The 144,179-nt window shown below is 40.6% G+C and overlaps 1 protein-coding gene and 1 pseudogene across 1 annotated transcript; both read right to left on the minus strand.

Annotated features, from left to right (window-relative positions):
- Window positions 1-2,706: 2,706 nt before the first annotated feature.
- TEC (tec protein tyrosine kinase) lies at window positions 2,707-111,363 on the minus strand. The gene is made up of 18 exons (XM_054582145.1): window positions 111,305-111,363; window positions 77,469-77,654; window positions 38,920-39,024; window positions 32,240-32,321; window positions 31,445-31,573; window positions 29,712-29,752; window positions 28,554-28,729; window positions 24,552-24,617; window positions 19,391-19,445; window positions 16,695-16,774; window positions 15,413-15,546; window positions 12,530-12,604; window positions 11,619-11,790; window positions 11,280-11,496; window positions 6,980-7,044; window positions 4,205-4,323; window positions 3,964-4,121; window positions 2,707-2,790 (listed from the first exon to the last, which is right to left on the minus strand). The coding sequence occupies exons 2-18, from the start codon at window positions 77,604-77,606 to the stop codon at window positions 2,707-2,709; spliced, it is 1,896 nt and encodes a 631-aa protein (XP_054438120.1). The 5' UTR covers window positions 77,607-77,654; window positions 111,305-111,363.
- LOC129077621 (zinc finger CCHC domain-containing protein 17-like) lies at window positions 65,028-65,806 on the minus strand (annotated as a pseudogene).
- Window positions 111,364-144,179: the final 32,816 nt, after the last annotated feature.

Below are 144,179 nucleotides of genomic sequence, written 5' to 3' on the forward strand. Positions count from 1 at the left end.
TGACAAAGCCATCTCACTTACAGGTGGAGAGAATCATGGCTGCACTTCGGCCCGGAGCAGACAGCACAGTCCTCAGTTCTGCAGCGGCGCTCCAGTCACAAAAACACATCTTTCAACTGAAATCATAGCTCACCCAAGATGTTTCTCATGGGCCAAGTTAACCCCACCTATTTTCCTGTTCTAAAACCTCAGAAGTGTGTGAATGACAACCCAATGGCCTATATAAGAAAGCACAACAATCTGCATCCAGATCTCTGAGGGTGGGGCTAGTCGTTTCTCATTCCCAACTGCGTGGGCGACTCCAGCAAACAACATTTTCAAGAAATCACAAAATTTTGGTAAAAGGAACCTGAAAGACCATGAAATCAAACTATCCTCCCTGGACAGAGAAGGAAATAGAAGCAGAGGATAAGAGGCTAACTTAGTGGTAGAAACAGAAGAAGATTCTAGGTTTTGGAATACAAAGTCTAGAATGTTCTGTCCTCCCACTCGGTACAGACACTTCAGGGTCAACATGAGGAGAGTTTTTTTTTTTTTTTTTGGTGGTGGCAGTGGAGGGTGCAACCAATAAAATTATACATGTAAGACGTGACTTGAGCATGGCCAAGAAATATAAAAATGACTTAATAAAAACTGCACCCAGGTGTTTTCCTTCAGCTCACTGGAAAATATAACCAAAAATTTACCAAAACTAAAGGGACCAACTCTAATGAAAACACAGCATATTCACATTGCCCTTCCTATTTCCTGCCTTAGAGATTAAGATCTCTAAGCATTCTGGGTGGATACTTCTATTTTTACTTCACCTTTTGCCTCAGTTGTGCTTCTATGTTAAAACTTTTCTTTTATTAACTTTTAGTGAGACATTTAAAGCTTTTTGAATAAAAACGTTCCCAAATGTTGCCAGGAATTACCTTGTTTCCCACATCCACCGTAAATGGAACAGTGACTGCCAGGACTGCGCTCCTCTTCACTCTCTTCCGTGCCATCGGGCACTTTGAACGCAGCTCCTCGAGGTGAAAAGGGAAGGATGGGACTAGAGGGAGGAGCTAAGATGAGGCAGGAGGAAGGAGAAAAGTGTGACAACCATAGTAGCATATGACTCCAACATGACCAACTCCTTGAGTGAACCACGATTCAGTTAAAAGGTGTGCATGTTTTTGTGACGGGGGTACAGTGAAACAGGAAGATGAGGAGGAAGGTGGCGAACACAGTGTGACAGACTTAGGACAGATATTTTATTTCTTTCCTTTATAAGGGTAGTCGGGAAGGCTAGAAGGCAGCCTTCAGGGATGGACTGAGCAAAAATGAAAGAGATGGGTCCCCTGGGTCATAGTGGAGGTGCTGCTCAGAGAAGCCAGCAACAGCTGTGCGTTCACATGATGCTCCCCAGCACAGGGGACAGCAGGGCAGTCCCCAGAGCAGACAGAACCCTGAAGAAAGGCCCCATGTCTTCCTTGGCTTTCTACCTACCTGGGCTCTGCTATTGATGACGGAGACTGTTTCTTTTCCCTGGGCTCATGAGGAAAAATGAAGGCTCTCACTCAGCAGGTGTCTAAGTCAGAGATTGTTAAGAGTCAGAAACTCAAACAAACTCGATTGCAGGGTCTACTGTGAAGCTAGGATAGACAGTCTCTCAGGTCCAGGAGCCTACGTCCAAAACCCTCCTGAAAACCATTGGAGACAGCTCAATACACCAAGCCCTGCATTTTTCCTGGTCTTGCTTACAGTGGGGCAGCCTCTGTTGTGAAGGTCACCCAATCCTTCTCTTCTAGAGCCCAGCCCCTCACTTACAGCCTCTGTGTAGAAACCCACTGACTGCCATTAGTTCAACTTTCTACCTAACCCCAATCAGCTGCACATACCATGAGTGGGGTCACTTAGTCCAAACGTGGGCCGCACGGGGGTCCGCTGCTGTCCAGGCACCCCCAAACATGTCTACCTGAGTGAGGGGAGGGCATTAACAACAGAAGGGCCCGTACTTTTTTCTCTCCAGCGAGGAGTATTTGATCTCCAGGGGAAAAGGAGTTGACAGATATAAAGCACCACTACAAGTCCTAAGAAGGTTAGGACATATATTACAGAATTCCAAGTTTCAATTAAAGGACAACTCATGTTTCTTATAAATATATAACTTTATATATTAGATATATTTACAATATATACAGCATACAAATATTTTGTAATGTAATACTAATGGCAGTCTTGAAAACAGATGTTTTCAAAACAAAAGATGGGCACTTATCCAGTGTGGTTCCTGGCTCCTACAGAACAACATTCTAGACAGTGCCCCAGGCCCAGATGTCCATAGACGTTAAAGGGAAGAGATGGGTTGCTGGAACATGGTTCTAATGTCCTTGCCCTTCCCAAACACCCTGGTCTTCCACTGGCACCAGCAAACATGGCCCCATGGGCACTGCTCCAAAGGACAAACCCTGGGGCCTGGGCATGGCACCTACAGTGGGCACTCAAGCCCTGTGGAACGGGTGAGAGAGCCTTTAATCAGCATCTTTAAGGCAGCATGTCCATAATCTGGAGGATTCAGTTACGGAGCTAAGGATGGTCTAAAAGCAGATGCTTTAGGTGTTTTTACTCTGTAAGTAAAACAATCTACACATCCAAGTGCTAAATAAATTAAAAGTTAGCCACAAAGTGCCATTTCTTCCTTGTGTTTTGGAATCTGGAAGCCATTGGTCACAATATTCCTTATCTTCCAAAAGTCTCTTCACACTCGACTAGTTCATCTATCGTGCGCAGCAAATCTTCAAAGGAAGGCCTTCCCTCTGGTTTCTACAATTAAAAATCAAAGAGAAGCTGTGGGTTCCAGAATCCATTCCAAAAAAAAAAAAAGATTTCTTTAACTCAGATAACAGCACACTAGAGCAAGGTACGCATTGCTTTGGGGCTGGAACATGCAGGCATCTCCAAATGGGTTTGCTCTATCCTGCATGTACTGCCGCTAGACTAGGCTTTCTACTGTACTGCTTTTGTGTCTCCGTTCAAGAACTGGATAGAACTCCTTGTTGCCTGAAAACTCAAGTGCAGCTAATTTGCCCATCGCCCCCTCCTTGCTACCTAATTTCATTTCCCAGAAGAACGCTCACGTGGGCTCTCTGCCCAATCAAACCAATCTCCACCCTCGTGTACACACACCAAGTTCATTACCGCCTTCTCGCCTTTGGCTCATGCTGTCCTCTCTCCCCTTCGTGCCACGTGCTGGCCAGAAGGCCTCTGCCCATCCAGTCAATGCTCTTAGGAGGCTTAGGGCAAACGGCTGAGAGCATGGACTCTGGAATCAGACAGGAATCTGGCTCTCTGTAGTGAAGTGGCCTTGGGCAAGCATCAGCTTCACGAGTCTTGGTATTCTCACCCAGAGTGGTCACAGTAAGAGTAATTACACTTCAAAGGGTTACTTTGAGAACTAAATCTAAAGCATTAAGTACAGTGTCTAGCACATAATCCATGTGAGCTAATGTTATTATCTTTAATAATAATTATTATTATCTTTCAAAGTCGTTTTGGTGACATTTCAATACAGGGAAAGGGAAATTTTTCAAAGACTGAGTAAAAAGACATGAGAAAGCTGAGGTTTGAAGGAAGAAATCCTGCCTGGTAAAAGAGTAGTATTTCAGCCACACAAGATGCCCACTGAAAGATGGACCACTTTCCCAGGCTTATTTCCTGAGTCTCTAACTCAAGCATCTGTGGCAGGGTTCCCACTTGGTAGTGGGAATTTATCTTAAGATAAATTCATTATCTTAATTATTGGTATTTTCCACTTCTTCACATTCTTCTCCCCAGTATGCATAACTGAGCTGAGAGAGGGGGCTTCCTACAGAGTTCGAAATCATGAAACACATGTACCAACTCACTAGGCTGTAAGGATTACACATTATTAATCTACCAAGCCCAGATCCATAAACGTTTTAGAGATTTTTTTTAAAGCCCCCCAAAATTCTATACCTCCTGCCAACATCTCAGCATCACTTCATATACATATTTGGACGCCAACTTGGGCCGGTGGAGTCGATGGCCATGAGTAACCATGGTTACCACTTCATAGTTGGTGTTCTTCTCAAAGGGCATTCTGCCTTCAGTGAATACTTCCCACATTAAAACACCTGGAAAAGGGTAAGGGTTACCAAATGATGAATCCACTTCCTCTTCAGAGCAGAGCTGAGTAAAAACGGGCCATTAGTCTTACCAAATGACCAGACATCTGATTTGCTGCTAAAGCGGCTGTAGTTAAACACCTCGGGTGGACACCACTTCACAGGAAATTTAGCACCGGAAGAACTCGTGTACTGATCATCCAGAACATATCTAGAGTAAGACACATCATAGGTTTACACCTCTGAGTTATGATCTGCATCTTCATGTTCTTTAATTTTTTTTTCCCCTAAGAATCAAAAACATAGTTGACTGAAGTCCAACAAGCATCCTGTTGAAGCTAAATGTTTGTTGCAGTGGCCACGCCTGGTGATTTCCACTTCAGCTTAATTTAAGTATTTGAAATGGATGCTTGTAATGTTATTATCTGTCCTTTCATTTTTGTTTGTTTTCCTTTCTAAATAGGCAATGGAGGATGAATAAAATAAAATAGTTTGCAAACTTTTTTTGTAAGCTATTTTGTTACAAAGTTTTACCCAAAGGCCCCACGTGTAAAACATCTAAAGCAAAGCTGCACTAAAGGAAGTGGTGAAAAGCGTTTGGAGACACATGTGCTTTTAGCCCCCACAATTCCACAGAGCACAATTTCAAACTACAGCAAATAAAAAAAGCAAACTGTAAAATGACATATGTGAATGGTGGAGTATATATTTATAAACCATGACAATGCTCCTAAACACACACACACGCACATGCATACTCTTGAAACAGCACTAGATAATTTTTCTTGGGAGCATGTTTAGAATATCCCTTCTAGAAGAACACAAACTCATAACACTGGCTGTGCCTTGGGAGAATCCTTGAGTGGAGTGGGACATATGAGAACGGCAGCCCTTTCTCTAATGTGTTCAGCATGTACTTACAAGAGGAATGTGTTTGTGTATGACATGAACACATGAAGTTAACTTCTAAAAGTTCCTTGAGAAAACATTCAAATAATCGCACACACCTCCTCGTCTGCATAGACAAAAACGGTGAGAATGCCACCGCGGGCTGGATAAACTTGTCAATCAGGGGAATCTGAATTTAGTGTACAGTGAGCATTTTAGAGGGGCTGACTGATACAAAAGCACAGATGTCCTGAAAGCCAAGCATATGAAAATTGAGCATGTCACATTGCAGGACTGCTTGTCAGAGATGGAACATCTTTATATGAAGCAAACAGCACTGACTTGTCAGCAGTTCTGATCCCATTTCTGAGAGAAATACAGCTTTCTGACTTCCCTGGTCCTGATTTCCTTAGCAGCTGAACTTGACCTGTGTGACCGGGTCCTTGCCTCCCGTTAGGACCGCTCCTTGGGCTGGCAATGGGCTGGCTGCCCTGGCTCCTTCAACTCCTTGCACACGCCAAGCCTGTCCCTGGTTTCAAACTTTCATATTTGCTGCTTCTTCCACCTGGAATATTTTAGCCTCAGGTTTTCACCAAACAGGCTACTTTCTGCCTTCTGGGTTTCATTCAAATATCCGGGTCTCAAAGAGGCCTTCCAGAGAACCAGAACTAAAGGAACCACCCCCACCCCTCCCCCACAACATCACTCAGCGCCCACCATGGCCCCAACTCCTCTATCTCTACCATCAGGGCCGGCAAACTTTTTCTGCGAAGGGCCAGAGAATGAATATTTTAGATCGTGCAGGCCAGAGAATCTCTCCCAACCCATCGGCTCTGCCTTCGTGGTGGGAAAGCAGCCACGATCAACACACAGGCTCATGAGGGAGACCATGACCCAGGAACACCTTCTTTGTGGACACTGACACCTGGATTTCAGATAACTCTCAAGTGTTATATTCTTTTAGGTTTTTTCCTGACCATTTAAAAACATGAAAACTGTTGTTGGTTCGCAGGCCGTACAAAAAGAGACGGGTCCGATTTGGCCTGGAGGACATAGTTCGCCGCCCCCGGCTCCGTCACGCCACTCTGTGTTTTCCCCTCTTTGCCTGTCTCAAGTCCTAGGTTTCACCCTCCTCTTGGCTGTGAGCTGCACGTGGGCAGGGCCTCTCTGCTATGGTTCAGTCTGACATTATGCCTGGAACATAGGAGGCACCTAATTTCTTATAGATGGATGTATGGATGAATGAATAGACAGAGGGAAAGGAGGACACACTAAAGAAGGACACATTAAAATTATAAAAATTTAAAAAATGAAAACACTACAGATTTGGGTATTCTAAGAACTTTATCCCCAAACAGGTTTCTGGGAAAATAAACGATTCTAGAAATCTAGTTCACCTCAGAGAGAAAAGAAAGTAGTGTGTTTAACAGGCTATACCACCACCTAGTGGAGAGAATTATTAACAACAATTAACACAGTATATACGTGTTTATTTCAATGAATCTGTCTGAAAACAGCTAGCTAACAAGATTGTCTTTCTACTTCATTGGCGCAGATTATTCCCATGCTTATTCAAAATACAAGGTAATGTGACTATCACATAATAAAGCATTAGGCAATCATAACTTCTCAACAACTGGTTTACCTGAGAAAAAGCCAAAGCTAATTAACAGTAATCGATACATTCAGCAAAGAAATCTTCCAAAATATAAATAATTTATTTTATTACCTTATATCAAAAACACTAAGAAGCAGAAAAATCAATTAGTTCCAATAGAAAAAATGATGGGTACTGCTAATTGCTAACATAACAAAACATGTGATTTCAGAATAGCTCTTACATAGGCTTTGAGAGAGAAGCTGACACATCAAAGTGCAAAGAAAATGTCAGGCTCTCTGCACTTCCAACAGAAAGGTCACAGACTCATATTAATTAAATCCAAAGCTGTCAGAAAATGTTCACATATACTCAGACTTACCTGGCCATTCCGAAATCAGATACTTTCACTACTCCAGCCTCATTTACTAGACAATTTCTGGCAGCCTGGGAAACAACATTATAATTGTGTATTAATTACAAAGTTCCATGATAAAAGTAGAAAAATATAAGTTCTGTTTATATTAAATTTAGTATGTCCCAGTCCACATCTGTAGAGGGTGGAAATGTCTCTTCACGAATTATTTGCACACCAATGGAAATGCCTCCAACATACAGCGGGCATGGGTTTGAATTGTACAGGTCCACTTACACATGAAATATAATACATATAATATAAAATATGTGCTAATTTACTGTGTATGCTATTGGTAAGACTGTCAGTCAACAGCAGGAGTAGTTAAGATGTTAGGCAGTCAAAAGTTTTACACAGATTTTTGATTTTTGACTGTGGGGGGCGTGGACCTCTAACCCCCATGTGGTTCAGGGGTCAACTGTATACCCCAGCACAAACCCACACTCTTCTGCCTCACTACAGAATAGGAAAAATATCTGCAAAACAAGTATCTGATAAAGGGTTAATATATAAAATATGTAAGGAACTCATACAACTTCATGGCAAAAAATAGTCCTATTTAAATTTGAAATTTGCTAAGAGAATAAAACTAAGCACCCACCACCACCACAGAAAGAGGTAACTATACAGGAAAGTGAGTAGATCTTTAAATATGTGGATACTGAACGATGCATTTCTCAACAACCAGTGGGTACCAAAAGGAATCAAAAGGGAAATAAATTATCTCAAAACAAATGAAAACACAACATATCAAATTTTGTAGAATAAAAAAAAGCAGTTCTGAGGAAAGCTCCACGTAATAAGCACATATATTAAAAAATTAGAAAGATCTAAAATAACCTAATTTTACATTTCAAGGAATTAGAAAGAGGAACCAATTGAGCCCCAAGTTAACAGAAGGAAGGAAATAATAAAAATCAGAGAGGAAATAGAGACCAGAAAAATTACAGAAAGGACCAATAAAATTAAAAAGCTGGTTCTTTGAAAAGTTAAACAAAATTGATAAACCTTTAGCTAAGAAAAAAGAAGACAAATAAAATTTTTAAAAAAGATAATTTAACTGATTATTACAGAAAAACAAAAATGATAAGAGACTACTCTGAACAATGAAATGCTAACAAATTACATTACCTAGAAAAAATGGATACATTTCTAGAAACACACAACCTGCTAAGAGTGTATCAAGAAATATGAAGGAGCCAATAGTGAGTCAGGAGATAGAGCCAGTAACCCAAAAACTCCAAATGCAGGAAAGTCTAGGGTCAGGTGGCTTCTCTGGTGAATTCTACCAAACATTTAAAGAAGAATTAATACCAATCCTCCTCAAACTCTCCCAAAATATTGAAAAAGATGGAACACTTCCAAATTCATTCTAAAGCCAGCATTACCTTGATACAAAAATCAGAAAGGACATCTTAAGAAAACCATAGACCAATATCCCTGACAAATACAAATGCAGAAGTCCCAACAAAGTATTAGCAAACAAAATTCAAGAACACAGGAAGAGGATTATACACCATGACCAAGTGGGATTTATCACTGGGAGGCAAGGGCAGTTCAACATATGCAAACCAGTAGGTGTAATTCATCACAGCACTAAAGGATAAAGACCACATGATCATCTAAACAGGAACAGAAGAAACATCCAACTAAATACAACATTTTTTTATGATAAAAATCCTTAACAGGTTGACTACAGAAGGAACATACCCCAACACCAAAAAGGCCATAAATGATAAACGCACCACTAACATTATAATTAATGGAGACAAAATTGAAATGGTTTCCTCTGAGATCAGGTACAAGACAAAGCTGCATTCTTACTACTCCTAATCCATGCAGTACTGAAAGTCCTAGCAAAAAGCAATTAAGCAAGACAAAGAAATAAAAGGCATCCAAAACGGGAAGGAAAAAATAAAATGGTCACTATTTGCTGATAATATGGTCTTACATATAGGAAATCCCAGAGTCAATCAAAATAACTGTTGGAGTTAATCAGTAAAGTGGCAGGAATGGCATTCCTTTACAATAATGATGAAGCATCAGAAAAAAAAATAAAGAAAACTATCCCATTCACAATAGCATCAAAACCGATAAAACACTTACAAATAAATTTAACCAAGGAAGTGGAAGATCTGCACAATGAAAACTACAAGACTTCACTGAAAGAAATCAAAGAAGACACAAATAAGTGGAAAGACAATTCCCATCAAAATGCCACAGGCATTCTTCACAGAAATAGAAAAAACAATCCTAAATGTGTGTGGAACCACAAAAGACCCTACATAGCCAAAGCAATTCTAAGGAAAAGAGAACAAAGCTGGAGGAATAACACTTGCTGATTTCAGCCTATACTACAAAGCCATAGTAATAAAAACAGTACAGTACTGGCACAAAAATAGGCCAATGGAACAGATGAAAGAACCCAGAATTAAATCCTGGTATGTACAGTCAACTAATATTCCACAGGCAGCCAAGAACAACTCAATGAAGGAAGAACAGTCTTTTCAACAAATAATATTGGGAAAACTGGAGAAACACATGCAGAACAGTGAAACTGAACCTCTGTCTCACACCACTCACAAATATTAACTTGAAATGGATCAAAGGTGCAAATGTAAGACCTGATACCATTAAACTACTAGAAGAAAATGTAGGGAAGAAACTCATTGATACTGGTCTTGGCAATGATTTTTTGGACATAACACTACAACTGCAAACAACAAAAGCAAAAATCAGAAAATTGGACTACATCAAACTCAAGAGCTTTTGCATGGCAAAAGAAATAATCAACAAAATGGGACAGCAACCCACATAATGAGAAAATAATTTCACAAACCCTATATCAGATAATATAGGGTTAATATCCAAAATATATACAGAATTAACACAACCTAACAAAAAACAGCAAACCAACTTAAAAATGTGCAGAAGACCTAAATAAATATTTTTCTAAAGACATCAAAATGGCCCACAGGAAGATGAAAAGATGCTCATCATCACTAGTCATCAGGGAAATGCAAAACAAACCCACAATGAGCTATCTCCTTCCACCTGTTAGAATGTCTATCATCAGGAAGACAAGAGACAACAGGTGCCGGCAAGGATGTGGTGAAATGGGAATGCTTATGCATGTAAATTAATGGGAATTTAAATTAGTCCAGCCACTATGGAAAACAATATGGAGGTTCCTCAAAAAATTAAAAATAGATCTACCATATGATCTAGCAATTCCATCTCTGGGTATACACCCAAAGGAAATGAAAACAGGATTTTGATGAGACCTATGCACAGCCATGTTTATTGCAGCATTAGTCACAACAGCCAAGTTATGGAAAGAACCCAAATGCTCATCAACGGATGAACAGATTAAAAAGATGTGGTATATATACACAATGAATATTATTCAGCCATGAGAAAGAAAGACACCCTGCTATTGGTGACAATATGAATGAGCCTTTAGCATGTAAGACAGAGAAAGACATGTACCGTGTGGTATCACTTACAAGTGAAATCTAAATAAGAGTCAAAACTGAAAAAACAAACAAAAAGACAGAGAATAAAATAGTGACTACAGGGGGCGGGCAACCGACGGCTCTACGAGCATGCTCAAATTAGACATATTTGGGAAGAGGAAGCAGAGAGGAAAAGGGGAAAGAAAAGAATGGGGAGAGAAGGTGAAAGAGTGAGAGAAGAAGAATTGAGAAATGTCTTCATCACAATAATTTAGAAACATTTATAGAAGATACACTTTTTCTGGTAAATCAGGAATTAACATGGGGTTGCCATCTTTTCCCAGTGATTTGAGAGATAAAGAAAATAAAACAAAGATTTCTGTTACATAGCTTTGGCTGGCAGTGTGTGAGGGGGAAAAGAGTTTAGGATTTAGTTTAAAAATGAGTCAAGCGTAACTTTCTCATTTATTACAATACGCAAGTCATTTCATGTCTGTAAAGCTAATTTTCTTATCTATAAAATAATGCTGGTCAGAAATGCTGTCATGGCTAGCTACTGCATGAGATTCCATGGAGATCAAAGGATCCATGCATGATAACTTGCTGGAACATATTACCTATGTAATTATGTATTAGATTAAAAAAATCTTTCTGTAGAATTATGACACAAGTCAAAATTACCAAGTTAAAAAAAAATAGTGAAATATTGTTCAGAACAGAAATTGTATATTAACACATTATAGCTCATTGGCTGACCAGTGCTACACAGGAATCTGGCCGATGAATGGAAATCCAAGTGGTTTATAACTTACCAGATCTCTGTGGATGAAGCTGTTTCTCTCCAGGTACTCCATCCCTTCACACACATCTTGACACATGCTCAGCAGCACATCTCTGCTAAAATGACCTTGTCTCTGTCGGAGGAAATTCAGCAGGCAGCCCTTTTCCATGAACTCGGTAACGATGTAAATTGGTCTCTGTTGGGTGCACACACCATAAAGCTGCACCAACTTCGGGTGTGTCAGTTTCCTGGGAGAGAAGTCATGCGCACACATGGTTACTACAGGAAAAGAAAACAACAGAGGCTACTGCTGGTGAGGAGGCCACTTTTTAATATAAAAAGGGGAACCAGAAAGAACATAGTAACTTACATCATCACTTTAGCTTCTTCTATAAAATCTTCCTCACACATGGCACCTTCCCGAATAGCTTTGATCGCTACTTTGTACTGGGCTCGCCACTTGCCAAGCCTCACCACTCCAAACAGTCCACTCCCCAATTCCCTCATAAAGGTCAGCTCTGATGGGTTGATCTCCCATTTTTCTGTGAGACAGAGGGGGAAAGTAACATTTAATAAGGAGAACGCAGCACAAATCGGTGGGGAACAAAGAATTATAACCCAATGTTACAGGATAACGCAATGACTGGTGGAACAGAGCAAATTTGCAAGCTGTTTCTAAATTACAAATGGTGGCTTTCAGCCTCTGGGAGGACACACCCCTTTCTAAGCTGTCACAATACAAGCAAAGCAACTGAAGAAGGCAAGACGATGCTGCATAACAGGCTAATAATGACAGAGCTTGCAAGTTAAAGGTACTTTTTCAAAATTCCTCCTTTACCACTTCTCCCTCCTCAATGTTTCTTGTTGTTTTGTGTTGTTTACAATTCCAGCAAGTTGGAAATAATTTAACCTGCTGTTTAAAAGGCCTCTGCCAGAAGCAACAAAGACAATCAGGTTGAATGCCTTCTCTGTTACCACCGCCCTTACTTTCCCATGAGTACCAAGCAAGCCAGCGAGAACCAGAAAAGGCTCTGATTCATTTTACCTCTAACGTGGTAATGCCTGTGTTTTCACTAACAGAGAGTTTTCTGCTGAATTATGAACATGACAGAAACAGAAAGCCTAGGGTTACTACAGCTCTAAGTATAATCACCTAAAAACTCATACTAGAAAACTCATAAAAACAGATACCCTATGTGGAATTCTACACATCTAAACTGGCCTTGTGATAATGGATTCTATCCAAAGGAAATTTGCCAATGCAAACACAGAATGAGTTACCATAGCTGAATCCTGCAGTGGTTGGCGCATTCTTCCCCTTTGTACTAACTGGGTACCGCAGCCTTGTGACAAGTCCTAGGAGTCAAAGAAAGTATTGCAGTCAAGTTCATTCCTAATCATTCTACACAGTGAAGTGCAGAACTAGAAACTCACTTACAATCCACTCATTTATTCACTTAGTGCCCATCCTCTGTGTGAACATACAGCTCTGTGCTGTACGCTTGCAAAAAATAAAAAAAGAAGATGATCCTACAGTTTCATATTTTTATGGAGCATAAAAATTTAAATATATATGTACATACTTTTATTCATTCAATAAATACTTTCTTTAAACACTACAGTGTTTATCAGGCACCATGCTAGAATATTCTCTTCTCAAACATTTTCAAGGATGTTAAAGTTTTCTAACAGTTATTATCAATTATTATTTCATGTTCTTTTCTAATACGCTATCTCAACTATGAGAGGAAACTGCAGTAATCTAATAAATTTTGATTTCCCTGACATAGCAATACTAGGAATCTTAGCATAAAAATCAGGCTCTAGCCCTGGCTGGTGCCACCAGGCACCACTCCGTGGACTGAGTGCCAGTCTGTGAACCAAAGGGTCGCTGGTTCAATTCCCAGTCAGGGCACATGCCTGGGTTGTGGGCCAGGTCCCCAGGAGAGGGAGTGCGAGAGGCAACCACACTTTGATGTTTCTCTCCCTATCCTCCCTCCCTTCACCTCTCTCTAAAAATAAACAAATTTTTAATTTTAAAAAAATCAGGCTCTAAAATATCAACAATTGGGAATACCAACTACTGAAGATCAGTGAGGAACATTAAATCCTTTAAATTACCACAACAGCAAATAAGAAGAAATGGCAGGTATCTTTCCTATAAATACCCACCGCACACTGTACTTCCTCTATTACTGCATATCTCAACCTAACAATATTGTTATATGCTTCTCTGTGTCCCCTGCCAGATGGTAAGACCTGGGAGACAGAATCGATGACTGTCTAGCCCGCCACAGTCTCCAGCGCAGTTCCTGGTATGCACTGGGCACTTCTTACATGTTTGTTAAATGAACGAATTGAGATAATAGTGAAAGAAATAGTGAAATGTAAACACTGAAAAAGAAAATAACAGAATAAGAGCTAAGAAAAAGTCCTTCAGGGGAATAAATTGATAGGAGACTAGATCCTCAAATGTTAAACATAAAGTTATGATATGACCCAGCAAATCCTTTTCTAGGTTATTACCAAAGAGAAATGAAAGATATTTCCATGCCAAAACTTGTACACAATTATGTATGCATGATTAATAGCCAAAATGGGGGAACAACCTAAATCTCCATCAACTAATGAATGAAAACAAAATGGATAAACGAAGTCCACACAATGATTTATTATTCATCAAATTAGGAATGGAGTACTTATCCAGGCTACGACACAGACTAATGTCAAAAACATTGTAGTAGGTCAAAAAAGCCAGTCACAACAAAGCCCTCATTGTATAATCCCATTTATATGAAACGTCTAGAAAGGGCAAATCTGTAGAGACACAAAGGAGATCAGTGGTTGCCTGGGGCTGGACTGTTGAAGGGGTACATGACTTCCTTTGGAGAGGATGAAAGTGTTCTTAGATTATGGTGAGAGTTGGCATAACTCTGTAAATACATTAATGACCACTGAATTGGATGCCTTAAATGGGTAAACTTTGTGCTATATACATTATATCTCAATAACTGTCCCAGACATTATCTGAGAAAAGTGGACAGTCACAAATAGCAACAAACTTTGTAAAAGGTGCCTTCAAAAAAATTTCAAAAGTTAATTTTCCATAAACTGGGTTAGACATTTGGCTACCCCCTGCTCAGTTACATCTCTGAGGTCGAAGACTGGAAATCTTTCCTATCTTGTCCTGCGGAGCCTCAATGGGCACAAATGTGGTTTCTGTTCTGTTGGTGGCATTTGGTTTGTTCCCACTTTGGTGGTGAGTGCAGCAGAGTTTCAGGAAGATGGAAACCTTGTCTGGGACATGATTACTCTCATCTTTGGAAGCCTACAGCCTGAGCCCAGACCCTGGGCTTGTCTGAAAGCTTTGTGACAACTCTGACATGGACATATCTTAGATTTTAGTTTATGACTGTTAAAGGGAAAAAAATTCAATGACACTTTTAAAGATGGTAAGGCAGGCTTCATTCAAGACCACTGCAATAGGTATGAGGACCATCACAGAGGGATTTGAGTGGGGAAGAGAGACAAGACTCAACCCCGAATGCAACGTGGGCAAGTAGGAATTTGTAGCCAAGGAACAGGGTGGAGGTCAGTGGATGGAAAATCACTAAGAGAGAGGTCAGAAATAAGGGAAGTGGGCAGGTTTGGCTAAACCTATCTAACAGGACTCTTGCCAATGACAAGCCACAGTGATCAGATGTCACTTGGGTATTGGTGGACGATGAGGAATATGAACAGATATTGACACGGATCAGGCATCAGATATTGTGTGTAAAGGGGTTCGGGTTAAAATGACTTAGCGGGGCTTCTGCTACCACTGGATTTCACAACAGAGTGCACAGATGGCCTGTGGTTCAGGAGTCTAACTGAAGTCTGGTCAAGAACAGAATCTTTGTCAGTAGCAAGGACAGAAACCCCAGAAATGTGACATTAACCATATACCATAACTCTTGTCCTAAGGTCCAGAGCTTTTCATGAGATTTGATATTATTTCTGATTTTTCATCGTACCTAGCACTTCCTTACTATGCAGTAATTCTAAATCAATCCCACTCTACAACTCACTACAAAATAAAACTGCTCAAGGAAGAATTCATCACAGTGTGTCTGGTCATTTTCATCACTACCTTACATCTGAAATAGGTTTGAGCGGCTCACTTACCTGCCGCATTGTGCTTATGATACTCAACAATCTCCGGAATTGAACCAAATGCGTGTTTTTCTGACAGATAATACTTCTTGGGGGAGGTTGTTGTCTCCTTTATATGATAATGCCTGAAACCTGAGGAGCCTTCTCTGCAACAAAAATCAAAATGTGTCAGAGCCAAATAGCTTCACCTGAAGGTGTTTCCACCAGGCCCCCCGCAGGTCCTTGTGTGTGGCCCCTTCCCTTTGCTGTGCAAGTTTTACTTTTCCCCATGTTCACCATAGCTTTCTTTGCCTTTCACATTGAAAGGTGGACATTTTTAAAGTGGTCACTGAAAACATTCTTGGTCCCTTGCCTGAGACTGTGAAAGAGACCATTGACCAACTCCAGTCGCCAACAGTTGAAAGTATTACAGTAACTCTTAGCTGGCTGCTGCTCTTTGTCCCTGCCGTTGGTGTAAGCTTGCAAATGTTTAGAGGACTTACACCCCTAAAAGTGAATAAACTAGACTTGTCAAAAACATATAAAATCTATTTCAGATATCTTTCTAGAACTCAGATCTTCTGGAGTCATCTTTTGCTAAAAACCTTTTAAAGAGAACTCCTGTGACTAAGAGAAAGCGCGGGCCCCTTGACATTGCCATGGCCTAACCCCTGCGCTGATTCCTCCGGCTTCTCTCTCCTCGCCTCAGCCGGCCCCTCCCCCTGTGAGTTCCTGGAACCCGCCTTATGCCCCCTCGCTTGGCGGCCCAGGCAGTTTCCTGGGTCTGAAACATTCTTTCCGCTCCCTCCAACTTTTGCCTGCCTCACCCGTCATGTCTCAGCTTGAATGTCACCAGGCAGCATCAATGACTAAGTCAGAGGTGCCTGGCCTACGTATCCCAGGGCCCCGTTACCCTCCCCGGCACACACATTGCCCTCCTAGCACAGCACTTACTCGCTGGCTGTCATAACTCACTGTTTGCTTTCCTGAAGCCCCCACCGAGCTACCGGAGGGCGTCTGTCTGCTTTGCTATCAGTAGTGCTTAAGGCAGTGCACGGCAATCATTTGTTCAATGTTGCCTACATTTCTATAGCCACCCTCAACAAATATATAGAGAGAGAAAAATATGAGGAAAATTACTGAAATATGAATATAAAAATTAGTGTACACTTTAAAAACCAAGTTCAGGTTTTCTTTTTTAATGCTGGAATGCAGCATATTTTTTGAAAATTAGGAATCCATACAAACTATATAGGACCTTCATTAAAAAAAAAAAAAGCTATAAATTTAAAAGAGAAAGAGAGAGGTTACTTACCCTCCAAACTTCGTATAAAGGGAGACTGTGTACATGCCTGGTTGACTGGAATCCCTCACCATAAAACCACCTTCTTTATCCTAAAATCCAAGTTAACAAAATTGTTTTAATTCCCTAACGAATATCAATGCCAAGGGGAAGATTCAAGAACCCAATCTTAAGACCTTCTGATAATTATCCTTTCCCTAGAGAACCTGCTTTAGGGAAGCACAGCTTAGCAGCAGGGCTCATCCACATGACTTTGCACTTGACATTACTGGGCCATGGGATTGAAGAAAGCTCACTGACAAGCCCCCAATCATGATCACAGATCTTCACGCCCGTAGGATAAGACCCTTCAACAAGAGAATCTCTCAGGGTCCTTTCAGAACCAGCAGACAAGATTCTGTAACTCCTTTAAGTCCTAGACATGGGGGGAAACAGATACTGAAAATGTACTGCTTAATGATTGGGTTTTGTTTCATACTTTTAAAATATTTGCTATAAGCTTTGATCCTGACACACTATCATCTTCTATCCAAATAACATTTTTCCTATAAATAGTGCAGCACCCTTTGCAAGAATGTTTTCAAAATCCTTAATTCCCCTGGAAATCACTGTTAAATACCACTCTGTACAAAGGGAGAGATGGAGGCCCAAGTGACTTAAGCAGAGAAAACCAAAAGGAAGAACCAACACAAATGACTAAAGGATAAATCCTCATCAGGTTCCAAGCCAAAGATCAAGAAAGAGCAGCTTGGAGCCTCTAACACCTCTCCGCCAAGAGCACCATAGTCCACTGCCAGCGCCGAAGCTGCTTTAAGATGAAAGTGTTCCTCTTAGTCGAAAAATAAAGTAAATTTTATTCTTATTCATAAGAAAGACACTGGGATTAAATAAAACCCCACAAACAAATCTGATAAGAACAAGTAGGGACAATGATATAGTCGTTAATCAACCAGTGAAAAGTATAATAGCTGCCATATATTTATTGAGAAATTACTCTGTTTTAGTATGTTCTAATCTGTGGATTTACTTAATCCTCAAAACGGTCCCAGGAGGCAGGGGCTGCTGTTGCCCCTGCTTTCCTTCACAGGCAAGGAAAAGGGGCACAGAAAGGCTCGATAACTTGTCCCAGGCCACACAGCTGGTAAGTAGCAGAGCCGTGATTTAGCCCCCAGGTCTTCCAGCTGCCTGCTCCCCTAGAGCTGCTGCTAACTGTGGGGTCACCAGGGAGACATGTAAGAATCCTGTGGGGGAGTGACATGGCTTTGCATCACTTGAATCAAGCAACATCACCTGCTTTTGCTCGCTCAACATAAACTACAGAAACAAGTGCCCAACAAAACCTTGACTGGTGGTAATAAGTCCGGTAATAAGCAGGAGACAAAAATGAGAAAGCATGAGTTTAAAAGACTGGGAACCGTTAGTAAATAGAACAGCTCCAGCATAAAAGCAGAGAAGTACAGAGTTCATCTTCTAACCCAGCTCCTCATTTTATAGAGTAGTATGGAAAGAGTAGTAATTTATAGAGTAGTAATGTAGTATGGAAAAAATAGACTAGAGAAGTCACTGCTGCACTTGGGTCGCGGTGGCTCAGCCCACGACAGCTTCCTCCATACTACATTTTATCCTTTGGCGTGCTTTCTTCTTTAAAACTGTAAGACCTTCAGCACATTTATTTTTAAAGGCAACTAGGCACTTTATTAAAACTGTATTCCTCAAAGCTATCAGGTAGTTGTAACAAAGTGGAACGCTTGGTCTCTCTGCGTCTTGTTGAAACCTGCGCTGTTCCCACGGCCTTCAGGCCCACGGCTTCTACTTTGTCTTGCATAGGGACATGCTCAGCATTAGAAGAATTCTGCTAGCATCTGAGTTTTACAAAAACAACCCCTCCCATTTCCCCTTCCCTTGACATAAAAAAGCCTAAACTTTGTACTGTCTTAAAATGGATTTGAGGATTGGTCTCCCGTCTTCTGGGTAGGTGCATTTCAACTGGTAAATCTTTCCTTACTCCAAATTCTGAGGTTTTAAGTTCTGGCCTTTCAAATCATCAGGTACACAGATTTTGAATTGGTAACATACTATTGATGTTAACTATTTTAAAACAAGTAACTTCAAGCAGAAAGGGAAAACACTTGTTAGTACTACAGCAAATGATAAATAAGTAAGAAAGCAAAGAAAATGTTACCCAGGTAGAGTTACTACCTACGGTTATGGGTTTAACCTATTAGTAAAAGTCCATTGGAGTCCTAACCCCTGGAGGTTCAGAATGTGACCTTATTTGGAGACTTAGAGAAGTACTCAAGTTCAAGTGAGTTCAGTAAGGGTGGGCCCTGCTCCAATATGACTGTGGTCCTTATAAAAGGGAAATGTTGACACAGAGGCAGACCTACGCAGGGTGAGAAGGAGGGCGGCCGGAGGCAGATCCTTCCCTCACAGCCCTCAGAAGCCGGCATCTTGATTTCAGACTTCTCACCTCTAGAACTATGAAACAATAAATGTCTATTGCTTAAGTCACTCAGTTTGCGGTACTTAGTCACAGCAGTCCCAGGACACTAATACACCAGTGTTCACTTTTAAATGATTAAGAAAACAAGACCCTGTATTTATATCATAGTACCTTTTTGGACTTTAGGAACAGAGGTTCACGAAATTACTAGACTCATTGCAATTAACTGGTGCTGAAACCAAACCCAAGAAGCAAATATACTTACTTCACTTCTGAGGAGTTGCTCTGCTTTGCTTCTGTTCATATTTCTGCAATACCATCTGAACAGAAAAAGATACATTTAAGACCTCGGGTTTCTTACATTGTATTTTATTCTTTTTAGAATTAACAAGATAACATTTTTCATTAATAACAAATACAGTGAATAAGAACACAGTATCACTCATAATCTCAGGAATACAGACAACCACTAGTAACATTTAATGTATATACTTCCAGATATTTTCTTCCCATATTTTCAGGAAGACACATGTATGCCAACATTCCTACATTTTGTTAAAGTGGGATCAAAATATACTTGCTGTATCATAACCTGAGCTGTTCATACAATTGCATGATTGACATCTTTGCAAAGCAATATAGTTCTATTTATCATGGTATGGATGTGCCATAATTTACTTAAGCTATTCTTCCTTATTTAACAAAAAAAAATCATATTCAATTTTTCACTATTATAAGCAAGAATAAATTTTACTTCACAGACTCAAACATGCAGGAAATGTCACTTTACGTTACTGTCTTTAATCCCATTAAATCTTATCCCAACCCCCCATCTCACCCACAGACAGTAGGTTTTAGGTCAAGTCATTGTGGCGGCTTCCCCACTGAATTTCAGGAACAGTCAAAAGAAACAGAGCAAAACAGAAGCGCAGACCTACTAGGTCTTCCACACTCCCTGGTTCTAGCACAGCCCCAAGCCCTGGAGGTCACCAGGGGCTCTGCTGCAGGAATCCCACCACGGCCAAGCAGCGGAACATGCCCCCTCGCGAGCTCCTGCCACCACTCTGCATCACCACCCCCAAGCACCAGCTGACCTGTGTCCCGTATTAACCTTTGGGGAATCTTCCCTAAGGAAGGATGGAGACTGCCATCACCGCCTCATCCTCAGGGCTGCTCCACTCCCCCTGCCTCCCCAGCCCACAATTACAGTTGCCCTTGAGCAACAGGAGTTAGGAGTGCAGACGCCCACCCTGGAAGTCAAAACTTCAAAACTCCGGGTATAACTTTTGACTGCCCCAAAACTTAACTACCAATAGCCTACTGCTGATCAGAAACCTTACGGATGACATAAAGTCAATTCACACATATTTTGGATGTTAAATACTCTATTCCCACAATAAAGTAAGCTAGAGAAAATAAAACATTATTCAGAAAATCATGAGGAAGAGAAAAATACATTTACAGTATTTCCTGGAGAAAAACATCCATGTATAAGTGGACCTGTCACAGTTCAAGCCCATGTTGTTCAAGGGTCAGCTGGGTGGGCACGTAGGTCAAAGGACATAAACGCAGATTGTTTTCTTTGGCCTTCGGTTGTAAACTTTACTTATTTATTTTTGTCTTGTTCGTTTGTTTCACATGCCCTTTGCTTGGTAGGGGACCCTCTACCAAGGTCATATTTCCAGAGGTTCCCATGTTGTGAAATCAGCATGGCTCCGCTGGACATCTGAATTTTCTACCACTGACTCAGCCTTTTTTAACAGAACCAGTACCTGTTTTGGGCCCAGCAAACACACAGAGCAAGCAGACACAAAGGCCTTCCCTGACAGAGGAAGGGACAGATACAAAGGACAACGTACAAGATCTTTTTTGGTCTGGATTCTTTTATGCAGTTGTAGAAGTCAAACACAAATTACAATCTCAATACAAGCTGGTGACTGTTAATTCATTTGGAGCCTGAGGTTATCAACCAGGCCTCAGAACTGTGGGCATTAAGATCTCACTGCGGTAGACCCCACTTTATGAACTGAGCCCAAGTTCAACAAAACTGTAGTTCTGATCAACCAACTTCTGAATGCAATTTAAGAAATATAATAAATGAGAACAGATTGGATTCTGTCCCTAAAGCTTTTCCATTGGTACAGGAAACATTTGTCAGAATGCCAAAAACAGTCACCAAAATAAACTAAGGAAAGGTAACTGGAGCTCTCACTATGCATTATAAATCAGCAAAAACACTGAGAAAATTCTCTTCATTAATAACAGAAATCCAACCCCACATCTTCACAGCGAGTGTAAGCAAAGGAGGGTCTGTCTCACATTTCAGATGCAAGAAATCAGTGAAGCTGAAGTGCGGTTCTCAAGAGGAAATGAGATATAAGATACTCAGAGACAGAAATAAGTCCTTTCCTCACCTAGCACAGTCAAGCTCCTGGGAAGGGATAAAGGAACTAAGGAAAGAAAAAGAACCCATTGGACAGAGGGCAGGCTCTTTATGGCATTTGCAGAATCCCCAAAAAGGCCATTTTCTCTCCCTAGGATACAAACTCAGGGCTTTAAGGATATGATGAACACGGAAGGGCGGAAGGAGTGATGAACAAATAAACAGATGAATCAACTAGTGATGGGTATTTTCTAACCATTCTTTGTGGCTTCTCTCCCACTTCTAAGAAATGTTATCACCAGGCAAGACTGGCTCTCCTGAATCCCTCCTGTCAGGAAGAGATGTGCGCACGCGCGCACACACTTTCTCTCTCTCTCTCTCTCTCTCTCTCTCTCTCTCTCTCTCTCTCTCTCTCTCTCTTACTCTCTCTCTCTCTCTCTCTCTCTCTCTCTCTCTCTCACACACACACACACACACACACACACACACACACACACACACACACGGGCAAAATGTGCAGAAGCCCATGTGGGGAGCAGAGAGTGCTGCCACACAGACGCCAGCTCGTCTACAGCTCTCACAAGGCAGTCAGAGACATGCGTCTGTTAGAGGGTAGTTCCCTTTGATAACGGAACTACACAGCTAGAAAGAATACCCAGGATTTGCAAGTAACTTGTCATTCCATTATTAGACATCAAAACCCCAATGTGAATGAGGTGTACCGACTGCCTAGTCACTTCAAACCACTCCAGAGGAACGGGACTTGACAGTGATGTCAGATTTGGGGAAGACTCAGTCCCTTCTGTGAAGGAAGGATCTTGGCCAAGTTTCTTGAGCAGAGTGGGTTGGATAAATCATTTAAAAAAATCCCAAAAACCAACAGATATAAATGAAGAAAAAATAGAAACCAACCAACTAACCAACCAACCAGCTATCAATCTTTGCTGGTCCTCTCTCATTTGGCCCTTGCCACCTACGTCACCAACCCAAAGCCCTATCCTAGACTTTTTCCTGTTTAAAGGCCCTTTCATCTCTGTCACCTCCTACCTTTAACATCTTTCCATCAAGAACACCTTATTGACCATCACAACGATCCCCCTTTCTTTCCTACCACAGTTGCTCTGATCATTTCCTTCCCAAAATGTTACCTGGGTGTGGAGGTCAGAACTAAGGTACCAAGAGCCCCGGGCAAGGTGCGGGCAGGCCCAGGAGCCTCAGGTCTGGCAACCCTGAGTCCAGCCCCGCTGATGGGGTGTTACCTGGGCTCCCAGGCCCCAAAAAAGAGCAGGAGAACTTTTGATTCAACAGCTGGCAAAGGCTTTTTAACCTTGGGACATTTAACATGTGCTATAGGATAGATGATAGCACAAAACAGCACAAACCACAGAGTGGGAAGACGGCAGAAGAAGAAGGGGAACTCTGGTTGGCACAGTGAGAACAGGTTTCCCCTTTCCCGTCCAGCTGGCCATGGCCCAGTGCCATGTGGAAGCCCTGACCTCTGAGCAGACAGCTGAGGGGACTCCCACCCCGGAGACCATACACAACGAGTTCACTTAGTCACACACGGGAGGAGGAGAGTCCCTCTGAAGGAAGAAAATTTCCAAACTAAGATAGGTCTAAAAAAACCTCAGGCCAGTGATTCATAAACATCATAAAATCCTTCTTTGTAATGCTGTGAGTCACAAGGGAGTTCTCGCATTTAGATCAAGGATTATCTGGTTTCGAAGCACACCCCTCCCTAAATCATCAGTTAGTTCTCAGATCACTTTGAAGACGGGTCCCAGTTTTTACCTTTCAGCATCTTCCCTAATTCTAAGGACATTTTTGGCTAGATTTTCCAAAAATATCATTTAAAAACAGAAACATTACTTTATTTACATATTTGTATACCTTCACCAACTTATAAACACTCTTGAGTGATCACACCACTAAAGCCTGTGACTTTTGAACCTATTCACCGTTTTCTAGATTTTCAAGGTCTATTCATGTCATAAGAAGTGACATGGACAGAGGAAACAGCTTTTCATTGTTGTCACTGGTGGTGGTAGTCATGTGTTTTTAAAGAAGTAAATGGCAACATCAGTACACCTCCTCAAAATGACCACAGAAGAGTCATACACACGAGCCTCTCACTGGAACCTGGCCACACACAGTTAGTAAGCCCACTGCTTTCCCTGGAAAGCAATTTTACAGCATGGATTCGAAGTCTTAGCAAGTTCATAATTAGCCTTTAGCCCAGTACATATTTTTAGAGATTTAGATTAAGACAATAAGCAGGAAGAGGGTTATCCCAGTTATTCTGACATACAAAGATGTCTACGCAACACAACGCCACACAAATAAGAAAATAATTATATAAATTATTGCACGTCCATGTGCCACATGCCTGGTTGTATCCCTTATGGCACAGTACCTGAAACTTGCTAGGATCTCAGGAAATATTTGATGAGTTTATGACTGAATGAAATGTAACACAGTTATGAAAGTGTTTCTGAAGAATATTTAATGGCATGAGGAAATAGACTCATAATGTTCTATTAAGTGGAATAAACAGAATATAAAACAGTATATACAGCAAGATTGTTTTTTAAAAAATTGAAGGAAGATCTATTAATGTTGACAGACAGCAATTCTATTTTATTTATGAGTAATTTGTCTTATTAACTTTGTAATATTTTCAAACAATTTTAAAATACTAATCACATATTATTGTACTTAGGAAAAAGTCAAACTATATGCTGATTTCTTGAATAAGTGAACAATGATCTGTATTTCAAAGTCAGCTAAGCTATGACTTGTTTAAAATAAATTCAATTGTATCGCTTGTATTGCTCCATTTACACAATAATACCTTCAGGTAAAGCACATTATAGAAACTAGTTCTCTCAACATCTTTTACAGCCTAGACGACTGAGTTAAGGATATGTTAGTACCACCTTCAAAGACAATGAAAAATATCCACTAATCTCCAAAATTCCTTATATGATTAGGAAAATGAAACATTTTTTGGTTTTCCACATTCACAAAATAAGCATTTACTTACTCATATTGATCTAAGTTGTTTGATTTCTTTCCAGTTACATAATTACTTGGGATATATCCTTCACTCCTAGAAATAAGAAAAATAGGTAAACTCAAAGTATCTTACTGAGAGGTTACTAAAAAAAAATTATTGCCTTCTTGAAATAATTAAAGCATGATGTTACCTAAGCTTGTAAGAAGGACTAGCTGACTGCCAGTAATTCAATATATCTACAGCATTTGATGCATTAAAAAGTACTTCCGCATTTGATCCTCACAAAAATTCTAACATAGGCAGGCATTACTGTACACGTTCCCCATGGGGAATCCAAGGCTTAAGAAAGATCAAGAGACTTTCTCAAGGCCCCAAAGCTAGCCAGTCACAGGGCTAGCCTTTGATGTCTTCCCTGAACTTGTGACTAGGTTCAGAGCCCTTCCTAATATTCTATGATACTTCTCTTAAATTCAGAATTTCTTGGGATATTTTAAAGAAACAATTACTTTAGAAAAGTTGAAGTGTCGGATAAAAACACCCATCTCTAACACCTCAGCAGTCCATGCACAGCATTATTTATAGTGGGTAGTTCTTGACTTTTACATCAATATAACCTGGGGCACTTGTTAAAAAGGCAAATTCTTGGATCATACCCCAAGAGATCTGAATTGAGAAGGCTAATGTGAGGCCAAGAAATCTTTGATTTTACCCCGTATGACTCCTATGCACATTACACCTTAAGAAGCAGCCCTGACTGGTATGGCTCAGTGGGTTAAGCGCCAACCTGTGAACCAAAAGGTCACCGGTTCAATTCCCAGTCAGGGTACGTGCTTGGGTTGTGGGCCAAGGCCCCAACTAGGGGTATGTGAGAAGCAGCTGATTGATGCTTTTCTCACACACTGATATCTCTTTTCCTCTCTTTCTCCCTTCCCTTCTCTCTAAAAATAAATACATAAAATCTTTAAGAAAAAAAAGAAGCACTCACAATAGGGGAATCTTGGCAGAAGCTGAGATTTTTCACATAAAAAAGATACATGTATAAAATTTTAAAACTGAGTAAAAACCTTGCAATCTTACATTTGAATTTGAACTATTAGCAAGAACTCCTCCATACCCACACGAAGGGCATACGTAGCTCTGTTACACTGGGAAAGAAGATTTCCAGACCAGTAGAGCAGTGACAAACTAGTAGAAGTTAGAAGCCTAGCACCCCAACTGTTGCTTCCAAATACTATTTCTTACTAAGATGAGCTAGCATTCCTTGGAAAAAACAGCAAAGTGCAAGTTTGGCCAGGAAAATTCTCAGATGAACTTGAGCCATTTTATGTTACCCAGAAAGCAAGGAAGCTAAGAAAGACTAAAGGGCCTCCTTCAACCCAAAACAGCTACCAGTGACCCAAGATAGGGCAAACCAAGCAAAAAATAATAATGACTGCAATGGATTGAAACCAAATACCTAAGCATCCATAATAACACTGAAAAACATATTGGTTACCATTGTTATCACTAGCAGAAGCTCAGTCATTAACTCATTATTTTGAAAACTGGTGAAAGAATCAAAAATTTATCTTGCCATTCTTGCATTACCTAAATGAACTGGCTGATGAGCCAGTTCTTCTTTAAAAAATTAATAAATGCAGATGGAATGACCATTTAAAAATCACCAGTTTGCAATTCCTAATGAAATAATGGATCTAGGTAATAATTATTCATGGAAGCCAAAATCCTTAGGTGAAAGAAACCCTGGTTGCAGAGCTTTATGACGGACGGATAAGGATGGCGCCCGAACCACTGAGGAACCTGCACGTCGTTAGAACTGGGACAAGCAGATACCAACTTCTAATGTGATCAAGCCCCTAAATTCCAGTTTACAGGAAATACAGGACATGAAGACATAATAAATGACACCTCGTGGAAACAATTAGCTTAATCTAGATGGTGGCTCCCTTCATACAGTAAATGACCTGGTTACATCAATAAATCAAAATTGAAAAAAAAGGACAGTGACTGTTGCAGAAGAAAAGAGACATAAAAGACACAGCAACCAAAACACAATGTGTGGGCCTTGTTTTAATCTTCATTAAAGTATTAAAATATACCTTAGAGGTGGTCGGGGGAAACTGAAATCACATCACTGGTACCATCTTTGGACCTGGGCCAGAGGGGCCCTGCTCTGACCACGCACTTTCAAGAGCGCGCCAAACCCCACGTCCTTGCAGGCCCCTGAGCAACTACCCTATCACCTGAGTAACCAGAACCCCCGAGTCCTCTGCCATTGCCAAGGCCACAGAGGTCTTTCCACTGGGCTCCCCCCTCTGATAACAAACTAGGCTGGCCATGTGCACCCCCTTCCAAGCCCAGGCCTTGGGGGGTGGCTTTTGCCAACCATGTGGAGGGACCGTGAATGTAGGGCTGGGAGATCCACAAGGTGCAAGTGAGATGGAGCCTGGGGCAGAAGGAAACAGGAAAAGGAGGCAACCCGGGGAGCCGGCCCTCAGCGCGCTGTCATGCTCCAGCGTGGGGCTCTCTCTCGAATCTTGCCTTCCCTGCCATCTCACAGGTATGTTTGACAAGTTGGAAGAGAAACCGTATTTTATGTATTGGTTTGTGAGCTTGACTTATAACTTCTAAATATTTAGATGCATGATATGTGGGTTTTCACGTGGACTCTTTTTCCAGTCCTGAAAATGTTAGGGAAAGTCTGCAGATGATATTTCTTAAAAATTATTACTAAGGATGATAATGTCATGGTGATTACTATTTTAAAAGCTTTAGCAGTTAGAGTTAGAGGTGAGGTGACTTGATTATACGAATTTCCTTTTAAACACTCTAGAAAAAAAAAACAATGGGGAAGACTGGTAAATGAAAACTGGCAAAATGTTGGTTGTTTTTGAAATCGTGACAAGGGGCTTCATTATATTATTACATATTCTGTGGACTCTTGGAAATTTCTACAATAAAAAATAAAAATCACCCCTGGCTGGTGTGGCTCAGTGGATTGACTGTCGGCCTGCGAACTGAAAGGTTGCCGGTTCCATTCCCAGTCAGGGCACATGCCTGGGTTGCAGGCCAGGTCCCCAGCTGGGGGCACATGAGAGGGAACCGATCAATGTATCTCCCGTACATCGATTTTTCTCCCCCTCTCCTTCTCCCTCCCTTCCTCTCTCTCTAAAAGTAAATAAATACAATCTTAAAAAAAATAAAAATCAATCTCCGACAGTGCTTGACAAAGAAAAGCAGTGACAACCTTCCTGTAAACAGAGAACAACAGGGTAAGGGTTCCCAAGAGAGCACTAACGCGGAGAGAACCAGCCCTCCGGCGAGGCACCGTTGCCGGGCAGGGAGCCGGGGAGAGGCCGCTGCCTGTGTGGGGATGGGGCAGGGGGTGAGAAAGCAGACTGGGAGGGACGGTGTGCTCGGGCAGCATAAAACATCCTCCTCTTCTGATCCATGAGAACACAGAATATAAACAGGATTATAGTTCAGAGGTAAGCACAGCATATAGTTTTCTTCATGAACCTAAAAGATCCTCATCCCTTATGCTTATTCATATTTATCCATTACTACTAACAACACTGAAAGAAATATTTCCTTTACATTCTATGTTATCTTATATAAATATTGCTTGTTTTTTTAACTTCTTGTATGTGTACATGTGCGCATGCATACACATATAGCCTCTCTCTCTGCCTCTCTCTCTCTCTCTCTCTCTCAGAAAAACCTAAAATTATTTACTTATCTTAGGGGGTAAAAACATAAAATGCAATTTTCCTCAAGATCAAAACAACCCAGCTAAACATGCAATGGATAGGAAAAGAGACTAGTGTAATGTGTTCTAATTTCTGAAAAGAAGTGGTTGATCCATTTACATTTATTGCATCACTAATAAGAATACATTGTGTTACTACAAAGTAATAATGTGGCCTTTCCTTTATGGCCAATAGAACCAGCCTCACTTCAGGAGGGGTCCAGATTATCCTCTTCTCCCTCCCGCCCACTGTGCGCCACACACACAAGGGGAACACTCACCCATATTTATCTCTTGCTTTCCACCAATGAGCATCATTCTTTTCTAATATGATATACTCTTGGCCTCTCTCTAATCTGAGATCGTGTGCTTCAGTTGCTTGGAAATCGTACATAGCTACAACGATTTCTTCACTATTATCTTCTTCTTCCAGTGGAATTGGTGGGGGAGGCCTTCGCTAAGAAAAAGAGATAGCATGTGAAAGTTTAGTCTTCTGTTTGTGTAAAGCAAAACACCAAATGATTCACACACCACCACAGACTAAAGCAGAAACCACAAGTCTACCCAAAACAATCTGGTAAAGCCTCCTGTGAGTTTGATGCTACTAGACCTCTCATGGGTTTCAGACTATAGGACATGAGGAAAAACTGTCTTTAAACATCAAGAGGCTTATGCTGAGGGTCAGGGGTAGCTCTTCAGGGAGAGGGAAGGGGAATATGTGAGCAGAAACCAGAAGGACTAAAGAGAGACCCACCACTCAAACAGCCTGCAAAGGGGAAAACACACCTTGGAGTGGAGGCTTTTCTCAGGTCTCCTTCCACTCAAAGGGATTTGCATTTCTTTGTGCTCACTGTGTGCAAGACACACACTTAGTACCTAACATGCTCTTTCTCAGCAACCCTTAATACTGATCCCACGAAGCAGAGCACATAACTCCTCATTCACAACTGAGGAGGTGAGGGTTTAAGTAACCCACTCAAAGTCACTCATATCAGATTCACGTTGGATCAGGTCCTGTCTGGGTCCAAAGTACCCGTGTTTTCCATCAGACCCTACTCTTCAAAGGCACGTCATTAAATCAGTGATGATATGTGTTTTTAAGAATACTGTGCTCTGCCGTAATACTATGTTTTTGTGACTGAAATAATCCTTCTGTCCTAATACTGTGTTTTTAAGACTAAAATATTCCTTTGAAGTCCTGCACCTCTTATATAATTTTTGAAGCCAAAATACAGGCAAAATGCCATATGATAGTAGGGATCCCGATGATAATATTTGATACATTTAATATTACTTGAGACCAAAAAGAAATTGAATAAGCTATAGCATATCTGTTTCTGATATGATGGAGAAGAAGCAAGGAGCAAACAGCATCATGTGAATGAATATAAACATACTCAATAAACTGTAAATGCTTCCAAAAGTTAAAGGCTACCTACCTTCTTTGTTTCTGGTGCTGGAGGTAGTGCTTTTCTTATACCTGAAAATGAAAACAGAAATAGGTCAAAATGCCATCTACCAATGATCAACTGTTTTAAGGAAAAGTGAAAATGAACACATAGGTAAGAAGTCTAGTCTGATTCTCTCACTCTGGTGCATGTTGCTTGCATCACCATTTGAAACAGAATTTTAAAATGCTATTAAAGTTGGTTTGTATTTCTTTCTGAACAGACTGTAAAATCCATAGGGATTGGGGCCATGTCTGATTCTTGGCAAACAAGTGAGACTACATCAAACTAAAAAGCTTCTGCTCAGCAAAGGAAACTGTCAACGAAATGAAAAGGCAGCCTATGGAAGGGGAGAAAATATTTGCAAACCACTTATCTAATAAGCGGTTAATATCCAAAATGTACAAGGAACTCACACAATTCAGTAGCAATAATAAAATAATAATGATAATGATAATTTAAAATGGACAAAGGAGCAGAAGACATTTTTCCAAAGAAAACATACGAACGGCCAATAGGTATATAAAAAGGTACTCAACATCACTAATGATTATGGAAATGCAAATCAAAACTATGATGAGATATCACCTCATATCTATTAGAATGGCTGTTATCAAAATCATAAGCAATAACAAATGCTGGTGAGGATATGGGGAAAAGGAACCCTCGGGCACTGTTGGTGGGAATGGAAACAAGCCACCATGGAAAACAAGACGGAGGTTCCTCAGAAAATAAAAATAGACCTACTCTATGACCCAGCAATCCCACTTCTGGGTATATACACAGAAGAAATGAAATCCGTACCTCAAAAAGATGGCTGCACTCTCATCTTCGATGCAGCATTTTTCACAATAGCCAAGGTACAGAAACAACCTAAGTGTGTTGCAGGTGTGATATAGATAGTCATAGAGATAGAGATAGAGACAGAGATAGAGAATGGAATACTATTCAGCCTTAAAACAAGAAGGAAACCTTGTCATTTGAACAACATGGATGAATCTGGAGGGTACTATGTTAAGTGAAATAAGCCAGACAGAGAAAGACAAAAACCACATGGTATCTCTTATATGTGCAATCTTAAAAAAAAAAAAAAAGTCAAGAAACAAAGAGTAGATAAGTGGTTGCCAGGGACTGCGAGTAGGAAAACAGAGATGTTGATAAGAGGGCACAAACTCAGTTGTAAGGTGATCAAGGCCTGAGGAACTAATGTATACCATGGTGACCATAACTGGCAACTATGCAGTGTTTACATGAAAGTTTTTTATGGAGTAACACTGAAATATTCTCATTGATACACAAAAAAGGGTACACGTGTAAAGTGTTAACTCAGTGGGAGGAATCCTTTTACAATGCACAAGTATACCAAATCATCACATTGTACACTTTGAAGAGCTTACGATTTCATGTCAATTATTCCTCAATAAAGTTGAAAAAAAAAGCTGATGATGGTGCTATATTAGGCCCATATTTTTTAACAGTCATTTTTAGCAGGCTTCTACATTGTGATAAAAGGTTCCCAAAATTTATTAGACTTTTTGATTCCAATGAAATGGTCCACCTGCTAACTAAATATAATTATTCTCACAAAATACACCTGTCGGTATTTACACTGTGCTAGAAAGTGTGAGGGCCATGCTTAACCAACATCAACATCAACATCAAAATCGTGTCGCTTTCTCTATAGCAATAAAACAGTGTAATTGCAGAATAAAATGAATACTCACTACTCTCAAAAAGATTGTATTTTTCACATCCAGGTGCTAGTTTTTCAGTTTGTCTACAACACTGGTAACTTCCCTCTGCCCAAAATTTAGGATGATATTTAATCATTATATTATTATTGTTCTTGATTTCTGGAATCATAAACACATTAAATGATTAGTGAAATAAAGCAGAGATAACATTTCATAAGTAACACTGTCAATCTTCGTTTCTCAGATACCATATTTATGACAAGAACACCCTCCTAACATCATACAACCCAGCATTCAGAAAACCCATGTGGTGCCCTTTGGCCTCCTTTTTTGGCGAAGCACACTTGTTAGCAGAAGTCATCTCTGCTGCGCTGTAATGGATCAGCACAGAAATCAGCCCACCACCATTTTGTTCTGCAGAAGAAGCAATGAGGATTATGCTGGACAAATCACCCCGTTCAACACTTTAAGCACAAGTCAACTCATCTACACCAAATGCTGACTACACAGGCAATTTCTTAGAAAATACCAAATCCTGTTATCATAAAAGCCCAGTGCTTTATCATCTGCAAAGGTATCATGCATTAAATGAAAGCCCGCTTTTCTTAGAAACCATGTAAACATCACTAGAAGGAATCAGATTATAAAAAAAGAAGTTGTCTTCAATATGTACCACTTGGCATAACAGAATGTCTTTGGAGAAACAGTTATTGTATATTAAAAGATTATAAATGCAAGATACATTAGCTGTGTTTCTGTTTAAGTGATAACAATGTTCTATCTTAAAATTATATACAGATTAATATTTCATTAGAGGAGTTTTACCTTCTTTTAACTTCTTCACCCACCGGTCCCTGCTTTGTGCACTAGGTGCAAAAATGTAGAGTGTGTTAGCATCATGAACCACCTAAAATAAAAGATAAGATGGAATCAATGAGAAACACTTAGACACAGCACTTTGTCTAGCACAGAGCTCCCGGTACCACACACACCAATAAATGATTCTGAAACAACTGAATAAAAGTCATTTACTTTGGACCCAAAAAACCTAGATTCCTGCCTTATAAAACACATCTATTTCTTCATGCCTACACTGAGTAGGATACACATTTTGCAGAGGGCTGTGTTTTACAGAAGAAAAAATTATACAGAGGCCAGAACGCTTCACTAATCCATATTCCCTGCGACCAAATGAGCTGAAGCTCCTTAGGTAAACTTGGTGTAGCAGGGGTTATTCTCATCTAGTATTTTCCTGCATAATATTTAGATAAATCAACAACTCATTCAGCAACACTCATATACCTTCCTTTGCTACTATAAATAATTGCAGTAGCTAACTATTAGGCACTGGCTACCCTAACTCTACACTATGTGCTTTATAGACCTTAACTCGAGGATTCCTACCATCAAGGCATCAGTATTCTACAGAGGTGAAGAAGAAGGCCTATCCACGGAGCCTCCGCGCCTGTATAACTCCAGGGGGCACCATTCACAGAGGATGCACCGCAGACAGTGTGCCCTTACGGTGTGCTACTTAACCTGCCTTAATCATCATTTGGCTGGATTTCCAGAAAGCCACGATCCTGATTTCAAAGCCCATGCATTTAACCACAGTGCATCCTGTAGAGGTAACTTCCACCGAGCAACTAAACAGTCTTATTATTCATATTTTCAGTATTAATAATAAAATTAAACCTGGGAAACTAACCCAAGAATTTTATCTTTGGTCTTTCACAACACAGAAACACCTTGACTGTCTGAAAACTGTATATGGCTAGAAACCTCCCTTTGCCAGACCAACAGCCACTGGACTGAATGCAAATAACTCTCATTGATAAATGGCTACTCCTGGCCATCTTCAATAGATAATTCCTCCCCATTCATTTCAATCAAATCAATGCAGTCTAACAGCAACATGGACACTACAGAACAAACAGTGTTATATTTCATTCAGCGATTCATTCATCATACCAGCATTTTGCTCGGACCACATAGATACAAAAATATATCAAACATGAAGCCCATTTTCAAGACATGTATAGAAATACTTTATAAAAAGACAAAGTGAGACATGATAGAGAGGTAAAGACAAAACGCTAAGAGAGTCGTGGGGATGTATATTGTCCCCTTTGCTCCCTGATTTTCACAGCCATGACACTGCGATTAATAACAAGGAAAGAAATACCTGTTTGGTTTTCAACCTGGTTCCTGGTACATAAATCCTAAAGCCCTTGGAATACCCTGTGCTTAGTGATAAAGGTGTCTTTTTTTGTGCTAATGAGGGACTTTGGAAAGCACCTAAGGTTGGGGGCCGGCTGCCAGTGGAGCCAACCTTATGATTAGGGGGTTGAAACTTCCAGTCCCCCCACCCCACCCCACCTCACCCCCTCCAGGGAGGAGACAGGGGTGAGAGACTGAGCTCAATCACCCACGGCCAGTGATGTCATCGATCATGCCTCTGTAATGAAGCCTCCGTCCAAACCCTAAAAGGAGATGGTTCGGAGCGCCCCCGGGTTCCTGAATGTGGAGGTCTGCGGAGAGCAGGGCACCTGGAGAGGGCCCGGAAGCTTCGCACTCTTTCTCCACACCTTGTCCTATGCACCTCTTCACCCTGGCTGTTTCTGAGTTTGTGGTTTTATAAGAAACTGGTGATCTAGGAAGCAGACTATTTCTCTGAGTTCTGTGATCTACTCTAGCTAATCATTCAAACCCAAGGAAGAGACTGGGAAGCTGTGATCTATAGCCAGTAGGTCAGAAGCACAAGTGATATCTTGGAGTTGAGTCTGGCACCTGACATGGGGGCAGTCTTGCGGGGCTGAGCCTTTAACCTATGGAATTGGTGCCATCTTTGGTTAGATGGTCCTAGAACAGAAATGAGTTGTAGAACACCCAGTTGGTGTTGGTATATTGTTTGGTGGTGTGTTCTCTCTCTCTCTCTCTCTCTCTCTCTCGTTTTCCAGATGAGAAAACCAAAGCAGGTGAGATCAATTCATCTGAGTAGGATCTGGTTGACCCCCAAAGGCTCTTCTTATTCATGGTTCCTACAAACACCTTCCTGGTGCCGCTTGGCTGTTTCCACACTAGAAGCTGCCCTTTCAGGCTCCAGGCTAATTCTCAAAATTCACCTCACGTCAGTACTGGGAGCCTGTAACTTTGTTCAAGTTTGTTGAAGACTAGCTAATCATTAGAAAACTAATCCTAACGCAGAGTTCTGAAAACTAAGGCGAGATCTATTACCTAGCTAACTTGGGACATTTGTATCTCTAGAAAAAATTTCTAGAGATAGCATCCTCAACCCAAATAATAAACATGAATTTGGCATCTCAGGCAAGGCAGTGGGTGAGCTCTCTGGGGTTCAGTATCCTTTGCTCAGCAAGCCCCGGAGCACACCTGTGTCATCCATGTGACAGCTGACTGTGACAGAGTACCTGCAGGGAGTTGCTCACGTGCCTGTCTGCTCTTGAGTCATCCTAGTACAGCAGAGCTTGGCAGAGGAAGGAAGAGCTTTGCAGACCTCGAGGCACAGGAGCCATTTCAACAAGGAAGAAACACACTCTCCCTTAGCAACACTCCTAACTTGGTCGTTACCCGCCATCCTATCTATATCTTCATTCATTTATTCGGGAGACTCTTACTGTGTCTAAAAGCTGTTAGACAGATGTGGGTTCAAAACTCAAGGGGAAAAGGCCACCTCCTGGGGAACCCCCAGCTGCATCAGAAGACTCAGCTAAGGAAGCAGCTGGCTCTTCCTTCCATATTCTCTGTTCCTTCCTACGCTAGAATATGCTGAGATGAGAGGCTACCTCCTTTGAAAATGTCAACTTTTCGTTTCTTCCTTTTTTTTTTTTTTTGACTTGCATCTGCACATAATACAAACTCTCACTCTAATCATGTGAAACTAGGACCCAAACTTTGAGTTATACTTAAGTTATAATTAGAGAATGTTTTTCATCTTTCAAATCTTGCTGGTTTAAATTACATAGTTAAAGCCCAAGTTGACCTCTTCTAAATGTTTAAGATGGTTTTTGACCTGTCCTTGTATTTATTCATCTCAACAACTAAAAATGGTTCTGGGACGGAATGCTTTCTGTTCTCCTATTTTCCTCATCATTCTAAAAACCAACCCACAGCTGCTGGATCAGATCTCTTTCTCTTGGACAGCAAAAACTCTAATTCTTGGTCTACACTCATGAGAACCGTAGCTCCCCACAACCACCTGCCACCGCCCAGATGTCTAATAGCCATCAGAAGTGTGGTAGGAATGGTTTTCTGCTAAACTTCCAATAATATCACACACTTACTTAACATACTTAGTCAAGAACGAGATTTAAATCAGGCTTACTTCTAGATCTGAGGTAGGTGTAGTGTTACTAGTAGTGAGAGCAGTAATAATAATAATAGCAACTAATATTCACCTTGCTCTCACTGTGTATCTAAACTATTTATATATCACCTTAGTTATTCCTCCCAACAGCCCTAGGATGTGAGTATTATTATTATTATTATTCCTATTTTTCAGAAGAGGACACAGACACAAAGCAGTTAAGTGTCTTGCACAGGGTCACAGAGCCCATCAGGGATGGATGAGGCAGCGTGGCTCCAGAGTTGCCTCTTTAAGCACCATACTATCCTTGCTCTTTGTGCAAAAATTTAAAAAAATAATAAAAAGTCTAGATAGAAAATGAGGAATTGGGAAAAGGAAAATTAAATGTAGTCTTTCCTCCTATTGTGTTGTTGCCACTACAGTGAAAATAATCCAGATGTGGTTGTAAAACTTGAATATCTTAGTTTATTACTCTCAGGTCATTCACTGGCAAATTTTTATTTCAAATGCAATTGATAAATTTATAGTAGCAATTAAAAACAACCAAGATCTCCACTGTGATATTATGTGGAGAAGATTTTTGCAACCTTTCCCTTACTATACAGCGAGGCCATGGCCATGGGTAAAAGGTGACTTGCACTGGACACGTCCAAGGACAAGATTGTCCCCAACCAGAGAAGGGGTGGGGAGGTGCTGGACAGGGCTCCTGAGCTGTCTTCTGCAAGGCCTGGAACACGAGGTCCAGCTCTGCCCTCCTCCTGCTCAAGGCATGTGCGCACCACGTGCCTGCAGAGAGGGCCACGGACAGCTCAGGAGCCACTCTGATCCCCCTGGGGAGTGGCAAGATGTGAGTGTGTGTTCCACAGAGGTTTTTCATTCACAAAATGGCCTTAGACAAGTCATTGAACATCTGCGAACCTCAGTTTCCTGTCATAAATGAGAACAGTGTATTTACCTCCCTTATATAATAGGATCATTGTGAAGGAAAACATGAAATAACCTTTTTAAAAGGTGCGCCTTAATCTACGTACAATGTTGATATTATATTTTGCTTCACAAGCAGCCTTTTCATCTCATTGCTGTTCAAATGGCTCAATCCTGCCCCTTCTCAGCCTCTCAAATTCAGAGAGAACATCTCACCCCACTTTTTTTCTTTTTCTCTCTTTTTTTAGTAGTTAATTTTATTGGGGTGACATTGGTTCACAAAACCATACAGATTTCACATGTACAATTCAATCTCAAGTCTCCTCTCCTTCTCCTAACTGCTCTGGGATAAATCTGAATAAATAGCAAGTTAGGTCTGGGGCTTAGAAACTCAGCGCATGGGTAGAGCCTAACAGACCAAAAACAAGGATAAGACACTGTTTCAAAGAAGACTTAAACAGTTCATGAAGAAAAGCAATTATTGTTAAGACAAATGAACCTAAATAACAACTACTGTATGATTTGGCAATCCCACTTCTGGGTATTTATCTGAAGGAAATGAAATCTGGCTCTTGAAGATATCTCTGCACTGCTGTGTTCATTGCAGCAGCATTTCCAATAGTCAACATATGAAAACAACCTAAATGCCCACTGACAGATGAATGGATAAAGAAAATGTGTTGTGTCTACATATAATGGAATATTGTTCAGTTTCAAAAGAAAAGAAGGAAATCCTGTTATTCCTAGGACATGGACGAACCTAGGGGACATTATGCTAAGTGAAATAAGCCAGATACAGAAAGATCAATACTGCACAGCCTCACTGATACGCGGAATTTAAAACAGTCAAACTCGTAGTAGCAGAGAACAGAACAATGGTAGTCAGGGGCTGGGAAAACAGGGAAATGTGGGGCAAGGGGTACTGTGACAGGCAGCTAGACAGACATTAACAGAGAAAGGACAATAGGCCAGGAAAGCCCTGGTGCAGGGCTACAGGCAAAACTAGGAAAACAAGGACCTTGCCCCCAGGGTGATTCTCCCTCCCCCATCCTGTCTCCGGGCATGTGAGTTAGTCCACCTGACCTTTCCTAACAGGGGCCATGCAGTTCAGACTCTCCCCTAACCTTGCTCCCCTGGCGTGTTGTTCGTCATGCAGGTTAGACCCCCTAAGGAAGAACAAGGGGACCAGAGAATAGCCCTTAAGCATTAAGCCCTCAAGACAGTGTGGTTCTGACCCACACCAAATCCATCTAGGCCTCAGTTCTATTTTAGCTCCAGGCCCAGAAAAGCAGCAAAACCAGACAAATGACACGATGGCTGACCTCAGGACCTGCTACACTGACAAATGACATTCTGTTCTGATGCCAACCAATCAGAGACCACAGCCCCCAGCAAGGATAGCCTGGTAAGCTGATGAATATTCTATTGGAATCCTCCTGTGACACCTCTGGATAAACACCCTCAAGAGAGAGGACCCAGTGACTCTGGGGAGTGCGCCCTCTCCTTCCCCCCACCTGTCCCCTGCGCCTTCCCCCAACATGCATGGTTTCCTTGCCTGTCTCTTTCTCCTAAGCTCCAAGGGCCCTTCTTTTGCCTCAGTAACTTGTTTCCTGAGCCTGTTTCTCCTGCGGGGCTCACTTCTTCTACCTCTGGGACTTTCTAAATAAACTTTTTCGTATAGTTTCAGTCTTAGCCCTGAATTCTCTCTCAGCCAGAACTCACAGCGCGGCGGGTGCGGAACCGAGGTCTGGCCTGCCTCCACGCCTCCGCCCGTCCAACACCTGGTGCCGTTCTGGTGTCAGTACAAGGGGTGCAGTTACGCAAGATGAGAGTTCTGGAGATCTAATGCGCCGCAGGGAGACTGCAGTTAATGATACTGTGCTATATACTTGAAATTTGCTAGGAAAGTACATAGTAAGTGTTTTCACCACAAAAAAGAAAAAAGAAAAAAAGGAAATGGGGACTTTGTGAAGTGATGGATATGTTAATTGCTTGAGTGTGTCGTGATCGTTTCACAATGTATATGTATATCAAAACATATACATATGTGTATAGGTATATGTGTATACCTATACACATATGTATATCAAAGTTTTACACTTTAAATATATATAATTCCTATGTATCAATTACATACCTCAATAAAGCTGATTTTTTAAAAAATCAGCCACTAAAGCAATGACAGGGAACGGTAATGCCAAAGAGTAAGCGTGACTGAAAGCCAGAATTACACTGCCGGGAGAACACGCCAGCTCACCTGAAATGGGTATTTATTTTGACAGGGAATGACACCGTCATCATTCTTCACTATTTCCACACACTTTATTTTTGAAACATCAATAAATCCCTTTCTGTATTTTTTCTGTTAAAAGAAAAAAAAAAAAAGGAGAACCATTACAATCATAAGATATAAGAAAGTGTTATTAATGGTAACATTTGCTTCCTTAATAATTACTGTAAACCATGTCTCTTCTTTTTGTTAAAATTGTTCAAAATGCCAATACTGTGAGGATTATAATCAAAATAATTAAGCGCTTTAATTTCTAAAGATGAAATTGTTCTCTCCTTGCCCACCCCCCCCACAAAGCTCTGGGACAGAGATATGGACTCGCTTTTATTGTCACGTTAGACACACACCTTAACTTCTTTAACTTCTTGACGACGGCCCCCCAAAAGACAGTATCAAAGCCAAACCAAGCACAACTCCATGTACTCAGCCACCGACGCAAACTCCCCGCAGTCTCCTTTTCCCCTCCAGCACACAGAACCTAAGGGGACACAAGGTGGCCTTGGCACATTCACATAAAGCCTCCACTCAGGCTCTTACGGAATGTTCTGCTTTCTTCCCTCTTGCCTTCCCTCCCTGTGCACCGCAAACCTCCCTACACCGAACAACGGAGGACACATCGAGACATCCCCCGACCCATTCACACCAACTGAGATTACTCCACCGGGAGTGACCTCACAGTTGAAAATTTATCCCAGGAATAGAAATCTAAAAGAATACAAAGGTATAGGCGTAAAGATAACTTGATATATTGCATCCATTAAAAATATTACAAACACAGTGTAGAAGTAAAAAAAAAAAAAATGTTTGCTGAACAATATTAATTGATACATGCCACACAAAAAAAACTATATAAAGACGAAAGCCACTTGGGGGTCGGGGATAGGTATTCAAGATAAAGAAGAGAAGAAAAAGTGTAGTATTTGGGGTTACGTGGCCATTCCCTCACCCCAATCATTTAAAACTGCTTCACCTAATACTATGAAATACCCCTCTGGTCACGATCTTCGGGCCCCTACCCTGCTCCACTGTCACCACAGGACTTTCAGACCTGCCAACTGTCCCAGGCCACCAGCTCCCATCTGACCAGACTACCCTGGAGGCCGTTTCACCAGTGTATCTCCCCTCTTTCCCTCTCCTCTCCTCCTCTTCCTCCCCCTCCACACTAATCCCATATATCCCTTGAGATTTTGTCAGCCCCCAGTTCTGCTACCTTTCCCTGATCCTGCACACCTGGCTGCAGAAGGTCAAAAAACAAGACTGTCTTCTTGCTGCTTAGCCAGACCTTCACTGCTACATCTCAGTCCTTTTGTGTATCTAGTGGAAAGAACCTGGTGGCCTTCCTGGGACTCTAAACCCTTCCCATTCCCCTCACCCCAGGGGGCAAGTGTCCCACTACTTTAGGGAGAGAGGGCCCCCATTCCACAGGCGCACCCCAAAATTCTCCCTTCTGCGGGTCAAAAGCACTCTAAGATTTAGGTACCCTTTTCTCTTCTCTTTCATCCTGTCTCTAAGAGAAGGTTGAAAGGATACAACAGTTCAGATACTATAGTTGACACTTAACAAAAGTCATTTCATTTTATGTTCATGAGATTCCCCTCATTTTACAGATGAGGAAACTGCAGCTCAGACAATTTAAATACATTACCCAAAGACCCCAACTGACCCCAAAGCCAACTGGACTCTAGGATGCCCCCGCTGCGAGCAGGGGACAGACTTAATGGAGCCAAGTTCCCAAAGAGGCAACGAGGATACGGAGAGTGGACTGAGCTTTAGCCAGGAGAGGGAGAGGGACATTCTCCCTAGTCTTGCTCTCCTAAGGCATCCCCGCTCCTGCCCATAGTCCCATTCTCCGCTATCCGCACCAAGAACCATTCTTCTGGCCCTGCTGCTGCCCTGGCTCGACTCTTCCCGTCGAAAGAAAACATGACGGCACCCTCAGCTTTCATTTCCTTCCCACCCACCCTTCCTTAACCACTTGCTATGTACCTCCCACATCACCACAGCCTGCTGAAACAGTTCGCAGAAACATCACCAATGAACAAACCCAACTGTCTTTGCTCAGCTGTCATCTGCTCAAACCTTTATGAGGCATTTGGGAGTGCCGACACTCTCTTCTCTCATAGTGGCCTTGACTTTGGGCCATCCTGGTTTTCCTTCTCTCCCTTCCCCTCAGTTTCCCACCGAACAACAGCTGTCCTGTGTTAGTAACTGTGTCAAGGAATATACAAAGTCCAGCTCGGGGAAGCTCGTGTTCTAAACAGATAGCCCGAATAATGTGTCACTTAATCCTCACAGCCACTCTGCGAGGTAAGCATTACTAGACACATTTTACAGATGGAAGAAACTAAAATTAAGCAACTTTCCTACGTTTACCAGTGGGGGAGACGAACACCATATTTCATATACAGGGTGGGGCAAAAATAGGTTTACAGTTATTAGTGCATGAAACACAGTTTATTCTTGTAGTATTATTTATTAATTATTCTATTATTTTCCATACAAACAACTGAAAACCTACTTTTGGCCCACCCTGAATAATATAGTAAGTATTGTATATTAAAAAGATGCCAAGAGAATACAGAGGAATCGAGGCTTAAATGACCAAGTGGGCAGAGAAATTCTGATGTATGAAATTCTCAATGAACAGCACACATGAAGAAAAGCATATTCCAGAATGACCGCAGTTGCCTCCTCTGTAAAATGGAAATAATAATAGTATCTACTTCATACATATCGTTACAGAGCTATGAGAATTAAATGAGTATTTGCAAAATGCTTAGAAGAGTGTCTGGCCTATAGTATGATATCTGTGTTTGCTACATAAATAAGTAGCCAAAAACAAGTTAGTGTGATTGATGTACAGGGCGCACGAGGCAGGACAGAAAGGGGATCAGAAGTCCACGTGTAAAGAACCTGCAGCACTGTGCTAAGGGGTCTGGCCAGACAGGGCCACCCACCCTGTCCCTGGGGCCTGCACCAGGTCATGGACAGAAGGAAGTGACAGAGCGCCATCCTCCTATTAACAAGTCACACATGTTCACTGTGGAAGCCTTAGAAAATACTAACAGCAAAAGAGATGCAAAAGACCCTTAATCCCCAACCCTGGAGAAAATCACGGCGGACATTATGGAGCTTTTCCAGGCATGGCGCTGGGTCATTTGTCACCTGCCAGCTCTCTTAGCCCTGGGACAGCAGGCTGTGTATGGCCGGCTTCTAAGACGCCCATCCCCACCCACCATCTAACTGACCTGGTAGACGCAGGTCAGTCTATACAGAAAAATTGGGGATGACTTGTATACTGAATTTACTTACACCCCCTAAATTCATGTCCTGTGATATATAATCTATGTGTGTACTGTACTAATATCTGGGCCGACTGATTCGACTATCTTGCTGTAAGGTTTGCAGACAAAAGTTCCAATTTAGGTTGCTCCTTCCTTCCATTATCTATTCCACCAGCAACCATTGGTGAGACACCAACCACAGTCACTTCAAAGTTCAGGAAGGGGGCAGAGGGTCTCCTCAAGAGAGTTTCACTATAACACGGTGGGTGGAAGGGGTTGAGTGGATGAATTGTAATCCAGTAACGATAGTCAGCGGCCCCACAGGGTGCTGCGGAGGCGGCGGTGGTTAGGCCAGGAGCTGGAGACGTTTCGGGGAGAAAGTGGTATTTTTATTTGTTCTTTTAAAAGATAAGTAGGAGAGTTTCCTGTAGATAAAGTAAAGTAGAGTTCCAAGCATAAATTTTTTTTAAAAAGTACTGATTTAGGAAACAGAAAGGAATTCACTGTGGCTGAAGCTCAGAGTGGTTCAGGGGACATGTAGGAAATGACACTAAAAAGGTTCTTAGAGACCAAATTAGAAAAGATGCTTATATGCCAGAGGTAGGAGCTTGGATTTATCCTGAGCAGTTTGAAGTGGGGAGTGAGAAGTGCTGAATTGAGGGTGATTTTCACAAAGACACTAATCGCAGAGTGACAAATGGGTGGAGACAGGGGGCTAGCTGGGCGACGGCCGCAAGGATTCTGACAAGGGGTCATGTGGCTGTGAACCCAGGCAATGGCAGTAAGTAAGGGGAGGAAAGCAGGGACGCCCGGCTACCAGGAGGCAGAGCCCACATAACTCTGTGATGGGTTACAGGCGGGCAGTAACAGGGGCGAAGGAGCTGGGGCGCCTCGGGCAGGGACTCTGAGTTTGAGTGATTCCTGGGCAGAGATCCCATAAGCCACAACAAGGAGCACTGAAGGAGAGTCAGGTTTGCGAGGGCAAGGCTGGGAGCGCTGTTGGAGTTGACTATTGGACAACTAGGTAGAAATGTTTGGAGGGAGTTGCTCAAACTCAGAAATGCTTAGCACTGCCTTTATATAGTTACAGAGGATTCTGCTTTTCACAACACGTATACAGTATATTGAGTGCGTGATTCTAGATACAGCTTGGGGTAACCCTGAGAAGTTAGGCAGGACCGAGGAGGAGGAGGTTGGAAACATTAAGAAGCTCACTACAGGAAACCTGAGAGTTAACAAAAGAGCCATGTACACTCCAAAAACCTGGTTTCTTTAACATCTGGTTTTCACACTCTGATTAACCAGAGTCAACACTGAGAAAGGACAAACAATATACAGTTTTTTCCTCCTCTTAAGACTACTCTGAATTTCTTCAATGAGTCAATAATTTCATGATTACTTAAGTGTGCTATATAGTATTGTTCATATTGTGACCCAAGAAGAAATACCAAGTTTGTTACTTTTTCCTGTGAAGTTTCTCTTCAATTTCTATAATCTTCACCCTGCCCACTAGACTAAAAATCACAATTAAGTTGAGACTTCCTCTTACTCACCTTTGAATCCTCCAAGCTGAGAAGACTGGTTGGCACCTAGCAGGTATTTATTAAACAGTGTGCTTAGCCAGTCTGAAAGCAATATGAGAGAGAGAGAGAGGGAGAGAGAGAGAGAGAGAGCGCGCGCCAGCGCGCGCGCTAGACACATCTTTTGTATACTTCACAAAGCTTGAGATCCTGGCCCCCAGCAAGTCTCACAAGGTACACTTTTTTCCTTTAATTTCCAGAATACTAAGTATTTTTAAAGTATCAATATCAATACTAAATTAACAAAATTAAAAATTTAAATATAGACAAATGTCCAGGGCTTGCCCCAGGTGAATTTTAGAAGTCACTTATTACTTTTCAGGAGACCCTCCTGTCCACTGCCCACACCCTTCTCCCTAGGTGTCCTGCATCCCCATTACGCAGAGTGAAAGATACACCAGTTTTCCCCCACATTGCAAATGATCCCTTCCTGTTCCCCATCACAACTTTTTTCCTAACATGGCAATTCCCAGCTGGCTGCCACAGAAGAAATTTACTGGATGAATCACCTTTGTGTTGCAATAGGACCTTAGGCAGGAAGCATGAGTTTGAACACAGGCAGATCCTGACTCTAGTCTCTTTGCCACTTAGAAGTCCCTAAGACTAATGCCAAGTTCTGTCTCCTCTGAATTCCTTTCCCTGTAGGAACAGGATAATACCACTCAACTTTGCTAAGTTTTTAACAGGAATAAAGATAACTGTACACAGGTGCTCAGTACAGTGTCTGGTATAGGGAAGTCACTCCCTAAATGGCAACATTTACTATTAATTAGTTTTCACAACTCCGGAAAGTTGTTAGGAAACTGAACTTCAGGGCAGTTGAGATTGGCTAAGAGGCTGAGCCAGAAATGAACCCAGATCTCTTAAAAACAAAAGCCTCTCCCTGACTCCAGATGCCTTAAGCTGGAATATTTGTGGATGCTTACTATAAAAAAAGAAGATTATCTTATGTCAAAATCTAACAGTAACAGAGCACTCCCTGCGACCTAGGCACTATTATTTTCCTCCTCACATGGATAACTCAATAATCTTCACTACATTAAAACAGAACTCTTGCCACCCCATTTAACAGAAAAAAATCAGAACTTAGTATAATCAACTTGCCAAAAGTCACAATAAACCAAGATTTGATCTCTAATCCCAACCCAGAATCCTTCAGTGCCACAAGCACTTGATAACATTGGAAATTTCTTATGCTTATAGCTCTTAACAACTATAGGACCAAAGCAAGTTCACAAATACAAACAAAACCTTCCAGTCAATAAAATTTAAATTAACCACCTCACTTGAAAGTGATGGATGGAAGGAGTGGTTGCTGGAATTTAAACTCTCCCCTAAAGCCAGTTCTCTTGGCGTCCACGTGCTCACGTTACTGGGAGCCCCGTGACGCCCTCTCCCGCCCATCCTCTCAATCCCAGCTGCGGAACCTGTCTGCACACACCCTGCCGTCCTCTCACTAGGCCTCCATCTGGCACTACCCACTTGTTTCGTTCGTTCAGCCTCTGTTTTTTCTCAATAGGACACAACAATGAAAACAGACCCTAAGTACAAACCCAAAGATGGCTGCTGACGTGGCACAGAGTAGTGATAAGGGACCCTCCAGAGAATGCAGACCAAACACATATTATAGACAATAATATAGAAAGAAAATTCCTAGGACTTGCACTCCTTGGCAGATGGCACCACCACTAACTGCTAGCATTCACTGCATGCCGTGACCATTCCGTCACGCAGCCTCATTCATCAAGACTGATTCTGGCTTCCTTCTACCATCAGCAAGGCATAAATACCAAAGGATCATGATGGAGAATAACAGGTACAAAATTCCTTGCCCTTAAGAAGTTATAATCAGGCATTTGCTAAGGTTAAGGAGAGGAACAATACTGTGGATAATGAAAGTTCAGGTGGGTCAATACTAAATGGATAAAAGTATTCCAATCAACTCATGAAAAGGAAACAAAGAAAATGGCACATTCTACACTAAAAATCACAAATGAGCCAAAAAGGCTATTCTGTGCACGAGAATAACTCTTCCCTTTCCACTCAGAACAGAGTTAAAAGAATGGACCAGAAATGTGCAGGGCACATTAACCAGGAGAATCAAGGCCTCAGGGAGAATTTCACACCTTTTCCTGTGTATGTTGGGATAATTTTGATGGAGACATTCCTGGTATCGGAAGTTGAATAAATAAAATATGAAGTCATTTCCAACTTGGTGATTCATAATAAAATGCCCCCTCTATGCCAAGGACTAAATTCTAGTGAAAAATGAAAGGAAGCGAAAACGAAAACGGCATTGTTTCCCCTTATTTCCCCCCTTCAATCAGCTCATAGTTGTCATTACTGACACAGGCGCCTTACATGTTGTAAAGTCTTCTAAACTAAAAACAGAAAAGCACATTTACATTAAGAAGCCACAGTTACATATATGAGCATGAAGATTTATGAAGGATTAATTATGAAGGTTATGGCTTTTAATGTGATATCCAAAATAAAAACAGGATGCTGAAAAATCTCTATAAATGATAAGGAATTGAAAGGCAAAAAACTGCATTTCCAAAATCACAGAATACACTTCATATTACATTGTGCTGATGTAGCTTATTATAAGGTTTCTAAAGATTTTTTTGTTACTGTATTTAAGGCTAAAGCTTCTTTGTTTTTTCCTAAGTGGTCATTCCTCTTATGATTTTTCTATACTCTTAGCGACCTCCTTCCAACTCCCCAAGGAAACTTCTAAAAACTACTACCATGTATGTTTTATGGCAGTTGAAAGCAAAACATACTAACCTAAGCGTTTTGAAGTCAGTCTAAACGTGATTTACATAGTTTAATTTTTTTAATTAGTAAAAATTAAAATGAGTTATGTAGAAATAAATGTATACAGATCGTTCATAAATGTCATGTAACTGACTTCCGAATTCAAGGAACTGCAGAATTAATACAGTCAATCCAATGACTACAAGTCCTTTGGAGCAGAGACAATGACAGTGACCTCAGATTGCCACGTTTTCCTCTTCTTCCTAAGTGCCCAGTCGGGCTGCCTTTTCCAGCTCCGTTCATTTAAGTGAGGCCATGAGACTGAGCTCTAGTCAAGGTGGCGTGGATATAAGTGATGTGCCCACTTCCTTCCTCTAAAACCTTTCACACCATATTCTATGTTCCATTGCGTCCCTTGTCTCACAGTTCGATGCAGAAGATGCAGGGGAAGATTCTATAGACAAGATTACAAGATGACGGACTGCTAATGGGTACAAGATTTCCGTTTGGGGTGATGACTATGTTCTAAAATTGATGGTAGTGATAGCTGCACAACTCTGTAAACATCCTAAAAACCAGTAAATTGCACAACTTAAAAGGGTGAACTGTATGGTATGTGAATTATATTACAATAAAGCTGTTTTTTAAAGGCAAAACAAGAACAAAAAACAATGGAGTCACTAGATGGAAAGAGCCTGGATCCCTGAATCACCACGTGGAAGGTAGATACACATGACATAAGCAAGAAATAAACTTTCTATTCTGGTAAGGTATTGGGTTTGAGAGGATGGTATGTTATAGTACTGAGCTACCTTGAATAACACATTCTAGAATATTAAGACCCCACATCTCAGCTACTCAATACTTCAGACTCTCTATCCAGCAAGTGAACATGCTGAACTAAATCAGTGTTTCCCCAAGTGTGCTATATGGTGGTAACTGAGGTGGTTTCAGGTGGAATTTGGAAAAACACTTACTTTTATTGTATTTAGTTTTCTGGTTACCTTTTACTGAATATTAATGGCTTTTCATTTACTAGTGCAGTTTTCTTTTAACAATCAGTATATTTAAGAAATAAATGTGAAATTATTTAAAGGAAAACATTAAGCAAATCACATTACTATACAGATAGAACAAATATATGCCAAAATCATGTAAGTCGTATGTATAATGGCTGAGGTTTGGTCAATACTGGGTTAAATTATATTCTCATATCCAAATCTAATAATCCTTGTTTTTTGTTATTTTTGTGCTAGTCACTGTATTTCTTTACCACCTGGCCTGCTTGGTATAGCTCTTACTACAAGAGTTAAGAATATTACTGATTATGTGGGACAAGATTCAATCCACTGATATATGTTCTCCCATGAATGTTACACATAATGATTCTTTCAATATATTTTATTAATTATGCTATTACAGTTGTCCCAATTTTTCCCCCTTTGCCCTCCTCTATCTGGTACAACCATCCCCTTCAGCAATCCCTGCCCCTTAGTTCATGTCCATGGGTCATGCACATAAGTTCTTTGGCTACTCCATTACTATACTGTTCTTAACATCCCTCTGTCTATTTTCTACCTACCAATTTGTACTTCTTAATCCGTGCACCTTTTCCTCTGTTCTCCCCCTTCCCCAATGCCATCTGATAGCCCTCCAAATGATCTGCATATCTATGATTCTGTCTCTGTTCTGCTTCTTCGCTTAGTTTGTTTTTTTTTAATTTGATTGTTGATAGTTGTGAATTTATGCCATTTTAATGTTCATAGTTTTGATCTTCTTTTTCTTAAATAAGTCCCTTTAAAATTTCATATAATAATGACTTGGTGATGATGATCTCCTTTAGCTTTACCTTGTCTGGGAGGTAATTTATCTGCCCTTCAATTCTAAATGATAGTTGCGCTGGAGAGAGTAATCCAGGATATAGGTCCTTGCTTTTTATCACTTTGAATACTTCTTGCCAGTCCCCTCCTGCCTGCCAAGTTTCTTTTGAGAAATCAGCTGACAGTCTTATTAGAACTCCTTTGTAGGTAACTCTCTGCTTTTCTCTCATTGCTTTTAAGAGTCTTTCTTTATATTTAACCTTTGGAATATTAATTATGATGTGTTACTTTCTCGCTGTAAACCACTGGCGCCCTTCCACCAATTGCCCTGGTGCTGTATCCCAGAGGGAGTGGGTCTGCATAAGTCTCAAGTCCATTGTGGGCCCTTTAAGAGGAGTCTCCTGTGCGTCCCACAGTTTTTTCTGCCATCCCAGTCCCCAGTGGTTTTGACAGCCAGAAGTATGGGGACTTAATTTCCTGGCACGGAATCCTGGGCTGGGTGGTCTGGCCTGAGGCTGGGATCCCTAGCTCCCAAAGTATCTTCCCTGATTTTTATCTACCACATGTAGATGTGAGACTGCTGGTTCCGCTTCTCAGCACCTTTCCACACCTCTCCACCTCTCTCTCCTCATGTTTCTGCCCTTCCTACCCGTCTGGATGAACGTGGCTTCTTTAAATCCTTGGTTGTTGGACTTCCATACAGCTCAATTTTTCTGAAATTTCTGGGTGATATTTGTTTTGTAATCCAGTTGTAATTTTTTCTGCAGTTGTACAGGGAGGGTGAGGCATGTCTACTTATGCCTCCATCTTGACTGGAAGTCACACCTAATGATTCTTAGCGAGCTCTCCACAGTGACAAGCTTTCCAGCCCAAATCGCAAATGACTGCTTGTTCCTACCATCATCAAGTTTCAATATCTCTTCCTGACAGGATTCAGAAAATGCAGAAATAAGAGAATAAATTTTTATAGAAACATTTTGCTTCTGGGGCACACTCCCCACCTGGACATTTCCTGCCTAGTATGGTGCAGAGGGAAATGTTTTACTGTAAGAATTTATATGAAACCCTGTGTTGGGATTTAGGATCTGAATCTGGCAGCCTAAGTAAAAAGGATGAGACTCTCTAGGGTAAATTTAAATATACTAAATCAGAGCATCCGATTTAACCCAGATTCAAATAATAAACAGAGTAATAGGTAACACATACAGCACTGTGTGCCAGGCACTCATGAGTTCACATAAATGTATTCAGTTAAGCCTTCTAATAGCCACTAGACGACTCCACATCTTTAAAAATGTCAAGAGCAGAAATAGCTGTGGGAAATCTGGAACTGGGTCACAGTGGCAGAATGGGCTCCTACATGGCCAATCTGCGAGAAAGAACAGCCCCTGGCCTGTGTTTCATACATGAAATGCCTACCGCATGCTTAGCACACTGAGCTGGACAGCATGGGAAGGCAGGGAGCTTACTATCACTATAGACGTGAACATAAGGTTGGCAAGCACAATACCATAGAAACATTTCATTTCTCTTAAGTTATTCCCTACATTTGAATATGTATGCTGATACCTGGAGCTTTATTTCACAGAGCCTGAAACACCAGATGACTATCAGTTATAACCATGAATTTTTTAAAGAATTTTCCAGTTCTTAAAATATAATTAATTCAACTAATTGCCACCACTAACCTAGACTTGAAAAAGAACAAACAGCCAAAAGAAGAAAAAGAGAACAAAAGTCCTGGCTGGATGGCTCAACTGGTTGGAGCACCGTCCTGTACACTAGAAGGCTGCAGGTTCAATCCCCAGTCAGGGCTCGTACCAAGGTTGGGGTTTGATCTCAGGTTGGGGCATGTACGAGAGGCAACTGATTGATCTTTCTCAAATCAATAAAAATCTATCCTCTGGTAAGGAGTAAAAAAAAAATTAAGAAAGAAATTTAACACCTTCCCCCCTAACTGGTACCTGATCCTATCCTCCCCTTTCTTCCTTCTCATCAGCCACTTCTTTGAGGCAGGCATGATAAAGGCCAATGAAGACATACCCACCTGCCTCCTCAGCACCAGCACTGCCTAGTATGTGATAGCCCGGCACGTGGCAGGTGCCCGATGACTTTGTCATATAAATCAAGGAATGAAAGAGGACATAAGTGAATAGGAGGGGCATCGGTTCAGGGGAGAGGAAGCCTTCCTCAGGTCTAATTTCACAATAGCCAGTCTTGCCACCACTTTTTCTTGACTAAACCATTTCAAAGAAGAGTTCTGGCTACCTTTTATTTTTGCTGCTGCTCTCTCAGGCACACACTACACCAGATGAGCACAGGCACGCCAAGAATCACCAGGACCTGAGAGGCCCTGCTTCCTCTGTCCCCGGTTCCACTGACACGCATGGTGCCATATGTGACTACTCCACTTATGGAGTAACTGTCACGGAACAATCCTTAGAGACAGTCACGACTACTGTCAGGGACCCCCACCAACCACAGAGGTGGTCATCACTGGATGTCACTGCAAATCTCTGCTTTCTTTTTCTCTTTTAAGTAGCAAAGGAGAAGGAAGGCATTCTAACCTACGTTCCAGTTCTTGGGTTTGTATGATTAACACTTACTAGGAAGTCGCACCTTGCTACTGTACTGAAGATTGTGTGTGTAGGTGTGAGTGTGTGTGCATGCGTGTTCTGAGGCTCCCCAGTGGACACTTCATGTGTTCAGGGTTTGTTTGTTTTTAGATGACACTTTAGATCTTTATTCTAGAAATAGCTAGAAGCACACCCACAGAATTTCTGAGCAAGAGGAACTTGAGGGAGATAAGCTTTGAGGGAGTTTCTGGTGTGCGAGTTACAGCCCACCAGAAAAGCAAGATAGAAAATGCAATTTCCGGGATACAGGGTGGGTGGCAGTGACAACTAGTAACGCAAACACACAGGGGCACTCTCTGTGGCTTTTGACTGTGGTGTGAACATGCTGCTGCTGCCCCTTTAGGGGCACAATTCCCACACACGCTCCAATGTGCCCACCATGGCCAAGTGGCTGGATGAAGTGACAACGCAGAGAAAGGCCAGCCCTGGGAGAGGACAGCCCTGTGCCCATGCCCCACGGGTGAGGCTGGCCCATGACTCAGGCAGGACTGGCTTCTGGAGAGTCAAAAATTTGAGAGGCTCAGAGCCTCTATGGAAATTTACCTCCACACTGCCCATACCAGACCAGCTTCTCCTCTAAGAAAAACCCCTATCTTTGCTTCTCTGATGTTAGTGGAAGGCAAAGTATGAACTGGAAATGTGACTGATTTAAAAGGGAACAGGGGGAGCTTTGCTAGGGTACTATAGAAGCAGGGCACTAACCTGGTGTTTAAATAAGTTTCTACTGGGCCACATATAATATTTCTCTAGTTCTCTCCGGCGTTAAAGGGATCACACTACAGTTTGCTTTCTAAAGGCTTTGGAAATATTAAACCGCATATATTGGCAGCTACCCTGCGCTGCTTGCTGCCCCAGAGAGAACAACGTCCCCTCTCATTTTTCTCCTTGTCCCAAAAGATAATTAGCTGTGCTGGAAAAAGTTTCTTTCTTCAGCTTCTAGCGGGGTCGTGGAGGTGGAAGTGGGCATAAGAAGGAGAGTGAGGAGGCAGGGCCTGGGGACAAGGAATCACCATGAGAACACTGGCAAGAAAGAGGAAACATGTACCTTAGGTGGAGATCTCTAGTAAGAGAAGATGAACTGTCCACCAATTCTCTCCTCAGTAAGATCCTCAAAGAGAGAGATACAGAATTGCGTTGTTCATGGGTTTCTGTGGGTCTCATGGGTGCCAGTCACTGCTTTTACTGTGTTTTCTATGGGAATATTCACTTTGTGTTACAATTAATCAATTCATAGAAAACTTTGTAGCACAACCCCTCAAATGGGAACATTCTAGAGATAAATTATTTCTGAAACAATTTCTTCCATTGACCAGGGTATGCTGGATGGCATCGAGGAAGTTCTACTGATAGGTTTTAAGGTGTGTGATAGCGTTAAGGCTCTACTGAAGATGGGGACCACTCGTCCTTCGGAGATGGAGACTGAAGCATCCGGAGACGCAGTGAGGTGACTTGCAGGAGATGACAGGAGTGGGAGAGATCTGCGGCAAGATAATGGAGGTGGGGGACGTGTGGGTCAGGGTTATGGGGTAGGGTGGGTACATGGGGTTCACTGCACTATTCTGTCTACTCTTTAGCATGTTTCAAACTTTCCATAAAAAAGTCAAAAAATACTCCTTCCATCGCATCTTTTAAAATCCCGATCAAAGGTGTAGTTGGAGCTTACAAAAATATTGTATAAGAATACAGAAAGGTATTTGCCATCATAAACCGCTAAAAAGTGGGGATGTGCACATAACTGCGACCAGTAAAGCTTTAGCCATCCTGTGGGGACGTGTACCCTGGATTCAGAAGAAACAACAATCCCCGATGTTTACACAACTGCTCCCAGGGGTCACATTTACACAGCCCCTTGCATCCATCGATCTCCATCTCCAATCTCCGTAATTAATCACAAGACTACTGACCCCGCTTAAGTCCTGAGTTCTTTAGCATCTGCATTTACTACTGCATAAATGGGGCCCTGAGGTTAAACCAATTGACCAAAGACAAATGAAGATACAGAACTCCAGGCTGCAGAGCTCAATTTGTACTGGGTATCCCAGCTGGGGGCTATGATTAAACAATTCATCCCTTTTTTGTTTGCTATTGCTAATGCACTTAACTCTCAAATACTCTAGCAAAAATTAGCCCAAGTTGTGGAATATATGAACATTCCAAGCGATGCCCCTCAATGCCAAATACAAGATCCCCACAGCCCAAGAGCCACGCCACTCACTGTGAGCGGACCAGCACCCGCAGAAGGGGCTCCATCTGTTTAGTTTTCTCTCCTTTACTCCTTCGCCCCGCTTCCGGTGGTGCAGAGGCACCATCACACCACCTTGACAACAACCGGTCTTGGAAGGCTTTCGAGGAACTTGTAGGAGTTACGGGAGTAACTCCACTGAGTGTATCTGAAACCTCCATATTACCATGCACAAGCTTTTAACTGGATTCAGAAAGAGACAAGACTTTTGTCACCTGTTCACTAAGGTAACACCGTAAGAAACTGCCATTTCTGTAAGTCAAAAATGATCATGTTGGTGATTTCAGATGGTTTCCTTTAATACACTATGCACCTTTAGCACACTTTAGTCCTACTCAAATACCTCTCGCAGACTGAAAGAGAAGCTGCCTGCACTTTTTCTAACTTCTACATATCATAAATGCTCTTATTATTAGTGAGAGAGACTCTTTGGGGGTTCCTGACGTCCTCAGCAGACAGACCGCCTCACAGGTACGGCGGGCGCCCGCATGGCACGGCCACCACCCGCCCCCAGCACAGTCAGACCTCAATCGGTATTTGCTCTGCACATTCCAGGAAAGCGTTGGAATTTGAATTAGATTTCACATAGTCAAATTAGACAGTTAACCTGGAATAAGAGCAATTATTTTAAATCGTATACTGTTTTGATGGCCAAACTGATGTTCCACTGTTCCATGTTTCACAGGCGTCGTGATCATGAACTTCCCAATTTGTACACTTTTCATTTGTCATTATGAAAGGAAGCAGGTCATCCTGAATAGTTTATGACACAAAACAAAAAAGCCTTATAATGTACAGACGGGATATTAAAACAAAGTCAGGAATCAACTCAAATACCCTCACACCTCTTTCTTAACTTCCCTGCAGCTCCTCACCCCTTCAGCTCTTTCTGCCCACATTTGTGTAGCATCCGCTCTTGTTCTCAGGAACTTTGAGCTGACTGGGAAGAGCCGATTACTCAATGGGCAGTGTGAACAGTCCATTACTGAACAACAGGCAGTGAGACACAAGGGAAGAAGCAGTTAATTCTTGCAGGAGGAATCAGAGAACGCTGCACCAGGAAGGTACCTCTTTCAGCTGAGCCTGGACTCATGAATAAGGGTTTGCCCAGAAAAGAAAAAGAGAACATCGCAAGTGAAGGCATGCAGTTACAAATGAGTGCAGCAGGCTTGGGGACTGCAGTGTGACAGCGTATTCAGATGCAGTGTGTTCAGGGACACAGGTGGAAGAGGCACGAGAGGAGGCTGGGAGGGCAGGATGGGACCAGCTCATGAAGAGCCCTGTATGTAATGCTAAGGGGTTGCACTTAATCTCAAGGCAAAGAAGAACCTTGGCCTTTAATAATTATATTTTGGCATGCAAGGACCCAGGCTGTTAAAATAGAAAGCTGAACCTGGCTCTGTTACTTGGTATGTATTATTTTTCAGAGGAAGAAAAACGGAGTAGCTTTTTAAAAATAAAAATAAAAGGACCGACCTCTTTACTTTGTTTTACATATCTCATATCTCATTAGACTAAGAACTAGCAGGACTCTAAGAAGAGTTTATTGCTTAAGATCAAAGACTCTGGAGCCAGAATGCCCAAGTGTGAATCCCGGCTCCATCACACACTCACTGAGTCTCCCTGGACAAGTTACTTAGCCTCTCTCTGCTTCAGTTTCTTTAGCTATACAATGGGATAAATGATAGCACCACAACTTCATAACGTTGTTACAGGACTTAAAGAGTCTCTTCATGTTAAACTCTCAGAAAAAGGATGACAAATGGTAAGGGCTTGATAAATTTAACTATTAATATTATTTCTCAAATAGTAGTAGTCCTTAGGGAAAATAAAAGCGAAAGCCACTAGTATTGTTTAAGGAAAGATCCTCACACCTACCTTCTAGATGCTAGGAAAGATCTTATCATTGATGTGAAATTTGACTGGGTCTTATAAAATAAAAAGGCATCAATGAGATTTTTCCTTGGACCTTGACAAATATCAATTCCCTAAAATTACAGGAGACCATTATAGAAATGGCCAGTATCTACCCACATTCACTCTTTTCAGCACCAACAAAACAATGAACCTTTACTCCATGGGTCTTATAATTCTCTTTTGAAAAAGGATGGTTAATGCTTCATGTGACTGTACTATTTTTACCCTTTGAGGCTGTTATTTTAGTTGTAGTACAGTATGAAACCAATACTGAATCAGCAAGTGACTATATTAGCACTTCCTTTTTACGTTAAAAACAGTTGGTCACTGGTAACTCACAGCCTTAACACAAAGAACTGACAGCACCTTTGGTTATAAATTTCTCTTCCTCTGAGGCATAATAATATTAAAAAGACACACTTTTTCCAGTTTGTTAGACTATCTTGAGGCTTCATGTACTGGTGAATATAAATGTTCATGTAAGTCTGGTTCTATGTATATATACAATTTAGCCAGGCAAAAAGTATCACAAAGTTAGCCAGAGGCAGTGCAGTATAATGAATGGTTCCAGGCTCGAGCACCAGAGAGCCTAGGCTGGGTTCCAGGCTCTGCCATGTACTGGCTCCACAGCTTTGAAGGGGGCACTCAGCCTCTCTGTCCTTCAGTTTCCTCATCTGTAAAATGAGAATGCACACTCCATTTACCTTATACAGTTAAGAAGATTAAAGTTAATACTTGCAAAGCACTTAAGACCATGCATGAGAAGTGATAAGCACTACAGGAGTCTTTGGTAAATTTAAAACAAACAAACAAAAAAGCCTACAAAAGGCCCCTAAGCCCTTCTGTTCCCAAACCCAGGAGGCAATCTTGATTTTCACTGTGCCAAAGGGTGTGTGCTCAGGATGACCGGGAAATGATAAAAAGAATATGTTTTCCACTGTCTCTGTTGCTAAAGCACGAGTATCCTCCTTGAAGTGTTTTCTGAACCAAACAAACAAAAGAGTTTGTAATATTCTCTCTGTACACAAACAGCTTAGCAGGATAGGTATTTTCTCCATATGCAACAGATAAAGAAACAGACTCAGAGAGTTTTAGCAACCGCCCAATGTCATAGCCAGTAAATGACAGATCCAGGATTCAGAGCAGTTCCTTCTGCCTTCAAACCCTATTTCCCCCAGGAAACTGTCTCCTTATATAATAAATGGACTAGATCTGATTATTTCAAATTTATTTCTCTAATCCCAACTTCTCACTTATGCCGGATCCTGCATCTCTGACTACCTAGCAAGATATCTCTCCTTATGTCTTTCACTTACATCTCTTTAACATGATTCCAAATAAAGCTACCAAATCTGTCCTTAAACCTGGATCCGGATCAGTCATTCAGCAATCATTATGATTCACCTTAGGCCAACTACTGGGCCAAGTGACGCCTTCACTCGCCTCCTGAAGCTTATAGATGAGAGAGAGAGAGAGAGAGAGAGAGAGAGAGAGAGAGAAGGAGGGAGAGAAAGATTGAAAAAAATTGTTGTACTAATAATATATTAAATAGAGATATGTAGTACAAAGTTAAAGCGTAAGATGATATTATACAGGGAAAACAAATCTCACCTGGAAGATCAGAGGGGTTGTACTGAGGAAGTGATAGTTAAGCTGAAACCTGAAGAAGTTAAGCCAGCTAAGGGAAAAGAACCTGGATCTTAAGAGGACACAGCGAAAGCATAGGCTCTAAGGTGGAAAGGAGCCAGCTGCCTTCAAGGGACAGAAAGACTGGTAAGCAGGAAGGCTGGAAGTGAAGCAGAGAAGGAATTGCAAATTAGCGTAGACAGGTGGGCAGGCTCCTGGATCACAGGCCATGAGGACATTGAAATTTAAATTGGGGATAATGAGAAGCTCCTGAAGGCTTTTCAGCCACGGAGGGACGTGACCATATTTGTGTTTTTAAAAGATCTCTGTTCTCTGTGGCCATTGTGTACAACAGACTGAAGAGGACAAGAAAGGAAAGAGGAGCCTGTTACTACGTGCAGCCATCTCTAGCCGTCTACCCGTATATCAACTTCTCACCAGTAACAGAACCCTGACTTTTAGCTGGTAACATGGATACTCAGAATCAAGGACTATTTCTTAGCACCCTTTGCAGCTAAGCATGGCCATGGTCAATGCGATAGAGGCGGAAGTCTTGTGTAGAACATAAGGGAAGGCTGTTAAAAGGCACTGACTCAGGTGGAGGCAGTCCCTTCTGGCTTTTCCGACTTTCTTCCTTCATCCAGCCTGCAATTCAGACGAGATGACTGGAAATTCAGCAGCCATCTTGGGCCAAAAGAAAAAATATCAGCTAGAATGATGGAAGGGAAAGACAGGCTCCAAGACTCCTAGTGTGGAGCAACCGTACCATTTCAGTACAGTCTGCCTCCAGTATGTATTTTTCCACACTGAAAGAGAAAAAAAAAGACTATTTTGTTTAAGCCACTATTATTTAGTGGTTTCATGTGACAAATAGCCTAATTCAATCCCAGCTGACACAGAGGCTACCTACTCACGTCAGCAGTGGTGGCTTAGGTCGTGATGGTGGCAGAGATGTGGAAGAGTGGCAGCAGTGAGATATATTTAGAGTGTAGAATCAATGAAACCTGTTGAAAGCCCAGACATGAGAGAGAATGAAGGAGAGGGGTAAGTTTAGACTGACTCCCAGGTTTCTGGTACAATCACTGAGCTAGAAATGGTGGGGGACATCTTGAGTCTCTTTCAAAACATTTTGAATTTGAGTTGCTTGTGTCAAGTCTTAGACCTCAGAAGAGGTGTCAGGCTGGGAAATACAGACTGGAGAAGTCATCATCTGTACCTACATGTTAACCCAAAGCCACTGGAATGGGATGGTGTCTCCTAAGGTGAGTACAGAGTGAGAAAACTCAAGGAATACCAACAGAACCTTACGGAATACCAACTTCTGAAGGAGACAGGAGGAGCAACCAGAGAGGAAGCAGGAACGCCATGGAGTTCTCATGAGGAGGTAGGAGACAGTTATTAAGTGCATGAACAAGGCGGGACAGGTGCCATCAAAGAAGCAGGGAGATCACTTCTAGCTGGCCTTGTAAGAACAAGGAAGAGGGATCTAAGAGACACAGGGAAAGGAGAAAGGAACAGGGGAAGCAGAATGTACTGAGAGGGTGGCGTGGGGGGAGGAGGCTCTGAGACTAGAGAGAGACTGTGGATGGGCCTACACTCCAGGGGGGAGGGAGGAGAAATCACCCCTTCCTGCTGCCCGCCCCCGGCTCCCCAAGTCAGAGGCAGCTACAGATGGAGGGCCAAGCGGCCCCCGTCCTGGCTTGTTTTAAGGTGGACAGGCTTTCATTCACCCCACTGAACCTTCTCTCAAACGATTTTTAAATTTCCCATTCTTACTTAAATAAAGCGTTAAAGGGGCGTGGAGTGGAGGGTAAGGAGTTTTATTTACTCAAACCAGGATGAGCAGTCAAAAAGAAAGAATGGATCTTTAGATACTGAGGGTTAACAATAACAGCCATATTACTTTTCTTCAAGGCTTACTATACGGCAGATTTTGCTTTACATTTATTTGGCTCATGTTTTAGGTGCCTTATCTCAACTGATCACAACAACCCTATGAGGTAGAGACTATCATTATCCCATTTCACAGATGAAGAAACTGAGGCACAAAGCGGTCAAGTTCACTTGTCAGGTGTCATGTAAGCTAGTGAGCGACAGAGCCCAGGATTTGAACACTGGCCATCTGACATCAGAACCAATGCTGCTTGTTTTGGTAAGAAAATCTGCTTTTTTCTAACTCTAAAAATGAACATTTCTAGCCATTACATTCATGAGCGGGAAAATATTATAACTAAGCAAAGACATAGGCAGAGAAATAATTTCTACTTCACTTGAGAGCTTGGTAAGTTTTTTTCTTTTCTTTAACTGGTCGGTCTGGTAACAGAATAAAAGGAAGCCAGGTTTTAGTCAGCTCCTGGTTGCCTGGCCGGCTCTTTCCCGGAACTGTTCCCCTAAGGCAGAGCCCCCTGGCACGTGCCTGCGACAGGGGCAGACAATTCAGTCAGTTCTGCCCAAAGGAAGGCGTGGTCCCAACATGTGACCCAGACCCAGAGGAGGTCAGGTGGGGGAAACTTCCATTTTTAGTCAAAGTTCACTCATGTAAAAGTGAGTCTGAAACAGTGTGTCTGGGGCACTGAAACAAAAGAACCAATATTTCCACTGAAGACACAAATAGACCTCAGTGTTTCAAGTGGAGGCCTTTCAAGAGAGAAAAGTCACTGCGAATTCAGTCAGGGTAATGAAGCTCCACTGAGAGGTCTGACCTAAACAGTCATAATGAATCATGACTTGGAGGTCCCAGGGAGTTTACAAGCACTTTTCAAGCACAGAGGCTACACAGCACAGACACACACAGGCCAAGTGTCAGTGAGGATCCGCACAGCTCAACGAGCCATTATTAGAAACCCACCATGTATCAAGTCCCCCAGCAGGCGCTGGGGGGCAAGGGGGCTAGGATGATAAGCAGACATGGTCTCTGCCCCTTTTCAATTTTCATTCCTATTTTTGCACTTGGTGAGTGTGCAGAAAAGAGTTAAGACGGCAAGCCCGCTACGCTATTCTTAGAAAGGCCTGATTGCCTTTCTACAGTTGGCCCTTGGCTGGCATCTGGGACCCTGGACTTCAGGAAGGTTCCCACTATTCCCAGCACTGATAAGAACAGCTCATTTTGCCTAAACTATCTGTACAAACAATATGGTTTATGCGGAACATCTGCTTTTCCTTCTGGAGTCTGAAATTTGGGAACATGCTAGGCAGAGGGAGGCTATATAACCTACCAGTTTCCAATAAAAAACCTTGGGCAATGAGTCTCTGATGGCTTCCTGGGAGGCAATATTTCTCATGCATCATCACAACTCATTGCTGGAAGTTTTAAGCATGTCCTACGTGGCTCCACTAAAAAAAAGGATTCTTGCAAGCTTGTGCCTGGTTTCCTCCAGACTTTACGCCGCATGCCTTTTCCCGTTGCTGGTTTTGTCTTGTTCTGCTGTAATAAACAAAAGTCCTAAGTATAACAATATGCTAAGTCCTGTGAGTCCCCCTAGCAATTAATCAAACCAGGGTGGGCGGTATCTTGGAGATCCTCCCATCCCTCCAAAAGCTCATTACACTTGGTAAGCTGCAATGAGCTTTGGAATAAGAAAGACCTGATTTAAATCCCAGCTTTGACCCTTAACTAGTTGTGAATCACTGAGTTCATTAAATTCCCTGAGCCTTGGATTTTTCTGAAAATAAGATAGTAAAACTTGCCTCAGAAGATGAGTATGGGGAGGATTAAATATGTGGTAGACACTCGATAAATATATCCTTTCCTCTTTAGACTAACATGCGAACGCTCCCGTAGGGCTGGGTAGTATCCAGCGCGCACAGTACCATGCAGCCCTAAAGACGCTCACTTCACCATTCCTCCCTTCCACTGGGGTCAGCTCGTGCCAGCTCTTGAGAGTATATTGTGTGCACCACTTTCTGGCTCCACTTTCAATGTCCTGGCAGTGGCTGGAAATCAGCCACAGTGGATGTCCTTACATCATGGAAATTGACAAATGCTAAAAATCAGAGCTTTTCCCTCAACTCCCACTTACTAAATATTTATTACCAAACCACTGTCCCCTTCATTTAAAAAATCAAATAAATATGGCCCTGCCGGTGTGGGTCAGCTGGTTGGAGTGTTGTCCTGTACAGCAAAAGGTTGGAGGTTCGATTCCTAGTCAGGGCACACACAGGAGGCAGCTGATCAATGTTTCTCTCTCACATCGATGTTTCTTTCTTTCCCTCCTCTCTCTCTCTCTCTCTCTCTCTCTCTCTCTATCTCTTTTGCTCACTCTTGCACATGCTCTCCTTCCCACCCCTACCCCATCCCCCCAACCGTCAGCCAAAACAAGTCCTTGGGTAAGGATTAAAAAAAAGAAAATCAAATAAAGATGAAGTTTGTCCCAGACAGGTTTTACCATCCAACCAAAGACAGCAAGCATATGTGCGCTTTTTTAAAAAAAGAAATAAACTACATGAAAAGATCCTCAACGTTATTAGGCATTAAGGAAACTCAAATCAAAAACACAAGGAGATGACACTTCACACAAACGAGGACGGCTAGAATAAACAAGAGATAATAACAAGTGTCTTAAGGAGGATGTGGAGAAATTGGAACTCTCATACGCTCCTGGTGGGAACGTAAAATGTCACAGCCCCTTCGGGAAACAATCTAGCAGTTTCTCAAAACGTTAAACATGAACCAGCAAGAGAAATGAAAATACATGCCCACACAAAAGTTTGTACATGAATATTCATAGCAGTTCTATTCACAATAGCCAAAGGGTGGAAACAACCCAACTATCCATCAACAGATGAATTAAGAAACAAAATGTGGTACATACACATTCTGGAATACTGTTTAGTTATAAAAAGGAATGAGTACTGATAAATGTTATAACATGAATGAACCTTGAAAATATGCTAAGTGAAAGAAGCCTGACACAAAAGGTGACATATTGTAGCTTCCGTCTATGTGAAATATCCGTAATAGGCAAATCCATACAGACAGGAACCGATGAGTGTTGCCAGGGCCTGAGAGGACGGGGAATGAGAATTGACTGCTTAATGAGCGTGAGGTTTCTTTTGTTTGATTTTTTTTTTAATTAATTTATTTACTTTTTAAATACATTTGTCTCTGCCTTCCCCCCATGTTTGATTTTTTTAAAGTACCCATTGCTTTTCTTTCTTGGCCTTCCTTGCACCAGTCTTTAGGACTCTATGTCTATTCCTTAACACTGGCAGCTCAATTTCCTGCTGCTTTTTGTTTGACTTGAGGAATGACCAAAGCTTTATGTAGTTTTTCAGGTGTTAATTACATAATTTGATACCACCTGGATTTATTTGAGCGAGTATATTCTGACTTTTCAGATGATTTATAGATAATGGCAATCAAATCAGCATTAGTGATGACTACTTATTCTAAAGATGCAAAATGTCTTTACCACTATTTTCTAATTAGATTTTTACAACTGTGTGAAATAGATAAGGCATATGCTAGAAGTAGAAGTGCAGGATGTTTTGTGTAGAGTTTAGTAATTTCAAATCATGGAATAGAAACTATTAGCAAAAATAAACCTAATTAAACCTCTTTCTAAATGAAAATGAAACAAAATATTTCTAGTCATGTGCCAGTGTCCCTACTGAGGAAATGAAAGCTACAAGCTAACATGCTAAGGAAGCGTCATTTAAGGTTTTTGTGTATAATCTTTCTGAGTCTTAGTACTGAGAAAATTTTATTGCAATTTAGGAACCAATGGATTATCTCAGAATATATGGAAAATAACTTACTTTTACTTTCAAAAGATGTTTTAATAAATTTATTGTAAAATTTTGGAAACAATGAAGTCTAAGTTAGTGATTTCTTTTTGCCTCCATTACTTTATTTTTAATTTTTTAAAGTTATTTCATTTCTGTTCACCCATTTCTTCTACCCCTAAGCCCCACCTCTGGCAACCAATCTGTTTTCTCTATCTGTAAGCTTGTTTTCGTTTTAAAAATTACACATATAAGAGAGATCATACAATATTTGTCTTTCTCTGACTGATTTATTTCACTTAGCATAATGCCTTCAAGGTCTACCTATGTTGTCACAAATAGCAAGATTTCATTAATTGTTATGGCTGAATAATATCCATTATATATATCACATCTTCATTATCCATTCATCCATTAGTGGATACTTAGGTTGTTTCCATATCTTAGTTATTATAAACAATACTGCAATGAATAGCAGCACAAGGGGGGACCCAAAAGACCAGAATTTATTTATTAAAAAACTGTGTATTTCTTTTTGCATGTTTAAACTTCAATCACCTTGAAAGTACTCTCCATGTGATGCACTACACTTATCACGATGTTTTCTCCACTGCTCAAAACAGTTTTTGAACTGGTTGATTTTGATGCCTTTTAGTGCTTCTGCCGTTTTTTTTTTTTTGTTTCACCTCTTCCACAACAGCAAAATGTTTCCCTTTGAGGACTTTTTTCATCCCAGAAGACAAAGCAAAAAAAAGTCGCTCAGGGTGAGATCAGGTGAGGAGGGAGGGTGGGACACAGGGGCCGTGCCGTTTTTTGGTCAAAACCTGCTGAACACTCAGCGCAGTGTGAGGAGGCGTGCTCATCCATCACCCATCATGAAATGGGCAAATGTGTTGAAACAATCTGCAAAAAAATTTCACTGAAGCTGAATGCAGCCTCTCAATACAATGCCAGGTGATACACCAACACAGATGGGTTCCTAAAACACTCACCTAGCAGGGGAAGCCTGCCTGTACTGAACAAGGAGCCCACCCTCCAAAACACAATTCCAGGTTTTTTGGGGTTGCCTCTTATATATGCAATGGGGTTGCATACATCTTTTCAAGGTAGCAATAGCATTTTCTTTGAATAGATACCAGAAATGGAATTCCTGGATCATATGGTGGTTCTATATTTTTAATGTTTTTAATTGAATTTATTGGGGCGACACTGGTTCACAAAACCATACAGGTTTCGAGCGGACAACTCAATAAAATACCACGTGCACCCTGCACCGTGCACCCACCACCCCTAGCAAAGTCTCTTTTCATCTTCGTTTCCTCCCTTTGCCCACCTCGACCTACCCCCAGCCCCCTTGCCGCTGGCTATCACCACACCACTGTCTGTGTCTATGCCATATACATAGAGCTTCCGGCTAATCCCTTCATCTGTTTTTTCATCCAGTCCCCCAACCCTCCTCCACTCTGACAGCTGACAGTCTGTTCCATGCTTCTGTTTCTATTTTGTTTGTCAGTTTATTTTGTTCATTAGATTCCACAATAAGTGAGATCCTACAGTATTTGTCTTTCTCTGACTGGCTTATTTCACATAGCATAATAATCTTCAGGTCCACCCATGCTGTCGCAAAAGGTAAATTTTCCTTCTTTTTGATGGCTGCATAGTATTTCACTGAGTAAATGTATCACAGCTCTTCTTTGTTTGTTTGTTTAAGCTCAAAACCAAACACACTTCCATTTAGTGCCAGGAATTTAAGCAGAAACCTGAAGTGGAACCAATTGACTCATACACTAAACACATAGTAAAGCAATGGTCTTGGTTGGCTTGAGCCGTCTGGTTTGGTGGTCTGGCAGAAAGTCACGCACAAGCTCGGTCACTGTGAAGAATGGTTTTCTGGCTGCGGCCACTGGTTGTCACTTCTAGCACAGTAAAATCATGTTAGGAGAAATGGAAAAAGTGAGCACCATTTCTCACCATGTTCCCTCTCAGACTGCCGGTCTCCTTGCACCGGCCCCGTGCTGGGTGCGGCAGAGTTCACCCACCAATCAGCCCAGGGCAAACCAGCAAGGAGGGGCCGTTCACTCTGTTCTCCAGCTACAGCCAGACTCCCCTGCACAGCAGTAACTGAGGCTCTAGCCTGGACTCCTGCTCAGGAATCGAGCTCTAGCAGTGGCAGCTGGAGAGGGTAATAGGACCTCCTGCTGAATAAAAGAAGTTGAGTGAATGGGGGGGGGGGGGGCGGGTGAGCTGCAGGGGTCACTTGCAATGGACCAGGAGTGACAAGGAACCAACAACTCATTCAGGCAGATGCTTCTGGCATATAACTCCCAAACCTGCCTGCTGCTTGAGGGGAAGCCATCTCCCATGGGAGCGAAGTCATTGGGCAGGAGGTCCCATTCTCACAATTGGGTCTTTTAGGAGCCAGGGCTGCAAGGCACAAGGCTCCTGGTTCCTTCTTCTCTCAACCACCCCCTCTCCTCTTTGCACTCTCACTCCCTGTGCTGCTTCTTGTGTTTCTTCTTTTTCTTCTTCGTTGCTGCCATGCTGTCTGTTGATGTGTGCCTTGTCCTCTCGCCTGTATCTCTCTCAGAGTCAGAGCTGTCAGACTCAGATGACTTCCTGTCTCTACGTTTCTTTTTCTTCTTTTCTTTCTTTCTTTTTCTAGAATCCTTCATGGGGTCAGGCTTCTCAAACTCTGCTGACTTTGCCTCTTCCTTCTCCTCAGCTTCATCAGGTATCAGAGAGCATTTGGTCCCACCAGCTGCATGAAACAATCCCTTGCAAAATGGCCTTTCCAGCCACACTTCCTGCAGGCAGCTTTCGGGACAGCCTCGAGGGCGATTCTGCCCAGTGTCATACTGGAAGGACTGCCTCCGTCTCTCTTCTTGCTCAATGATAATGTTGCTGGGGTCAAGGTCTTTCCCAATCCTTTGGTTGACAGCTTTCATGGAAAGGGATACTTTTGTCCTATCATTTTTCATCTCTCGGCCAACAAGCTTCACCCACACTTTTCTCCAACATCTACTATCTCAGGGGGCTTATCCACACAACAGGATGACAGGTGAGTTCCAGGGACCAGACCTTGCTCCCAAGAGTCTGGGATTTTGATAAAGGTTCCACAGTCTGGCACCACAGCAACCTCTCCTTGGAAAAGAGTGTAGAGAGCAGGCAAGTTCTCCACGGTCCCAGGTCTTCCTGAATTCATCCTTAATGTTCTATGGCTCCTCCATATCTCTTCTGCTAAAGCTAATTCAAGTGTCTGGGTGTCAGGTCCAGGTCTCCCCACCACAGCACCGTGCGAAACACCAACACCCAGTCAGTGCGCTTCCACCCACGAGACAGCCCCCACAGCGTGTTTTACCCACTCATCTGCTTATGGGTGCTTGGGCTGTTTCCAGATCTTGGCTATTGTAAATAATGCTGCAATGAACATAGGGGTGCCTATATTCTTTCAAATTAGTGTTTCGGGTGTTTTCAGAAATATTCCCAGGAGTGGGATCACTCGGTCAAAAGGTAGTGCCATTTTTTAATTTTTTGAGGAAACTCCATGAGGTGCTTCACAGTGGCTGCACCAGCCTGCTTTCCCACCAACCATCCAGGAGGGTTCCCCTTCCTCCACATCCTCACCGCAGCACTTGTTGTTTGTTGACTTATTCATGAGAGCCATTCTGGCAGGTGTGAGGTGATGCAAATGTTCATACGTCTGAAATTGTCCCAGAAGCTCCTTACACTATCCTAATTTTTTTAATTCTCTTTCCTTTTGCTGTTCTGATTGAGTATTTTCTAAGCAGTCTTTCTTAATTCCAAATCGCTGATTTGATTCTCAGCTTCATCTACTCTACTGATTGCCTATAAATTATTCATTTCAGTTAGTGTTGCCTTCATTTCTGACTGGTCCTTTGTCATGCTGTTGAGGTTCTCACTGAGTTCATTGAGCATCCTTATAACCAGTGTTTTGAACTCTGCATCTAACAGATTACTTGTCTCCATTTTGTTTATTTTTCTGGAGTTTTGTTCTATTCCTTCATTTGGGTCATATTCCTTTGTCTCCTCGTTTTGTCAGCCTCCCTGTGTGTGTTTCTCTGTATTAGGTAGAGCTGCTATCTCTCCCAGGCTTGGTAGAGTGGCCTAATGTAGCAGGTGTTTTATAGGGTCCAGTGGCACAGCCTCCCTGATCACCCAAGCTGGGCACTCAGGGTGTGAAACCACTGTGCAGGCTGTATACACTCTCCTCTTGTAGTTAAGCCTCGATTGCTGTTGGCACATCAACGGGAGGGATTTACCCCCAGGCCAATAAGTTGCAAGGACTGGCTGCAACCACCAAACATCGACCTCCGACCACTGTGGAGAATCAGCTGTGTAAGGGCCCACCCACAGAGCAGGACTTGCTCTGTGGGACTCTGGCGCCCACGGAGTCTGCTGTTTGAGTGTTTTGCTTGTGGAGGTGGTAGGCTGGTGGTGCTTCCATGTGGTCTGAAGCTGTCCAGAAGTTATGGGGACTTCTATTCCTGGCACTGGAACCCTCAGCTGAGGGAGGGCCTAGTGTGGAGTCCCAAGGGGCCTGGTGTGGGGATGGGACCCCTCACTCCTTAGGAGTGACCTCTGCTGCTGAGATATGGCTCCCAATTTTTACCTACCACACATGGGTGTGGGACCAGCCCATTCCTCAGCTCCGCCCCTCTACCAGTTTCAGTGTGACTTCTTTAATTTCCCAATTGCAGGACTTCCATTCAGCTAGATTTTGGGTGGTTCTGAATGACAGTAGTTCTGTAGTTTAGTTGTAATTTTGATGTGGTTGTGGGAGGAGGCAATCGCCATGTTTACCTGCCATCATCTTGACCAGAAATTACCACTGAGCTCTTAGAAGGAAGATTTTTAAGAACATAAGCCAATTATAAATGTGCTTTTTTTTTTTAAACTATTTTACAGTGGAGATACCTGGGGATATTTCACTGGCAAAATCTGTAGATATTGTTACAATTAGAATAAATTAAGTCTTATATGTGCTCTGTAGAGGTAGATCCAGGGTTTGAATGATCTGAAGCTTATGTACTTTGGGAAGAAGGCTCTCTTTTTTTAAGTGCAAAATTATGAAACAAAATTGCTAGGGCCCTTTCAGAGGCCTTAGAAAGGGCTGTGAAATTGAAAAGCTCTCATCCTTAATGTTTCCCTAATGTGATTCAAGGAGATCCACCTTCGATGTTATAAACATGTACAACTGGAGTAACACCACATTTATTAAATCGCCACCCTCTCGTGTACCCCACGGATCCACACCTAGAGGAAAACATCCATATCAGATGGCCCCCAACAAGACTTCCACCGAGACAGGCTCGGTGATGCTAAGAACGCTCAATTGCCCTACCCCAAGATATGCATTTCTGCCAGGTACAAAATACAACATAACAAGCAACAGAGACCACTTTCAAGGGTGAGCCACCTTGGGATTAGTGACTTCCTAGGCGAATGAAACAGTTATGCTTATTGCGATCACTTCTAAATCTGAGAAAAGCCAGCCACGAGAGCAGAAACTCTGAAATGCCTTATACAGAAAAGGTAAAAGTGGGCAACAGTGCAACCTACCTAGAATAACAGCCGCTGATCCTTACAAGGGCACTTACTATATGCCAGCAACTGTCCTGACCACCTCAGGTCCATTTACATCTCACAAAAACCTATGAGGAAAGTAATATTATTTGTCCCAGTTTAAAGATGAGGAAAATGAGGCACAGAGAGATTAAGTAACTTGTCCCAGGTCACAGCTAGTCATGAACAAATTTAGGGTTTAATCCAGAATACAGAGTCTACTCTCTAACTCACAGAAATTCTATTAACTCAGAGGCAGATTTGAGACCACAACTGAAGTTCCCTATGAGGAAGAAGGAACAGAAAGCTGATAAGCTACTTCTAGGACCTCAGGATAGACATTATCTCGGACAGTGGATGTTGGTGGTGTTTCCCACAGGTCTTTTAGTTATAACACCTACCATTAGAAAGTGATGGAGTATGATCTCTGAAAAATAAAGAAATGACCTGGTTTTTTAAAAAAATTCCAAATTACATATTTGATCTTTAGTATCAAACTTGTCTTTCTCCAAGAAAATTCAAATCTCTACCTTTTATTTTGATATTGTACTATATCAATCCTAGCCAGGGCTGAGGTAATCCAAAATCAGCTTAGTTACTATTTTAAAAAGTGTTCAACTAACTTGCTAATATACTGAGGTAGATTTACAGGGGTCTTTTTCAACTGTGACCTTGTTCTCTACTGCTCGGATAGACTATGAATGTAATAAAGTCTTCTTTGAGTTACTTGTGAGTTTTCTCCGTAACAAGTCATTTAAAGTATTTATGAAATGAATTTTTGTTCATATTACTTAACCAAATCCACTTTGAAGTTCTTAAGAATTTCAAACTTAATTATAACCCATTGCAATTTCTTTCAGATAAGCGTTCAGAGAAAAAATTGCCTTCTGTGGGTCTATTTTCTGCACAACTCTCATTTACTGAAATGCACAGGGCTCCCACCCCCTCATGAGGGTCCAGCGAGAAGAAAACAAGCGCAAGTCAAAAACTGTAAAGGGATACTCTTTTAAAGCCAGAGAGGGGGAGGAGGAAGGAAATGTGTATCAAGGTGGTCAGTGAAGGTTACTGTTTAAGGAAGTCCCCTTTGTGGGAAGTAGCACAGTGTGGTTTAACAGCACACTAGCCAGAAAGATAAGAGGTTTAGTTTCACCTACTCAAATGGCATGTATGTCACTTCAGAGAAGAAGCCTCGGTTGTCCCTCAGTTTCTTCGCTTGTAAAATACATGGTGGACAAACTTGTTGGTTGCCTACTTTATAGAGATGCTGAGAACAGAGCATGGCAAGTATGTACGCAAAACCCCTGTACGCAATACTTTTTGTGAAATGTATGCTACGGAAAACTCAAGAAACAAAAAGAAACCTTGAAATCCTGTAGGTGTAACCGCCCTGTTACACCTAGAAACCAAAGGGCTGGTCCAAAGTGACCCAGAAGTGCACATGTGAGTGCACACAGCAGTGGCATGTAAGGACAGGAACTCGAGGCCTCAGGAGGACCCCTCACAATAGAGAAGATGCAGCATAAGAGAGTCTGCAATTATGAACTCATAAAATATTGCTCAGTCAGACTGTACACTTAACAAAGCCAGAATCACCCATCTTTCAATTGTTCCATCCTGCCATATTGTACGTACTCACTAAATCTCTGTGGTACAAATGACGAATAAGCTAAAACATATGAGCCGAATCCTACATTACAAATAAAAGTGTTTAGACTCTCTTCCATCAGGAAATATAAATAGAGATAAGGATACAGATATACATATAGATACAGATACATACATATATAATCTCACTAGCAAGGACTTAACACCTATCCATGTTACTTTTTCAGTGGCAAAAAAAAATTTAAAGAAGAGCTCTCCCTATGTGATAACTTAGAATAAAGATAGAATGGAAAAAAGTTTTCTTATACAACCAGGATGATGGGGAGAGAAATTCCTTTCTCACAATCCACTAAAAAATCACTAGAGATTTTGATTAAGTCTCTTACATAATTTTATTTAACAAATAACTTATATTGCATATATTTTGTGCAATTTCTCATTTCAGGGGTTAACCAATATGGAATCATGTAAATATTACAGACGGTTCTCAAAGATTAAAAATAAAAGAAGGTAAATGAAGAGCCTTCCTAAAAAAAAGAGAAAAAAGAAAGACAACAACCATGTTTTTAATTCTCTGCAATAGTTACCATCAAACTTAAATATTTACCTCAGAGGCACAGTATATTCACAAAGGCTAATAACAACAGGCGTTCTCCTAAAAGTCACAGAATAGGTTGCTGAATAACGCCGGTGCTTCTGAGCTCCCTTCTGCGGATACTTCTCCATATGTACCTCACCAGCCTCAACCAGTGGCTAAGAGAGTGTCTTACACAGTTTTAGAAACAACTCAAAAGGGAGTTTCACTTTCTCAAATTGCAATGTAATTTCTTCTGACAGTTCATACCTTGAATTGTTTATAATAATATCCACATTTTAGTTTGGAAGAGAGATTAATACAATAAATACCAAATAAAAACATAGTTGTATTTCTAAGCTTAAGTAATGCATCTCCTCAAAAAATAAAATAAAATGGAACGAAATTGCATGGAATATCACTAACTATCACAAGGTCTCTTTTTGCTTCCTCAAATACTAACTGATCATCACCAATTAAAACTTTTAGAGAGTTTAATAAGTGCAAGGTCTAATATGATATGTTTAAATTATGAGGCAGCAACCTCGGCCCTTGCAATCATTATGTAGTCTGTGAGGTTAAAAAACAAAAAGGCAGTAATAACAGCACATATAAATTTAATAGTAATTCACAAAGGCCAAGGCATTTACAGCCAGAGAGATAGAAAAGGTCTCCCACTTAAGAAGACTTGAGATGGGACATGGGTAAATAGAGAAGAACTGTTAGTCACAGCAACAGCAAGTTTTCAAAGGCAGGAAAGTGACAAGTACTTTTAAGCAAAGGGATCTGAACAGTCACTAGATGGTGTCCATTCTGTGAACAACCATATTACGTAAGGTGGCTAAGTGCCGGCACCTTCTTGGGCAACCCAAACACATCCTTTCCAGGATGAAGGCAGTGCGATCAGAGGTGGACACAGAAACATTCGGACCTGAGTTTTGGTCCATGCTTAGCAACCAACCAGCTCACTGGGTGCCCTGGAGCAACTAATCTCCTTATGCTCATTTTCCAGGAGGGGAACACTGTTTAAAGTTCCTTCAAGCTTTATAATTATGATTCTTTTTTTATTATTAACAAAATCAATTATCCCTCGTATAGGTAATTATCAGTTACACAAATCTATGTAGGTCCAGAACACGAACAGTTCCACAAACACGCCAAGCTCCCTTTCACCCCAGGCCCTCTGTATGGAAAGGGCTTTTTCTGCCCAACGTTGCTCATACGCCAACCCTTCGCTAAGTGGAGGTCTTCCCCAACCCTTTCCCAACCTCCACCCCCCCCCCAAATCTATAGTCTATATTTTTACTACCAAAGCTTCCTCCACTCATATAATTTGGTCTCTTTTTTAACTGTCCCTCAAGAAAAAACTATCCTACCTATCTTCATCAACAAACACTGAGCAGAAAATAATTACAGAAGTAGCGTCAAAGATTTCTAAGAATCCCCAGGCTAGTAGCTCATGATGCAATAGAGAGAAATAAAACACAGGTTACAAAAATCATTACGTCAAATATAGTTCTATTTAAAAGACTTGCAACAAGTTATAAACACTTCTAATTAAGACAAGTTTGTTTCCAGATAGGCAGGTGGGAAAAGAGAAGTAGGGTGAAACACTATTTTTATTTCAATTATAATGCCATTTCCCAAACATTCTGGAAACGTTCTTTTCATAATTGCCTTGAGTGCCTACAGCAGTGTCTTTTGAATATATTCAGTGGAAAAACTGCTAAATAAAACCGTGATGGAAATTTGACTTTTTGATACACTAAAAATTGCTAAGAGCTAAATCTTATGAATAAAATAAAGAAGGTAATAGCATTTCTGAACAAAAACACTGTTTTTCTTACAGTCTTTCTCTCATCAAAATACAAATAATCAGTGAATAAACCACAACTATCTTGGCCAGATTCCAGATCATTTTTCAAACTATAGACTCTTTTTATGATTTCTACTTTTAAGTAGAGCATGAGGACCAAGCCTTTGATTAAGCTCCTTCTTCATTTACTAGTAATTACTGATACTATACTGTTCTTAAAGTATTTCATGTGCCCAACAACTGCTTTACACAGAAAAATAAAAAGTTAAGACTGAGGCAAGACTAGAGATCAGGCAAGAGGAATAACTGATTTTTACTCATTGCGCTAGACCAGGCCAAAATACTGTCTTTGGTGGGGAATCACGGCCATCCGAATGATGGCCATGAGAACGAGAGGAGGAGAACACACAATAATAATTTTTAAACCTGATTTCATGTTTGTGGACTCTCACAGACAATCACTCAGTATTCCTGACATAGTTGGCATTTTATAGTATGTAACAAAAGACAGCATTTCTTCCTTATATTTCTCTTTCTCTCATCATTGATTAGTAACATCTTTATGACTTGACCAACTAAATGCAATGCATGATCAGGGATGAGATTCTGAATTTGGCAAGAGGAGGAGGCTGAGAAGTAGCTATGAAGATGCCAGCAGAAAGATGAATGGAATTTGAAGACTATAGATTCAATAATAATGATCAGCGTTACAAGTCTTGATTCTGATCATTGTCCTGTGGTTATAAAAGAGAATGATCTTGGTCTTAGACAATACAAAATGATGTATTTAGTGATAAAAGGGGCAATGTCTACAACTTACCCTCAAATTGTTCAGAAAATGACATGCATATAAAGGGAAAGACAGATACAAAGAGAATGATAGAGCAAATGGGACAATACCATAGGCAAATTGCCTCAATTATTGCCTAAATCCAAGTCAAGGTTATTTGAAAGTTCCTTGTACTATTCTTACAACTTTTTGAAGTTCGAAACTACAGCAAAATACAAAGTTATAAAAACATTTTTTTAGGGGTGTGGATAGAATGAATGGTATTTCTGCTTCCCCAGGGTGAGGAGGTGGTGGAAACAGAAAATGCTATTAAATGAAAATGGATAATTTGGCAAATTAAGAGAATAAATCAGACCCTAGGACTTCAGAACTGCATCTTAGCCCTTTTAAATGATTAATAATGAGGAAGTTCATATCCAGGACAGTATATTAAGAAGGCAGATATGAATCAGAACAAGAGACATAAGAAAGGAAATTGAGACACCAGAGAGGAACTCAATACTACCTTATTTCAGAAACCAGAAAACTCAACGGCCTATGGGATAATGTAGTTGAGAATTTTCACAGCCAACATAATTCCCTTGTACAATAACAGCTGTACTGTATCCACTGAGTATTTAGAATGGTCTCACTATTTACAGGACAGTGAACTATCTGGTAATGTATAAGGTCCGATGCAAATGCTTCCAACTGCCCTGGAGCAAATAAAAGAAATTTTTTCCACCCCGCACCCACTCTCCAGAACCATAGGAAGTGCTGAAAGATACCAATCTTCAGGTAGGGATTAGCTGTAAACCTCTGCTTCTCACTGGGAGGTCCCCCTAGTATAAGGATACAACTAAGAGAGAAACATCAGATCGTCTCAGAACCTTGTCAGGCTCTTATCCCTGACACGAAAAGTCTCCAGGCTCCCAGGCCTGATCAAGAAAACAACCTTTTATGACCTGGAAGACTCCACAGAAACATGAGAGTTTGCCCAGGATGTTTAAGAGACTAATACCACATCACACTTGTAACTGTGCCTCAACCATCCTGCCTCAATCACCCAACCAACCAACCATATAACTGGGGTAAAAGGTTAAAATTTTGAGCATCTCATTATCAAGAATGTTCTATTTCAGTACAACTGGAATAAAATTGTAAGGTAGGCACCTGCGGCATTATGGGAAAAACACTGAACTTAAAGAAAGACTAGCAAGGTTTAAATTCTGACTCACACTTATTCACTGTGTGGCACGGTTGTCATGGTTCATGATGTATGTTTAGGATAAACCTGCCCTGCTGGCTTCTAAGGTCATGGTCTCCCCATCTGCCCTTCCTGCCAGCCAGCCAGCCATCCAACTGAGTACCCATTTGGCACTGGGCCCTCAGAAGTGAAAAGATGGATAAGCTATGAACCCTGCCCTCAAAAAACTGAAAGTTCAATGGGGGACACAGGCATGTAAATAAAGTCAGATAACCAACCTGCCACGATAAAAGTATGTACTGGGCACAACATGCTGAAGCGGGCTGGGGTTCTACTTTTGGTGGGGAAGATACAGGAAAGGCTTCAGAGAAGGTAGGGACTGAGCTAAGTCTGAAAAGATGAGTGTTTGCCAGGCACTCAATAAATTTGTGACGGTTGAAAGAGACACTGGATAGAGAGATCGATCCTGGCAGGAAGGCAGAGAAGGATATCACTCCAAGTAGACTGAACAACATTAGTAAAGACACGAGGTAAGGAAATTGCATCACGCATTTTGCATTCCAAGCTAAGGAGTTTTAACTTGATCCTAGGGAAGATACAATGCTACAGGTTTCAACATCTCTCTGAAGACTCTGCAGATGAAAGATAAAGATTCAAGAGCAGAATCAGGTAGAGCGGTACTCCACCTAAAAGAATGCAGCTAGGAGTAGCAATAAAGTTTTAACAAAGAGAAGGAGAATTCATGGAACTTGGTAGTATATCAGGTATGTGCTGGGGTTGAAACAGTGATGACAAAGGAGGAGTTAAGAGTGTAAAGAGATAGAAAATGTATATAAAAGTAATTCTGAAAATATATGTAGAGATTGAAGAACACTGTTCTAGAGTGTCCAAGTAGATAGTAGCAGGAGCCACCACAACAATCCTGTCTAGTGTTAATTTCCTTCTACCATATAAAAAATTCAAAAAATTCATAACTAAAAGTAATTAAAAAATCCTTGTTTTAAAATAAAACTCCATCTGTATTGCGAAAGATTTAATAGATTTTCCCCGCTAATGTCCCCCAGAGAATCAAGGTGGTTTCAAAGCTAGGCTTTGAAGAAACCAGCCTTGTAATTAATTAGATGTATGACCTTGGGCAAGTTTTTGACCTTTCTGTCTCACCCATTTTTGAAATGGAGCTACTAATAAGACAATTTAGTATTGTTTTGAGGGGAAATAATAATGCACGTAAAGTACTTAGCACAGTGCCTGGCATACATTTGGTAGTCAAAAATTTGTATCATTATTACTACTGATTTGCAAAAAAGTGTTAAAATAGCAGGTCTATGAGACTACTATCTTAGGAAAGACATGCTTACAAGGTGGGCCCATGGCTTGAATGTGGACTTTGCTAATACCATTCCTAGCAAATTCCTGCCGTTCCTAGCACCGATAAGAAGAATGCACTGAGGTTAAACTGTACAAACAACATGGTTTAAGCTGAACACTTGCTTGCCTTCTGACCCTGGATTTTGGTGCATTCTAGGCAGAGGGTGTCTATCTGATCAGCCTCCAGTGAAAACCCTGGGCACTGAATCTCTAATGAGCTTTCCTGGTAGACAACACTTCACCATTGTCACAATTCAACGTTAGAGGAATTATGCAGACCCTTTGTGACCCCACTGAGAAAGGACTCTTGCAAGCCTGTGCCTGGTTTCCTCCAGACTTGCCCGTTCACCTTTTTCCTTTTGCTGTTTTCCTTTGTCTCCTTTCACCATAATAAACTGTAGCTGTGAATACAACCATATGCTGAGTCCCATGAGTTCCAGTAAATCACCAAACCTGGAGGTGCTCTGTGGGCTCCCTGACACATCTGGTCTCCCTACTCCTTGACTTAGAAAATACAGGGTCTGGCACAAATAACGCCCCCTTTTTATTACAAACTCTTTTATTACAGGGTCATAAGCATGTAATTCGGTAACAAAACAATATCACATTCAAGGACACTATATGACATTTGAGGTGAAATGTTCAAATTAAAACTGTAAGTTATTATTACCCTACCATATTATTACCCTACCAACCACACTCAAGCAGGCGTTACTTCTGCCAACCTCCGTATTTGCCAGTTTCCATACTGGAGCAGTATTAGAAACAACATGCCAACCAAATTAGAAGCACCGAAGTCCAATTATAAAAAGGGCCTGATTTCTTAGCTAACGCAACTTGCAGATTTACTTACCACTTGCAAATGTTTTATCCAACACCTCAACATAGAGAAATCGCTCTACTCTTTGTGTTCTCACCGTTAACGAATAGGTCTTTTCCCCAATGAATCCCCGCCCTGCTCCTCCCTGGATTCCACCTCAACACCACACAGAGCCTCCACTGGAATGTCAGATGACCTGACCTGCGCGCTATTGAGTTTCCTGACCAGAAGGCAAGGTCACTTGTGAAACCCTCTGGTCGGTGTTATCATGAGTAAGATCAAACAACATAAATTGCCGGGAAGATCAATTACCAGTTTCCTATAATGTGCAGAAACATGAGCTAATTGAGAATAATAAGAACAAGGAGGCCAAACCATAGAATGGCCCAGAGCAGAAACTGAAACACAGGTTTTCCAATATCAGCCAATTGGAACATATGGCTTGATTGAATTTCTCATCATCCAGAACACAATTTCTCAGCATACTTCCAAAAGCACAATAAACTGTACTTCACAGGAACAGCCTCAATAAAAGTTTATTGCCATCACATTGAAGGGGCCTGGGTCCAGGGAACCAGGAGAGCATAGATGTCGGTCTCACTTTATGATTAATGGATATAGACACAGTTTCTATGTCTTAAGGAAGACTTTAACATACAGGGTCTGACAGAAGTAACACATTCTTGAGTGTGGTTGGTAGAGTAATAATATGCGTGTAATAATTTATAGTTTTAATTTGAACATTTCACCTAAAATGCCATATGGTATGCTTCAATGTGATACTGTTATGTTACAGAATTACATGCTTATGATGTTGTAATAAAAGATTTTGTAATAAAAAAGGGGTGTTATTTGTGGCTGACCCTGTATAATACAGTAATTTATGGGAAAGAACCATGTACACAAAGTCTATAAGGATCAAATTTGTGTTCACAGATTAATTTATTAGGCTGATATAAAATGTATACCCATACATACTAAACTCATAATTAATGGACTTGTGAATAATTTCAATCAATATCCTAAACTTTATCTTTCAAATCCAAATGATAACATATTATTACCTTAACTTCATTATTAAATTCCTCAACCTAAAGTTTATTCCATAAAACTGGGGGTAGGGACCAGTGTTAAAAAGTGGCATCAACACAGGAAGCAGCGAAGTAAATATTGATTGTCTCCTACCTCTGCTCGACCCTCATAATAGGTTAACATGGACTTCGTTAGCACAAAAAGTCTCTCTTTGTAGTTTAAGGGCGATGTCTTCTTTTTCTGCTGTGATCTTTTAATAAGAATCTCTTCTAGAATAGTGTTAAAATTCATCTCGGTCTTCTGATCACTCCTTCTCCGGCCATTGAAGGTCCCAGGATTCTAAAGTGAGAAAATACACAGTTGGAATAAAATATGACATTTTAATTTTCCAAAGATGTCATCATTTCAAATTACAACTTTATCCTTACCACAGCTGGAGCCAATCAATGTTACTCCATGCATCTGGATTGAGAATGCCCAAGGCACAAAAGCTTAACCTCCTCTCCGTCCCTAGTCTCATTCTGTTCACCCATACCTTAGCATTTTACAGGAAAATCTAATGAAGGTTTGCCATGATGATGATTCACTCTTTTGTACCTCCCCAACATCCCTTAGCCTCTGGCACACTCTTCTGCTGTCTGATTGCAAGGAAGCAAATATCTCAGATGCAAAAGTACATTTCATCACATGCATGGCTGGTTGAAGCTGGCAATTTAATTGCCTCAGGATCTTAGTACACAAAATGGACAAGCGCACAGACACGGTGAACGTGTGAACAAAATAGGTTACACAGTGCTGGATGTGATCCAATCTCCAGCTCTGACAAGGATACGATCTGGATCAAACATGCTAACCATGAGAGCCACGAGCATGTTCTCTGATGTCCACTCCACATTCAAAGTTCCCTTCTCAACCACGAGAAAAGGAAACCCAGTTATAGCTGATATATTCAGCCCACATTTGAGGCTCCATATCCAGACTATCCACACCTAGAGTAAGCATTCTAACATTCAACAGAATTTAACTATCGGAACACCCAAAGATACTCAGAAAAGGGCTGAAGGTTCTTATTTGAGAAAAGGTGAATGAATGACAGCTATTTCTTCCCTTCCTTCCCCACACCTTTATAAGAAGTCATTGCATAACAAACCATAAAGGCAAGGAAATCATGTGAAGAACATCGGGGTTACCTGAAACCGGAGCCCGAGACTTGACACTGATTTAGCCACTGAGGGATTCCACCACCCTCACACCCAACGCAGTGCCTCGGAAGCACCCCTGCAGCTCCCTGGTACTGAGCTTCATCCAATCAGGCCCTTCCATTTTCCACATGATTACTTTATAGCAGTTTAACCTCTGTATGCCAGTTCCTTCCTTTATAAATACGGAAGTTAATACCACGAAGCTACTGTGAGGTTTAATGAGAGGTGGAAAAGAACGTACTTTGAAAACATTACACAAAGGTTTACCATTATTTTTTTAATAACGCTGCTCTTTTCCTAGCTCAGAGCATTACAATCTGGACCATAAGAGGGACCTTCCAACTAGTCTTCTTTCCCCAGGCCCATGTACTCGAACTCCATACCCTCACTTCCCACTGTATCACTCTTCAAATCGCCACTTTCATCATGTCATTTCACTCCTCAGAAATCCTCAGTCAGTGTCTCCTCAAAGACTCCCTACCTCCTGCAAGATAAAGTCAAAACTCCTTAGGTTGACACTGGAGATTGTCTCGAATCTGGCTGCAACCTAATATCAAATCTTTACTTCCACTATTCCCCAAATATTCCACACCCAGTCAAAATACTTGGCATTCAATCCCTGGCCTAGAAAGTCCCCTCGCTCCTATGAAAGCTCCACTAGCTCAAAATTTACCTCCTTGACGAGGTCTTTCCTGATGACTCCAACTCATTAAAAACCTTCTAATTCATGTACCCATGATCTTTGTATCACTCATCACAGAGCTTGCCATAATCTTCCAATTTTATAGCGATTAATGTACATATTTTAACTTTTGCCTAGATTTTAAGCTCCTAAATAAATAGTTCTCAACCTTAAGTACACATTAGAATCACGTAAGGAGATTTTAGTTGCTCATTCATTCATTTATTTTAGAGAGAGGGAAAGGAAGGGAGAAAGAGGAAGAGAAACATGGATGTGAGAGAGAAATATGGATCAGTTGCCTCTCATATGCACCCTTCCTGGGGACCAAACATACAACCCAGGCATGTGCCCTGACCAAGAATCAAACCAGCGACATGCTGCTTTGTTGGACGGCACTCAACCAACTGAGCCACACTGGTCAGGGCAAGGGTTTTTTTTTTTTTAATGCAGATGTCCAGGATCCACACGCACATATTTTTAGTCAGTTGGCCTGGGGTGAGGCTGAGGGCATCATGATTTAATGTGCAGGTAGATTTGAGGGCCGCTGTCTTAAAGAAAGAGACCAGGCCCTTATACTCTTTATACCATTCATGGTGTTTACAGCAGCTGCTCAGTAAGCACATGGATAATGGACCAATTAAACCACTAAAGATCCTAAGATAAGTCGGAAAAAATGCTCTTGTTCCTTTTGCATCTGAGTTGGTTCTCCTTACTCTAAATTAAAATTTTGGTCTTCTCATTTTTTTTTCTGAGAAACTGCTGACCTGTACATACCACTTCTTTGAAAATTACTGTTTCATCTTTGCAACATATCTTCAATGCAGAGTGAACATGATAACTTACAAATGACTAATACCATCATTACCAAATGGGAGGCAGACTTTTGGAAGACCCACGAAGACAAGAGAGGCGTAGTTTATCTGCAGTTTCAGAGGCAAAAGGCTCTCTCAGTATCAGGGGCAGGGATTCGGCAAACTTAAAAGTAGATTTCATAGAAGGGATCGAAATTCAGAATAGCAATCATCAAAGATAACACTGGAAGCTAGGAAATAATGGAGAAAAATCCCAAAGGAAACTGATTTCTAACCCATTATTACTAAGCCAAAATATCAATGCAGTGACAAGGGAATCAAGACATTTTTCCAAATATGCCAGGCTTTAAAATTTTTATCTCCTATTCACCCTTCTCAAAAAGCCACTTGAGGATATACTCTACCAAAATAAAGAAGCAAGTCACAAAATACAGCGAATCCAGGAAACCAAGATTTTTGGAAAGAATTCTTTCAGGAGATGAACCTGAAGGTACTGAGAGAAGATTTACAATAAATTAATAAAACTTTGCCAACTTTAAAAACTTAAATAACTCAATTAATTCCAGGGAAAACAAAAAACTGTGCCTAAAAGGAAAACTAATCACAGTATTCTACAGAGTTCAACTACATACACTTAGATCATAATAAGGTAAACAAAAAATAATTTACTGCTAATATAAACATATTGGGGGTGAGTGCAGGAAATGTGCTTATGCGTGGGCGGAAGAGCACATTGTGAAAGAGCTGTATCCTCCATGGTACCAGTAGGAAGTCAATAGAGCATACTGAAAATTGAAAAACCAAGAAGTGGCAACATAAGTAAGTTACATAGAGAGAGACATTACTAAATGTTTCTTAAAAAATAAAAATGCCTCTGAGAATCAAAAAAATATTGGAGGATGGCAGTGAAAAGGTATATGTTCCTTACTCTCCTCCCCTAAAAGTCTATTAAAACAATAAAACATAAAAACCAGAGGAAAATAATTGCATCTTCCAATGAACAAAAGATGGCCTTCAATCCCAAACTACAAACTATGAAACACATACCTGCCAAAGACTGTAAAAAGTGGACCAAAGTAGAAGAGGGGCTGAGAGCAGATTTCTCTGTAACTAAGTCTCATTATCCTGAAAAGTCAATTCAATGACCTTTTGGTAAGATCACTGAAAGCCAGAGGAACAACCACTGGAGAATCAGGGAGTATCCCTATAGAATTACTACTTATAGAGAAAAAAATAATAAAAACTATAATTACCATTATTAAGCTTTCACTATTTTGCTTAATGTTGGCACTGCGCTAATAAGCACTAAGCACTTTAGGTTTAGCAATTCATTTAACTCTCAAGAAACCTTCTCACTATTACTACTGCTCCTATTACTATCCATATTTACAAGCCACAGAGTAAGAATAGGAGCCAGGTTTTAATACAGGCAGACTAACCAAAGAGCCTGCACTATTAACCACTACACTTTGTGGTCTCTCTACAAAGAGAGGGGAGAATGGAAGGAAAAAAACATGACAGCTCACTTTCAGAAAACAATTGGATTCAATCTCTGGATTGTAACAGAATGAATGACTTCCACGGCAACATTCAGAGGCAGGCAAACCTCTCAGTACCAAAAACTAAAGGGAGGTGGTTCTTTCTGAATGAAGGAAATAATAGATTTGATGTTCTAAATTAGAAAACAAAACTTCAGAGTACTCCAGCTTAATCTCCCCAGCAATTCTCCACTCCACAAATAGCTGGGCCATCCAGAAATAAGAAAACACAAAGGAACCAGCTCTCAGTTACAAACATCTACTTTAAATAAAATTCAAAACTGCAACTTAAGTGTCTTTCTCTGTATCTCATTGGAGTTAAACACAAGAACACTATTCTCTTTACCTTAGCTGCTAATTGTTAAAAGTTGGGAAACCTTAACAAACAATCCTAAACTTTGTATGAAGCCACAAAACTCCTGAATTGTCAAAGGAAACTTGAGAAAGAACAAAACTGGAGGCATCATGCTCCATAATTTCAAACTATATTACAAGGCAATAGTAACCAAAATAGTACAGTATTGGCAGAAAAAAGCAGATGCATTATGGAACACAATATAAAAACAAATAAACTCATGGATATATGGTCAATTAATTTATGACAAGTGAGCCAAGAATATATGGTGGGGAAAGGATGGTCTCTTCAATAAATGGTGGTGGGAAATCTGGACAACCACATGCAAAAGAAATACAATTGGACCACTATCTTACACCGTTCATAAATACTAACTCAAAAAGGATTAAAGTCTTGAATATCAAACCTGAAATCATAAAACTCCTAAAAAAAAAACATTGGCGGTAATCTCCTTGACAGAAATTTTAGTGATGATTTTTTAGATATGACATCAAAAGCTAACGCAATAAGCAAAAATAAACAAGTGTGGGTATGTCAAACTAACAAGCTTCTGCACAGTGATGGAAACCAGCAACAAAATGAGGCAACCTGCTAAATGTAAGAAAATATTTGTAAATCATATATGTGATATGCAATTTGATTAATTTCAAAAAGATATAAAGAACTCACACAGCTCAGTAGCAAAATAAACTAATTAAAAATGGACAGAAGACCTGCATATTTTTCCAAAGAAGACACACAGATGGCCAATAGGCACATGAAAAGGTGCTCAACATCACTAATCATCAGGAAAATGCAAATCAAAGCCACAAAGAGACATTATCACCTCACACCTGTTACAATGACTGTTATCAAAAAGAAAAGAAATAATAAGTGCTAGGAAGGATAGGGAGAAAAGGAACCCTTGTGCACTGTTGGTGGGAATGTAAATTGGTACGGCCACTGTGGAAAACAGTACAGAGGTTCCTCAAAAAAGTTAAAAATAGAACTACTGCATGATCCAGCAATTCCACTCCTGGGTATCTATCTATCCAAAGAAAACAAAACACTAACTCAAAAAGATATGTGCACCCTGATGTTCATTGCAGCATTATTTATAACAGCCAAGATATGAAAAACACTTAAGTGTCTGCCAATGAATGAATGGATACAGACAATGTAGCATACACACAAAATAGAGTATTTTTCTGCCATAAAAGAGAGCAAAATCTTGCCATTTGCAACACTACTGATAGACCCCAAGGGCCTTATGCTAAATGAAAGAAGTCAGACGAGAAAAACAAATACCATATAATATAACTTTTATATGTGGGTTCTGGGAGGAAGGAAGGGAAGGGAAGGGAGGGGAGGGGAGGGGCCCTGGTCAGTAAGGTTCAGTTGGTTGGAGCATTGTCCTGTAGGCCAAAATTTTTTAAATATTTGGAAAACGTAACACATTAGTCTTTGAACTAATAATGGGAACTGTCACATTTTCCACCCGTAAGAAACCCAAACCACCAAGAAGTCATATTCTCCGTCCCGTGTTGCAAATCAGAGTACCAGACTAATTGTTCTCAGTTTCACAGTCTGGCAATTTTAACCGAAAGATCCTAGTACCTTCTTCATCATGAGAGGACAGCTCCTAGGGCTGTGCATTCTAGTCTTTACAACCTTTCATAATATTTTTAATCAAGGGAACAGAGGTGCTAACCAGGAAAGGTAGTCCGAGGTTAAAAACAGAAGTGATTATGAGTTACCAAATAATGTAGTACAGTCAGGGGTACAGCGAATAAAAAAACAAACAGCCTGGTTATCAGGGTAGGGGAAAGATAAACTCCTTACAGGAAGGAGCAGAGCGACTTAATGTTGAAATTCTCATCGCATTAGGTTCAGCCATATGAAATTGCCAAAACCCAAAATCAGCAATATTACATAATTCAACCTAACACTTGGTAATGCCCTCAGATTAAGAGAGTTTAGTGAAAGCCCTTGGTTTCAGGACTTCTACTGATACATCAAAAGGCACTGCCTATTATACATCTCATCATAGGTTTATGACAAAGTGTGTTTGCAATTTTAAGAAATCTAGCATGAATAAACATCAGGCTGACATTTATGTGAGAAATTAAATTCTGTGCACCTGCCAACAATATCTGTAGATGATATTTTGGTTCAAAAGTACCTAAAATGGATTATATGAGAACAAAGCTAGCCATGCTCTCTACTGCAATGTATATTCTCAGCTTAAGTTCAATTTCCTTTTGTAAAAACAGAATTAAGTAGCAGAAATACAAGCAAAAGAAAAAAAATGCTAGGCTGACTTCTATCAGAATACAAGGTACATTTAGACTGCCCATTTAAGATCATGAGGCGAAGCTATTCCAGAATCAAGTAACATTTTAGCACTCAGAAGGAAGTAACACGGTAGCTTTTCTTACCTTTTAAACAAAGGCACCCAGTGATAATCTGAATGTTCTTAAAAGTGTTAATTAACTTTGCAGTAGCTACAAAGTTTTGAGTGCTCATCTGCTAACCCATTGAAGCTGGACTGGTCAGGAATCCAAGAATCAAGATACCCAGTGTCCATCAATAGACAAATGGATTTAAAAAATGATGTCATACATATATACAAGGGAATATTACATAAAAATGAAATGATTGCATTTGAGACAACAAAGGTGGACCCAAAGGGAATTATGTTAAGTGAAATAAATCAGAGAGTTAAAAACAAATGATTTCACTTATATAGAGAATCTAAAAAATAAAATAAATAGACAAAACAGAAACAAACTCATAGAACATACCGATGGTTGCCAGATGGGAGGGCGGTTGGGGGCATGGGTAAAAAAGGGGAAGGAATTAACATGTGCAAATTGCCAGTTATAAAAAGTCATGAGATGTAAAGTACAGCATAGAGAATATAGTCAATATTACTATAATAACTACGCATGGTGTCAGATGGGTACTAGATTTATTGGCATGACCACTTTGTAAATTACATAAATGTTTAATCATGTTGTACACCTGAAACTAATATAATATTGTATGTCAATGGTAATTGAAAAATAAAAAAAATTATTTTAAAAAAGATACCTAGTAACACTTATCATTCAGTACCAATGATATCCAAAGAGAATATAAGACTTCTTGGAACAAAAAGCCAAAGTTACGGAGGCCAACTGACTTATCTCTCCTGGTAATCATCCCTGGACCCAGCTCGCTACCATATGGTGGATGATGGACCAGCGGGGCGAGTGAACCTGGAAATACCCTGAGCAGGCGCTGCACTGAGAAGAGACGTTTCTCATTGTCCATATAACACAGGTATACACATAGATATAACAGGTACTCTTTACCACAAGTTTGGGTCTCACACCACAGGTGCCCTCTGTGGTCTTTGGCTACGATTTGTGTTGAGGACCTCACCATTTGTAAAAAGGAAGAAATAAGAGTTTAAAAGAGAAGTAAATGGAGGGAAATGTTTTGGGGAAGAAACCATGTGCAACACTTCCAAGAATCAACAGATACACTTACTATACAGGAGACTCACAGTTAAGTGGTTCTAGAGAGAAACAAAAGTTATCAAAACATAAAAATATTGATTAATCAACTGACCACAAAGGCCCCAATCAAACATCCCTTTCATATTGTTAGGTTCTCCTTTGCTGGTCATTCTCTCTCACTGAATGAGAGATGCAACGTTCAACAATGCAAGTGCAAATGAAATATCAAGTATTCAAAAGATGAAGACTTTCAAAATGTAAAAGAGTGATACTGGAGAATTGCTCAATCACACTCAACACCACTGGAAGATGAGAATCTTGCTGTTAATTAGCTAGTAAAAAATAAAATAACATACCACAAGAGAAGGGTCCAAAATGACTTACAATTAAAATACTAAGATAACACTGTGGCAGAGTGCTTTTTGCTCCCTTTCCCTCCCTCGCCCTCCCTCACAGGCCCCACCTGCCTCCCCTTCTTCCTGGACGTATGGGTAAGAGGTGATACTTCCCAGCCTTCTTTGCAGTTAAGTGTGGCTATCTAAGTTAAAGCCTGTTAAAGAATAAAATTCAGTTGAGCATATTTGAAGATTTCATTGGCTTTATTAAGTGGTTCATGAATTGGGCAGCAACCCCTCTAGCAAGCAGAAGGGCACTCCACTGAGTTGTACAAAATAAAAGGTTTTTGAGCTCCGTCCCCCAGCCCTTCCCCCTCAAAATATAGGACTAAGAAATTAAAAGAGTGGATTGTTTCAGGCCAAAACAGTTTTCATAAGGGGAAGGAGGGGTCTTATCAGGTGGATTATCTCACAAGTGTTGATGAGGAGACTCCACTCCTGGGAGAGTCTGAAACTGCAATTAGACTGGTTATTAAGTTTTGGTTTGGTGAGATGACTTAACAAAAGTGGCTCCATTTTGACCTATTGTTTCTTTCCTTAACAAGCCAAAGGGATATGCACAGAAGTGATATTGGGATCATCTTTAACTTAAAGACAACTGACTTTCCCTGGATTTAGAGCATTTTCCACCTTCCCCCAAGCTGGAAAGTACACACTTTCCTTATGCATCCCAGGCATCACCCAATGGAGAGGAGGAACGAAATGGAACGGGACCCTGGGCCCTGGTGGACTTCATGGAGCAGGGCTGCCCTATCAGCCTACATAGCTAACCAACATTGTAAGAAAAGAAGAGGACTTTTATCTTATTTTTGTAATTCCATACAATGGTTCTTTGTTATAGTGGCTGAACCTTTATTCTACCTAATAGACACACCTTTGCAAAAACTGAGAAAGCTTTCTAATGCTTTTGAAAAATGTCACTCTTTAGACTGTGCTGACAAATTTAAATGAAGTAAAATTTTATCATGCACTTCCATGAGAAAAATTATCTCAATAAAACAATTAATACTTGATTCGCTCTTTGTGCTTAAGAGTTAGCAAGTGTAATCTAAATGGTGCCATATATGAGATAAAATAAACAAATTTTCACTTTACTTTTCAGGGTAAAGTCTGAATCATACTGGAATCTTTCTTTTCTTTTACTGTTTACTATGAATTTAAGTGGATTCACTTTAAGCGACAGTATTCTGGCACTAATTCTCCCCAGATGTGAGAATTTCATATATAAAACAAATACTTCTTTTCCTGCTTCATGCAATTTCAAAGGGAAACAATAACCAGTAAAAACAAACATGAATAGCAAGTATCTCAAATGAGTAAAGTAATTTTCAGCACTTTCTACTGGGAGAAAACATGAAAATAAAGAAAAGTAATTTGGAAATTATACATAAAATAACCCAATACCAATATGTGTTCCCTGGCTGCAGTATTCTAAATTGTTTTTAATGAGAAACATTTGTCTATGTCAACATTTTTTTTTGTTATAAGAATAAAAAAATCCATGTCATTACTGTATTCAACTTTTTTACAGAATGAGAAAGCTTTTTAACAAAAAAGTTCAATAAAAACAGAGGTTGAGGAGAATTCAGTACATTTTACAAGTCTTAAGAGACATCTCAACTAGGTGAAATGTATGATTAAGACACTGTGGCAACCTGAATACTAACTGGATATTGATGACATTAAGGTTTTGGGGTAAGATTTGTTTGATTAAATTAAAATTGATGGTATTAAGGTAGTGTTTGGTTGTTTGGGAGTTCTGGGGATGTGATAATAGTATTGTGATGTATTTTTAAGAGCTTTTACCTTTTAGAGCTACATACTGAAAAAATTAGGGATAAAATAATGTCTGTGATTTGCTTCACGATCCGGTAAGGGGCACGTGGGCATATAGAGAAAATAAAATTGTTCTTGAGTTGATAACTATTGAGGCTGAGTGATGGGTACAGGCGTTCATTAAACTATGCTATTTTTCTTTAGGCTTGAAATTTTCCATAACAAAAGTTTTAAAATATGTTTAAGGGTTTTCGCTTAAATGGTTTTCCATATCTCTGTCATCCACCACTTTGGAACTAGTAAGAAAGAGAATAGAAAAAGGTGAATGGAGGAAGACAGGGAGGGAGGGGGGAATAAGAAAACCAAAGCAGACAAGTAAAAGTAAGAGAAAAGGTGGGCAAGCTCTTCTTTATACTAATGTCTTCCTCAAAGTTGTCATTACCACCCTACCTAGCTCATCATGAAAGCTCTTCCAATGATTCCTTGAGTCAACTGAGCCACAAAATAATGTGATGTGATACTATCGCTTGAACAAACAGAAAGATGGGTCTCTAGCAACCAAAAATAAAACCACAGTCTACGGAACACTTGCCCTTTTTGTAACTCCTCCCTTCCTTTTATTTCTTTTCCTCTTCCCTGTTCAAATTTCATGAACATTTGCTTTTCAAGTTTACAGCATGATAAAAGGAAAATTCTGGACAGGTCACCAAAGTAGCAAAGCATAGTGGGCAGTCAGGTAAAGTGCATATATTCAAATTGCAGTCTTCTAATAAAAGAATCATTAAAAAGATGACCGAAGGTAACCATCACAACTGAAATGACAGCGACATTGCAACAGGAAGGCAAATTTGACAAGAGAAATAGCTACCCCTACTTCTAAGCTTGTGGAGCTCAGTTACTGCAGAATTTCCCAAACTGAAATGCCACCTGTTACATACCTGCCCTCGAGAAGGAAAAGCAATTAATAAAAATACTACTTCCATAGGAAACATTCTCACAAGTCACTTTTAACAAATGAAAACTATAAACTACATTCAAAAAGCATCATGGCTATAAGCCATGATCTAACTACTGTTTGGAAAACATTCAGTGACCTTTTCCCTATGTCCCATCTCTAGTGAAGTAAACTGACAATGCACCTTCCTATTCTTTGCTCTACCCGTCATTGTCATTGTCTGGCCCATTTATGATATGCAGTGCTCCTGTCTGTAAAAATACAAGCAAATTCTTTAACACTGCCCCATTAAGAGACAGGGCCTACGTCTCCTCCCCTTGAATGTGAGTGGGCTTTTCACACCTTTGACTAATACAGTATGGCAGAAGGAATATTATGTGACCTCTGAGCCTAGGTCAGAAAAGGTCAGGTAGCTCCTGCCTAGTTCTTTTGGACTCTCGCTCCGTCAACAGTCCCTCTTAGAACCCAGCTATCACAGTGAGAGATGCTCCCACCACATGGAAAAGCCACACACAGGTGTTCTGGCAGAGAATTCCAGCTGAGCCCAGCCTTCAGATAGCTCCAGACTAGGGCCAGACATGTAAGCGAGAAAACTTTCAGACGATTCCAGCCACAAGTTGTCGGAGTCACTCTCAGCTATCAAGACTTTTAAGGGCACAGACATTGTGGAGTAGATACCTTGTGCTGTCTAATTTTTAACTCAAAGATCCCTTGGGCGTGATAAAACAGCGGTTGTTGTTGTGTGCCTTTAAGTTGAGGGTGGCTTGTTACATAGCAACAGATAACTGGAACATATACTATATCATTCTTTTCTATGCTTGTCTTTTTTTATATAAAGACTTCTTCGAATTAAATTGATTAGGGTGACGTGGTTTCATAGGAATATATAGGTTTCTCATGTATATTTCCATGACACATCATCTGTCTGCTGCACTGCGTGCCCACCACCCAAAGTCAGGTCATCTTCTGTCACCTTATATTGGGCCCCCTTTACCCTTTACTACCCTCTGCCCCCTTCCCTCTGGTAACCACCATACTGTTGTCTGTGTCTATGAGTTTCAGTTTCACATCCCACATATGCATGAAATCATATGGTTCTTAGCCTTTTCTAACTGACTTATTTCACTTAGCATGATATCGCCAAGGTCCATCCCTGTTGTCACAAATGGCAATATATCATCTTCCCCTATGCCTGAGTAGCATTCCATTGTATATTTGTACCACATCTTCTTTATCCAATCATTTAACCAAGGACACTTTGGTTCTTTCCATGTTTTCATGAATAATGCTGCAATGAACATAGGAGTGCATTTATCTTTCAGAATAAATGTTTTCAAATTTTGGGGGTACATACCAAGAAGAGGAATTGCTGAGTCATATGGTAACTCTATTCTTAATTTTTTGAGAAACCGCCATACTGTTTTCCATAGTGGCTGTACCAGTTTACATTCCCACCACATCAACAGTGAACAACGGTTCCTTTTTCTCCACAGCCTCTCCAACACTTGGTTCCTTTTTTCTCCACAGCCTCTCCAACACTTGCTCTTACTTGTCTTGTTGATGATAGCCATTCTAACAGGTATGAGGTGGTATCGCATTGTAGTTTTGATTTGCATTTCCCTAATAGCTAATGAAGTGGAGCATCTTTTCATATATTCATTAGCCATCAGTACATCTTAGGAGAAGCGTCTATTCAAGTCCTGTCCATTTTTTAATTTTTAATTGGGTTGTTTGTTTTTATGGTGTTGAGTTATATGAGTTCTTTATGTATTTTGTCTATTAACCCCTTGTTGGAACTACTGTTTGCAAATATCCTCTACCATTCGGTTGGCTGCCTTTTTGATTTGCTGGCAGTTTCTCTAGCCAGAGCAATCAGGCAAGAGAAAGAACTAAAAGGCATTCAAATTGGGAATGAAGAAGTAAAAGTGTCAGTTTTGCAGATGACATGATTCTTTACATAAAAACCCTAAAGACACCACCAAAAAACTATTAGAAACAATAAACAAATACAGTAAAGTTGCAAGATACCAAATCAATGTACAAAAATACACTGTTTTCCTACATACTAACAATGACATTTCAGGGAAAAAATGGAAAAGAAAATTCCTTTTGCAATTACAATAAAAGGAATGAATTTAACGAAGGATGTGAAGGACCTATAAACTGAAAACTACAAAGCATTATTAAAAGAGATTCCAAAAGACACAATGACATGAGAAGAAATTCCATGTTCATGGATTAGAAGAGCCAGCATAGTTAACATGCCCATATTACTCAAAGCAATTTATAGATTTAATGCAATCCCCATCAACTTGCCAATGACATTTTTCAAAGAAATAGAACCAAAAAATCATCAGATTTGTACAGAGCCACAAAAGACCCCAAATAGCCAAAGCAATCCTCAGGAAAAGGAGTGAAGCCAGAGGTATCATACTCCCTGACTTCAAATTATATTCAATACTACAGAGCAACAATAATCAAAACAGAATGGTATTGGCAGGAAAACAGGCACACAAACCAATGGAACAGAACTGAGAACTCAGAAATAAAACCATGTGTATATGGGCAAATAATTTTTGATAAAGGAGCCAAAAACATACAATGGAGAAAAGAAAGCCTTCTGAATAAGTGGTGCTGGGAAAATTGGAAAGTCGCATTCAAAAGAATGAAACTAGACCGCAGTTTGTCCCCATGTATAAAAATTAGTTCAAAATGGATTAAAAACCCAAATATAACACCTGAAACAATAAATTACAAAGAAGAAAACATAGGTACTAAACTTATGGACCTGGGTCGTAGAGAATATTTTATGAATTTGACCCCAAAGGCAAGGGAAGTAAAGGCAAAAATAAATGAATGGGGGCTATATCAAACTAAAAAAGCTTCTATATCATTCTTTTTTTAAAAAATCATTTATTTATTTTTAGAGAGGAGGAAAGAGGGAGGAATACAGGTAGAGGAACATTGATGTGTGACAGACACATCAATCAGTTGCCTCTTGCACGCCCCCAGCTGGGGACCTGGCCCACAACCCAGGCATGTGTTCTGACTGGGAATTGAACCAGCAGCCTTTCGCTTCACAGGCTGGCACTCAATCCAATGAGCCACCCCAGCCATGGCTATACTGTATCATTCTTGACCATCCTGTTCTCATTTCTTTCATCTCTAATCCCTATCAATCTTCTTTTTTCACTTAAATGTCTCCTCTTCTTCACTCACCCATTTTTTCACCATTTTCAGTCCAATGTTTGGACAAAATGAAAAGAGAATTGGGGGTAATGGGGTTACTTTTTTGGAGTGACAGATATCTCCTGGAATTAAATAGTTGTGACGGCTGCGCGAGGCTATAAATAGACTAAAAACTACTTCATTGTACCCTTTAAAATAGTTCAAATGGTGAGTTTTATGTCACCTAAATTTATTTTCAATAAAAGAAATTTAAGAAAAAAAATACATGTACAACACATAAAAAAAATATACGGATGAGAATTAAAAGCAAAAATAGAAACCAGAAAACAAAAGGCAGAAAAAACTGGAACAAAAATGTATGTAAGGATCAGTTCTCACATCAGCCCAAAAGGCAGAAACTAAATCTGGTCAAAAATTCACCTTGATTATTCCACCAGAGACACAGGCCCCACTGGGCACTGACGCTTGCGTCTCTCTCTCTCTCTCTCTCTCCCCCCAACAAATGTGATTCTCACTTCACAATTTGAATTGCACAAATAGACACATATTTAAAAGGAGTAAAAGAGCAAAGCAAATTCAAAGCAATTGACCAAACATCTTCGAAGGCTGTCGAGACCCCCCGAGACAGGGCGCTGCGTTTTTCCCACCATCCTTACCCGCTATACAGAACACGCACCCCAGAGGGCTGACAAATAGAGTTACTCACATACCACCAACTGCACGCCTGGACTTACACAAAAATACCTTTTAAATTACCACGTATTTAATAAGTGTGCTTCATATTACACTTAAAACTGAAGTTACACTGGCTGAAACGGCATAAAAAGCAAAATTTCTATCACTCGTCTGAATGCATGCCTAACGTCCTGAACGACGTCAGCCAATCATCCTAATGTCTGCTAGTCAATGCAGACATGGTTATTACCTGCATCGCTGGGTGCAACTGGTGCTTTATATTGATCACAATGTCGAGTCATACTGGTGTAAGAACCTGGGCGAGGAAGTGGCACATTAATTCATATTTTCTTCTTAGCTCTCTGCTCAGGACCTGCCCAACTTGCTCTCCATATCAAAATCTAAGAAACTGAATTTACCAGTTTCACCATCATAAGAAACACTGAGCACCACCTACAGAGCATAATAATTCCCCAGAGGTATCTCCTCCACAACAGTAGCTGAGTGAGCCGAATGCAGAGGCACTCGACCTGCCCAGTGTGACAACAGAACTCATGTATGTCCCAACCCTGGCTGAGGGCTGAAACTGTTCTAATAGTGGATATACACTTTATTCCAAAATGAGAAATAAAACATAGAATACAACTACCTCTGAAGTAGGTAATATACAGACTACTCTATTTTAAATTCTCAGTCCCCTCCTCTCTTCCCATTTCAAACATTTCTGGTCTGCAGTTTCCCCCTGTCCTCGGTGCACCTGATACCCCTCTACTGGATCATTTCCTTCAGCACCGTAGCATCATTCACATTCCCATCCCCCTGACCTACACTCACTTCCAAATGCCATGTCACTTGTGTTTCCCTTCACAGCACAAGTTCTTGAAAAGTGGAATTAGAGTTGTTGCCTCTACTTCTCATCACATGCTTTCCTCCAACCACACCAGTTGGGCTTCTAGCTCCTGCAATCTACTACGACTGCATTTGTCAAGGTCACCAAGAACCTCCCCATGACCAAACCCAGTGATGACTTCTCAGTTCTTATCCTACTTGACCTCCCGGCAATGTTTAACACAACTGACCATTCCCTCTTTGAAATGCTTAACTTTTCTTGGTTTTCTGTGACACCAAAGTTTCCTGGACTTTTTCTCCCGTCTTAGAGGCTGTATATTATCTTCTCCCTTTGCTGGCTTCTATTTTTCTGCTTTACTCCTAAACACTGCTGTGTACCAAGGCCCATTGTGGGTTTGTTTTGCTTCTTCATTTATACATTCTTCTCAGGGGTGGCCTCTTCCCCTTCCATGGCTTGAAATACCATCCACAGGTTGATAGCTCTGAAATCTACATCTTCAGCCCTGTCTCCAAGAACCTCAGATTTATATATCCAACTGCAAACCTAACATCTCTATTTGAATGTCTAACAGGCTAAAATAGAATTCTAGATACTCTCCTAAAACTTGCCCTTTACCTAGTCTTTGCCATCTGACTAAATGGTCTCACCACCTCTCCACCTGCTCAGCCAAAATTTTAAGTTATCTTTGATTCATTCCTCTCTTTCATACCTCAAATCTAATCCATCAGCACACTCTTTGAAATGCACCTCCAAAATATCCTAAACCTTAATATTCCAGTCTCTACTTCATTCTATTCCCATTAGCACAATAGTTTGAGTGCACTAAGGGCCCTGATTTTTCACACCTCCCTGTATCTTTTCACATCTCTCTTTATTCCTGCCCTTTAGCAATGCCCTCCTACACTAACTGTGGGTGTACAGTGTAAGCTGCTTTGACCAATGGGACACAGCAGTAGCTTGACACAGGATAAGACTTCAAAATCTTTTGCTTGTTCCTACTTCCTCTCTTACTTCTTTGTGATCAGCATGAGAATATGACCAGGCTAGCCTAAAAGGGGGATATAACATAAATACAGAGGAGAGCAGATTTGTCTTAGCCATCTCAGCTGAGGCCATCCTAGACAGTCAACAGCCAGCTGGTCCCCTAAACACATCAGAGAACCTGGACGACATTACAGAGCCCACAGCTGATTACAGATACATGGGCAAGACCAATCACAATCAGCTGAGCCTCACCCAGGTCAGCAGAACTATCCAAATGTCCCTTCAACTCATGAACAAACATAAATCATTATTTCTGTATGCCACTGAGTTTATGGGGATGTTTGTTACTTGGCATTACTGGGGTAATTAACAGATACAGCCACCATCATCCCTTGTCAGGACTATTAAAATATCCTCCTAATAGGTCTCACTATTTCTTTCCTTATCTTCTTTTTTTTAAGGATTTTATTTATTTATTTCTAGAGGGGAAGGGAAGGAGAAAGAGAAGGAGAGAAACATCAATGTGTGGTTGCCTCTCATGTGCCCTCCATGGGGGACCCAGCCCACAATCTAGCTAGGCACATTCCCCAACTAGGAATCAAACCAGCAACCCCTTGCTTCGCAGGCCAGCACTCAATCCACTGAGCCACACCACCCAGAGCTCCTTAACTTCTTATAATCTTTTCCTCATTCATCAGTCAACACAAACTTATAAAAACATAAATCATTTCATGTCCTAAGTCCTGCTTAAACCCTCCAGTGGTTTCCCTGCTCTTAGACAAAAACCAAGTCTTTGTAACGTAGCCTGCCACCTACTTGTCCAAGCACATCTAGTACCACTCTCCCATTGGTCCACTATGACCCAACCACATCAGCTTTCTTCCTGTCCTTCAAACACAGCAAATTCATGGCATGATGTGGTCACTGCACATGATGTTCTCTCTACCTAGAAAATCATTACTTCGCCTGGTCTTTCTAGCTCGCTCTCTAACCACAACTTCTTGTAACTCAAATTTCAGCTTAACTAGCACTTTCACAAAAAGGCCTTCCGTTGATTACCCAATCTAAATAGACCTGTGTAGGGAAAAGGGAACCCTCATTCGCTGCTGGTGGGAATGTAAACGGGTACAGCCACTAAGGAAAACAGCATGGCGATGCCTCAAAAAATTAATAATAGAGTTACCATGTGACCCAGCAATTCTTTTTGGTATCTACCCCAAAAATTTGAAAACATTTATTCACAAATATATATGCACCTAACATGTTTACTGCAGCATTATCTGTGGTGGCCAAGACATGGAAACAACAGAAGTGTCCTCGGCAGATTATTGGATAAGCAAGATGTGATGTGTGTATATATAAACACTCATCAGCCATAAGAAAAGATGAAATACTGCCATTTGCAACAACATGGATGGATCTTAAGAATATCATGCTAAGTGAAATAAGAGAGACAGAAAAAGTTAGGAACTATATGATTTCGCTCACATATAGGATATAAAACTGAAAGCAACAAATGAACAAACAAGAAAAACAACAAACAAAAACTCATAGATGCAGACAATAGTACAGTGGTTACCAGAGGGAAGGGAGCGGGGGTGGGGAGCGGCAAGTAGTAAAAGGTAAAGGGGGCCAAATACAAAGGGACAGAAGATGATCTGACTTCGGGTGCTGGGCACACAGTGCAATGTACAGATCATGTATCATGGAAATGTACACTTGAAACCTATATAATTTTATTAAACAATGTTACCCCAATAAACTGAATCTAAATAGACAGCCAGCCACTCTCAGATTCCTATTTTAATTCTTTGCATGATATTTATTACTACATGACATTTTAATTCTTGATTTTATTCTATTACATGCTCTCTCTATTGACTATAAATTCCACACAAGCAGGAATCTCATCTGTGTATTCACCCCTGGATCCTCAGCTCCTAAAACAATTTCTCCCCATAGCAGGTGTTCATTAAATATTCGATGAATGACGCCTGACTTATAGACTAAATCAACAGTCCCCAACATTTTTGGCACCAAGGACTGGGTTTGTGGGAGACAATTTTTCCATGGATGGGATGGGGGAGACAGTAGGCTGAGCTCAGGCGGTAATGCAGGTAGAGCTTTGTTTGGTTGCCTGCTGCTCACCTCCTGCTGCGCAGCCTGGTTCCTAACTAGCCACAGACACAGACCAGCACTGGTCTGCGGGCAGGGCCGGGGGCGGGGGCGGGGGGCATTGGGGACCCCTGGAATAAATGAATGATCAGATACCTTCTGAGATCAGGTTTTTCCAAAGGAGAAGGAGTTAGGCAAGTTGAAATGGCAAGGGAGAAAAGTCAGACTAATTTGGAGAGGGAAGTCGAGAAGCAGAGTAAATATTTCTGTTATAAAATGAAATTAAAAGCCTGAACTCTGAAAACTGCTGAGCATGGAAGCTCTGCTCAGCCCCTTCCTAGCTGTGTAAGCACAAACATGCCACTCACATCTCCAAGCCTGTCTCCTCATCTTTAAGATGGGGTAATAATTACTTCTTCATAGAGCTGCTGTCAAAATTAAATAAGAAAATATATATAAAATGCTTAGCATGAACTCTAGTACTCACTCAACGTTAATGATGACAAGGATGGTGGTGGAGGTGACACTTAAGTCAATCCTGCTAATATTGATTAAATTGGCATAATCTATAGTATCTTACTCAAGCTGTTTACTGAATTTTTTTTTTTATTATTCAGGCATTTCAAATTGTCCCTTCTCACCAAAGTGGAATGTGCATAGGACCTAGAACCAAATGAGCTGTGGTTCTGGCTCTGATCTGCCCCTAATTAGCTGGGCGACCTTGGGCAAGTCACCAGCTTCCCAGACCGGAAAGTTACTTTGTCATCAGCTCTGTATATGCCAAAGGCAGGAGGTACAAGAAACATTCTTTGAAGAGGTAAAGGTACTAATGTAACACAGAGACACTGAAGGCAGACAGACCCAGAGCCAGGCAGGCAGGCAATCACTCCATTCCATTCCAGAGCAAACACAGGAATATCTAAACACTTTAAATCAAGGTTTCCCAAACTGTTTCTCAGAACCTGCCAAATGATACCAGATTGTAACCTCATAAAGGCAGGGACACTGGCTGATTTTACTCTGCCAGACCCATGGTCATCACAGTGCCCAAAACATACTATCATAAGATGCACTTACCACATGCTTGCTGAATCAATGATCAAATATATTCAGAGAAAGCCGGGTTAAGCAACGTCAAACTGGTTTCTTGTGTGCATTTCTGAGGCTTTAATATATGAATACAGACTCTGTGAATCATAAAGAATGCAGCATTTCCCAAACTTAATTGATCACAGAAATCTTTCTATTTCCCTGGAACCTTATTAACATCTCCTGGAGTTGTCGTATTCTATAAAACAATTTGAGAACTATCTTAAGCTTACATAATTTAAGTCATTTTTACCATGATGAAATTAAGTTATCTTACTCGTTATGCATAAGATAATTAAAAGGCCAACTAATTCGATTCTTATCTAGTAGGCAGCTGTCTTCTCCCAGCACCCTACACTTTCAAATCTCCCATCTCCAGGCACGGCCTCAATCTCTCCTATCTCCTAAGCAGCTGGTGTCTTGCCTGGTTTCTCCACTCTGCTCCCTGCCCCCTCATAACCAGTCTGCTCTTCAAATCCTCACCCTTCTTCCACTTCCCATTCTCCCTACTTCAGTAGTCTTATTATTAACTTTCTTAAACTGCTCTAATTACTACCCTTCTCCCTTTATCATCAACCCAACAAAGTTTCAGTCTTGTCATTTACAATATCACCCCACCTCTGAAAACGTTTCAAAGTACTCCTTCTCCCTTTTATCCTTTTAAAGTCTGTTTCTTCTTTTTGCATTCTCCACACCGAGCCCTCCTTAGGTTCATTCCTTAATTTTAAGTAACTATAATCATGTCATATCCCATCTGGGTTTCCTCTTCCCTTCCTACCACTATTTCCAGATGCTCGAGCAAGTAAACACATGAACATTTTCCTATCTCCGTGCCTTTGCTTGAGTTGTTCTCTCTGCCTGGAAGAGCGCCTGTTGAAATCCTATTCACTTTCTAAGGTGCTGATCACAGGTTATCTCTTTTCAAAGTGCCCCTTATTTTCCATTCCTACCACAATCAACTCGTCCCTTTAACTACCCACCAGGCAACTGCACAACTTACCTCAGACATATAAAGTTAGTCATATGGATGCAGAGATTGTAGAGTTGAGAGAGTAGACTACGAACCAGGTAAGTCTATCAGGGACAATGACCAAGAGGTTGGTGGCAAAAGGTGAAACCAGGAAAGTATTTGCATGAACGGCTTGAACTCTAAAGGGGGAAGGGTTTTGCATTACTTGCAGGCAGAACAGGGAAGCCAGGAGAAGGGCCGAGAGAGCTGCGGAGCAGGGAGTGTTATTCCCTGAGGAGGCTGGGGGGTGTGGCAGAGTTGATCCGCAATGGAACAACGCCCTCAGAGGCCCCCGGAAGGATTTGGAAGGAAGCCAGCAGAAGCATGGAAGTTCAGAATCATAGGAAAGTTGAGAGCACATAAGAAGACAGCTGATCAGAAAGGCCGGGTGCCAAGAAACAGGGGATTAGACGCAAAGCCTTGGCCAAAGCTGGTCGAGATCCCAGATGGTGTCAGAGGCCAGATGAGTTAGGCGTTCAGCAGTTTTTGATCAGCATTCAAAAGTAGGTCGATGCGTAATTTTTCTAATGTCTATGAAGAACAGATTTCTCTAGTGGTCACGGCATAGTCCTGATCCTTGTGTGGGGGCTGTGCCATGATGGTAAGGGTGGGGGGAGTGGTGAGGAGGGGTTGGGTGTGGAATCTCCTTTCACTAGAGCAGGACTCACAGCCCAAAAAGAGAGGAAGCGAGTCAAACACGAACGGTCCACAGGGACCTAAGGCCTTTAGGCACAGTGCAGGCAAAAGCAGGCACCAAGGCCCAAGAAGGAGTAAGGCTCACCCAAAAGTAGATAGAGAAGGGTGATGTACAATCCAACACAGAAATAGTCATCTACTGAAAAGTCTGTGTATTAGGCAAGCTCTTTCCTTGCAAATACTATAACTAGACTGAAGCAGGCAACAACAAAGAGAATGTACAAGCTCACATGACAGAGAAGTCCTGGAATGCTTCGGGCACATCTCAATCCTGGGGTTCAGATGATGCTGTCTGGGCTCTCACTACCACATGCTGGCCTCATTCATTCTCTCCTTCAAACAGCCTCCTGCAAGCAGCAGGGAAATATGGCCACCAGGAGCTCCAGGTTACATCACTCCAGCAGCAAAAAAGATCCCAGTGGAAAAGAATGCCTGGAGCAGAAAAGGAGCCTGACTGAGTGAGCCTGGGTTACGCGCTAACCTCAGAACCAATCACTTGGTCAGGTTGGAAGCACTTCCCAGATCGGCCAAAGCTGAGTCACAAGACACCCCTCAGGTTATCGTATGCCCCACCCAAATCACATGAACTGGGATGGAGAAGTTCCCTAAAGGAAGGAGTCTGAGCAAATAATAACCCCACGGTAGTGTGGTCACTTGTCAGTCAGGTTCCAGATACCAAAAGAGAAGCCTAGTCCTGCTATTTAAAATACAAAAGGACTTTGAAGACTGACAGAACTGGTTTTAAATTTCAACTTTGACACTAGCTGTATGACCTCAGGTGAATTACTTAATTGCTCAGTGCCTCAGTTTCCTCCTTATAAAATGGGGATAATATAGTACCTACCTCCTAGAGACGTCTGGAAAGATTAAATGAAATAATGCACATAAATTGCTAGGCATAATGCTTGACACAAAGTGATCAATAAGTGGTAGCTATTATTAGTATTAATAACAATAATGACAATTATTTTTATTCAGAACAAGGGTACCATGTGAAGGGTGACTCAGTAAAAGAGAGCCATGTCAGCATTTGGATAAATCAGCCCTGGGTGAAGTTTCACTAAGGGCAACTGAGAATATAGTACAAGGGCCTGGGTGAACACCGAGATACAAATCAATAAATGCAGTAAGCACCTATTGTATGGCAGGAAGGAGGGATACAATTATGAATAAGACATATGGCTCCAAGGTAAACTACCATGAAGAGTGACTATAGCTTTATGACATGACTGGCGTGGGGGGTGGGGGACAGGAGGTTGACTAAAGCTGCTTCATTGCTTTCAAGCTCAGGCTGCGGGCCCTGGGAAGGTGCTGAGAGTACAAGAGAACAATGCCTAGGCCCAACTGTCCAACTGCTGGAATGTTAGAAAGAGACGGGCTCCAATCACCCCCCCCCCCCAAAAAATGCCTTTGCATGAATTAGGACAAAGTATCTCTTCCTTTAAAAATGTTACTTCCATCTTCAAAAAAACTGCCACAGTAAATAAACAGAGCTACTAGATGTACAACAAGAATGACATCCCCGAGTTTTGCAGTGCACATGGGTACATGGTAGCTCTGGGCAGAGGCAGGGAAAATGAGATGGAGGTTAAGAGGAGTTAGGAGTGGTGATGGAGTATCTGGGAGTCACTGGGCTTTTGGAAACAGAGAATAACCTTTTTTTTCCAAATTATATGAGAACGTTTACTTAGAAAGCCCGAGAGGTAGAAAGAAGTGAGCAAGCTGGGCTACGTGGGCTCGGGAAACAAATTACAAGAGCCTTGGAGCTTAGGAGAAGGAAAGCAGAAGTACCACGCCTGGCGGAAAGAAGGAGAAAAGGCAAGGACTTGCTTGGGGGCGGGCGGGGGGGGGGGGCACCAAGAGAAAATAACAACTTTTGCTGCAGAGTTGCACTGTTCACTTACAGTGAACATGGTAGCCACTTACCACAAATAGCTACTGGGCTTGAAGTGTGATAAGTGCAATGGAGGAACTAAAGTTTTATTTCATTTTAATTAATTTTAATTTAAAATGTAAAAATGAAATAATACACTTTTCCACTAACCATGAGTTTATTGTTTGGTAGGACTACATTTCATGTTATCCACTGCCCTGCATGTGACATTATACTGCATTGCACTGTATTGTATTGTTCATATCCTGAGTTGCTTCTGATAGCTCATTAGTAATTTGATTATATGAAATTATAATATTTTTATATACTGGATTATAAAAAAAGATTAAAATTAATTTTACCTGCTGCATTTTGCCTTTTTAATGTGGCTACTAGAAATTTATAAATTATATATCTGACACATACAATATTTCTGTTTGATGGTGCTGCTATGAAGACAATTTAGATCAAGACAGTTAAGGGGCTTGGAGTCATACCCAACAGAATAGTTGCTTTTGTTTTCTTTGAAGCAGACCTTCACACTTTCTTCTAAGTGGTCCAACTCTGTTTACCAGGAGGGAACATTAGAGAGGGAAAGGAGTCTAGCTCGGTGCATATAGCTCAGTAGAGCTCGAAGAGTACACTCTGGAGACCAACAGTGTTGTTCTGGACTCTGGCTCCACTACTTAACCAAATCTCCCTAAATCTCCCTGTGCTGCAGGCTCTTCCACAGAGCTCGGCACATCTTCTGTGCTCCGTAAACAGTGACTACTGAGGGGAGGGAAGCATTATTTGGGAATAAGGGTGGTGCAAATAAATGGCCTCCCTGTTGGCCCTGGTATAAGAGGACACACCCTGTCTATATGCCTCTCAGCGTTCATCTTTCTAGACTGAAGAGTTGCATGAGGGTATTTTACTCGACTTTCTGTGCCACTGATAAATATCGTTGCTTTTCACTAAGTATCTTGATGAAGCTATCTTAGACACAGAAATACCAGTGGGCTAAGATGGCATTTCTGAATTATCAGCTTTTTGTTATTCCAAGTCATACACTTAGTGAATATCCTCAGTTAAGAGTTTACAATATCTGAATCTCCTTCTTGAATAAAAAACTGGATGCCCGTCTGAATGTACAAATGGATTCATTTTCTCTAAATGCCTTCTTTACCACTTTCCTGTCATTCTGCAGGGACCTGAGACCAGGAGTTCGACTTTTTAGTGTACCGGGAGGTTCACGTAGACTGGGAGTTTACAATGTGTACTCCCTGTTTTATATTGTTTATTTTTTTTTAAATAATAACTATACTAGTTTACTAACATTTATATCCTGAAAAAGGTCTGTCTATGCCTACCCTCTGTTCTGTCTTTGCTCCTTGCCACGCCTGATTTGTAAAACATTTCTCCCAACCTTCCACGCTTTGTGGACAGTCTTTTCAAAACCACTTTGAAAATCAGTTTATCCCTAGCCTCCATAATTACCTAATACTCTTTTTAAACTTTAGTAAATTTGTCAAACATGATTCCCCTTTACAAAGAAGTAGCAAAATTTAAATTTTTGTGGGAAAAATAAGGATGCGTATTATACATGGGTAGTACTAATTCCTTATCTATAAATGTTTTTAATTCTTTTCCTTATGCTTATGTGTTAAAAGTGTAACTCTAGAAAGCAATAACAATATCAATATGCAAAATAATACCCTGGAATACGATAATCGGTTTTGTTTCTAAATATTAATAAGTCAAAAATTGAATTAAAACAAAAGATTTTTTTTCCTGAAAGATTGGTGCCAAAAATGTGGGTGCACATTATACATGGGAACGTATTATACATGGCAAAATATGGTACGTTTGCTTAAAAACGGTTAAATCCATTTTCCCAATACATACACACTCATGCAGAATTTATTTTTGATCCCGTTTGTTCCACAAAGCCCAGAATGAATTCCATAGATACTACCTTAAGTTTACCTTTTGATTCTTAGCAAGCCATTTTCCTCTATGAAGCTCACTTTTTTCATCTATAAGATGTGCATAATATTTCAGAAGCCCTTTGCCAAACAGAGCAAGCCATCTCATTATTCATGAATGTGTAAAAAACACTCTGAGAAAAGCTCAAAGTCCTTTATAAGCATTAAGCCATGAATCTTTCTGAAGTGAACTCTTAATTATGTGTCATTATTCTGTGTTTAATAGATGCGAAACCTGAGGCATGGGAACACAATACCAGCTCATAGTTGACTTAGAAATCTAACATTAGACAGAAAGATGTCAGGGGGAAAATTTGAATAGGAATTCACTCTGCTCTAGTTCCTTATCAAGAAATTACATTAATGTTGCAGTGGCTGGTGTGGCTCAGTGGACTGAATACCAACCTGCAAACCAAAGGATCGCCAGTTCGCTTCCCAGTCAGGGCACATGCCTGGGTTGCAGGCCAGGTCCCCAGTTGGGGGCAAGCAAAAGGCAACCACACATTGATGTTTCTCTCCCTCTCCTTCCCCCTCTTCCCCCAGCCCCCACTAAAAATAAATAAATAAAACCTTAAAAAAAAAAGAAATTACATTAATGCAAAATTCCCTAACATTGCTGGGATGTCTTGCCCCTTTCACATCCTTATGCAGTGAAGGAATGCGGAAATGGGGGGGAGGGCTGGGGTTCCCTAAGGACCTATAATGCCCTCCTCCCCACTTACAGGAAGGTTCATGAACACCAGACAAGGTACTGAGGTCGAATATAGTTTCACAGATAACATAACAACCTCTTCACCTTTTGTTACTAATCCCTGGACACTTTTCCTACCAAACATCCAACAAAATGAAATAAGGCTCTAGACATTATCAACAAGAATGCAACCTCTGCTAACAGACCTGTCATGTGACCCTGGCTTCATTATCTGACCTATTTGCAACTAGGAAAGTAACATGGCCTCCACAGCTCCAACTAAAAGCTTGTGTCTTCACACAAGAAATACTGTTGACCTAATAGGTAAAAAAAAAAAAAAAAAGAGCATAATAGAAACACACAACTTTACACAGCTAGTGAGCTTTTTCAAATTCTTATTTTGTGACCTTGTGACAAAGATCAACAGAAGCTAGAAATCCTTAATCCTAGCGTGGTACTTTGAAATATACCCCAAGGAAATAATCCCCAAAAAGGAAATAAAGAGTATAGTAACACTACTTACTAAAAACAAAGTTAGGGTGTGGGGAACAACCCTGAATGTCCAACAATTAGTAAGTGGTTCAAAACACTGCTGCCTATTAACATGACAGACTATCGCCTAGCTATTAACAAATGATAACCATTCCTACAAGAAAAAGCCTGTATGAAATAATGTTATCCAAAGAACATTATGCTTGGACTCATTTTAATTCATAAAGTAATGACATATATATATATTTATATATATATATATATTTTTATATATATATATAAAATAGAATTTGGAGTTACATAAACAGTGGCACACAATGCTCCTTATTTAATTATTTTCTAGAAAGTTGCTAAAGATTTTTGAAAAGTCAAACAATGATAGAGATGACTGAGAGGAGGCTCACCAAGATTCTCTCTGCAATGGTTTTGATGTCATTTTAATTTCTTCTATGTAAGCTTCCATGTTGCTTATATTTTTAACAGTAAAGACATAAAACTACAAAACAACATCTTTTTAATGATGGCAGGGAAAGTCCAAAGAGTTCACTGAGAACCAGAGAATCACAGTTGCTTCTAGAGATCTATCCTCGGTTTGGGGAAGACAGGATGATGGGTCACCAGCCTCTGAGCCCCAAAACCTTTTTCAGCTACAACTCCAGAATCTGTGAACTAGGATTCTTTAGTGCAATGCTTCTAGAACTGGTTTAAATATGTGACACTTTAACCAGCTGACAATCCTTTAAAAATTTTAAAAGCATTCATTTCTAACAGCATTCATAACTCAGTTAAATTGTATTTCTGTCTCTCTACATGGTTAAAGGATCAAGCATTTTTATCACTCAAAGCAAGAGAATAAGAAAGCCAACTGTCTTGTATGAAACAAATAATCCCAGTGGTAAAAAATTACCTTTATTGCATGCTTAAGCTATATTTGCAGGAAAATAAACTCTAAAATCACTCCTCTGTAGGAAAAAAAGCCACAGTCTCATTTTTGTGGTGATTATGTGACAATCCCACCAGTGGTGGTCGAAACAAAATATTGGGGAGAATACACGAGGATGTGAGTGTTTCTAAGGAAGTACTAACAGAATGACACTGTTAGACCTCTACTCAAGGTAAAGAGAAGTTAAGTTTTTTCCTGTTAAATCAGGCTAGACCTGCACAGCATTTAAAGATAAAGGGAGTGGGGTGTTTGACAGGGATTCTACATTATAAGTATCTCATAGTATAAGACAATTTAAAGTATGTCACTTTGATACAATGTAGCTAATTACTTCAAAAACTTTTAAACTTAAAAAATAAACGACATATCATTCCAAAAGGAAATATGTATATATTGCTGAAATCCAAAGAGGTCTTCCTCCTTTAAAAACATAAAACTCACCAGAGTATACAAAGCAATCAGCATACCTTCCCTCTGTCCTCCAAAAGCCACTCTCCTTAGCCATAAAAACCAAGACAATCACAACACTATGCTAAGAACTATATGGATGGAAAAATATAGTAATAATAGTATTTGTTGTCTTTTCAAGAATGTTTTCAATGAAGAATATTTCCAAATAATAAGGAACAATATTAAATTGAGTGCTCTATGCTTCAGTCTACACAGTCAAAGTAAAGTGGAAGTCTAATGAAGAATTTAGGCACTTCCGTCCAAGAGGGAGGCATAGGTAGATACGCTTTGCTTCCTTGCATAACCAAAAGAAGGACAATAATAAATTTAAAAACAAAAAACAACCAGAACTGCCAGAAAATCAAACTGTATGGAAGTCTGACAACTGAGGAATTAAAGTAGAAACATGCATCCAGACCAGTAGGAGGGGCAGAAACGGGCAGCCAGGGCAGAGAGGATGCCCAGCAGGGTGGCAGCTGGAGAACCAGGTGGGTGAGGGAGCGGCTAGCAGACAGGGCAGTCTCACATCCACATGTGGATAAGCCACGAGGTACAACTGGGGAGCAAGACAGACAATACAACCCAGGGTTCCAGTGTGGGGAAACTAAAGCTTCAAAACCCCTGGCTGTAAAAGTCTGTGTGGGTTGCAGTGGCAGGAGAAACTCCCAGCCTCACAGGAGTTTGTTGGAGAGACCCACAGGGTCCTAGAACGTACACAAACCCACCCACCCAATAATCAGCACCAGAGGGTCCAATTTGCTTGTGGGTAGAGGGAAAAGTGATTCAAAGTCTGGTGAGAGCCAAGCCAGTGGCACTGTTCCCTGTCTAATCCCTCCCCCAGGTACAGCACCGTAACTGCAGCAAAGTGGGTTGCCCCGCCCTGGCAAATACCTAAGGTTCTGCCTCTTAGAACATAACAGGCGCTGAGACAAAGAAATATGGCCCAAATGAAAGAACAGAATAAAGCTCCAAAAATAGAACTATCGAGGAAGAAATTGCCGACCTATCAGATGCAGAGTTCAAAACACTGGTAAGCAGGATGCTCACAGAAATGATTGAATATGGATGCAAAGTAGAGGAAAAAGTGAAGGCTATGCAAAGTGAAGTAATGAAAAATATACAGGGAACCAACAGTGAAGGAAAGGTAACTGGGACTCAAATCAACGATTTGGAACAAAAGGAAGAAATAAACATTCAACCAGAACAGAATGAAGAAACAAGAATTCAAAAAAACGAGAAGAGGCTTAGGAACCTCTGGGACAACTTTAAACGTTCCAACATCTGAATCATAGGGGTGCCAGAAGGAGAGGAGGAAGAGTAAGAAACTGAAAACTTATTTGAAAAAATAATGAAAGAGAACTTCCCCAATCTGGTGAAGGAAATAGACTTCCAGGAAGTTCAAGAAGCTCAGAGAGTCCCAAAGAGATTGGACTCAAGGAAAAACACCCCAAGACACATCCTAATTAAATTACCCAAGATTAAAGATAAGGAGAGAATCTTAAAAGCAGCAAGAGAAAAGGAGTTCCTGTAAGGAATTCCCATAAGATTATCAGATGATTTCTCAAAAGAAACCTTACAGGCAAGAAGGGGCTGGAAAGAAGTATTCAAAGTCATGAAAAACAAGGACCTACATCCAAGATTACTCTATCCAGCAAAGCTCTTGCTTAGAATAGAAGGGCAGATAAAATGCTTCCCAGATAAGGGCAAATTAAAGGAGTTCATCATCAACAAGCCCTTATTGCATGAAATGTTAAAGGGACTTATATAAGAAGAAGAAGATCAAAAACTACGAAGAGTAAAATGACAACAAACTCACCACTATCAACAACTGAACCTAAAAAACAAAACAAACTAAGCAAATAAGTAGAACAGGAACAGAATCACAAAAATGGAGATTACATAGAGGGTTATCAGCAGTGAGGGGGAGGGGCAGAATGGGGGAAAAGGTTCAGGGAACAGGAAGCATAATTGGTAGGTACAAAATAGGCAGAGGGTAGTTAAGAACAGTATAGGAAATGGAGAAGCCCAAGAACTTATACGTATGACCCACAGACTTGAACTAAGCGGGGGGCGATGCTGGTGGGAAGGGAAGGTGCAGGGCACAGAGGGATAAAGGGGAGAAAAAGAATGGGACAACTGTAATAGCATAATCAATAAAATATACTTAAAAAAAGAACTTGGGTTCTATTGAGTACAACTTGAATAATTATGACCAAATATCTTTTTTCCTCTACTGACAAGTATCCACAATTATCTGAATTATCTGGAAGATTTATTCAGTGCACTAAGTATTTATCAAGCACTCTGCTCTTCCCTAGGATCCCCAATTTGCAATCCAGCTGAGAAAACAAAAATAACTTAGGTGAAGCACTTAGCACATGAGAGGAAAACTACACTGCATGGAGAGAGAAGTTGCAATGGCTTCAAAGATTTTATATAGAAAAGGAAGGATGCCTATGGAAAGGTGGAAAAAAGAGGCGCACTGCGGGTATACCCATCGACCAAGCTTTTTTTCATAATGGTACCTAGCGGGTTCTAGCTGAGTACGTGTCTTCTAACCATCTCATCCTTCACTGTCACCCTCCAGACAGCAAGTCACTATTGCACCTACTGCCCTGTAACAACTGCCAGCATTGATGCTTCCTGTATTTCCAATGCATAGCCGCCATCATGGGAGTAGGGCAGAACAATACTCTTCCGACTTCGATGGAAGTTGACCTGTCATCATTCCTCTGTGTGTAAGCATAAAGTCATGTTGAAGTTATCAAGCTACTAGGAATGAATGCTGAAAGGTCACCATGCCTTAAGGAAGCCAGAGGCATGACTCAACTGGTAAAACAGGGCTGGGAAAGTTGTGATGATCCATGAGAAGCAACGTAGGTCAATCACCCTAGCCAGAAACAGGAACTTGGAGCACATTCCAAGAAGGGCATGAGCTCTGAAACAGGAAGAGAAGACGGTACTGCTGGTAAGGCAATTATGGGATAAACTGGTCTCAAGAAGTAAACAGTGATAACTTCCATTGATGCCACATGGTCACCAATGACACCATGCTCACCTTTAAGATTAAAATATTACACTTACAGGAGCTGGGCTTCATTTAGAGGTAAGAGAGTCAGAGGCCATGGTGACAGAATGAGTCCTAGACAAAGAGAATTTGAGAAATAGTAGCAAGGGCCCTATGACCAGTAAGCTAGATCTTATCTAAGCTAGGGCTAGAGAGAGGCTTTCCCATGGCAAATGTGATCCATTGGGAGTGGATGCTTAGAATGGTAAAGGAAGGAATCTGAGGGCCAAGCTGGGCTCAGTGAGAGAATATGCCCAGACTGGTCAAAAAATGTTTATTATTGGTAAAGGCAGGGAAGATGGCAGCACAGTGCCATGGCTGGACCATGCTACCCTGTCAGTAGAGGTTAGTTAAGAAATATTCCCCTAAACAAAAGAAAACATAATTTGCTAGACCACAGTAGCTGTGGTCATCTGAGCTTTGAGTTCTGAGTAGTCAAACATAGTGGTAAAGTTAATGGTTATAATCCAAGCCAAGGAAGGACTGGCTGAGCTAGGGCAGAGACAGTAAGTCAAGGCCAGAAGGAGGCAAGTTTACAGGTAGAGGAGAAGACTAAGCCCCTCTCCAGTGGGGTTCTTTCCACCAAAGCGAGTCTCATGATACAATCACATGCTACAGGGTAATTTTACAATTGCTAGTGACCATGGGCCAATTTCACTCCTTCCTAACAGACTTGAATTGCCCAATTTATGACGCTAATCCAACCTAGGCAGGTAGCTCCTGAGGTAGCTGATCTGTGTACAACTTCAGTTACTCTACTTTGCCTGTATAGCACGGGTAAGAGAAGAACATAGTAAGGGCTCTGAAACAACTGACTGCTGTCAGCAGATATTTGCTGAGCATTCATTGGGAACCCAGCACCAGGCTTAAGAGTCAATACTCTTGTCAACCATGTGGACCAAGTCCCCCTGCCCTGTCCAATAAGGTGATTCTCTCTAGGGGTGGCAATTGAGGAAGTGGGTAGAGTGGATGTCAAGAAGTTAGAAGAGCTGAGGCAGGAAGGGGAGGCACCAACTTCATCAACCCAGGGGGAACCTGTAGGCTCAGGTGTGCTTGGAGGCCTAAGGCCCGGGCTCCCAGCACTCTGGACACCCACAGGAAGGTAGGGAGACCAACAATTCCTTCCCAAGCATAAAAGGGGCCAGACACTGCCCACGGCCTCTCCAACCACCCTGTCAAGGCCCAACTTCAGGGAGCGTTGGGTCACCATCCTCTGAGCTTTACTGTGATTTGCTAAAGCATGGCCCCTGCTGGTGACTACCTAGCAGTTGAGAAAACATGATGACTATTCTGCGCTTGACACAGAATAAGTAGGTAAGCATCAGGTTGAAAGTGCTAGAGCATACATTCATATTCTATAGTCTTTCCTCTTTGGGAAAATGTAAAATTTTAGTTCAAGGACCTACATGGAGCAAAAGGTGTTGCCAACTAGAGCACAGCACTGATTTATATGTGTTTATAACACTTACCCTATACAGTTCTACAAACCAAAATGCACACAGCCTTGTGATAACCAAAATCATTACCAGAAACAGTGCAGTAAACATGGTGAGTTGGCAAGAGTAGTGATATACTGAGCAGATTAATTGGAGTATGGGGAAAGTATAGGTCTTCCCTAGACACTGAAAATATAACTAAACTAAAAAATACTTTCAAATACCTAATGAAAAAATTACACACACTTTTCTTTTCTCCATATAAATCATAACATTCCATACTACATACTATGTGTTTCTTACCAACTAAGGAGCTGCCAATGTCCCAAATTAACGTGTTAATCCTGAACTTATTTGGGAAGCCCACTGGTTTGTCAGGGTTTTTTCCTCCTCCTCAGCTCTTTAGGGGAGAATCATCTGGAAGAGGGGAAATGCTCAGAATTTCCTAAGAGGAAAAATGGGCACTCACTGGAAAAATACACGGTATATGCTCCAAACGCTTAACTAGTTTGTTTAACCTTCAAACCCACTTAGCCACCAACCATCCTGTTGTTCCAAGATCACATTGAGATCAACCCTTCTAACCAAATATGCCAGTTTCCACCTAATGACTATAGATGAGAGTGTTTTCAAACCTAAATTTAGGATCTGAGGAAAAGTGCACATTCCTGGGTCAAGGGCCTAGTTTTTCCCTACATGCATTCACAGAACCCATTTTTAAGATCCAAATACAATTTTCCAGATTTTAAACCCTCCCCCAAAAAGTGAGCTGGGTGGGGTGAGGCACTAGGACACGTGAAGCTGTGGAATGTCTACGGGGATTCTGCCAACTTTCATTCAAGCCTACGCTGCGACCCAAAGCAGAGAGGAGGATTCTACCCTGCCCCGCAGCTGGAAAGGGAACCCAACGCTGAACTTGCTCTGCAGCAGCCTCGGCCCGGAGACCTAAAGGGAAAGGGGCGGGTGCTCCTCAGAGAGGCCAGAGCCCACCTTCCGGACCACTGGTACGCGCACCTGTCCTTTCTTTCTTTCCTGACCGAAGGGGACAGGGTCGCTCATGGGGATGGTGCGCCCGCGCTCACGGAGGATTTTCTCTTTGCGCACGAGGCGGAGCAGAGAAAATCCTTCCTCGTACCACGAGAGTTGTCCCTGGTCAGTCTCTGAACACGTGAAGGCGACCTCTCACTGCGCCCATCCCGATCCCAACCCTTCCCAGCCAAAGTACCGAAGTCCCCGGGGCACCGCTGCGGGCCACCGCACGCTTACCTGGCTCGAGCGCGCCGGCTGCGCGGTGCCTAGACGACTGAAGTCCGGCCTGGGCGGTGGAGTCCGGAGCTCGGCGCTCGCCAGCCCCGCCCCCATCACCCCGCCTCGCTGGGTCCTCGCTCCGCCTCCTCTTACTAGCCGGCGGAGACCGGTTCTCCGAGCCACCGCAGGTTTGGCCGGAGTGGGTCAGAGCGGAGCTCAGCTCCCACAGCCCTGCAGAAGTTTCAAGGGGAGACCGCGGAGCGTCCCTGCGTTCCCGGACGCGATGCTGGGCGCCCCTAGGCCAGAGCTTCCTACTCAGGAGAGCCCCTCTGGGAGGGCTCGGACATCCCCCGGTTGAAGAAGCCCGAGCAGTGCCACCTGTGGGTGACAGGGGACTGTCGGATTTAGGGACCGCAACTCGTCTTCCGTTAAGTGGTGGGGGGCCAGGCAAATAGCACAGTGCAGTGGAGCGAAGCAATGAGTTTTACCGAAAGGGTAAGTCTTTACACTGTCGAACCTCAGCAGATCTGGTAAAGGATCATGTGTACTCATATTAAAGTATTAATATTAACACTCCGCTTATTGAAGAGTAAAAAGAACAGTATGCAGGGTGGGCAAAAGTAAGTTCACAATCGTTCATTTGGAAAATAATACAATAATTAATAAATAATAATGCAAGAATAAACTGCTTCATGTACTCACAACTGTAAATCTACTTTTGCCCCACTGTAAGATTTACAATGTGCCAAGCACTGTTCTAGGCACTTTACATGTTTTAACATGTTTATTAAAGTATATGTTATCAGAATCCCTCATTTTCACTGGTGGCAAAACCGAGGCATAGAGAAGGTAACCAGCCTAATGTCACCCAACTAGTAAATTTAAAAGCTGTGTTTCAAATCCAGGTAGTTCTCTCCTGGAATCTGCGCCCTAAACCACTATCCTGATTCCAAAATTTGAGTGCCCACCTTGTCCCATGAACGGTAACCATGTTACAGGCTTAGGGAACACAAGACAGGGTTCTGGCCCCCAGGGGTTTTATGTTAGTGTAAGAAGAAAGAGAATTCATAATCAATAAGCAAAGTAAAAATGAAACTATTGCATGTGTGAAAAGTGTCTCGACTAGAATAAAGCAGGGTGATGGCATTGAGAGTGTTGGGGCGGGGGCTCCTTTAGACCTGGTGGTCGTGGAGGCTTCTCTGAGGAGGTGACAATGGAGGGGACTGCAGGAGCTGAGAGCTGAACAATAGAAGGGACTGGCAAGTGCCTTAAAAATGATCGTACCTCATGCTTGTTTGGGACATAAAAATAGGCCTTCTTATATTTTCTCTCCTTTAATCATACAATAACCCTGAGAAGAAATGGAAAAGATTCCATTTTACAGGGGAAAAAAAAAAACCATCCTAAGGGTCACAGGTTTATGGACTTGCCTAAAGTCATACAACTAGGAAAAGGCAGTGGGGCGTGGAAAGAGGGCACAGATTTGAACCAAGGCCTTCTGATTCTAAGTCCTCGTTTACTGTGGTGAGGGCCTTGGGTATAAAGGCCCATCCTCAGAATGAATCCAGCAAAATTTCTCTGTTGTGACCTATTGTCCTCCCCCAACCCCAGTTCTCCACTGCCTTTCTTAGCCCATTCAGATACTCATATTGAAGGTTGACATAAATTCCCATAAGGCTTGTGTTCCTTGACGGAGCAGAAGTCAGGAACCTTCTGAAACTGTATGCAAAAATAAAATGTGCATGTCCGTGTATGAGAAGAGCAAGAGAGAGAGAGAGTGTGTGTAATAGTTAGGTAACTATGGTAATAAAGTTCGTTTTCTCACAAGAAAAGTGCTCATATGCATATACGTATAAGGACAGGCCTCAGAACTTTCATCAAATTGACTAATCCCTTAAAAGTCTTAAGGGTGTCAATTGATATCGTAGTGACTAGAAAAACTGATTGCTCACTCACTTTGCCTATGCTAGTTTGTTGATTCTGGTATCTCGTATTTCTGACTCAATGGAAATGAAACTGCAGAGGTTTATGACGTTGGATTAAAAAGGAAACAAATTCTTCATAAAATTTAAAATTAAAAGAGAGGCGAATGGCACTATTGTCTCTTAGTTCTCAAGAAAACCAGAGAGGGCTGAACTGTAAACATAACACCTAGGTCAACATAATTCTTTATCAGTAATAATTGGGGTAGTTTCCATAACGTTATACTGTTTCCTGAAGAAAGCATTCCTTACATTATTAATCAAACAGTTTGAGTAGGTGGTTGCCACAGATATGTCATCCCCAAGGCATGCACTGAAGAATACTGGCAATTGTTCTCGTCGGGGTGAAGACAGAGACAAGAGACAGAACGAGACAGAGAATTTCAGCTACTTTGATGAAAAAGTGTAAAACGGAACTCAGGATGTGGTAGGATTTTTAAAAAGTTCAGTCTTTATTATTTCTTATGTGAAAAGTGCACATAAGGGTACGAAGTTTGGGCCTATATAATTTGAAACTTTTACATTGGGTATCAATCTAAAGAAGAAATCTGATCGTGGAATTCAAAAGATTTCTCCTCTTCCTCCAAGGAGAAAAGTCAAACAATATTATTCCTGACTTCTTTATTTTGATAAAATTGAGATACAGGAAAAAAGGAGTCATTTTATGACTTTTTAGAGACACGTACTCCCTTCTTACAAGATAATCCCCATGACTTCTATGAAATTTCTATGTTTAGATGAGCAATGTCAGATTGACATAATTTTAGTTCCTTGATGGGAGAAAATGCCTCTTTTTAACTTGCATGTAGATTCCACATTAGGCATAAAGGGATACATAGAATCAACCTACAAGGGTTGTAAATAAAGTGGTGTTTGTATTTGGAGCTTCTCACACTTTTATTTTTGTTAATCTCTGGCTTCCTTTTGTAACTTTCTTCCTGCCAAAAAGGAACCTGGCCCATCCTAGATGAATAAAAAATGCTTGTAGAATGAGTAAGTGATGACAATGATGACAACAATGCAAGCCTTTCAGTCTTGCACAGAGGCTGTTCCTACGTAGAGATGACTTCACTGCGGTAGTATGATATGTGTGCCTTTCTTTCCATGATGCACTGAAAATAGTTGCTTCTCTAAAACTGCATTGAAGGGAGGAAAATTTGTTTTGTTTTTTTCCTTAGCAATGTAAAGAAAAGGATTTTATTTTTTTAATTTATTTTTTATTGTTGACACTATTACAGATGTCCCCCATTTTCCCCTGGTTTGCGCCCCTCTACCCACCTTTCCCCAAACTCCACCGTCCCACCTGACTCCCCCACCTCCGCCTTCACCACGTTGTTGTCTGTGTCCATGGGCCATGCATATGTGCATGTATGTTCTTTGGCTAATTTCTTCCAGTCCCCTCCACCCTCATAATATTGATATATTTTGCTTCAACATTTCCCTGTTATTGGACATTTAGTTATTTTATTATTATTAGTGATATAAACATACTTTTTAATGATATTTTTTCTTTTTTTTGCATGATTTGTCAAATATTCCCAGGAGTGTGATTTTTTTATCATGTTAGACACACAATCAAAAAGCACACCCCTGGGGCCGTGGCCAGTGTGACTCAGTTGGGCACCATCCTGCAAAGTGAAAGGTTACTGGTTGGATTCCAGGTCAAAGCGCATGTCTACGTTGTAGGTTCGGTCCCTGATCTAGATGCACAGGAGAGGCAACAAGTCGATGTTTCTCTCTCACGTCAACGTTACTGTCCCTCTCTTTCTCCCTCCCTTCCTCTCTCTCTAAGATTTTTTAAATATGTATATACATACATATTTATACACACACACACATACACTCCTGCAAACACAAAATCAAAAATTATACTCCTACACTTTTGAGTGACAAATAAGTCACTCGAAAGAAAAAGCATCATTACAAAGTATGTTTATACTATCATCACTAATAATGAAATAATTAAATGTCCAATAACAGGGAAATGTTGAAGCAAAATATATCAATATTATGGAACATCAGGCTGTCATTGAAAATAGTATTTATGTTAATAAAATAGAAATGTGGAGAAGTCTGTGACCGTTAAATGAAAAAAGTAGAACAATGCTTTATGTATTCTAGGATTACAACTAAGGAAAAATTATGTGGAGAGAAGACTGTTGCATTCAAAGTAAGAATGATGAGGGGATCCCTATATGCCAGGCTCTGATTTAAATGCATTAGATTAATTCATCTAGTTCTTAAAACTGTGTGAGGCAGGTACAGTTCTAATTTTCATTTTGCAGGTGAGGAAACTGAGGCAGAAGACATCTGAGTAATTTGCCCAAAGTCACACAGCTAATAAGTGGCAAAGTGAGGATGTGAATATAGAGTGCTGTGCCTCCAGCATTTGTACTTTAAACCATGAAAAAACTATGTTTAAATCATGGATTGTGCTTTTTTAAAAACATATTTTCTTATATAATGTTTTTACATTTCTTTAATAGTAAGTAAAAACTTTTTGAATTGCAGAGTCAGATGATGCTCAGAGAAACAGATACAATGGTAAAGATGAGAAACATATTGAGTGAAGCTATCTGGGTTTGGCCAACTTATGTTTTGGATTAGGACCTAAATAGCGTTTCAGAGGAGTCCAATATATCAATGACTTGATAGTTTATGAGGATTGGAATAAAATGAGCTATGTCACATAGAATGTTATATTCTGTATTATTAATATGTGTAAAGACTGTATTCTGGCCTGATAGCTTGCAAGTGCTGTTTTTCCTACCCAGAATGCTATGTTACGTTTTTTGAAGGTGCCACTTTCTCAGTGATGGCAGTTGTAAAAATGCGACCATCACTCCATTAGCAGGAAGCTGAGAAAACATTGGTGAATAATTCCAACAAAACTCCCTCTGTGGTAGAACATATGTTCTGGTGGAAAGGACAGTCATTTAAAATTTGATTTAGCTGCATCCCCTTGTGATAGGCTAAATAAAGGCCCCTCAAAATGCCTTTTATGTAAATATATATATATACATCTACATATATATCCATATATATGATATCATATGATATATATATACATATATATACACACATACACACACACACACACACACACACACATCTCCTCATCCAAAGACGTTCTTTCATTGCTTTTAGAGAGAGAGGAAGGGGGAGAGAGAAACATCAATGCAAGAGAGAAGCACCGATTGGTTGCCTCCCATATGTGCCTGGACTAAGGATTGCACACACTGGATCCAGAATCAAACTGCAGCCCAGGTATGTGCCCTGGCCAGGAAGTGAACCCACAACCCTTCAATCAGGAGGTGACACTGCCCCAACTGAGCCACAGCAGCCAGGGCCCTCCAGGATACTTTTAAGTCCCTGGAACTCAAGACTATGCTAACTTGGCAAAAGGGACTTTGTATGTGTGATTAAATTAAGGATCTTAAGATAGGGAGATTATCCTGGACTATCCAGGTGAGCCCAATGTAATCATAAGGGACTTACGGGGGAAGACACAGGGTCAGAGTCAGAGTCAGAGAAGGAGACATGATAGAAGCAGAGGACAGACAGAGAGCAAGAGAGAGATTTGAAGACGGTCCAATGATGGCTTTGAAAATGAAGAAAGAGACCACAAGCCAAGGTACGAAAGCAGCTTCTAAAAACTGGCAAAAGTAAGGAAACAGATTCTCCCCTAGAGTCTCCAGGAGGAAACAGCCTTCCTGACATCTGGATGTTTAGCCCAGTGAAACTGAATTTGGACTTCTGACTTCCAGATCTGTAAGAAGGCATTTGTGTTTTAAGTCAAGAAGTTCATGGCAATGTGTTATAGCAGCAATAGGCAACAAATACAGTCCTTAATAAGAATTTATTTTTGTCTTCTGTGTAATAAGTCAGTGTCAGACTAGCATGATAGTCTATAGCATCAGCACCCCAGGTCCTTCATTCTTCTCACCTAGGTGAGAGAACCAGAGGGAAATATAAATTATCCTCAGGGCTCCGGATGTGGGTATCAGGGCATGTAGTCACCCGTGTCATTGTTTCTTAAATTTGAGTGAAGTATAAAGCCCTTCGAAATAAGACATCACCATAATTCACTTAAATATATATAAATATAAAATTAGTTATGCATTGTTTATGTTTATAGCATTTTATATATATTTAAAGCCAAAATAAATTTGCAAAATAGATTCAAACAAGATTACAAAACCAGTTATGGAGACCACACATATCCCTGCCCCATGGAGTCACTGGAGGTCACATAGGAAGCAGTAACAAGACATTCCTATTTCTCCCAGCCAGGGAGGTACCATTGGAGGCCTGCTCAACACCTGGAACTCCCAACCCCACCCAGCAGTAATGAGGAGCCCATCCCCTTGATTGTCAGTGCGGGCAATGGGAAATCTGAATTTCTGACCCTAGCTGTTAGTGGATGGTGAAGACAGTGTCCCCTCCCTCTGCCAAAGCAGTGTCAAAGAAACCAGTTAACACCAAAGGCTAACATAAAATCCAGAATTTAATAACGTGATGCACCAACTGTCCTGGTTTCCGTTGAAAATAACTATCTTTACCAAGAAACAGAGCTCAAACTGAAGGAAAAAGATAATCAATAGACTCCAGCACCAAGACATCAGTGGTGTTAGAATTATGTGAGAATAATGTTAAAGCAGCCATCATAAAACTTGATTCAATGAACAATTACAAACATGCTTGAAATAAAACTTTTAAAAACCAGAAAGTCTCCACAAAAGAAACAGCTCAGTAAAGAAATAGAAGATATAAAATAAACCAAATGGAAGTTTTAGAGCTGAAAATACAATACCTTAAATTTTTAAATTCCATGGATAGGCTTCAGCAGAATGGATGGGATAAAGGAAAAAATCTGTGACCTCAACAGAGCGATTAGAAGTCACTCTGTCCAAACAACAGACACAAAATCAAAACAGAACAAAAAACGTGAACAATTGTGGGACTATAACAAAAATCTACCATTTTTGTCATCAGAGTATCAAGAGAAGAGAAAGAAGGCTAAAGAAATTCTCAAAGAAATAAGAGCAAAACACTTTTCATATTTGACAAAATCTATACACACACAGATCAAGAAGTTAAGCAGGGAAAAGGCAAAGAAATCCACAAACTAAGAGGAAAAAAACTTTAAAAACAAGAAGAGAGCCATGACTCCCTACTTACAGGGAACAAGCAGCAGATTTCTCATCAGAAGCCATGCAGAAGGAGGTGGAAATATTCTGTGTCTTGACTGTACCAATATCAATATCCTGGCTGTGATACTGGGCTATAGCTTTGCAACAAGTTACCGTTGGAGGAAACTGGGAAATACGAGATCCCTCTATACTTTTTAAATTACAACTGTATGGGAATCTATAATTATGTCAAAATTAAAAGTTTAATTAACAGCTGATAATGAACAGTAGCCAACAACTATTCAGTACTTAATGCTAAGGATGGTCCCAAGCACTTGATTCATTTAATCCTCCCAACAACCCTATGATACAGGTATAATCATTAGTTGCATTTGCATCTATTGATGTTACCCACCAGGTTCAGTAGACATTAAAGTTTTTAGACCCTGGCACATGACATTACTTGTGCCCCAAAAATGAAAAAGTCTTGCAGAGAGGAAAAAAAATTAAAACTACATTAATTTAAACCTAACAAAGAGGAACAACTGTTAGAATTAGTAGAAAGTCTAAGTTGTAGAATATTTTTAAGGTAACTATAATAAAGTAAATTTTAATAGGTACTGCTCATATTGCAGCACATTTATGTATTTTTAAATAAAATAAATAAATTTTTCAAATAAATAAAAACAATCTTCCTATGGACAGTTATTTTCACACTAATAATTGCTTAGTTCATCCCTTTTCCAAACTAACTGCCATTACTCCTTTCCCTCCCTCACCCCACTGTAGTAGCTATCAGTGTTCCTCATACATCCCCTTGGCATTCACCCTTCACATAGATGCGCAAGGTCACTTTTGGACTTCTGCTTGAGGGTTTTCTCTTGATTCTCCTATAGGGAGCAGACCAGAAACGAGGAGTTAACATCCCCAGCAATCTGCTACCAGCCAAGATAGATGAGGACTGGCTGATAAATATCCCAGCTTCCCTTCCTTTGGGTCAGACCAAAAAAATTCATAGGTTGCAGACCTAACCTCCAGTATGACCATATTTGCAAACAGTCTTTAAAGAGGTAATTAAGTTTCAATGAGGTGAAAGAGTGGGACCCCAATCCAATAGGACTGGTGTCTTTGTAAGGAGAGGCGTGCATGGGCACAGAGAAAAGGCCAGGTGAGGGCACAAGAGAGCGGCCATATCCAAACCAAAGAGAGAGGCCTCTGGAGAAACCAGACCAGTCGACACCTTGATCTTAGACTTCCAGCAAGAACTGAAAGAAAATATGTATCTGTCATTTAAGCTACTCAGTCTGTGGTATTTCGTATGGCAGTCAGCAATCCTCAACAAATGGGGGATAATATCTGATGTGTATGTAAAATTTTCCACCTTCAGGTGTTGGAGCAGTTATGCAAGACATGTAGTATGATACTTGAAAGGTTTCAGCCAGATTAAAGCCCTGTTGCCCAAAGATTGACCATGATCACACACCCTCAGACTGGCTTTTCCTCCTGTCTCACTTTCCCAACTACCTCACTCCTGTGTGTTAGGATCACTAAGTACACTGCTTGCATAAAAGTCTTTATGACTCTTTGGGGGGAATCTAAGCTAAAACAGGGCCTTCTCGCAGACTAAAAGTAGGATCTGGTTCTAGGAATGGCAGCTCTTTGGGCCCTCTTCATGTACAGCACCCAAGACAGAAGTTGGTAGTTCCTCCAAGTGAATTCAGGGATGCACCAAGCAAAGATCTGCTTCATTCACCACAGTCTTGCCCACCCAAGTAGCAGCAATCAGCAGCCACTTCAGAGAGATGAGTCAATGGGAATGAAGTCAACATCCATCTAAGGACTAAGTATAGGCCCCTCCCCAAAGTTCCTGGGACATGGTGAGCCTGATTCTTGTATGATTCTGTGGAAGAAAGGGGCTTGATTAATAATTGAGATTTGATTTTTCTGCCAGGTAAACAGGTGAGGGGCTCAAAGTCGATGGCATTGGGTTTAGTTTCCTATACTCTGGTGTCATGGACGTGGTAATAGCTGCAACTGGTTGTATAAGAAACTGAAATCAAGGCATGTTCCCCACCCAGAGGTGTTCAGCCAAATTAATTCCGAATTTAGAATATTTTGTATTACATGTGTTTATAAAATGAAAGAAACACTCTTTCCCTCTCCCCCAGGAATAATTTAAATACAGAAGAAATAAAGAAGTTATGAAGAACTCCCTTTTCCTGTGCTTGTTATTCTAACATTGTGTGTTATTTCATAATACTGATAACACAATACGATGCCCAAAAACAAGCCAGGCTTCTTTAGTTCAACTCAATTCTTGGCTTCTAAACAATAGTGGGAACAAAGCCCATAAGAAACGTTGGCGTGCCAGACCCATTATTGTTATGGAGCCTGCTGGAATTGATGGGAGCCTCTTGATCTTTTTCAAGAGGTAAAAATTAACATCTTTCTCTTTTTTTAAATGAATGTCTACCCCCTCTGCCAATTTTGAGTTTTCAGGAGTGTGCTAGAAATTGTCCTCCGTGAGATTTCTTTTTAATTGTCTGCAAGAGTTCATGTAATTGGCACCTTCTGTATACCTTCACCTTGAACCTGGCTGGGAGACTCATCAAATTGCTAAGTGGGTGAATAAATAATAAATAAATAAATTTATTTTTGTAGAAGAAGGTGGTTAATAAACTCAATTCTATTTTCAAAGTTGCTTTCATCCTAAGGCTGTTTTTCTGCTCTTTATAATTTCCTTATTGTTGGCCTTAACAGAAAAAATAAAAGAATGTCTTCAGTAGAACTCATATCCTATTCAAAGAGAAAGTTCTTGAACATCCATTCATAATAATGCAGCTTGAACCCTCGAAGGCTAATAGGAACATTCAAAATTGACAGCATATTACCAACTCCTCTCACAGGTCCTAAGTTTAGGGACTTTGGTTAAGTGTCAGTTGCAATTTAGTGTGAACTATGACTGCTGCAAGTATAGATAAGTTAAGAAAAGAAACAGTGTAGGACAGAGAAGTTAGCATCTCTCCTTCCTTGAGTGGCCCAAAGTCAGCTCTTTCCTGATGGGATAGAGAAAATATACCCTGTGCTGTTTTTAGTATGAATTAGAAAAGTTAAAGACTTACAATGAAAACCAGCAAATAATATTATAATATACATTATATCGGTGGTTATATTCAAAGAATCTAAAGTTCACAGTCACTTTGATATTTAAAACAAACTTCAATTGCTATATTTACATATCCACAGACATAACCTATACTAATGTATTTTTAAATTTTCTCATTTTTTTCCCTTCAGTAAATCTACTTAATAAGGAAACTTAAGGAAACCGAAAGTTCAAAAATCTGTTATTTCCTCCCTCTACCTCATCTACCTACAGACTCAGCCTCAGCACCCAGCACCAAGCTCCCAACACAGCCCCCTGCTGTTAGCCACCAGATAAACCCTCCTCACTCACCGAAGCTCGATGGAATCTTTTCTAGGGGTCCCAGATACAAGTCCCAGCATGCTGTGGGAGTGGAGTGCTGGGATGGACAGGAGCTATTGCAAGTGGTGTTTTTCTAGAGCAGCACTGAGAATTATGTGTGTCACAAAGGCAGACAACACATGTAATGAAAATATTCTAAGAGCCACGCTGAAAAATGTACGAAGAAACAAGCAAAATTAATGTTGATAATGTATTTTTTGACCCAATTTATCTAATATATGATCTCATCAAAATGTTAGAGATACAAAATATCATGAGTAAGACATTTTACATTCTTTTGGTTGTACTGAAATTTCAAAATCAAGTATATAGTTTACAGTCACAGCTAATCTCAATTTGGATTAGCCGGTATTTCAAGTATTCAAAAACCAGCCGTGTGTGCCTAGAGACCCCATAGTGGACAGCATGCATCCAGAACGTACCATGGAGTACATTCATAGATGGTCAGGCAGGGAAAGTGGCACTGCCTTAAATACCCCAGGTATGGCACTTGGAGTTTTCACAGCCTGAGCTCATAATATGAAGGGATCCCAAGTCATCTCAGACTGAAGGAGATTCCTTATTTGACCCTAAAACTGCCCACAATCTTTTCAGAAATGTTTCTGGGACCTCCAGACTAGGGACTGATTATTCCACCTCAGAATAGATCCTTTAAACTGGAGCAGACCTGTCGGGACTCTCTTTGTTCTGAATTGCTACTCCTTTGGGCCACTTTTGAAACTAGACAAAATTCTGGTCTAGAGGCTGAAGAACATTTTGTTAGATAAGGTTAAGTTTTATTTTTCCCTCTTTCTCCAGGCAATTTCTGTGACTTTATAATCCAAGCTTTCAAACCTGTTGATTGTCAATGAGCTGTCTGTGGAGTGTTTCTACTTTGCTCTAATTCTGTTTTATTCCAGGCCATGTACGTAGTCAACATGGAGTGTGAAAAAGACTGTTTAAAGCATAGAGACATTTCTTTTAAAATTATCCTCACTACCTATAAAAATAGCCTTCACTCTGTTATCTTAAGCAAGGATTGTTTAGACCAGTTACACAACTATGCTGTCTGAATCCACTCGACTAGATAACTTCTCAACTGTTTCCGTTGACAGAATGGGTCTGGCCTAAAGATGCCAGTTCTATTTTTGTTTTTTGTTTTTTTACTTAAAGCAATATTTAAATATGAAAAATAACTAGTTTTCAATTTTTTTGATATTTGTGGGCTGATGAGTCATAAAGTCGTAGAATAACACAATTTTTTTGGAGGCTGAAAGGGTTAGAGACCCTCCAGGCAAAACCGCTCACATTATAGATGAAGATGCTTTAAAAAAAAATCTAAAAACCTTGATCTGGATTTTAGTCCAGCTATTTTTCAAGAATCGAGGTATTTCAAATCATTTATATTCTTAAGAAATGATCATAATTTTAAACATCTTAAAATTTAATTAATTTATTTAATAATCATTTATTGGGAGTCTCCTATGTGCTAAGAAGTCTGGTAGATAATAAGAACCTTAAGACAAATTATTTCATCACTACATTTATTCCAATATATTATGATACACTATGATAGAAGTTTACATAATTTGTAATGTTTTTCATAAACAACTAATAGTTCAGCTAACATATTATTGTTATTTATAATAAGTAAAGATACTTTTTTCTGTGGCTAACCACAGTGATAAGAGCGGTATCATGTGGAGCAAGCAGGAATTCAAGGTCAAAGGGTCAGCAGGTTGAAGATTCCCCCTGCTTAATGCATTTTAAAAAGACACGTGCTTGAGCCAGGATACAGTGGGTTACAATGTGGGGCGATTCTCTATTAGAGGGTCCCCACCCTGCTTTAGGAAAGGTGAAGGTGAGGGTGGCGTGGGAACAAATAGACTGCTTGGGCAGTCTGAGCTTAATTGCCAGTTTTGAGGATGCTGAGAAAGCTGGTGTCTAACATCGGGAGACTTTGGGGGAAGGTGAGCTTGCATGCAGCACCTCCCGCTGCAGAAACAGGGATCCCAGCCAGCCTCATGTCTAGGACCTCAAAGTCATTCACCAATCATGTTTGTCTCTACAATATCAAAGATTTAATACTCTCCATATTATCTTGTAATTTAGGTATCATGGAAACCTAAACTCTTGCTATGTAGAATATGAAATTGCTCATAGAAGACTGTTTATAGAAAAAATACTGAAATATTTAAATGTCACATATAGGCATTCAGTATTTGTTGAATGAATGAAATTATATATTACTAGATATGACATTCTTATATTAAAATGAATATATATTATTAGACATATATTATTAGACTATTTATGATGAATCTAGTTTGTAGGGAAGTGTTGCTCTGTGAAATAATTATATATACCTAATTTCAATTTTAAGAGTCAATCATTGTTCAATTATTCAAGAATTTATCTAAATTTTTGTTATTTTTATTATAGTTTTAGCCTTATAATTTTAGTGATAATTTCAATATGTTGATATTATGATATAAAGATATAGTACTGTTCAAAACTTCCTTTTTTATATCTTTTATTCATCCTCTGATAATACGATAGTTTGTAAAAGAAGTATTTTCCTGAATATATTTTTAAGCAATTTGTGAATAAGTTTTTTTAAATTTACTTTTCACCTTCATTTAATGCTAGTAATGGCTTTCAGATTAGTGGTTTCTAGTATACTCACATAGCAGAAACTTCGACGGGATAGCCCTGTACTAAATGGGTGCTAATGGATCAACAGTTCATTGGGTGTTGAAAAGCATTTTGAAGTGTGAGATGCATTATCTACAGAGTAGGACCAACAAACTTAAAATCTTACCTGTCAGAAAGTAAAAACTATGAGTTAAAATGTTCCTAAGTGTACAAATTATGTAAGCTTTATCAAGGGAAATTCTGTAGTAAATATAAAATACCCTAAAAATGTGTGTATCATCTGATCCAGCAATCTTACTGAGAGACAATATACCAAAGAAAATTCATGAACATGTGTAAAAAGTTATTAAGAATTTTTTATCACTTAAAATTTATAACATAAAAAATTAGAAATAATTTGGTATTTTATTTTTATATATATATATAAAATGACTCAAGCCTATGAGAGCATGTAGAAAAAGAAGGATTTTTTTTTAGACATAATGATGTTTTAGAAAACTATTCAGTGATATAGCAAAATGTTTTTCCAAAAAAGATATAGTGAAAAATAAATTTATAAAACAGGTGACCTGTATGATCTCATCTTTGGTTAAAGTGTATAGATATATACATAGGAAAAAGACTGAAATTATACTCTAAAATATTAATAGTTGTTACTTCTGGATGGTATGCTTATATATTTTTATCTTTTCTTATATTTTTTTACACTTTCTACAATCTGTATGTTTCTATAATCAAGTTTTCAAAGTTGTGACTATTTTTAAAAATCTCCTTGTTAACAAGTTTTACTGAATTTAAAGGAATGACTTTATGTAAGAAATAAAAATTCATAGCTTAAGAATAAACACAGTCCTTAATACAGGATTAAGAAATTATCATGAAAAAAAATGAAGAAAATTTCACATGTAAACACAAAAGAAAGTGTTAAAGGAAGTAATCCTTCCACTTGAAACATGTTTCCCTCTGCCCCACCTCTCTGGAAGTTAAGTCCTCTGTCTATGGAGAATCAGTAAAGTAAGTGTATAATTTTTAGTATTAGTAGTAATTAATCAGTTCTTTAATTTTGCTTTTAAACAGTTTGCATAATAAGGAGAATTCAGCCAGGATTTTAAAGCTGGGGTTGATTCAGCTAGGTAGTCTTAGGGAAAAAATTAACTTTTGTAGTTCTCAGAGGCATTCCTGGTGGAAACTATGCAAGTATTATATTAATTGTGTTTATATGCTGCTATTCATGCATTCAGCAAGGCGGAGTTGAGTGTGAGCTGTTTCACATGGCTATGAAAGGTAGCCACTCATCAAATCCTTTCAGGAAAGAAATTTCCTAACAAATGGCAGAGAGTTAGGCATCAGATGTTGCAAAACCCCAGCTGTCAAGCTCAGAACTGGCAGGATGTGGCAAGAGAGATCCTGGCAACTCCCATCCAGCAATGTCAGACTTAATACTTTTTATTAAGTTTTGTCTTGTTTTTAAAGAACAGCATATTCCTGATTTAATACTCCCCATTTGCATCCATAACATTTTTTAGGAATAATTGTTGAGAAACAAAAGCTCATCTACTTCATTTAACCCCTGCTCTCCCTAAAACAAAACAAAAACTGATGTTAAAACTGTGTTGGTGAGAATCTCCTCCATTTAGCCCAGGGAAACCATTTGCCTAAAGCACAGCTTCTTATGGCCAGTCTTAAGATTCTCATATTCAAGCTCTAAGAATTTGTCTCAATTTCTTCTGCTTCTATAGAGATATAGAACCAGGGAATGTTCAGCACAGACAACTAGGTTTCACCTGGTTATACTCATACTAATATCCATTAATGCTAAGTAATGCTGATTGGTCTTCAAGACACAAAACAAATGCAACTATATGGTTACTGGTTACTAATTTTATATATGTTACATTTAAAATGTTTATCTAAAGCACTGCAAAGAGCTGACCAAGTTACAGAGCTGGGAGAAAGTGTAAGGCACAGAACAAAGGATTAAAATCTACAATAAAGAACTGTTTCAAATGAACAAGAAAAATAACAACCAAATAAAAATGGGCAAATGAAACAAACAGGTATATTACAGAGAAAAAAATACCCAATAGCAGAAATACATGAAAAGTAGCTCTACTACTAATTAAGAAATGCAAATTTAAGCAAGAAGGAGATAATAGTTCACATGTCCCAGTTGGAAACAAAGTAGAAAGTCTGCTGACACCAGTACAGGAGAGTGCTGGTAGCAGTGGAAATTGGTACGACGATTAGGAAAGCCGTTTGGCAATACCTAGTAAAACCAAAGATGTGGTGATGCCATGACTCAGATTCTTATTTTTTACTCCACAGAACCTTGCCCATAAATACACAAGGAATAATGTACAAGGATATTTATTATATCACCCTTTGAGACAACAATAAATAAATAAAAATAAAATAAAAACAATCTAAGCCTCCATCAGTTGGGAAAGGAATAAACTGTTATTATTCATACAGTGGATTTCCATGTAGCAGTTAAAACAAATAAGTCATATGTACATGTATCAAGATGGATAAATTTCAAAAAATCTTAAGTAAAAATGAAAGTAAGTAGTAATAGGATTCATTCAATATGATGCAACTTGTGTATAATTTTATATGCACAAAACAATATATATTTGTATACATGTTATATAGCTATATGGAGTCAAAGATATATATGCGTGTATGGAGTCAAAGCATAAATTCATACATGGCAATGACACATTCATGATAGAAAATGGTTAACCCTGAAGAGGGAAACAAAAGAACTAAGTTTGGCTTCAGATGTATCCATAATATTTTATTTATGTAGAGAAAAATATTCTGAGGCAAAGATGGCAAAAATGTAAACCTCATTTAAATTCAGGAAGTAGGGGCTTCTGGTCAAGATGGCAGCATAGGCAGACATGGCTTGCCTTTCGGCAAAACCACATCAAAATTATAACTAAAATATAGAATAACCATCACTCAGGAATGTCAGAAATTGAGGTGAATGCAAAGCTGACTACTACAGAATTAAAGAAACTACATCCATCCAAACTGATAGGAGGGGCACGGATGCGGGATGGGGCTGGGCCCACGCTCACATGAATAAAAATTCAGGAGTGATATCTTGGCAGCAAGGGGTCCCAGACCCACAACGGGCTTCCCAGCCCAGGATTCCAGCATCAGGAAGGTAAGTCCCTGTAGGGGGTCGCTTTGAGTGGTATCGAGGACTGCAGTCCCGTGCAAGATGGGGCCTGGGAGAGGCTCCATAAGTCTTGACCAAAACACTGGTAATGCAGTTGATAGGCAGGACCCGATAATAGGTCCAAGGGCCCACCCCTGAAATCAGGCCTAGAAGTAAATTATATTCCTTGAAGCACGCTTTGTTTCTCCCTCAATCTACGTTAATCTTACACCAGAGAACCAGCTCAAGGCTGGGAAGGAAATTTGTACAATTCCTGGGCCCTGACCCAAATCCCATCTGGCACCATAATGTTTACTCACCTGAGACCCAAGCATTTCGGTGTGTTCCTGCCATTGTCTTCTTTAAACATCACCTGCTCTCTGTAAACTTAAGATACTGATGTAATTAGATTACCTATACATACCTGCTACCTATCCCCCGCTTGTAACCCTCTCAATAAAAGCCATGGAGCACGGAGGCTCGGGGCACTCCCCACCAGAGGGAATCACCTTCCCCTTGACAGGCAAATGGTATCTGGAATGACTCTTCCATCCGTGGTGAATCGGGGGACTTAGTGGGCCAGAGTCCCCCATAAGCCCCCACAACCTCTAGCTATGAAAACCACCAGAGATTAAGTCAGTGAAGGACAGTGCTGGAGCCCTAAGCAGTTTCCCTTAGGGAACCCACGCACGGACTCACCTATTCAGACTCGCTCTCTCTGAGCTCCAGCACCAGGGTGGCAGCTTGAAGGGCACCAGTGGCATACAGGGAGAGACTGCAGTGTTCGGCACTGGGGCAAACAGAAGCCATTGTCCCTTTGCTGAGCCCTCCCCACACAGAGCCGGTAGTCTGAAGCTATATCTGTGACTCCATCAACCTGGTTAACACTGTGTGACGCCCCCTTGGAAATTCCCAGAGGCTCTACCACACCCAACTCACAGGCCTACCCAAGCTATTTTTCTGTCAGAAGGGCTGGTCTTGGCTCCTAAACCCCATCAAACTGGCAACAGCTGGCTTCAGTGAGCCTTAGAGGCAGCCAGATTAGAGTCACAGTTTGGCTTCACCTGGGAATCTCCAAGCCCAGCATAAGTGGCAGTCATCTCAGGTTGCTTTACAACTCAAGCAGAGTGCCCTGGGCAAAACAGGTGGAGGCATCTTGGCCTGCACCACGGGAACTCCAGGTCCAGCGAACCCAAAGACAGCTAGCTACAGGCCACATTGGAGCCCCACCACCCTGCCCCTGCGCAGCGGATCCTCCACAGACAGTGGAGGTTGGTGGTCAGTGGTCACAGCCAGTCCTTGCAGCTGACTGGCCTGGGTAAATCCCTCCCATTGATTTGCCAACAGCAACCAAGACTCAACTACAAAAGGAGGATGTACTCAGCCCACACAAAAGGCGCACCTCGAGTACCTAGCTTGGGTGATAGGGGAGGTTGTGTCGCTGGACCCTTTAGGACACCTACCACATTAGGCCACACTACCAAGACACAGAGTCAAAGCAGCTCAACCTAATACATAGAAACAAACACAGGGAAGCTGCCAAAACGAGGAGACAAAGAAGCATGGTCCAAATGAAGGAACAGACCAAAGCCTCGGAAAAAGAGCTAAACAAAATGGAGATAAGCAATCTATCAGATACAGAGTTTAAAACACTGATTATAAGGATGCTCAAGGAACTTAGTGAGGACCTCAGCCGCTTAAAAAAGACCCAGTCAGAGATGAAAGATATACTAATTGAAATAAAGAACAATTTACAGGGAAACAACAGTAGAATGGATGAAACCAAGAATCAAATCAATGATTTGGAACATAAGGAACCAAAAAACAACCGTGCAGAACAACAAGAAGAAAAAAGAATAAAAAAAAATGAGGATAGTATAAACAGCGTCTGGGGCAACTTCAAGAGGTCCAATGTTCCCCTCATAGGGGTCCTGGAGGGAGAAGAGAAAGAGCAAGAAATTGGAAATCTTTCTAAAAAAATAGTGAAAGAAAACTTCCTTAATTTGGTGAAGGGAACAGACATGCAAGTCCAGGGAACACAGAGAATCCCAATTATGATGGATGCAAAGAGGCCCACTCCAAGACACATCATTATTAAAAAGCCAAAGGTTAAAGAGAGACTCTTAAAAGCAAGAGAAAAGAAATTAGTTACTGGAACGTTGCCAGATGAGAGGGGCAAGCAGGAGAATGGGTGAAGAGGTGAAGGAATTAAGAAGTACAAATATAGGTAGTTATAGAATAGCCATGGGAATGTAAAGTACAGTGTAGGAAATGGAGCAGTCAAAGAACTTAATACGCATGACCCATGGACATGAACAATGGTAGGGGGATTGCCTGAAGCAGTAGGGGGTGCTGGGTGGAAGGGGGAAAAGGGGAAAAAGTCAGGACAAGTGTAATAGCATCAATAAAATATAATTTTAAAAATTCCGGAAGTGGATAAATTGCTATCTGTAATATTTTCTGTATGTTTGAAATATTTAATAATAAAAATAAATTTTGTTTAAGTTATTAATAAGGAAAGCACTCAAATTTATTTAGAGAAATACAAAAGGAAGTCATATAGATCATATAAGGCTTGAGGTCATTAACAGTATTAATCTCATCTCTGTAAGTTCTGGATGTGACAGCCAGCTCCAGTTAAGCCCACAAGAACATCCTTTTTCAAGCTTACATTGGGTAGGAGGAATCCTTTCTATTTATCCCCAGAGACATGTGTAGCAGTTAACATTTAAAGAATTTCCCAAACTCTCCTTACATTTACAGGTCAAAAAATGATGACTATAGTTAACACTACTGTATGGAATATTTGAAAGTTGCTGAGAGAATACATCCTACAAGCTCTCATCACAAGGAAAAAAATGTTTTCACTTTTTCTATATCTCTGTGAGATGATGGATGTTAACTAACTTATTGTGGTAAACATTTTGTAATATGTGTAAGTCAAGTGATTATGCTGTGCACCTTAAACTCATACAGTGCTGTATGTCAATTATATCTCAATAAAACCAAAAGAAAAAAGACAGGTTTAGGCAGTAAGAGGCCTTCTCATTTGTACTTCTAATCAGTGTTTGTTATTTATGCAAATTGTTTATTTGCCTTCACCATTTCACAGCTTCTTTGGGATGCTGATTTGAACTGTTTGACTCTCTCTGGCATGGTATATACTTTATGAACATGCAAACAAATATTTTGAGGAAATCCAAATTAAAAGTTATTTTCATGCCATAATTTGGTAACCATCACAATAATTATTCATACAAGAATCATCAGTGGATGCTAAAACTGGTATGTAATGTGAAACAGCATATCATCTCAAAGTATTTTCCCATAATTTTTTTTAATTACAAAGGGAAAAAATAGTAATTTCACAGTGGAGAAACGAGAGACATCACTTTTACACAACTAACCAAAGTTAACATCATGACTACCAGGACACATCAACATCATGTGAACTGATGTATGTAGTATGTATGACCCAGTACACTGAGAACACAGTATCATGTCTGTGTTCATCCCACTCCAAATGCATAGCCTAAGTCTAAGCATGAGGGAACATCAGACAAACCCAAACTGGGGATGTTCGCAAAGTAACTGACCTGCTACTTCATAAACGTCAAAATCATAAAAGACAAAGAAAATGTGAGGAATTATTCCAGGTGAAAGAAGACTTAAAGCAACAGGGCAACTAAATGCAATTTGTAATACTGGATTAAATTTGATTCTGGACCAAAAAATTATTCTTCTTGCTATGAATGACACCACTGGAAAATTGGTAATTTTGAGTTATTTTTTCCAATTTATTGCTTTTGTTAAGAAGCCTCAGAATGCAAATTTAATAGAAAATACTTTAATTATCTGCACCATGTAATGAGAATAAAACTGTAAAAATACTGCAGTCTTATCTTGCTACTTCATAAAAATAATCCAATTCAAAATGATAGCTCTTCAATACTCTGCTCTCAAGAATTACAAACAACTCTATCATAGTAAGATTGAGAGAGAATTTCTAATATATAAGCCTACAAATTCCATATCATAAATTTGGGGGCTATTGCTAGAAGCCCATTAAGTGATCTATTCTACTGTAAAGCTGAAAAAGCAAAAGGTAATTAATGAATAAAGCTGTCAGAATCCAACTTCCATGTTGGGTAAACTTCCATGTACACACCATCCAGCTACAATATAGAACATTACAGTTTTTCATCTATCATGTTGACAAAAATTTTTTAATTTGACAAAACATGTTATTGGAAAATCTGTAGGAAAACAGGCACTTTTATACACTGCAGGTGGGAATGGAAGAAATGAAATAAAGGAAATTTGACAATATCTAGCAATATTACATATGCATTTAACCTTGGACACTATAAATGCATTTCAAAGATATACAGACAAAAGTATGAAATGATGTATGCCCAAGATTATTCATTGTAATACTATTTGCAAAAGATTGGATACCATCCAAATGTCCATCAGTAAGGACTGGTTTAAGAAACAACAATCCATGCATATGAAGTCCTATGCTGCTGTAAAGAATGCTCTGTAGCCCTGGACTGTGTAGCTCAGTTGGTTGAAGCGTTTCCCATAACTGAAAGGTTGTATGTTCAATTCCCGGTCAGGACACATGCCTACATTGTGTGTTCAGTCCCCGGTCTGGGTATGGGAAACAACCAATCGATGCTTCTCTCTTATATCACTGTTCCTCTTTCTTCTTTCTCTTCTTTCCTCTCTCTCCCTTCTTCTCTTCTTTCCTCTCTCTGTGAAAAGCAATGAAAGATGTCCTCCAGTGAGGATAAAAAAAAAAAAAAAGGAATGCTCTGTAAAATGCTATAGAATATGCACAGTATGCTACTTTGTGTTCAAGAAAAGGGATTATAAATATATGTGTGTGTTTTAGTAACAGTAGAAGGAAAATCCAAAGCCAAAAAATGGTTACCTATAGTGAGAAAGGAAAAAAAAATGATAGTAGGGGATGGCAAATAAGCATTTGAGAAGATGCTCAGTATTACATGTCATTAAGAAATTGCAAATTAAAACAACAATGACATGTCAATACACACATATTACAATGGCTAAAATCCAAAACGCTGACAACAAATGCCGGGGAGGATGTGGTGCAAGAAGACTTCAGTCATTTCTGGTGGGGATACAAAATGTTACAGCTACTCTGGAAGACAAGTTAGCAGTTTCTTACAAAACTATGCCTACTCTTATCCTATGACCTAGCAATCATTTACCCATATGAGCCAAAAACTTACATCCACCCAAAAACTGCACACACTGATGTTTTAGCAGCTTTATTCATAATTCCCTAAACTTGGAAGCAAACAAGATATTTGAGTGGGTGACTGAATAAACAAACTATAGTACTGCATATCCAGACAATGGAATGTTACTTAACAATAAAAAGAAATGAACTACGAAAGCACAAAAAGACATGAAGGAAACTTAAATGCATATTGCTAAGCAACAGAAGCAAATATGAAAAGGCTACATAATATATTATTTGAACTATATGATATAATGTAAAAGGTACAACTATGAAGACAGTAAAAAGATCAATGGTTGCCAGAAGTTCTGGGGGAAAAGGCAGGAAGGGATGGATAAGTGGAACATGGGGGATTTTTAGGGCCACATGATCAATAGTTGCTAAAACCATTAGATGAAAGCTTGATGAGGGACCTTATTATATGTATTCATGGATCATGTCAACCATATTTGAACCCATTGACTGACAACCAGCATTGTGTCCCTCCTGTTGTGATACAATAGAAGGTATATAACATTGTGCATTAAGCATTTTGCCTAAGTAAATAAACCTGTATCTTAACCAAGCCTCTAAATCTAGCCATAAGTTGATAGGAAATACCATTCCATATTTATTGAAATGACATAACTTGGTAAATCTACCCTTAGCAGGCATGGTAAACACTGAAAATGTGGAACTTTGGAAACTCCTGCACGTGCTGGTAGATGTGGACAATAGCCCACGCCACTTGAATTTGACAATCCTTAAACAACGGGGAAATCACCTTCTTACCACTAGGTGGTGCTTATTGGCCTTTTGAGTGTTCTGTTACACTGCCGCATTTCTCTTGTTACTCCTCATGCATCATTGGAGAAGGGGACTGGGCACTAGCACTAGGAGAGTTGCACCAAGAAGCTGTGAACCGGATCCAGGCAGCCAGATCTGCTTTCTGGCTGTTGCACCATGTTGGCACTAGAAACACATCACTGAAGCTTGCTGTCTCCCCACGCCGCTTACTTTATTCAGCTCACTTAGTAATAGCCATCTCTAATACTGGGTCAAAGGTATTTTTTCCTGAAGAATATGTTTTTAAATATTCAATACCTGCATTCTCTCTCTCTCTTTTTTTTTTTTTAGTTTGAGATCAAAATTATAGAAACTGGTACAAAGAAATTCTGTATACCCTTCACCCAAGAACCAGGATTCTTACTAATATTTTACCTTTCTCTTTCTCTTCCTTTCTCTTCACCTCATATGTATAAATACATAAGACATAAATTATGTACAATTTCTAACCCGTTTAAGAGTAATTTATAGACATGATGCCTATTGGCCTTGTAAACAAGGACGCTATTCTACAAAACAAAAGTATACTTATCAAAGTCAGGACAGCTTCTGAGACTTTCCTTGTCTTTTTAATGTTGGATTTTTTAAGGCCAGGTACTTTCCATGACTTTCAGTTTGGGTTTGTTTGGTGTTTCCTCGGGATCAGATTCAAGTCACAGTTTGGGGGTCAGCAATAATCCAAAGGCAAGGCTGTGTCCCCAGGGTGTCACATCAGGAGGCACACAATGGGTCTTCTTATTGGTAAATTTAATCTTTCTCATTTTGTTTCTCCATTGCAGAGCTAATTAGTGAATATTTTGTAGTTATTAACATATAATTTATAAGTATTTTAGGGGTAATACTTTGAGACTTTGTAAATATTCTTTCTCTCATCAAACTTTCACCCACTATTTTGCCTGAGTCAATTATTGTTATGGTTGTTACCAAATGGTAATCTTCAGATTCCACTATCACTTTTTTACTAACTAGCTGGTATTCCATCATAAAGTACAGCTTTTCATTTATTTATTCATTTCTCTATATCAGTGTAAATTCACAGGTTCTTATTTTATTCAATGGTTATAATACATCACGAATATGATTTATTTTGTTGCTCAGATTGTCTCATATTTGGCCAGTGGGAGGCCCTTTGGTTGAATCCTGTGTTCTTTAATGTGTTCCCAATATACTTTGAGAGCTTCTTTGTTCTAGAGCAAGAAGATGTTTCAGACTCATCTTGTACTTTCCTTGGCACAGTCCTAGAATAGGCAATGTATCCCGTGAACTCTGGTTCCTTTTAGTAAGGTATTTAGGAACCAAGATCTGGGTGCTAAGTTTGCTCTTTGCTACAGGGTGTCATTGCTTGCAGGCCTCTTGCCAAAAAAGAACCAGGAAATATATCTATATCTATACCTGTATCTATTCCAACATCTATATCTACTTACCTATAGATTAAAACAACCATGAGTTCACAGCAATACCTGTATTTCCAACCCAATACCACACAGTTTATTCTGTCTCCCCCCTTTTTATAATTGCACTCCCTTCTCTAATGAATACATTGTCTCTCGTCATCATTAATAGACTCATTTTCCCCGTACGTAACCAATATGCAGATAAAGTCAGCCCCCTCCTCCACCTCCTTTGCTGACACCACCAAACTAAACCCATTTGTTACCTCCTCAGCTGTGGCCCTTCCATACCCGCCAGGTACACCATTTTAGTCCCCTTGCCTCCAGATGGTCCCCAGTCATTCGTGATTCCTTTTTCCTCCTCACTATGCACATAAGATCAACCATCAAGCTCTGACTAACCCATCCCCTCAATATTTCTTGAATCTATTTTCTCTATGTTCTTTATACATGCTTGCGTGACTGGGAAAACTGTACTAACTTCCAGCAAATCACTGATGTAATTGAGGTATCTAGTGTATTCTTTCTCCATGTCCCTTTAATATTTTTTCCGCTGATGACCAATTATTAAGGACCTTATTAACTATGGCGAAAGAGCCCCATGTTCCCCAGGCCATGCTTGCTCTCCTCCTAATAATTATTCAGAAGGACCCAAATTGGATGTGAAGAGCCCAAACCTCGGTCGTGACCCACAAGGTGGAGCGATGTTCAGATGGCAGAGCTGTTCTGATTGACGGGTGGAGGACATGGCTGAAGGTGAAAGGCCAGGTCTGTCAGTTCAGCCTCACTGGTGGCGCGGTATCTTCCGGCTCCCAATCTTTAGCTGTAAAGGGCAAAAGCTGAAAGCTCAGCTCTTCTCTGCTATTCTGGCAGAAATTACATCCACCATTTATCAGTTACTAACTATTACTGAGCTACTGTGGGTAAGTGAGTACAACTCAGTTTAATATTACACTCACTTTTCGAGGAATTTGCTCCAGGAGTCTGGTTAACTGTACCTGTCTGTTAACTGTTTTGCATTGTCAACAACCTTTTCTTATCACCTTAGGGTTGATCTATGAGGTAAAAGTGGGGTAGGGTTGGGAAAATGCCTTTTCTTCTGATTGTTAAAAAAAAATTATTACATTCTAGAAACTTGGGAAAATGAAAAGTAAAATACAGAAAACAAAAGTTACCTAGAGTAAAAAAACTCTCTGATACAATTTCATCCAGTTTTTTTCTATATTATAAAACAAACTTAATATTATAATCAGTATAATATTTACTTTTACATCCTGTTTTTTCTTACATTATTATATAATCATTCTTCTAATTCATTTAAAGTTCTTTGAAAACATCATTAGTAAGAACTTAAATGTCTCCTAACAATGTTCTAATTCTCACATGGAGCTTGTTTCCCATTTTTTGCAGTTATAAATATTGCTGGAAAAAGCATTTATATACATAAATCTTTGTTCTCATTGATAATTATTTTCTTATGCTGGATTACCAAATGTAGACTTCTGGCCAAAGTCGATGAATATAATTAAGCTCTTGGAGCTTATTGCCCAATTGTTTTCCAAAATGCTTGCTCTAATTTACATTGTCATCGGCCATGTATGAGAGGGAGTGCCTTCCTTACTCCAACAACACTGCATTAAAAGATAGGCTAAGCAGTAAGAATAAGATGACAAAAATGGGAATAAATGAAAAAGAGAGATCCCGCAGTCGCTTGGGGAAGAACATTCATTTCTAACCACTATCCTTAGAAGGATATGGTCATGGATATTCAGCCATTCTAATTTTCTTGGGAGCCATTAGCCTTGTTCTATACATTTAAGGAAACAGAAGATCCTAAATTCTAATATGCTGTGGTGATGTTGGACATTCAGCTTTATCATTTGGGAGGAAGGTGAAGGGAATTGAATTGCCCAGGCTGGACACTTTGGAACATCCTCCCTCCCTCCTTTTCTCTCACCCTTCACATCTGATCAATCAACAAACCCAGCCACCCTGCCTCCTCTCTGTCACCACCTCTTCACCCCTGTTAGCTTCTCTAGTTCAGCCTGTCATCTTTCACTTGAATAAATGCAATAGCCTCCTAACAGATACCTCTCAAATCGTCCTTTATCTAGAGTAATCAGTCAAAATCACAAATCTAGCCATCTCCTCTTCCTGTTTAAATATCCTCAAGGATGCCTAATTGCCTACAGAATGAGGATCAAACTCTTTATTTTGAAGGCAAGGATCTGCTGACCTATTCCCCACCTGTCACTACTGCATCGTCTCTCACGTTCTCCTGCCTTGAGCCTTACACTTCATTAATAGAAAGCTATTTATAGTTACTGCCCAAACACCATTCTACTCCTCGCTTCCAATTTGCCCATTTCCATTACCTAATATACCTCACCCCTTCCTAATGACTGGATACACTTTATTCTTTTTCAAAAATATGAATGGCCCCTTCTTGGGGGCAGGGATAATATCGTATTTCCCTAGTCCACAGATATCAGTTTGGCTTCATTTGTTTTAGCCAGCACTATATGAGCAGAAGTTATGTTTGCCACTTCCAAGCATAAATTTTCAGAATCAGAGTGTGCTCTGCTATGCTCTTTTCCCCCGGCTATGAGATCCATAATTTTCCAGGTAGAGGCTGCCCCATCAGCCTGGGTCCTAAGGGAAAGACAATGTGGACCATCTACAATGGACATGGGTAAGAAATAAACCTTTGTTGCTGTAAGCCAAGAGTTTTTGTAGTCATTTGTTACTGCAGCATAACAAATCCTATCCTGACTGATATACTGGCCATCTCCTGATCATCCTTTCACACAATGTATTCCCGCTAGTGAAGTTCTATAGTAGATGGGTGGCTGCCCAAGACTTGAGGGTACAGATAAACTCCCTGTTTGAGAAAACCACCATGGCTTGAATTTTGGCAGGAGGCAGTTTCTGCCTCCCACTAAGGAAGTTAAAAAGAACTGGAACTTGTTCTCCCAGATTCCTCACAGTGAAGGAACAGGCATGGGACCTAAGGTCAGCCATTTGGAAGATCCCTAACTCAGGACTCTGAGTCTTGATATAGAGAAGCAAAGACAGTATGTTATAGCACCAGTTTTGTCGCTGGCAGTAGCATCCAGTGTCCAGTGGAGTGAGCGACAGCAGTGAGAACAGAGTCCAAGGGAGTGGCAGTGAGTGCCCAGCTGCGATGAGCTAAGCAGACTGTCCCGGTGGTATGATCTGTGTGCCAGGCTGCCGAGTCCCCTCGGCTCCTGATCATTTTCTGAGGCTGCTTCTCCCATTTTCTTAACAATATCCTTCCAGTCAATCTATTTCCTTCTTAAGTTACCCAGAGTTGCTCCCAATGATAAATTACCAGTGACATTGTCTACAACCAAGAATCTTATTCCTACCAATTCCCAGGGCTGAAAGGAACCTGGTCTCCAGAAGTCACATTTTAAAAGCCCAATCCTGCATCAGAAAAAAAATTCCAACCTTTAATTTCTCTAAAGAATATTAAAAGGGATCCTATTTATGACCTGTACTCCCTCACACTGATTCATGCTCTTTCCTCCACCTCCACCTTGAGAAGGTTTCTCACTCTTAGAACTTCTCTAGAGCCCCACACCCACAACCTGACACCCGTCCACACCTGGACTGCGCAACTCCAGGACCTCCTTTCCTCATGCCGGCTCTCTCTCCCAGCTCTTCGTTAGCTAGACCATTTTACCCTCTCTGGTTAGGGCCTTATATAGTTTAGTTCACCTTCTAGATATTGTTCCTTTCTACTCATTTTTCAATCCTGCAAATGGTCTGGGAATCAAGTTGGCCTAGACAAACTCTACTTAAAGTAGAACCAAAATGGCCTTCCACAAGTCACATCCAACCCTCTGATTTAGTTTTGCGTTAAGTTGTAGAGTGTTGTTTGAGTTGTAGAATGTTGCTGTCATCTTTAATGAATTATTGCCAACATTAATGGGGAGATTTCACACACAAAAAAAGACACATGGATTTCCAGCTGTTCTGAAAAATCAAAAGACCTGGCAACATTGGGATCCCATTTCCCATGGAAAGAATCAGCTGGAACTTGGTAGTAGCCACCCCCACTTACAAGGCATCCCTCCAGCTCTCCATGATCCCTGCCCACTTTTCCTCACTCAATTTTTTTTCTTACTCCTACAAACATTTGATTTTGCAATTCTTGCTCTATAAGGTATGTCAGGAAGGATAGGAGGCATCTGTGAGTGGAAAGAGCATATTTTCTTTAGGGATGGGGGCATAGAGGGAGAGAAGATATGCAAGAAGGGAATATTCACATTGTAAATCCTGTCCTGCCACCCACCATAGGACAAAAGGAGGAGAGAAAGATGAAAGAAGAAATGTACAGGAGAAAGTAAAGCAGCTTCAGACAGCGTGGAGGAGGGGCTGAGGGAGGGGGTGCCAAAACAAATGGATTAAGGCACCTAGCTGGCAAGGAAAATAAAAGTGTAATGTTTACTGCCTTTTATGAGCTCATATTTTGAAGGATCTCTCCCTCCTCCCACCCTCTGCCCCTATCAACCCCGCCCCCTTCTTTATTGTCCCTCTGAGCTACTGTGAAAGCAGGCGGTGTAGCACTCCTAATACAGAAGCAAACTGCAGTTGATTCCACTTTAAATGTATGAGAGGGAAAGCTTTTGAAAGGAATCTTAAGGTAAAATAGTTCAAACACAGTATTTCAGGCCCTGGCCAGGTAGCTCAGTTGATTAGAACATCACGTAGATATACCAAGGTTGTGGGTCCCATCCTGGTCAGGGCACATACAAGAATCAACCAATGTATGCATAAATAAATGAAACAACAACTCTCTCTCTCTCTCTCTCAATAAATAAATAATTTTAAAAGAATATTCCAAAGTTTGCTTATATTTCTTTTAATTCTAATTTACATACGCACTGACAAATTTGTTTAAAGTTAGATGCAACTTAATTATCAAATTTAAAGACTATCAGGGATCATTTCTATAGCTTGTTAATTATCAAATTTATTTTCTTACAATTTTATCATTGTTCTTCACTGAGAAAATTTATTTAACATTTATATCTCCGTATTATATCTGTATCTGCATATGAAACAGAGAGCTTCAACTTTTTAATAGTCCATAGTTGTGAAAGAAAATAAAGTAGCAAAGTTTAGGTTGGCGGAGAAAAAACCTAGAACAGCCCTGACTGGTGTGGCTCAGTGGGTTGGGTGTCGTCCCACAAATGGGAAGTTTGCCAGTTCCACTCCCAGTCAGCGCCCAAGCCTGGGTTTTGGGCCAGGTCCCCAGGTCGGGGCACGCAAGAGGCAACTGATCAATGTTTCTCTGTCACAGGGATGTTTCTCTCCTCTTTCTACCTCCCTTCCCCTCTCTTTAAAAATAAATACAATCTTTAAAAAGAAAAAAGAAACCTATAACAATACTTAAGGATGAGAGAGGTCAATACAACATCGGATTGTGCAGTAACTCCCCTTTAACACAATTCACTGGGATTAAAATCCCAGAAGGAATCAGGGATTTTAATAGTTATAGTACTATATCACATACATGCTTTTCAGGAAAGATCTGAGAGTTGAATATAGCACAGAAAGAGAGGAAAGTTGAGAATGGAGACATGCTGTGTTTCATCTCTGTGGCAGGCATTTAGGGGAGAGAATTTATAAGTGGCAGTTTGGGGTGACTGTTTTAGCTTCTGTTTCTTGTCACTTTCTTGTCCTTTTTTTGGAGTATTTGGTTATTTCATATATTGTAACCATGGACAGCAGAAATTTTTAGGGACCGATTTCTCAAAAGTACAATGATATAATAACCATTTGGAGAATAATTGGAAATATCTAGTGAATTTGAAGATACACATATCATGTGACATAGAAACTCCTCCTCTAGGTGTATATCCTAGAGATACTCTTGCACCTGCGCACAAGGACTCTGGACAAGAGTGTGCTTGCAGTCTTGTTGGTTATGGTCTCTGTTAGTAGTGGAACTGATAAATGTATTGCAGCCTATTTATTGAACAGAATACCATACAGTAATGAACAGAAATGAACTAAGGCTACATGTGTCACTGTGGGGGACTCTCACAAATACAATATGGAGGGGGCAAGCAGATCGCAAAGAACCCAGGAGAACAGCACTTGAAACAGTGTGGCACAGTCACGCAGGTGCTCTGGAGACAGGCTGCTGAGCTCAAACTGCCCTCTACTACTTACTCACTTGTGGCCTTGGCCAGTCACTTAACCTCTATGAGGCTCAGTTTCCTTATCTGTAAAGTAGGGATGATAATTGTTTCTACTTCATATGGTTATTGTGACCATGAAAATGAGTAGTAAAGTACTGAGAAGAATATGTGGTACCTTTATTTTTCATACAGTGTATATTGAGTCTAAAATTATGCAAAAATACTGTATATTGTGTCAGAATGTATATATGTTAGTGCAGGTACAGACAGATGAATGGGAAGGAAATACAAATTCATGACAGAGGTTATCTCCTGGACAGAAGACTATTTCTTGAGCTGTCGTTGATGCATGATGGTTATTATGCTTCTTGTGCCTTTGTTTGTGAAAGCTTAGTGTGTGGCTGTACCATTTCAAGAAAAATTTTAAATCAAATTAATGACATTTGTTTTTTAAACTATACACTCAGTATAAAACACATTTCTAGAAAATTGCAAAATAGAGGGAAAAAAATCACCTCAAATTATACCATCTTAACCCACAATTTTAAAAAATTAAACAATTCTTTCAACATCTTAGTGAGGTTGGTGAATAAGAGTTTTATTTCTACAGCATTATTCTTAACAGGCAAAATCAACCCAAACAGACACCATTAAGTGAAGGCATAAACAAAATGTGGTTTCTCCATACAAAAGAAGGAAATTCAGCAATTAAAAAAGAATAAAATGCTGATATAGGCTACAACTTGGATGGAATTCAAAAACATGATGCTTGGTAAAAGAAGCCAGGCACAAAAGACCACATATTGTATGATTCCATTTATATGAAGTGTTAAGAAAAGGCAAAAAAAAAAAAAGTGCCAAAAATAGATTCCTGTGTGCCTGGGGCCGCAGGGGAGGGAACAAGGAGTGACTGCAGCTGAGCATGCGAGATTTTTAGGGGGTGATAAAAATAATCTAAAATTAGATGGCGGTGGTGGTTGCACAACTTCGTACACTGACTAAAACTCACCAAATCATACATCTAAAGTGGGTGAATGTTATGGTTGTAAAAAAAAAAACAGTCTTTATCCAAAAAACACTTCTGCCTTGAGGAGCGGGGAGGGAACGTTATTTCAGTTTACAGACATGAACATGGAAGCATATAAATCTGTATAAGGACCCACAATCCTACCACATGAAACTATGTCAGTAGCAACCCTCCAGGGGGGTGGAGGTAGAGGCTGAAAGCAAAGACTCCTTTCTGTCAGGGTCTCTTAAAGGAAGGTGACCTTGCAGGAAGTCCCTTACGGAGCAGCCAGAGAAGAAAAAATAGTAATGGCAGTTCTGTTAAACTTTGGAGCTGGTGCCCAGGTTCTTCATGTTCTGTGGGCAGTTTGCAGGAGATCCAGAAGTTTCTGTGTGTTCTGATTTGGGGAGGGCAGGCACCACAGGCCAAGAAAGAGAGTAAACAAAGAAGCCTGAAGATCAGGCCCCTGGGACCAAAGGCCATGTATATGCTGATGACCCCCAAATTTATACCTCTATCTTAGATCTCACCTCTGACTCTAGGGTCCCATCTCCAATGAGCAATGTGATATCTACCATTGGGTATTACACAGAAACATCATGGTAAACATGGCCCCAAATGGCCATCTTGATTTATACAGCCTCCAGTCTCCCCAACCCCCCATTCTCCCAGGTTGCTACCCTCGCCCACATCCCCATTCTGTCTCCTCAGTACACGAAGCCCACATTCTCTACCTTTGCTGCCACTGCTGGGTCTTGGCCACCGTCATTTCTCTCCTGGACAAAGCAACAACCTCTTCACTGGCCTCTCTGCTTCCACTACAGCCTTCTTTCCACCCTATCTCCACACAGTGGCAAAACTCATCTTCTTAAATATAAATTGGGTCCTGTCACTCAAGTGCTTAAAATCTTCAATAGCTTCCCACTGAACATGGAATAAGTCGCAACTCCTTCACCTTGGTCCGCCCAGTCTTGAGTAATCTGGCCTCTGCCTAAGTCCCCACTGCACCACCCGGCATTCTCGCGCTTACTCACGACACTTTTTCAGGTTTTTCTCCCAATATTTGCAATGCCTAAGACCGTTCCATCTTGAGGCTTTGGCACTTATGGTCCCTTCCATTTGCTCCAGTCCTCTGCCTTTCCATGCTTCACGTTTCAGCTTAAATACGCCTCTCGCAAAAGTCACCTTCTCCAGTCGCTCTTCGTAAGGTTGCCCCGCTTCTTACTCTGTCTTCATCCCTCTTTGTTTGCTTCACAGCAGTTCTCACAATCTGCAGCTATTATGTGTTGATTTACTGATATTTTAGGCTGCTTCTCTTATGAGAACTGAAATTCTGCGAACCATATGCTGTTTACTATTGCAGTCCCAGCATTCAGCGTACCTGGAATGGCACAGCGGCTCAACAAAGAGTTGTTGAATGAAAGCACTTAGAAATCCGCTTGACTACTTCCCCCTATTGTTAAACTCTCAGAAAGGAACAGACTTTCTTGGCTGTATCAGGACTATTTTGATTATAAGTAACAGAAGGCCATTTAAGCTCACATAAAAGGGGGGTTTATTATGTAGACACAGGGCTCTCTCAGGAAACCAAAAGGCAAAGATACAGGTGTGTCTTGGGAAATAACTCAAAATAGGAGCTAGGGTAAGGTAGGGAACCCAGATATTTTTACCCAACTTGCAGACTAGCAAGTTAGCTTGCCATAGTTTTGTGGATTCTGACAGAAGACGCAAAATTTCTGTATTAGAGAAAAACAGCCTATCCTTCACACCAATAGTTAGTAGCCAGAATATCAGCATTTGCGTTGGTTCCAAGCTTCAATTCCCATGG

The sequence above is a fragment of the Pteronotus mesoamericanus genome, unplaced genomic scaffold (assembly GCF_021234165.1).
Source record: "Pteronotus mesoamericanus isolate MK-2021 breed Mesoamerican mustached bat unplaced genomic scaffold, CSHL_Meso_final contig_68, whole genome shotgun sequence".
In the NCBI taxonomy this organism is placed as follows: domain Eukaryota; kingdom Metazoa; phylum Chordata; class Mammalia; order Chiroptera; family Mormoopidae; genus Pteronotus; species Pteronotus mesoamericanus.

Bases quoted from the DNA above. Each gene is read 5' to 3' on its own strand.
- TEC (XM_054582145.1), bottom strand. From the start codon at position 77,606: ATGAATTTTAACACTATTCTAGAAGAGATTCTTATTAAAAGATCACAG. The intron at 31,574-32,239 runs GTAAAACTCCTC...TTATGATTCCAG, and splicing joins GGTGAAGAAGTTAAAAGAAG to AAATCAAGAACAATAATAAT. The intron at 11,791-12,529 runs GTAACTCATTCT...TCTGTCTCACAG, and splicing joins CACTGCAGGATTCAGCTATG to AAAAATGGGAGATCAACCCA.